A 133,257-nucleotide genomic window follows, 5' to 3' on the forward strand; every position below is an offset into this window, starting at 1 on the left:
CTGCAGGCCTTTAAACATTATAGCAGCGTCATGGGGGGGGGAACCCACAGGAAAAAAGGGCTCCCATTGTTGTTGTTCTTGCCATCCATCTGTCTCAGGAGACTGCGGACTGCTGTGTTTGCAGGACTGAATTGACCTCCCCTTGTGCTAATGCAACACTTACAGGGAATGCAGGATGTCACCACAAAGGACTGAGTGATTTTCCTGCATCTACTGAAGCAACAAGTGGCAGGCTATGCCTAAGCATCCCTTTCTGATCAACACAATCCCAACGAGCTCAAAAACTACAGAGACACTCCCAGGTTCATTCAAGTGCTTGAGGTATCCCTGCTAGAAAACAGTTGAGAATCCCAGTTCTGTTGTCTTTGGCAGAGCAACAGTTGCAGCAAACTCTCCTCAGGGAAACCTGGGGAGATATTGGATACCTTGCATTCTGCTGGTCATTTTCTATTACAGTTTCTGTCAAGTCCAGCAGAGCACGTGGACCGTCTTGAGGGAAATAAATCTATGGCACACTTGGAGGAACAAGTCCAACACTATATTACTGGCTGGGCTCCAAGCGCCTGCTTCACACTCGGTAACAGCTTGTGCACTTACTAATAACTGATCCTAGCAGCACTGCTGGGCTTCTCAGGTTACAGCCACGGACAGGTTTAAAGGGACAAAGCATAGCAGCCAGTTCTGCTCAAACTGGTGCCGAACCATCTGTCCTCAAAGTGTTCACAGGCTTTGAAAACACCTTTTTTGATGTGAAAGCACTGCAGTGCCTCAAATGGCAGCCCAAGAGCTTTAATGTATCTGGTAGTTATCTCATGGTTAATATTCTTGTGTGCACCCCAATCTCCAAGCAGCAAGAGACTCGGGGGGGTGCGCTCACCTAGTGCTCAGTATCTTTGGAGCAAATGTCCGTGGAGACTCTGGTGTCTTTGAGATATAGGGCTGAATTTACACATATTTGCCACCTGAGCATAGGATCAAGGGGCTCGCAGCATTAACACCCCAACAGAACTTGCTTCCCGCATTGTTTTCAGAGAAGCCACAGCTCTGGGTCCGCCACAAAGCAAGACAAGCCTCTGTGTCTCCCGCTTCCAACATCTAATTTTGCAAACTAAAATAGATTTTCAAGCTGACGTGCAAATGTGGAGAAGTGAACGTGAGACTGGAAAAATTTGAAAAGGAAAGAATCTGAAATGGATAGATTAGCCGTTCTTTTAAAACAGGTGTTATATACTCGCCAGTCTAGCTGCTGTGTTCCATAGAAGCTGCAGCTTCTGAACTGAATTCAAGGGCCACCCAAACAGAGCACGTTGCAGCAATCCAGCTGTGAAGTTACCAATGCATGGGCCATCATGCTTAAGTTGTCCTTGTCCAAGTAGTCCTTGCCTTCATCAACAGAGTTGTCAGGGACCGTGAGGAGCCCGAAAAATGGAGGGATGTGTGGGCAGAGGAGACAGGTAGGGAGAAGGATGATCCAGGAGAACGGGCCGGTGATTTGTGGGGTCCTGTGCCACTCATGAGGCAGCTGCTGGTGGTGAAGGAGGATGGCACTGGGCAACTGGAGACAGGGGAGGAGACAAGAGAAGAGCCTCAGATTGTGGAGAGACTGCAGCATGTACAGAGAGAGTCATTGCTTTGGAAACCCCTGAGTCCCCCGCACACTCCATTGTCTCCATACTGTAGGAGGGGCACCAGGATCAGCTCAAACTGCCATTGAAGAAGAGCAGATGGGTGCTTGAGCCAACCACATCTGACAAGGGAGTTTAAGAAGGGAGTGTTCTGTCCAAGATGGAACACGAGTCTGCAGTCTTAGGTGCCTAAACAGCTAGTTAGCAAGGACTGTTGATGTATTCACTTGCACATTAGGAGCTGATGTAACTGAGTGCTTTGCCAATAAAGAACTAAAAATCCAGTGGCTCATCCTCGTTGGTTGGGGTGTGTTTGAACAAAAGTACTCTCCTCTCCTCCTTACAGCGGTGTTTCTCAAACTTGAGTCTCCAGCTGTAGTTGGACTACAATCCCCATCATCCCTGATCACTGGTCCTGCTAGCTAGGAATGGTGAGAGTTATATGTACCACGTGGTCTGCCTAAAGTGTGGTGGAAAATGCTGACCTGTCACCAGTGTTGAAGTAATATTCAACTGCCAATCTGTGTGGGATATGACATCACAGAAAGCAGTCAAATACAACATTTCGTGTTTGCCCAGAGTGGACACGCAGGGGGATGTTACTCCAGCCTGGAGGACTTCCTGTCACACCTGTCTGGAGCATCCTCCCCCTGCATGTGACCAGGTAGATGGGCGTGGCCCTGGGAGACCCCATAAAAGGGCTGGTCACACAGCCATCTTCCCTTCTTCTTTGCTTTATTCCAGGCTTCCTCAAACTCGGCCCTCCCGATGATTTTGGCCTACAACTCCCATGATCCCTAGCTAGCAGGACCAGTGGTCAGGGATGGTGGGAATTGTAGTCTCAAAACATCTGGGGGGCTGAGTTTGAGGAAGCCTGCTTCATTCCATCTGGATGTCTTTTGCTGTCTGCTAGCTCTCAGCCAGCAGCACATGGGCTCAATCCCCATATGAGATGAACCCACACTCTCTTCTGTAACTACAAGCTAAAGCCTGCCTTCAGGATCATACTGTGAACTGAATGTAAGTAAACTTCTTATTACTTTGAATAGAAGACTGTTATGTCTTTATTCTTTTTAAGAGGGAACAAAGGGGGATTTACCAGGAACAAAACCATCTGGATGAGCCAGACCAGATTGCTTAATTTAAGAAATTCTAACGAATCTACCATCTAGCTTCCTGCAATATACAGGGGAATGTACTCCGCTACCAGCTCACTAGCGTGAGTGAGGAAGGATAATATTTAATAAATATATCCTCTCCTACTATCTACAACATTCCCACAATCTGGACATCTGGACATGGATTAGGAGGTGGTGCCATCATGTCCTTTTCATCAGGCAACAAAATCTCATCCATGTTTGTGTGCCTATAATAGTGTATTCTGAGCCTGGTTCTGAAACAAAATGGTCTCCTGAAGCTGCTTGCAAATGAAAATTCAATACAGAACATACAACAATGTGGACAAGTGCTGCAATATATATTTCTGCATTTGGCCTACATACCTGGCACTTAGGTCCATTTAATTGTTTATAACAATAGAAAGAGTGTACTAAACCACTGTATTGGCCAGAAAAATAGATACTTCCAAATGAGTATCCCAAGTCATATGAAACATTAGGTTGGGGGCGGGAAGGCTATTCTGTGCCATCCCTAAATGGCTTTCTAAAACATTACTTTGACAAGTGGGGGAAACTGCCCCATCATCTCCCACTGCCGCCTCAACTGGCAAAACTCATTACCTTCCTGGGTTATAGAATATCATGAAATATTACTGAAAAGTGAGTGTAACCAAATACACGACTGTGAGCTGGTGCCAGTTAATCCTGTATTAATATTTGTAAAAGCCGATCACCTGGGACCTAAATGTGTTCTATGAGCACCGGGAGGAAAGAAAGAGACAGTTAATGGGTTTTTCGCTGTGCTGCGCATATTGTTCCCATGTTGTTCAAGCTGAAAGTTGACTTGCTGCCAATACATATACAAGCAATAGTCAACAAGATTTACAGTTACTTTTGCACTAACACAGCAAGAGTGGAAAGGTTAAATGAATTATGTCATTTGAAGTTCAGCACTAACAACTGATAGGCCATAGACACATCCATCTGTGAGGTGCTATAATCTGTCACGGAGCAAAGGAAAAACCATAGAAGCCTTGAGGTGGAGGTGGAAGGTTTCTTCTAGGCCATCCAGTCCACCCCCACGGCTCAGTACAAAAAATCCAGAGCTCAAGCATCCTCAGCAACAAATGGCTGTGCAGCCCCTGCATCTTTCTTGAAGCTAAGAGCCATAGGGCTGCATATGTTCAAATGACATTTTCCCTGCAAAGAATCCTGGGAACTGTAGTTTGTTAAGAGTTCTGGGAATTGTTGATGACTGGCCATTACTACGTTTTGTGGTTGTGAATTTCAGAGATAAATTATGCGCTTTGTGAAGAAGTACTTTCTTTTTGTGTCTGTCCCGAATCTTCCAGCATTCAATGTTCAGATTCGAGTATCTTGATAGAGGGAGAAAAATATCTCTCCATTCATTTTCTTCAAATCAGGCAAAATGTTACACACCTCTATCATGTTCCCCTTCACTCACCTTTTCCCTAAACTAAATGGCCCAAATGTTGTAACCTTTTGTCACAGACGGGGCTTTTTTTCAGTCAGAACTCACCAGAACTCTCAGGTGGGCACCATTATGAGAGAACAAGGGAGGCATTTATGGTGAGTTCTGGCACCTCTTTTTGTAGAAAAATAGCACTGGTCATGGGGAAGGTGTATTCTAGACAGCGGTGTCATCTGAAGCTGTCACTGACCATAAGTGACATCACAGGCACTATCCAATACATGCCTGTGACTTTCATGTAATCAAATTCCAGGAAGCACTAAAAATCACAATGGCCCCATTAGCTGGGGAAAACATTTAACATTTCACTTCCCCAAGAGTATATTGTTGATAGAGTGCTGGGAAAATACAACGTCCCGAGGAAAGACGAGCTGCCTTAAAGGAAAAGGTGTGGTGGGATTCCACGTAACAAATGAGCAACAACTGCTTAATGAGGTGATAGGTATGGGTCAAGTTGATCTTTCTTCTAACCTACTCTGGCCAGATGGTGAGTTTACCAGCAATAATGACTTTTTGATCTTCCACAGATGGAAGCCTCTATGTATGAAAATGTAAAATGGATTACATTCAAATTTAGCAAACATTGTGTACTCTACAAGTCGCAGCAAGCTGCCTCAACAGTAAAGGATTGTTCCTTAGCAAATATATGGCATGAACGCACAGCAATGACTAAAATCGAGGAGCGGCCAATTCTGCCCCCACCTGGATCCAAGCTGCAAACTTAGAACGTATATGATCTAGTCAATCTCAAAACGCTATTTGTTACAAACAAATTATGCCAGACAGATCGAGCTTCCGTCTTTGATATGGCAATGTAATAACGACAGAGATTAGGGTACATGAAAAGTAGATACAATATTGACTCCAACACTTCCTCTTTTAACCAACTTCCATAGGTTGACTCAAGAGTCTTGAGAAATGAGACTTAAAAACAGTGGGGTTTTTCAAGATGACTTGTGGATTTGGGTGGGAAGTCAGGATCTACCAAAAAAAGGATTCTCAACTGTAAGGGCTTCACATGTCTTCCCAGCAGTGTTTAAGGCTATGGCAAACAACTTTGATGTAACTTTCATTTACCAGGAAATATCTGACGGTCACAACACCACCTTAATTCTAGTCCAGGATGAAGAGAGGGCATTCCTTCAGTGGGGCCTAAGACTGGAAGGGTTGACCAGCAGTGCTGGACAGTGATGATTTTAAAGAAAGAGGCCGATGTTTTTAACAGTGCTTTCATTCCTTTGCCCTAGGTATGAGGAAAGTATCCAGAGAGACAGTTTTATCCACATGGCATGATTATGTCATGCTGCTCCCATCATGCACTCAGAGCTCCTGATTTTCCTGGACCTGCCTTCTGTCGCCACCTCCTGTTCCTGCCTTAAGGCTGGCAATTCTACTCCCAGTTCAACCCAAGAGGTGGTGGCTGTGCTCACACTATACTGTCAAAGTTCATTCAAAGCACGTTCTTTTGCTCAAAGAACTCTGGGCACTGCAGTTTGTTAAGAGCTGCTGGGAATTGCAACTGTGAGCCTATATTTTGGCAGGCCCTGCCCTGTGGAACTCCCTACTGGTAGAAATTCTGCAGGAATGTCTTTGCCATCCCTTCTAAGACTTCTGAAAGCTGTACTGTTTAAACTGGCCTTTCGCAATATGTATTTCTCTATTTTTACCAACTTATAGTTCCTGTTGTTTTATTGATGTTTCTGATTATGATTTATGGATTGATTTTATTAAATTTTTAATGTTTGTAAGCCACCTTTATATACTGTATACCTGAAGGAGCGTCTCCACCCCAGTTGTTCTGCCCGTATGCTGAGGTCCAGCGCCGAGGGCCTTCTGGCGGTTCCCTCACTGCAAGAAGCAAAGTCACAGGGAACCAGGCAGAGGGCCTTCTCAGTAGTGGCGCCTGCCCTGTGGAACGCCCTCCCATCAGATGTCAAAGAGATAAACAACTACCTGACATTTAGAAGACATCAGAAGGCAGCCCTGTTTAGGGAAGTTTTTAATGTGTGACATTTTAATGTATTTTTAATCTTTGTTGGAAGCTGCCCAGAGTGGCTGGGGAAACCCAGCCAGATGGGCGGGGTACAAATAATAAATTATTATTATTACTACTATATGGAAGAGCAGTTTAGAAATACTTAAATAAATAAAACTATTGTTTAGTTCAGGGATGGGGAAACTGCGGTTCTTTAGCTGTTGGACTGCAGCACCCATTCATGACCATTAGCCATCCTGGCTGGAGTTGACCAGAGCTTGAGTTCAAAAACACCTGGAGGACGTCAGGTTCCCCATCCCTAGTTTAGCATTGCATCCAACTGGTTGATTAAGAGGATGAGTAACACTGAAAGAAAGAAAGAATATTCATCCAAGTAGCTATAAACCTTAACCCCTGGTTAATATGCCTCATGGAAAAAATGCCCGGACACTTCATTTAACTATTTATGTGTGAATATTGCCATATATTTGGTAAGTTGTCAAAGTATTATTTTCATTATTCCAATAAATACTATAAAAGTCAAAATAAAAATGCTACAAGTTCTGGAACATGTCCTATCTAAATCTATACGATCTGGAAATATTTGGCAAGGGAGTCCAGTAATACAAAACAGAAACAGAAAGGGTCCCGGGCTAAACTCGGGGGAAATGCCAAACTATTAATTACACATTAACTGAATGCTTTTTATTTTTCTGTTTAATAGCAACTACTCAGAGCCTGTGTTACAGTTTAACAGTACATTGATTTCCAATCTAAGTATGTAAGTTCAGGCCATCTTGGTCCCGAGAGTGAAAATGACGAAATAGAATTGAATTGGCCATTTTAGATACAAGTTAGGGAATAAGAGACACAAATTCTGGTCCATTTCCATTAGCACATTATTTGGCAAAAATTAATGATAAATCAAAGCTGAGGGCTGGCAAATATTCTCACAATTGGAAGATTGGCCACTTACTTGCAAATTTATTTTCTTCCCAAAATTATTTCACCCCCCTTGAGAAATAATTTGATAAATTACCTAAGCCGTAAAATATTTGCATCGAGCTATATAACTAGCCAAACATTCAAATCAAGTTGTTCACTTCAGCCAGTGCAAGCAGGACTCCAGCAAAAGGGTTAACCTAACTCAGAGATTGCAATGCCCTTTTTGAGCCTCATCAAGAAAGACTATCGTGTAAGGTAGCTCCATACTCATGGATTATGGGAAACGGCAGATCGGAGGAAGGCATCTAGCTCAGTGGTTGAGCATTCAAAAGGTTGCAGGTTCAGCTCCTAACAGCTCTCTTTAGGACCCCAGGTTTCAGCAAAACTGCCAGAAACTTCTGCCCGAGGCCATAAAAAGACATTGCATGTACTGTGTGAAAAGTCCTAATTGCTCTGTAGCTCAAAGAGAAATACCACTCAGTTGTTGAGAATGCAAAGCTAAATCTTCAGCATTATTAAAACTGTCAGGGGAATATAAACAAAACATAAGTGACATGAGTTTCTAAAGTTTTCTCGACTCCCGCTTATGGGTCCTTGATCCTAGAAATTTGGCCAGTCTTTCTCATTTCAGCCAAATTCTTTCTCATTCGGCAAAGCCTTGGAACCATTAAAAGCAGATTCCATGGGTATCCTGATTCTCTGCCTTCTTTTGGAGCTGAAGGCCAATAAGCACTTAAGTTGCAGAAACGTAGAAGGAAGATGAATGAAAGAACATGTGCCCAAAACTTCATTCACCCCCCAGGGGCCCCAATCTCATCCTGCACATCCACAGAAACTGAGAGACAAAAATATAATACTACCCTACCTTAGAAGGCTTTGTAAGGATTAGTGACATGATATACGCAAAGCGCTTTGAGCACTCAGGGGAAGAATGCTACATAAATTCTGATCTTTCCCCATTTGAAAGGACAGCATCCAGATTTTGAGGAATCTCTATAGGGCTTAATAGAGCATTATTGCTTCCCCCTTCACATTTGGGACATGTGCAGAGAGTTGCACACCCAAGCAGTGTATTGGGGCATTCCAGGGAACAGGAGATTAGTGCATGGCTTCCATATCACAAACCAGCCTTTTCTATTGCTCTGTGCTGCAAGTTACTCAACACCAAGAGTAATTCTTCAATATATTTTTTAAGAAATAAACACTGGCAGAAAATCAAAGAATGTACTGAAAGCCCATGAAAGGCGTTTTCAAACTAAACATGGAAAGAATGCAAGAGATAGAAGTGGTTCTGTGGTATCAGATGATGTCCAGCTTTCGTAAGAGTAACATTCTTCCTTCATTATATGCTCCCTATAGAAAATGGAAATCTCTACATTCCCATATGCTCTGTGCCTTTGGTGTTATTCCTTAAACTTCTCTTTAATTTTCATCTCTCTCTCTCTCTATGCACACATACTGTGCTGAAAAATGGACAGTGTGGCTGTAAATATTTTTCACTCTTTTAATAGGAAATCAGAATTCACATTTTTAACAGGTCTCTGCACACCAAACCAGTATACCTACCTCCTTCATAAGTATCTACAGGCACCACCACCCCAACTTACGCAGGGGTTACGTTCCGGGCCCCTGCATGCACAAGTGAAATTTGTTAAGTGGGGAGCACCCTCTAAACACCCTTTAAACATCCTCTCTGCCGCTCTTTCTTCAATCCATACCAAAAATACTGTATTCAAAAATATCCACAACTAGAATTGAAGATCTGGGGCCGGCAGGAGGCAGGAGGAAGCAAGGGAAAGAGGCTGCTGCTGCTACGCTACCCCACATGTCAGCTGTTAGATGGGGAGGCTGAGCAGCATAAACAAAGCCCCACTGCGCCTCTGGTCTCTTCAGGGCTTCATTCACCCTCACTGACATTCTCTTTGGGCTCTAGGGAGGGTCTCCTCACAAGCCATGTGGACTCTCCAGTTCTCTCCCGCCATTTCCGGGTTTGAATTGAATTATTTACATCCCACCAACGCAGGTATATGTGGTCACGTGCGAGTTGATTATACATAAGTAGGGGAATGCCTGTACTGTATTTTGGAGTGATCTCCAACCACTGCAAAATCTATAAAAAAAGAAAAGAAAAGAAACCCTGACATCATTCACCCGCAACCCAGCACCGGAGATCTGCAGTAGTTTTGCCAATGCTTATAGACACATTCCCCATCCCCATTTTGATGATCGTCCACACATTTGTTGAATCGTCCAAATATGTATTTTGGTGCAAATTGGAATGTACACCTGATGCAGGGCTATAAGTTGTAACACATGGCTAGCCCACAGTTACAGCTGCTTTGAGGTTTTTACTACAATCAAATGTACAAATTTTATTAAGTAAATAAATTTTAGGCACCAGCATTTTGTGTTATTTTCACGAATAAACACATTTATGTGCAGAATTTACTCCACCATATACATTTTTCTACACATTAGTCGAATGGACAACTGAATTGCAAAATTTAAGGAAGTGCAAACTTCAAAGGATGGCTGTGTCTTGATTCACATTTTGTTTTGGGAAGGGCAGATTAGATAGGTTCACCTGTAAATGCAACCCAAAACAAATTTCTCCCATCCCTAACTGCAGCTCACCTGAATGGTGCTTTTGTTTCCGCCATTAGTGGATGACCATTGTCAGATGCTGAAGGTGGTTGCTTGTGAGTAACCAGGCAGGACACTGACTTGTCTTTTACAGGTTTTATTGTGCAAACTATTTACAGTGCAGTTCTACAAAGTTCATGTCCGTCTTAGTCACTTGCAGAATCCGGGAGTGGCCCCTTCCGGCTTCTCCCCCAACATAAGAACTTCAGCACCCCAAGCCTCCTCCTCCCCTCCTTGCGTTTCACCCTTCTGCACAAGCTGGGCGATGGAAGTGGCATGCGTCCCTCCTGGCCAGCCTGGCAAGGTGAGGCGCTGGGGTTCTCAGCAGCATCCTCAAGCCCTTTCCTCGCTTGGCTGGCCCCATCCCTCTCTTCTCCACTGGAGGTGTGGCTTTTCCCACCGCTGGAAGAGGAACTGCTCCTCAGGAGTTTCGGAGGCTCTCTGTATCCCAACGGCCCCCCTGCCTCCTTCCCCTGTTCCGATGGCAGTCCCCTGACAACCATATATGCTGTAAGCTGCCCAGAGTGGCTGGGGAAACCCAGCCAGATTTGGGCAAGGGTCTATATAATAAAATTATTATTATTATTATTATTATTATTATTATTATTATTATTATTAAGCTAACACACACTTTATTGTCCTTTGTTCCATGCTTCTCAATGTACTTCTTCCTTGCTCTATTTATCCTGAAACTGGCTGTCTTCTGCTTTGACACTTGTTTTCTTTCTTACTGTAATTCGACACCTCTTCATATTCTGTCATTCTTAGGTGCCCATACTGACTGCAGTGTGAGTATGTCCTTTGCTCTGGAGCCCCTTAACAGTATTTGCCTGAGTCTCTGTGAGGGATGAAACTCTAGACGAGAGGTTTTCAACCTTTTTGGATCCACAGCTTGCTTGACCAACTACATTCTTTCTGCGGCTTCCCTTTGGGGCTCAAAAGCCCAGTTGCCTGCAAAGCTGGCAGCCCCTCACCCCTTTTCAAACCCTCCCTTGTGGAGTGTTCCTTCAGCCTCCTCTCTTCTCCCCTCTCCTCGGGAGTCCTCTGGGCAGCCGCAGCTGCCACCCCTGGTCTCTGAGCTGGCCCCCCTGCCCCCAAAGAGAGGTGCCTCCTCACACTGCCCTACAGGGGCCTGGGAAGCACCCACTGGCCATCCCCAGAGGCACCATTCGCCTGGGGAGCTTGTAGTTGGGACTGCTTCAGCTGTGCAAGCCTTTGGGAAACAGAGGTGTGAGAGAGCATTAGAGGAAGGGTGGAAGGAAAGAGGAACAGAGGCCAGTGTTACCCACGGCACCCCTGGTTATCATTCAAGGCACCCCAGGGTGCCACGGCACACTGGTTGAAAACCACTGCTCCAGGCTGCTTACCTGACTCCTGTGTCGGCTTTCTTTACAGTGCAGGTGAACTGAAGTCCTTCTGTTGCTACATCTGCCACTCCCTTACAGTTTGCAGGTTTGCGCAGGGCCTCACCTCAGTGGATCTAGTTGAGATATAAACAAATGGGAGTGGAGTTGGGCTTGATAATACGAAGGTCAAGATGTCAGCATTTCCCCTCCCTTTTGCTTTCAGTGGCTGCAGGCAGGGTTGAGTCATCTTGTATAATAAACTTCTTTTTTCAACTCATGTCCCAGAGCATGGCAACATACTTATTACTCAAGGCCAGGGTTGGTTCCTATAGGAATTGTGATAAATAAGAGGAAGCCCATGATGTACACAGGAAAAATCTGCAAGAATCCATGATTCATGTTTTCTGTCACAGCGATAAAGGAAACATAGCTCTACTGCAGGTGCAACTATGCTCCTTTCTCTGGAAAATAAGCACAGCTCATCAAGATTTTTATAACTGTGTAGGATATTAAAAAAATCATTTTGCCCTTTGTCACTCCCTGTTAACCACTAGTTTTCCTGCAGTATATTCAGTGCTTTTTTCTAAAAAATATGTTTAGGGGGACTCTCATTTTCCTACTCATATTGAAATATTGCACTTCAATGAGACCAAACTTAGATTCACAAAATGTTTAGGGGTATGCGAACCCCTGCGTCCCCCCCCCCAGAAAAAAGCACTGAGTAGATTTAACCAAAACATTTATAAAATGCTCAATATCGAAACTGGATCATATCAAGCATATTTAGACTAGAGACAAAGAGCTGATGAAGGTATGATAGAGACATGGTTGCAAATAAAATCAGATTTGTAATCTTAGAACTTGGAATCATACAAAGAAATGCACTTCCATGCAATGCAATTCAGGACTGCCAAAAGGACACACTCCTTAATGAATGGAATTAGCTATCATAACATGCAGGCTTAGATGACTTCTTTATTTTTTATTGAGCTTTTTCAAGTAAACAAAGATCGCATTTGCATAATAGCAAACAAGATGGTTAAGACATAATGATGAACTTAGACCTGATGCTACTTGTGGATGCACAGGAAAAAAGAAAACACACACACAATCATGAAAAAATATACAGGCTGCAATATGGAAAGCCAACGATGATAGTTTATAGATTTTAAGCTAAGGACCAAAATTGTTTAGGTTCATAATGGACAATATAGATCTGGGGGAAAGACTGCTCCCTGTTGTCTCAAAACAAATTCAGCAAACAGAGATTAAGGGCTTATTATCCAAATTTACCTTTCCTCCACTCTTTCCAAGTGTGGTCAGTGATTTAAAACAGCATGTTGGAGCACCTTTATTTTTTTTTTATTTTTTGCTCCAGAGCTTTCCTTGCAAAAGCCCACTCTTTAAAGCTCGATTGGAGCAAACGTCATTCTGTGGAAAACATGAATTGACGTTTGCTCTGATTAAGATTTAAAGAGTGGTTTTCACAGATAAAGCTCAGGACAGATTTTTTTAAAATCCATTTGGACACAGAACTTTAAAGTGCAGACCTCTGCCTGGCAAAAGAGGGGCAAAAAGTAAGTGTGGATATGACCCAAGTAACTGAGATTTTTTAGATTTAAACTCTCTAAATTGTCTGTTAAAAGTGCCCCTTTTTTGCAGCTGGCCTTCTGACATGTTAGTAGGGCTTCCTTGCAAGAACAAAAGTAATCCTGTATCTCTGCTGTTTCTGAAAGTTATCCTCTCACAATTTAGATGAGTATCCATTATTAATCTAAGATGAGCTATCTGTAGACTGGAACCTTTGAAATGTAATATCTAATAATGGATATTGGCACTGAATGCTGTTCTTTCCATGCTTATCATCTGGGGCCCAGGACCTGCACATCTCTGAGGGATTTCTGGAGGCCAGATAGGTTTTTTAATATAAAAAAGGTATACACATTTTTTTTAAGTTCCATTGTGTATTACACATTTATGCAAGGCTCTTTGGTAGGCTAAGAAAAAACCACACCAAGAACTCTGGCCAATATAAGTTTCAATAGTGGGAGTGGTCCCTACTTGCAAATCAATAGTCAATTGTAACAAAAACTAATCATTCAAAAGTATGTATTCTGACAAGGATTCCAAACTCAAACAGAAATTTCAAACTCAAACTCATAAGGATATGTATAACACAATTTGTTACAGTATTAGAGATAAGAGTTTATGAGTAGAGATAAGTTCATGTTAGTCCATAGTCAAATTTGACGTGAAGATCTTAGTTTCAATCATTGAGCAGAAGTCAGAAGTCAGTTATGGATCAGAGACCAGGACAGGGCCCTGTGTCTTCCTGAACACGCAAACACTCAGATGGTGGACAACTTTGACGGCTGTAAAAAGAGGATTGGACAAATTCAATGGTACTCTGAGCCATGTTGACTCTTGCCCTCCTTCCACGGTCACAGACAGTCATGTTTCTGAATGACAGTTGCTAGAGACCACAGGAGGGAGGAGTGCTCTTGCACTCGGGTCCTGTTGAGAGTTTCCCACAGGCATCTGGGTTGTCACTGTGAAAACAGGATGTTGGACTAGCATACTACGCAACTGTCCCATTTTAAGCATTACATCCTAGCTTCTGATCCCAATCCCGGGTGCCCTGTTTTGGCTGCCATACTCTGACCACGCCAGAAGACAGGACCAAAAGATGCAGATTTTTTTCATCCTGCGCTGTGGAACATGTCAGTTGGAAGTAAAACATACCTTGCCCCCTCCCCCACAAGCCCACGTCACCAATCTTCTTCCTCCTTCCACCATGGCTTTCCAGCCAATGTACTTCCGGAAGCCATTACCGCTGCGTTTCAAATCTTAGGAAAATAAACTTTATACTGTTTCGCTGGTTGCTCATGGAGCTAACCTAACATAAAATGTAACCAGCTCCCATAACCTTAATTTTATAGTAACAAACAATATTTCAAAGGACTTCTGCTTATCATGGGAATTCTGAGACTTCACTGCACGCTAGGTTTACAGATAAATGTGCCATGAAAATAAGAGACTTTTTGATTGCTTTGAGGTGTTGTTTTTTCTACAATCAAGCAGTGTATGAAATAAAATTAATTTATGGCATTTTAAAAAAAAAGAAATCACCCTGCAAAACAAAATGCCTGTTTGATTAAATTCAGAGCTTAATCAAATAAGCCCAATATTTCCTCTCTATCAACTTCAGGCCTCTTCTTGCGTTTTTAAAGGCAAGGTTCACGGCTGTCTTCTCTCACAGTTTTCTCTTGGAGGTAAATTCATTAATTATAGCTGCATGTATCTTCAAACACAGGTGTGGCTTGTGAAACTGTACCCATAAGTAAAGATTTATTTCCTCACATGTACATTCTATTTTCTTTTTTTCCCCCATGACTGTGCTTGCACTGGCATTCTGCATCAGTTTGGGATATATATATATATATATATATATATATATATATGCACACAATCAGCTCAATCCAATAATTCCTTGCAGGCACAGAACTTCCATCACTCATACAAATCTTCCACCCACAAGCGTTTTCCCATACGCTTTAGTGGAGGGGGGCAGTTCTGTGCACACATCCCTTTGCTTTCCCACTACATCTCATTAACCTACTTACAGACCTGTTTTGCACCATGACTTCTACTTCTACTTCTTCTTCTTCTCTCTCTCTCTCTCTCTCTCTCTCTCTCTCTCTCTCTCTCTCGTACTGCAAAACATACAACTGCAAAGAATAAAAATGTGGTCTACTATGAATGGTTTCACACAAACTATACCACTGGCGGGAAACCTGCAACCATCAAGATGCTGCTGGACCACAATTCCCGTAATCCCTGCCTACAAACAATGCTGGCTAGAGCTGATGGGAGAGTCAGGTGGCACCTGGAGAGTCGGGTGGCACCTGGAGAGTCGGGTGGCACCTGGAGAGCCACATTTCTAGAGTAAAGGGGAACTCCTGCATCTCGTGCAAGAAGGAAGTCGTGTGAAGATCTATGTATGCTCCCAGAGCAGAAGCCACTCATGTACCTCTCGGCAGGCAGAGCAGGCAAGTTGTCCCTTCGGCTGACATCACACTGGAAAGGGACAAGCTTTGCATGCAGATAAATGTTTGATCCCAGGCAATTCTTGTCAAAGGTGTCATGCCGAAGGTGGTGGCAAAGAACTCTGTCAAGCACCTGGAGAGCCACTTCCAGTGAGATTGGCAATGCTAGGCTAGAGACGGAGAAATAGTTTGATATGGTAGAATGAAGCTTCCTTTCGTAGAATCACAGAATTGTAGAGCTGGAAGGGACCACAAGGGTCATTTAGTTCAACCCCCTGCGATGCAGGAATCTCAGCTAAAGCATCCATGACGTCCAACCTCTGTAATCCTTTGTTTACAAAGAGAACTGTTCATAAACCATCATCATCCCATGTGATGCTATGCACCACGTTTAACTATTAAACTATCTCCTGTGTTAGATCTGTTTTCCATAGGAAACTGCCTATGTCAGGGCAGTCTATTTGTCCACCTCAATCAGAACTGTCTGCTCTGAATTTATTCTGTTCATATATGTGTGTGTGTGTGTGTGTGTGTGTGTTGTTTAGTTGTGTCCGACTTTTCGTGACCCCATGGACCAGAGCACACCAGGCACTCCTGTCTTCCACTGCTTCCCGCAGTTTGGTCAAACTCATGTTAGTAGCTTCGAGGACACTGTCCAACCATCTCATCCTCTGTCATCCCCTTCTCCTTATGCCCTCCATCTTTTCCAACATCAGGGTCTTTTCCAGGGAGTCTTCTCATGAGGTGGCCAAAGTATTGGAGCCTCAACTTCAGGATCTGTCCTCCCAGTGAGCACTCAGGACTGATTTCCTTTAGAATGGAGATAGATATATAGATATATATATATATATAGCACATTAAATATGGCCATGCTCAGATTCTGCTCAGTATCCTGCCAATGCACCAAAATCTGAGAAGTTTCACCCAGAAATAGAAGTTATTTCCACAAATAATTGGCCAATTTCAAAGCTGTTAGGAAGATTGTTACCTAGCACCACTGGTGTATCCCCATAGTGAAGGGTGCTGTAGACATTACTTTATGAGCGCACTCCCTAAGAGATCCTGGGCAAAGCCTCAAAGGATACCAATGATTCAGAATAATTTATGCATGTGTGCCATTAACCGCTAAATTTGTCAGTGCCTTGCACGCTATAATGACTTAGCGATCTTTGCATGTTTTCTAATTACTGGAGCCCCTTCTTGCTCTTAAAATTATGCCTTCATGTTCTATGTAATTACCCTAAAGGGGTGAGATCAGAAGTTGTGCGTCACCTGCAAGATTAAAAAACAAAAACATGGATTTTATTCTTTCTCCCTTTCATTCTCTACCTATATTGGCCAACTAATCATATCAATAAAAGTACGTCTTGCTTTTCAACTTGCAGGTGATAATTTGGGCATTTTCCAGAGACAGTTACTAAAGGTTGAACCTGTTTGTACTGAAATGATTGCTTCAAATGTAATTCCACTTGTGTTTTGCTCCTTAAATGTCACACTGCAGTGCCCCCTGCTGGTGGAGATATCCTAAAGTTTGAACAAAATCATTGGAGTTGCTTGTGCTTTTTAGCGACGCTCTTCTCACAGCAAGAAACCTAATATTTCGCAACAATCTTAATCTCATAGTTTTTCTTATCCCAGCACTTTGGGAAATCACACAATTTCTCTTCTTGAAAAAGACAAAATTGGTGCCTGTGCAGCAATGCTGTCTTGCCAGCCGTGAACTACATCCCAAATTGGAGCTCTGTTGCTTAAGCGTTTCATAGAATTGTAGAATTGCAGACTTGGATAGAGCCCTGAAGATCATCTATTCCAACCCCTAGCAATGCAGGGATCTCATCTAAATCATCCATAACAGATGGTCATCCAAGCTCTCCAAGAAGAGGCGTTTGGATTTGATATCCTGCTTGTCTCAAAGTGGCTAACATTCTCCTTTCCCTTCCTCCCCCACAACATGCTGTGAGGTGAGTGAGGCTGAAAGACTTCAAAGAAGTGTGACTAGCCCAAGGTCACCCAGCAGCTGCATGTGGAGGAGAGGAGACGCGAACCCAGTTCACCAGATTACGAGTCCACCACTCTTAACCACTACACCACACTGGCTCTCCAAGGAAGGAGATTCCAGGTCCTTTAATTGCAGGTGTCGAGGCCTGACCCTGGAATCATTTGTATGTGCTCTACTAGCAAACTGCAGTCTCTCCCCCCACCCCAAATGTTTGGAGGAGCCAGGTTCACCTCCCTCCCAGGAGTGGTAAAAGCAGCTTCAGACCTCATACTTGTGAGATCCTCAATATCCAAACACAACCAGTGGCAAGATTGCAATCCCCAGGCTACTTCTCTCACCTCTCACAGGACTTTTGGTTCACCACATGACCCAGAAAGGGACGCGGGTGGCGCTGTGGGTAAAAGTCTCAGCGCCTAGGGCCTGCCAATCAAAAGGTTGGTGGTTCGAATCCCCGCGGCGGGGTGCGCTCCCGTTGCTCGGTCCCAGCGCCTGCCAACCTAGCAGTTCGAAAGCACCTCCGGGTGCAAGTAGATAAATAGGGACCGCTTACTAGCGGGAAGGTAAACAGCGTTTCCGTGTGTGGCTCTGGCTTGCCAGAGCAGTGATGTCACGCTGGCCACATGACCCGGAAGTGTCTCCAGACAGCGCTGGCCCCCGGCCTCTTGAGTGAGATGGGGGCACAGCCCTAGAGTCTGTCAAGACTGGCCCGTATGGGCAGGGGTACCTTTACCTTTATGACCCAGAAAAACTGCCTGTGGACAAACGTCGGCTCCCTCGGCCTATAGAGCGAGGTGAGCGCGCAACCCCAGAGTCGTCCGCAACTGGACCTAACAGTCAGGGGTATCTTTACCTTTTTATGCCTTCTGGACTCCTAGGTCAGCAGGCTTGTGTTTCTTCAGGTTATCTACGATCCTGACACTTCTCTTTCTTTAGAAATGAAGTGCTGCTTGCTGAGCCTACAGGATCTGAAACAGCATGCCAGAGAAAGCAGGTGTGGCATATTTATTTTTATTTTTTGATGGTGCACTTAATTATTGCTGATTTGGAAGTGGGAACTTTTTGATACACACCAGCATAAGCCAATGGTGCTTTTTTTCTGCCAGAAACTCTTTTACAATTGTTTGCTATACCTCATAGAGATCAAACAGGCATGGTTATGAGTGGAAATTTTGAAACTGTGCCAGATTCATTAAAAAGGATACTGGCTCATGAGTAGGGGTTGATTTTGGGTTCAGAGGGTGTTTTCTCTCTCCCTCCCCCCCTTTTTTTTAATTTGCATTGCAACATTTATTTATTTAAAAACATTTTCCTGCTGTGTCTTGTACATGCAGAAACACCTGTGCTGTTACAGAGCTGACCTACTTATCCAAAAATAATTTTTCCTGTGTGGCTGTAACCACTTAAAAATATGTTATTCCTAGGCGAACTAAATTCATAGGGGAGATATTCCAGATCTTTTAATTTACAGGCATATTGGATGGCTGAAGAGACTGGCAACGGGTGGCAATATTTTTTAACCTTTTGTGTTGTCAGTTCAAATACAGTGCATTCAGCATACACTGTACAGATTTCCTCAGTCAAGCTGCGTATATGTTTGAAAGTGCTTAGCCAGTTTGGTCCATTGGAGAATGTATTAGATTTATGCCTAGGACAATGCTTGCCCCATTATGAACTCATTTGGTGTCTTTGGGTCAGTCAGCCTCAGCTATCCATCTGTAAAATTAAAGAATTATTTGCATGCTTCTTATCTACGCCGTGTAGGTATGGGAAATCAGGACACATCTGCTGACAATATACAAAAGGCACCAACTATCTGCACTTTCCAGAAACAAATTTAGTTCTGAAAGGCTTCCTCAGCTGGATAAATGGATCTTTGCCATGGATATCTTATTTTGTAGGGTTTTGGTTTTCTTTTAGATGTATATGCTGTTTTTGTGCTGTTTCTAAACTGTTTTTGCTGTGTTTATTGTACATCACCTTGAGACAATTGTATCAAAAATGAATAATATCATCATCAAATTTCTTATTGGACCCCACATAGAGCCTTAATAGCAAAAGGACTGACAGTTCAAACTAGGAGGGGGAGTCACTTGCCCAGGAACAAGGTCCACATTTAATCCAGATTCACATGGAGCAATTTTTTTAAAAAAGGCAGCCCCTTCTAGGATTCACATAGCCATTGTTCAAAGTTCCAGCAAGGCTGACAGTTGCTTGCCTTGGTGAAATGCCACTTACATATTCATTTAGATACCCAGGTGTTATGTACAACCCTAGCTTGCACCCACATTCCTTTGCCTGGATTATCTGTTTCCAGCATCTTGTCAAGTTATAGACTTAAATAACACACAGTTCTTTCCCACAACTATAAAGAATAATTTCACAGTCTCTTTTGCTGGCCTTGCCATTTATTCAGACATGCAAGTTCCCTTTCTGCTTCAGCACAGCAAGATTACTATCCATAATCTCTGATTCAAAAAATGCCTGCAGACTCTTGGAGGGATGGAACAATCACAGCCTCTGGAAAGAGGATCACTATGCATTTGGTGACTGAAACAAGATCATTCACATTGTTCCATTATTCCTCCAGCTAATGCATCTTTTCCTTTATTTCCCCTCCCCCCATGTATTGTTGCATCTCAACCAAATGGCCCTGTATTTCCTTATTAGCTTCACTTGCACCTTTCAGATATTTGCACAGTTCCTGTATACCTTGACATAATGCTTTGCATTTTGTCTCCCATTCATCAGCAAAACTCTTGTATGAATTAGACAACTCAATATGGGTGTTTTGTTCATTGTGGGGTCTCTCTTCCACGCTAGCTTGCTGCTGTATTTTTGCCTCCTTCACTTCTACTAAAAGATCTGCCACCTGTTTCCGTAGATTTTCATTTGATTTTTTCAGTTCACTGACTTCCTTTTCCATGCAGGACACTTCTTCTCTCTTGTTCTCCAGGTCATACTGAAGACCCACAATTTCACTTCTTTTTTCCCAAGCAAGAACCAGAAGTTCATCTGTTTTTGCCTTCAGTTCTGCAGCCAACTGAATGTTCTGATTATGCAAGAATTCTTTTTCATCCTCCCATTTTTTCTCAGAATACTTTATTGATGTCTGTAGCTCATCCAGCTTTAACTGTAGCTCTGCCTTTGCAGCATTGGCTACTGTGAGCTCTTCTTTCAGACGTCCTACATTTTCTTGAATGCGCTCCGACTCTTGAGCTGGCTTCCCCCCTATGGCTTTGGGCATCTTGGCCTTATCAGCCAATTCCAAGAAGACAGGCTCATCCCCTCCACCAGTGGGCAAAATGCAGGCCTCAATTGGCCTCTTTGGACTACTAGTGGCATCTCCCACTTCTGGCATAAATTGGCTCTCAGGCAATCTTCGTTTCTCCAAGATAAACTGCTCTACCTTTGGAACATTCAATGCAAGGCCTGCTTGGGACACACTCTGCACAGATCCTACCTCCTCATATTCTCTGGCAACCTGTTTCTCCTTTATTTCCCTTCTAAACATCGCTAATTCATACTTGTTCCTCTGCTCCCATTCTATCTGTTTCTGGTGCTCCATCTCTCTCTCGTTTCTTTTATTGTCCTTCATCATTAATTCCAATTCTTTCTGATTCTCTTTCGTTTTCTTCCTCTGTTCCGCTTCCAGACGTGTCATCTCCAGTACCTCCTTTATCCTCCAGTAGTCTATTGAGTCAAGATCCATAGCTGCATCCTTACAAGCCTCTTTTGACCTGGGTGCTTTGTTACAGGGCATTCTTTAATTTCTCTCCTCAGACCCAAACAAAGTTGTCACGCTTGTTCTGCAATCAAATTTTGAAGCATTTCAAGGTGACTCGCTGATTTTATTACACTGTTTCAAAAATCCCACTAACATGTATCTCACATATTCAAATCTTACAAATTCTCCTCTCAGATGCATCTCTTATATATTAATAACCCATAACTTCAAATCCCACACCGCTGAGGCCAAATTGTGAATCTGCTCTAGCAGATTTAGCTCCTATATATTAGGATCCTACTCTGCTACTAAATTTTGATCCCACTCTCACAGTTTTAACTCCTGTCTCACAGCTTTGGATACCACCAGGCTGCCAACAAATTGTGACATTTCCTGGGCAAATCTACAAGCTCCTGTCCCCAAGTTCTCACTAAAGTCAGTTCCTCAGCTACTCCTCTAAGTCCAGACTAAAAATACATGAAACTGCCTGTTCTACCTTTAAGAACAACTGTCCTAACTCTGTTACATATACTTCAATTATGCCTCTCATCTTGTTCCCCCTTTCCCTCAGACTCTCACAGCCAAATCTCTCTCCTTTCAACTGTCATTTTCCAACCGACTCTCTCTACCTGTCATTCAACTTTAACTCCGCCCACCATTCCATTCCACTTCTCTGCTGTCTGTCCTTATTGCACTCACTCTTCTGTCACAGTCAAGCGTGTGTGGGGCTCATGATGTGTAGCGAGGCCCTAACCAGGAAGGTGCTGCTATCCCGCCATAGAATCCCAACCAAAGTCTGAATCCCCACCTGAGTCATGCAGCAGTGCCTCCAGTGCTTTTTTTTCCTTAAAAAAATGTTTAGGGGTACTTTCATTTTGACTCAAGAAAATCACCATTTTATAGTTCAAATCAGGGGAAATAAATGCAGTAAATGGACAAAAGTACAGTCGTACCTCGGGTTAAGAACTTAATTCATTCTGGAGGTCCATTCTTAACCTGAAACTGTTCTTAACCTGAGGTACCCCTTTAGCTAATGGGGCCTCCCACTGCTGCCGCGCCACCACCGCACACTTTTTGTTCTCATCCTGAAGCAAAGTTCTTAACCTGAGGTACTATTTCTGGGTTAGCGGAGTCTGTAACCTGAAGCGTCTGTAACCTGAAGCGTCTGTAACCCGAGGTACCACTGTACAAAGAACAAGCTTCCATTTGAGATTCAGGAAACGTTGGGAAAGGAAATGAAGCTGCCATCGGAGGTGGTAACAATGAAACTGACCAATCATCATGCTAGATTCCGACTCCTACTTCACACATTAAACGCCCGCTTCTGTCTGAGACTCAGGAAACACTGTGACAGGAAATGAGGCCGCCATTGGGGGTAGCAACAGAACTGACAATTCACCACACTGTTCAACAGAACTAGCAATTCACCATGCTAAAGAAGAAACTAAAAAATTTAAAAGTTTTAGTTTCTTCTCCCGTTAGATTCACAAAATGTTTAGGGGTATGTGTCCCCCCAGGAAAAAAGCAGTGAGTGCCTGTAAAGCAGCAGCAGCGGGTTCCAATTAGATTTCACTGAAAGCCACCACTTCCCTACGAGCAAGGGAAGTTGCAAGGAAAGCAGGGAACCTGTGGGGGCACCACCTCTTGGGGTTCTGCTGCCTGAGGTGGCTGCCTCAGCCTGCCTCATGGCCAGGGAAGCGCTGGTCCTAACAAACAAAGGAATTGAGGAGGGGGTGAGATCCAAATGAGGTGGTTTGAGGTGGGAGAGGTGTTTTGGCAAGCAGGTGATGGTAGGCAGGGCTGGTGAGTGAAATGAGCAAGGACACAGCATAATAAATATATGTACACTTCCATTTCCAAGAGTGTGAAGGGAAGATGGGGCAGTGCTGCTTTGTCTTTGAAGCTCAGACATCAAGCAACTGAAAATTGGTCAAAATTGTGTGAGTGATCGGACTTCTGGGTTAGCGCCATCGGCAATGGCGGAGTTCCTCTGACCGAGAGGAACCTGCTCCGTGGAAATCGGGTCTTGCCGCCGCGGCAAAGGCCCTTTTTCTTGTGGACAATTGGACTCTAAACAAGTACTCGTGAGTAGAACGGAAAATTGGATTTTGAAATACTTGAAATTCTTTAATTTGGCACCAAAGCGGGAAGGTTCTAAACAGGAAGTCCGCCTTCCGCTTTTTGTAAATAGACTGAAGCAAAGACGCCATAAGCTAAAGTCGTTGAAAGCTTTTGACAAAGGATTAAATTTCCATCGGACAAAATCATATAACCCCCCTTGGAAGCAGGAGAAGAGGGGGGTAGTCTCGGATTTAGTGTGCCTGCAGGAGAGAGTCAAAATTAAATTGCCACTGCTCCGAGCCTGGAAAAGGTCTGCCAGTTGACGTTCGGGGAAAGTTTATTGACAGAACGGATTTGACAGTTAGCACAAGAAAGATACTGTTTCCATTTGCCCTCTTTTGCGTTCAAAAAAAAGGAGGAAAAAGTAACCGAAAATTGAAGCTATTGTTATTCGTTTGAGTCGTGTTCAAAAAAATTGTAACAAGTGAAACTGTTCCCCTCTAGAGGGAGCCTGTGAAACTGTTGCAGGAAAGTAACAAGGAGAACCCCAGCTGCAAGATAAAGACTCTGAGAACCAGAGACTGACCTTGGACTTTTTCAAAATGTTGATAGGAGAAGCTATTGTGACTGCTTTATATAAGATAAATTATACGCTGGAACAGCTCCACAAAAAGACAGAGGCCACGATATTTAAAATTGACAACTTGGAGCAGAAAGTGACTAACTTGAGCCAAAAAGTGAGTATCAATACAGAAACAATTCAGGAGTTGGCACAGGAACATATCTTGGCAGGACAAATGGTGGAGGAAAAGGAGAAAGGTGATGTTGTGGAACTTAAAGTTGTACAAGCAGGTCCCTTAACTTCTCAGAAGCAAGTTGTGGATTACAAATCGAGGTCATTCAAGATTGAACTTAGCAAAAGCCAATTTTGGAGGTTTGGATCCCGACTTGGATTGAAGAAGGAAAGTTGGAAAGATTCCTCTATCCAGGGATTGATTGACTTTTGGGACATGGGTTTGGGTTTGGAGGTGCCTGAAGTTTTGGGCACATCTAGAAGTGGAAGAAGTCTGAAATATGTCCAGAAATTCTTTATTGACTTTACTTTTAACTATGGAAATTTGGTTGAATTGTTCAGAAGGAATAAAAGCATTGCTAGGTTGGAGTTTTCTCAAGATTTGCTCCTGAGTATCAAAGAATATGAAGAAGATCTGCAGAAGGGTCTTGGAAAAGATTTAAGAGCCTCGGACATAAGATCTCCAGGTTGATGGACTATATGGAACTGACGGAAAGGACTGGCAGAATCCGAAGCCAGGGAGAGGAGATAGTGGAAGATTATTGGATAATTTAAAATGTTTATTTAGAAATATTGTTAAAGTAATGACTGTTAGAAAAATGATGGAATGACACTTTATGGGTTTAGCAGAAATGATATAAGGAGTTAAGTACATATAGGTAATTTACCCGTAATGGGAAATAAGGTTAAAGAATGTTATTGATAAGATGACAGAAAATAGAGAAAGAGGGAAAGGATTTGCTGAAACAAATATTAGAAGTGGGATACAAAAAGGGAGGTGTGAGGAAGTCGAGGAAACAAGGCCAATGAAAGATAAGTAATGGGAAGATTGATCTGTTTTTAATTGTTTTTATTTTTCTGTATTTTGTTTTTTTGTTTGTTTTTTGTTTTGTTTTTTCCTTATTTTTGTAACTTTTTGAAACTTTAATAAATATTACTTTTTAAAAAAATATTGTGTGAGTGATGTATTCATCACCAATATGGCTCATCCTCCGCCGCCCCCCCTTTCCCCATCACTTTGCTTACTGCAGAAAGTCTTATCTTATGGGGAAGAAACGGCTTTGTTGCGCAAGAGCTCCAAATCAGCTTGAGTTGTCTAAGCTGAATTTGCCGGCATGGGATTGAATTCCCCCGAAAACAGTCTGAGAGCATACTCCATCCCTATCCGTTCTGATATTGCTGTCCATGTACATGGGCACTTGCTAAAGCTGCTTGGGAACTGAGCCAAAAGGGAGAAGGTGCTATTTTGTATTGCAAATGTGTGCCGCTGCATTTCTGAGGGACACCTGAAAGGCTGCCAACAACTGTATTTGACTTGTACATTCCTTAAGCCCCTCACACTGAAGCAACAAGTGCTCCCTTTCCACATGTGATGTATTTTGAGACAAAAGGTTTCTTTAAGATGTCCCCCCCCCCCCGCAAGCCTTCAGGCTCCTCCTGATCCTTTTTCAAATTACAGAGATGATGGTATACCAGGGAGAATTGTGATTAGTCTAAACTCTCCACAGCTGCAAGGGATGGATGTAAAAATTCCACTTGAGGATCCACAACTTCTGGACTCAATTTACCTACATGACACCACGACCTAAACCAAGGGAGTGCTTGAAAAAGACTTGGAGAGGCATCAGGGCTATTCAGTTTCTTCCATAGCATCAGCCACTGAGGGGCTCACAACCGCCCTGCCCAACACGTCTGTCATTATAGGGCAGTGATATTATAGGAGCCTTGAGAGGTGGAGGAAGGGGAACTGAACAACAATATAAAAAGCTCCAAGTACAAGAGAATCTAAAGAGGGCTTGCAATTCATTACTTATGGTACCAAGAGGATTATAAAACACCTTGTAACTGAAAGGCTTCGCCTGTAGCTGTTAAGGACTGCAGGCTTTGCTTTTTCTTTTTAAAGAAAAAAAGGAGTCTGACGAATGTTGAGCGATCTTGGCAGGAGAAATCCAGCAATAGGTTTTCTGTCATTTTGCTTAGAAGAGACAATGATTCTTAGTTCAGAGGGGCTCTTCTGATTGTTTCCTTGGGTTACCAATCAAACACAACATAACAGAGCATTCCCTCTCTGTCACTTTTATGAATGAATAGAAAGAGACAATAGTGGCCACATGCCAAGGACTTTGAACACACGGCACACCAAACAGCATTTTATACCTATACACATTTGGAATATTTCATGGTACCTTTGCAGGTCCGAAGAATAATAGTTATTATAAGGCTGATAAAATTCAAGAGAGGAGAATTCACATGTTTCTTAATTACATTTCCTGCATAAAATGTGAAGCTGCACTGGTTTGCAAAGAGGATGGATAGACAGATAGATAGATATGTAATATATATAACGAAAAATGGTAAGAGTAACAAACATGGAGGTAGTTTGAGCTGATTTGTTCCTCATAAATTATATGCTCCATCATCATAGATAAATAAACAAATTAATTAAAGTGTAGAGAGAGAGAAATATGTGGCCTTACTATTCAATAGTTGACCACCTTTCTATAACTTTGTCATTCTTAGTGTTGTATATTTTTAGTCCTGAAATGGAATATAAATTTTACTCAACAGGGCAACTATATGTCATTTGCCCTGCTAGCAAGGTAGGTGGTGCTGTTGCTTGCCTTAGTATATTTCATAGAATCATAAAATCGTAGACTTGTAGAGCTGGAAGGGATCCTAAGGGTAATCTAGTTCAACCCCCTGCCGTGAGGAATGAGAAAGAGCAGAGGAGGCCACTTTGAACCCACAACCGCTCAGCCACATTGTTTTATTTTGTATCAAAAAAGGAGTGCTCTTATTTTAAAAGAAAACATCACAGAGTTGCAAATGCGTAGGGATTAAAAAGCTGTGGCCTTCCAGATGTTGTCAGACTCCAAGTCCCTAATACCACTTCAGTGGCATTTGCAAATAGTTGTACCCCAAAATTGATTGCTACAAATAAAGATGGATTCACATCAAACCTGGGTTTGAAAGGCATACATATTACAGCCATCTTAGTCCTATAGTAACTTCCATGAGAAAACTATATGCACCCTTGCACACCTGTCTACGAATGTCCCACGAGCATCAGTGGGGCTTAGTCCCAGGTAAGGTTGCATAGGGCTGCAGCCTTGGAAAGTAAGTTGAATACAATGAGGCTTACTTTCGAGTAAGCATTAGAAGATGCTCTGTTGTCCAAACAAGAGAAAGAAAACGTAGGAAGCTGTCATATGACAGCAGGGGAAACAACTGCGATTCGGTGCAGAATAAAAAAAATGGGTTTGCGCTTGTCGTAAAACAAAACACGTAAAATGCTTATTGTAAAGCTATTTTGGGAATAAATTTATAACTGCCCTTGTTGGAAAGCCACATCCCAGTGCTCTCTGTTGTACGGTGCATCCTTATAGATGTCTGCCAAAATGTTTATAATAATCTTTTAACCATAGCTGTCAACGTTTTCCCTTTTTTTTAAGGGAAATTCCCTTATTCCGAATAGAATTCCTCGCAAGAAAAGGGAAAAGCTGACAGCTATGACTTTAACTGTGCTTAATCTTGTTAAATCATTTTAGGCGGTTGTGGCGGCGAAGCAGCCTAACAGGAGACATTGCACAGGCAGACGCTGCATTCCAGAGTGAGCTCAGTTGTTGTGCAAGAGATAACACGTATGTTCTGTAGTCGTGGCCGAGTGGTTAAGGCGATGGACTAGAAATCCATTGGGGTCTCCCCGCGCAGGTTCGAATCCTGCCGACTACGTGCGAGACAAAAAAAATATTAATTTTGTCTACGTGCTTTGTGAATGTGACGTTCTGCTTTTAACTTTCAATCCCAGACTTTAAGGAATAGGTTTTGTTCATTTATTTAACCATTCTCCACGGCGGCTTAGACGTGGGGGCGGAGCGCGCCTGCCCTCGCCCTTCTCCCCCCCCCGCTGCTACCATGGCAACGAGGAGAAGGGGGGTGAGAGACGTGAGGAGAGGCTAAGATGGCGGACGACCTGGATGAGCTGCTGGACGAGGTAGAGAACAAGTTCTGCCGCCTCTCGAGGCGAGACTGTTCGGAGCGAGGCCGGCCGGGCCAGGGGCGGAAAAGGAACCGCTTCCGCGAGGAGGAAGAAGAGGCCGAGGCCGAGGCCGCCGCGGCGGGGGAGAGGGCCAGGTGAGCACTGCGCATGCTCGCGCCTTTCTTTCCCCCGCCCCTCCGAGATGCCCCTAAAGGGGAGCGCAGTTTCAAAGAGAAGTATTAACGGCACTTCCGGTTCCCAGTTAGCGTGTAGTGCAAACTTCAGAAAGCTCCGAAGCCCTTAAAAATAAAATCCCTCATTTTCTAAGCGTGTTTAGGTTGCAATCACCAAACCCTAAGCGAAGTTACTACGAAAGTAGCCCAATTGAATTAAGTGATACTTCCGAGCAAGCATGCAACCGTTTGCGCATCTCAGGCTTTTCCCCCCTTCCACCCGCCCAGCCTTTGGGCAACCCACGCAAAGAAAAAGAAGAAAATACAGCAAGGGCACCAAAGAAGTGCTTCGGCGGAACATGCCTTTCCCTTGCCTTCTTTCTTGTGCATGTTGATACTCCTGGCCCCGCAAAGGAGCGTGCTCGAGCGGAAACCTGAAATGAGGGTTGTGCGCGACTCTTCCGCGTGTTCTACCTCTGTGAGTGCCGCTTAGTCTCTCCTTTCTACTCCCTCCCTCGTTTCCAGGCGACGTGACGCGCGACCACCCAGCTGTTACTGCTGCCAGATTCTTAGCTTGCATGAACACACCAGCGTTTCCCAATTCCTTCAGACTATCCCCATCTCTGCATCTTTTTAACATTCTCCAACACCCCCTCTGGCTTATCTTCCAGACAGTTTACCCCTCTTCCCCTTCCACCAACTGCTCCACTGAATTAAGTCAATCCCAGGAAAGATGCATCTCAAGCCACAGTTGCAGGCCACAGTCTGTGCATTTATTTTATTTCATAAAACTTAGGCACTGCAAACAAACTAACTAACAATGCGGTTTACAGAAGATAAAACAGTAAAATAAAATGTAAAAAATCACAACCCCACTTTAAAACGTGCAAAAGTTAAAATACTAAAACAGCTTGAAATTACCTCAGCTTTCTAAGCATCTGGGCAGGCTTGCATAAGTAGCAAGTATCATAGATGAACAATCATTGCTTCCTCTCACCTTTGTGGGAAACTGTGTCAGGCCACTGTGCACACTTGGAGACAAAACATGTCATTTTCACATGTGACAATTGCCACTGGGGTTTTAAGTGTTTGAAGCGGCTATCCCCATACTTTGGCCAGCGTCTTCTAAACAAACTTACCAAAGGATGCTCCTCTTCCATTTCTTTCCAGATTTTCCAAAGTATTGACAAAAGGTGCTAGTGAAGAAGAAGACATAGATGACATAATTAAAGATATCATCGACGAAAACAGCTATGCCAAAAATCTTGTGGTAGGTCAAGACAAAGCAACCTCTGAGGAAAGGGAAAGTTGCGGGGGGGGGGGGGAGTGTCAGTCAGAACCTTTGAAGAAGAAAGCCAGATGAAAAAGGAAAGTGGTGAAAGTCTAGAGCAAAAAAGACAACCTTCCCCCACAGTCAAGGACGGGGTTCCCTCAGGAGTAATCCGTCAGGGCTGCATGGTGCTGGTGGGTAGAACCAAAGCCAAGGAAGCAGAGAAAAAGTGTTCTGGATTCCCTAATCTGGAATCAAGCTAACACTGCTTTAGTTTTCACATCAGATTAGAACTTCTAGTCCTATGCATCAGCCAGAGCTGTTTACTCCAGTCCAGAACCCAAAGTTCACATTAAGAGAATGGGTACATCCTTACTGGAGGAAGGAAGATGCTGCCTGACTGATGGAGCAGTGTGGTTCCCCATGTACCTTTGCTGCAGCTGACTGCGGAAATGGGAGCCATTTGTGAAGCCCTCGTGTTGCTTGCTGTTTTTCTACCCTCTGTCTTCCTCCTCTTCAAGTAGACTTCTGGTCGTTGTTATTTGGAAATAAAAGCAGGAAAACTTTACCGTGCTCCTGGTTTGTGTTAAGAGGTCCCCATCTCTCTCTCTCTTTATTAGAAACATAAATCTAAGTCACCTAGCTCTGCATCTGAAAATAGAACTACCTCCGTTCAAGCTCATGGTAAGAGGTAAGTAAAAATTACATGAGTGAGAAAATGCTTTGAACAGTAAACAGCTAATTTCAACATAGCTCCATTGACAAGTCAGTAAACAAAAGAATGCATGGGTTGGATCAAGTGACTTAGTTGCACTAAGACTGCAAGCCTGTACACACTTACCTGAGAGTAAGTCCTATTGAACTCAGTGGGATTTACTTTTTGCTGTTAGTTCTCATTGAAATCAATGGGACTTGAGTTATTTACATTGCACCATTGGGTAGGTCACTGCCCCGAAGAGCTTACAATCTAAAGTGCAGGATAAGCAAAACAACAGTGGAAGGGAAGGCAGAGGCAAATTGGAAGAATGGTATGGCCATTTCATTTATGTGTGCATAGGTTCAGGCTGCAATCTAATGCCAGGTTATCGGAGACTAAGCCCCATCGAACACGGTATTTCCATATAGCTATTTCTAGGATATCACTGTTCATCAGAAGCTAACTGTGTATGTTTTCTCAGAAGTAAATTTGTCTGTGTTCAACATGGAAACGAGAAAGTTCTGCCAAAAGATCCATATAGGGTATGTGTATTTTGAGGGTGGATTAGAGGGAAGAGTCTTATCCGGGACGCAGTTTCAAACTGCAGTGGTACCCTGGGTTACAGACGCTTCAGGTTACAGACACTTCAGGTTACAGACTCCACTAACCCAGAAATACTACCTCAGGTTAAGAACTTTGCTTCAGGATGAGAACAGAAATCTCATGGCAGCGGCAGCAGCGGGAGGCCCCGTTAGCTAAAGTGGTACCTCAGGTTAAGAACAGTTTCAGGTTAAGAACGGACTCCCAGAACGAATTAAGTTCTTAACCTGAGGTACCACTGTACAGGACAGCAAGGAAGAAAGGACAGATTCATTTGAATCATTGCTAACTTTTCACTTTGATTTCAATGGGACCTAAGTGCAACTAGCATAGCATGGATCAAACCCTATGTTTTCAGTGGACAGAATGTTATTGCTGTGTTGCATTATTGCTGGTTAGGGCAGCCAGATGCAAAAGAGAACAGGGCTCCTACATCTTTAATAGCTGTGTGGAAGATGGAATTTCAGCATGTGTGTTTGTCAAGCTATGCTCTACTCTTTAGCTTCTGGTCTCCCTAATGCTGACAGTTTTGTGAGTATGTGGGAGCACCAGTTGATGTTTATGAAGTAATGGTCACATCAGTTCTTCTTTTAACTATATAGAATATGCCATGAAATGAGGGCGGGGGAATTTTAATAGCTTTTCAGAACTTAAAGCTCCATGTTGATGATGATGTTTGCTTGATTTCTAGTCCCTGTTGTGTTTGGTAGAAATCCTACAGGATCTGGAGTATTTCCCTTCCAGTTGGGTTTTTTGCCCCCAAGATACATATATCATGCAGATAATAATATTACCATTTCTTCTGAATTGTCCTGCCTTATAGTTCTACAAACAAAAGGTTTGTTGAAAAGGTACACATGCTCACTAGCGTAATGACACCTGAGAAATCAAACGATGCAAACTTTGCAGGCAAATGGTTTAATGTGGGGTTTCTTCTTCTTCTTCTTCAAAACTATTTCAAGGCTTTCCAATTTAATTCTTGTAGATGTTGCCCTGTATATCTTGGTGGAAGCAGCGCACCGCATGGTATAGGAACAAATATTTCTCAGAGGTAGGCATTAAAAAAATTAAAAATACTGGCAATTGCATTATGAGACTTTCATGTTTCTCTTACTGCTATATTAGGAAGGAACATACTGTAAGCTGCTGCTTTATACTGAATCAGACTGTTGGTCTGGCATAGTATTGTCTACACGGACTGGCAGCAACCCTCTGGCATTTCAGACAGAGGCATTTCTCAGTCCTTCTTGGAGATGGCTGGGACTGAACCTGGGAGCTTTTGCACCATCTGTGACCCTCTCCACCCCCACCCAAGCTGCTGCACACAGTTATCTCAGCCTGTGGTCTGGTAGCCACAAGGAGTCAGTCTGAGTTCACTATTCAGCTGCATCAGCCAGTGGCAAGGCAGGTGAGAAAAGCCCTCAGCACATGCAGGATTCAGCCCATGTTTGTTTAGATTTCTGTATACCACTAGCATTCGTGTGTACAGATCACGCTTACCCATGTTAAAGAAGCATATGAATCAGAAACACAGAGGATCTTGGATATATGTTCACATAGTTTCACAGACATGATCCTCTTGCGAGGAGGGAAGTGGTGAGAGATCAGCTGTGATGTGCCATAAAGGTCAGTTCCCATAAGGATTTTTCCTAGGCTAAATTCTTCCTGTAAAATGGAGGCACCCAAGCTTTTACCCATACATAGAAAAAAGGGTGAAAATTGAATTAGTAAATACCAGAGTTGCAGCCTTTAATCAACTGAGGTTTTATTTTATTGAATGGTAAGAACCGATTTTATTTCGTGGAGGTTAATTTTAAACAGTGGCACTGAAAGCTTAGAGTGTAACCGTTCTGTTTAAAGGTTAGTCTAGTTCTGGTGAGTTAGGATAGGAAATGTGAAACAGAATATTCCTTTCCTTTTAACAGCTGTTTATTAAATTGTGAGTTTTTTCACACTTCTGTCAAGATTTAAGAAATGCACCTATTATGAGATTGGATAATATGAACAAGTTTAATAAGTTAAGAAATAAGTTGATTGAACTGTTCCATGTGTTTAATCTATAATGTTTGTAATCTTTTTTGGACAGAACCTGTGATCAGCTGCGGTGTACTGCATGTGACTTCCGCGTTTTGCAACACGATGACTTTCAGTGGGATCAGTCATGTGATTACCTCTTTTTCAGGTATGCTTTGCGGATAATATTGATAGGAATATTTGGTGTGATGTGACCTATATGGTATTGGGGTATCATATAAATGTTGTGGTCCGTAAATGTTCTGATATCACCTTTACAGAATTGCAGGTGTGGATATTTCAGTACATAGGTTGGGGGGAAAGCCTATAGCAGAAATACCCAAAGGCTTTCATTTCAGTGACAAGGGTAGAGTATCTTTGTCTTTGTTCCACTCTGTGGCTAATTGGGCAATGATTGGCTGTGTGGTTCTGAGGGAGTTGGTATTATTATTATTATTATTATTATTATTATTATTATTATTATCCCATCCATCTGACTGAGTTGCCCCAGCCAGTCCAACAAATGTAAAAGCATAATAAAACAAGAACGCTGTTGAAATAGAATATTTTTGATTGGTAGGAATAACATGCCTGAATTCCGCAAGTTGAGGACGAAGATGCTAACCAAGAAAGGATCGAGGGCCTATGCTTGTCAGTGCACTTGGAGATCAATAGATGAATTAACAGACCTCACTGTGGATCGACAGCTCCGCTGGGTTTGCAGCAAACACGTTGAATGAAGTTGTCTTTGTCATCCACATGCTCATTTCTGTATGAAGACCATCTGTTCACTGCTCGGCATCACGAGTGATGAATTGAGTGTGTTCCGTGTACACTTAGATCTTGATAATCCAAATACAAACCGTGGACTTTGCCTTGTCTGCAATTCCCTTGTGAACTAATGGAACTGGAGGGGGGGCACAGTAAGCTGGAGACCTTCCTCGGCCTAGAGGACCAGGCTGGCAGAACTGTTGAGTACTTCCAGTGTAGGAGGAAGTGAAGCTGAAAGGAAACAAGGCCCGGGTCCTAGAAGGCATCCCACAAATGTAGAAGCGAGAGATACACCTGAAAAGAGAGAGAAATCTGCCTAAGCTAATACTTGAGTTAAAACACTTTTTGAATATGCATGTGGGATATTTTGGCTTTGGCTTTTTACCTGCACATGTGTATGTAGTGAGCCAATCTTCAAATTAATATCATTTCGGAGTTGTTTTAGCAGGATGCTGAAGCTTGCTTTCAGAGCAAGAGCAGATAGCTTGGACAGTCCAGCAATGGGAAGGAAAATGACACGACAGCTCCAGCATTCTAATAAGCTCATTTCTAGTTGTGAGCCAAGTCCTTAGGCTGCTGTCTTCACGCACGTCATCCCAGGAATCAGCCCCACTGGACACAGTGGTACTTCTAAGTAAACATAACTAGAGTTGAGCTAGGGTGGATCTTTTTCCACTCCCTTAAGTCTGCAATCCTGTGCACACTCACTTGGAACAAAGTTCTACTGAATTCAGTAGGACTTACTTCTGAGTAGAATGCACTGGATTGAGCCACTCAAAGCTGTTCATGTAAATGATATTGCGACGGAGCCTAAACAATTTTTTTGCAATGATATTCAAAATCAAAGTATTTTTTTGTGGGGGACAAGGGTAAACGTCCTATTAGGTGTAGGATTTTTCCACCTTCACTGACACTCTGCAAGTTTTAAGTTAGCAGAAAACTGTTGTTAGATGTCTATTTCAGTTGTCTTTTGAGACTGTCAGTGCATCCACATTCTATGTTTTAATCTTTGTATCGGAATACCAAATATAATCAAAGCGGTTCAGAACTCTTGCATTCCCATTTCCATCTTAAAAAAAGAATTGAGCCAATGGATACCCAGTTTTAGTCAGACCCAGAGCGGACACATTGAAATGAACTGGACTCGCATAACTGAATTCCCTTGATTTCAGTGGGTCTGCTCAGAGGATGACTTAGCAGGGTTGTATGATTTTGAGTTGTATGATTTAGCTGATCCTGAATTATTTTCTCAACCAACACGTGTAGCACTATTCCAGGAGTTTTTTCTGTAGCACTGAAAGTTTAAAAGCGCATTGAAGCGTAAACAATTGTAGCAAGCAAGTAGTACTCAGAATGTGGGAAACAATAGCACATTTGGAAAAAAATTGTTGCTCATACGATCTCAAAACTCATCATCCTATGCAAGAAATTTCAGTTGCTTTTTAGACCATGTAATCTGTTTAGAATAAATAACTTGGATATACTTTCTTTTAAACCAAAATATGGAATCTAAAAGTCCACAAGGCAGAAATCGTTCCCTCTAATTTCTCTGTAATGCTAGAGTCATTAAAAGTTGTATTCTTGGCATATCTGAACAAGTTGGTTAAATTTCATATATTGATTGCCTGTTGTATTTGTTCTTTTTGGCCCCCATGGTGTCTTGATAGCTAACACATGCCTGAAATGTTAAATACATGCATAGTTTGGTATTTATGAAACAAAGAATGTGAAACCCACCGAATAATTAGTAAACAGCACTATATAAATACTGATTATTATTATTATTATTATTATTATTACCATTATTATTGAGAGATGGGGTTGGGAGTGACTATAAATATTGGTTACTGATGGGAGGCAGGGTTTGGTGTGACTGATCCTAGCCAGATATAGCTGGCTGGACCTAAAGTGTTTTTAGACCAGGAATGAGGAGTCCAAATGTTGGACTCCCAACTCCCATCAGCCTAGCCAACAGTCAGGAAAGTTGGGAGTTGTAGTCCAGCAACATCTAGAGGGCATCCCTGACTTAGACAGTGGTTGACACAGCAAACACCACTAGATTCTATCATCTTTAAGAGCTAGTTCTGTGCAGTGTAAGCCAGGAGGTTCTTGAGATACAAATTCACTAGGTGACCTTAGACAAAGCACTGGTCCTACACGCACACCATCTGCAATATATGGATAACAGCACAGGCCAGTCTTATCAGGTTACTGTTGGAATTACTGAACTATTGTGCTTGAAGAACTTCAAAAGCCTAAAAGGTGCTATATACACTGTTGACCTGTGCCTCAGTGTGTTACAAACAAGTACAGCAATTTGACTTCTTAAACAGGACTTCAACTCAGGGGCTCGGAGGGGGTTAAAGAAAAGGATCTGATCTGGACTTGGATTGTAGATGAAATAGAAACAGTAATTGGCAATTTAAAATATTTCAGACTATATCTGAAAGATTTTAAATATTACACATTTTACACAGCACAAGACATTAAGTATCATATGTTTAGGTGCCCATAAAGTGTTTGATCATCTTCATTGGTCCTTTTCATTTTGTGTCTTGGAAAGAATAAATTTTGGTAAATATTCTACACAGGTAATCAGAGTTCTGTATTGTCCAATAATGACAAGAGTCCACGTCAACTGATGTGATTGACGGAGTTTTAAAACTCATAGGGGAACTGAACAGGGGTGTCCCCTTTTCCCTTTGTTATTGGTTCCTTCATTAAAACCATTAGCTGAAACCCTTCGTAAGAATACAAAAATGTTGAGTGTCATAATAAATGAGCAAGAACATAAAAGAAAGCAAAGCTAATTCACTTTGATAACTGAATCTGGGAGGGGTGGTATTCAAAGTAGGATATTATTTGCTTTTCATTTGACTTACCTGGTTGATCTTCTGTTACACGCTTTGTGTGGGTCACTGACGTATTATTCTTTCCTACCTGTATTACTATCTGATAATGGAAGTTGTACTTGATGTTTTGTTTGTTTTTTTAAATTAAAACACACACTATAAATGCAAAGCACAGTATTATCCCCTGCAGTCCTGTAGTTTTCATTCTCTCAATAATGTTGGCAGCTCAGGTCTCTGAAACCTGCAGGATTTAGGGGCTAAGTGGGCATGGACAGAGTTGATTATTTGGTTCTGAGCCATCTGTTGGGAAAGCAGTTGACCTACATAGGCAGTCTGATGGGAGGGCTTCACAATGCCACGTTTGAAGCCAAATAGGATTCTTTCCCCCCTCAGAGTTGCTGAAAGGGGGGCTTATTTACATGAACCCTTTGCTCATGGCGAATGAGATACCTGAACTGTTTGCCATGAGAAAACTCCATGAATGGGATTGCAAAACCTTCCAGCGACTATTCAGGGATAAGAGCATCCAACTGCAAGCAGACCAAGTATATGAACTAGCCCCAGGATGATTCACAAAAATATCATCATCCTTTTCCATGTTTTTCCCAGCGCACACTAGCTTTTGGTCAACCCGGCTTTGACTTGTACAGGTTGGTTTGCTGGATGCTTCAAATCAAAATTCATACTGAGAGACCCTGATCACACTTAGAAATTGATGGAACACATTGTTAGCAACGTTGGTCTGTGTCCACTCCTGACTTTTATTTATTATTTTTATTTATTAAATTTCTATATCACCCTTCACCTGAGGATCACAGGGGAGTTTCCAGTATACGGAGAATGTATAAGGTAGTCCTATTCAAAATGGGAACCTTAGAGTGTTTTTATAATTTTAATGCCATCTGTGAGTCTGGTACTTTTACAGAGTACAAGAGGACTGGTGTTTGCTCTGAGGAGCTTATAAAGGTCACATCTACACCATACATTTAAAGCTCATTTATACCACTTCTACAGTTATTGCTCCTCACCACCATCCCCCCCCCAAAATCCTGGGAATTGTAGTTTGTCCCCACAGAGCTTCTGTTCCCAGCAGCCTTAGGAAACTACCATTCCCAGCCATCTGCTTTAAATGTAACGGGAAACAACAGAAGAAGGGAAAGCTAATTGGTTCTTCATAGTTGACTGAAAAATCAATACTGGTTGTGGGCAAAGAGAACAAAAGATATACACAGAGATTTATGGATAATTGACAGGTGAGTTATCACCACCAACCTGTCAAAGTGGGCCTGCTGGGGGAGGGGGAGATAAAAAGCTGTCTCAGAGGGCCAAAAAGGTTCTGCACCCCTCCTTTAGAAGTAAAAACACTGGATTTCCCCTGTTATGTCTACAGTGGTACCTCGGGTTACAAACGCTTCAGGTTACAGACGCTTCAGGTTACAGACTCCGCTAACCCAGAAATAGTATCTTGGGTTAAGAACTTTGCTTCAGGATGAAAACAGAAATCGCACAGCGGGAGGCCCCATTAGCTAAAGTGGCACCTCAGGTTAAGAACAGTTTCAGGTTAAGAACGGACCTCCAGAACGAATTAAGTTATTAACCTGAGGTACCACTGTTCTTTGGTTCTTCTAGTATGATGCTGCTCCTGCCCTGTGCTTTTAGCATTAGCCAGGCACCCAGAATTAAGCTGAACCAAATCAGCATTTTATTTCTATATGAGGAAAAGCCCTTTTAGCAGCTTATTTGGGAGCCTGTAACAGCCCGTTCTGCCTTCCATCTGGCTAAAAGCACACATGCTAGATTCTACATTCCAGTCCACTATTTTAACTTCTTAGAAGGTTTTTTTTTATGTTCTCAGATCACAAAAAGGAGGATTGATTGTCCATGTAGTTAAAGTAAACATAGTATTCCTATTCAAAACTGCAGAGGGCAGACTTACACCAAGGTAGGTCTCTTGCATTTGTGTTTATGTGCACAGGAAGCCTTAAGCACTTCTTAAAAGCTGACCCAGAGCTCCTTCAAACCACTCCTCTGGCTATAAACTGAGTAATATGAACCCACAATATCAAAACCTACTTTTCTGTATGTTGCATAATGTGTGATAAAAATATGTCAAACAATAGTTCTCCCCTCCCCCCTTCTCTTTTTGACCTCAGATAGGGGTTCCCACCACCTCCCCCATCTTTCCGTTGAGTAATTTATCAGTTACTGAAGCTGAATGTTGTCAGGAAAGACAAAAGAAAGTACATCTTCACACAGCACATGGTTTATCACTGGAACTCAGCACCACAAGATGTAATCAAACTGGATGACTTTAAAACAGCAGGGTAGGCATAAAGTAAAAAGAACATCAAGATTAAACACAAAAGGGCAATATGAAGTGTGGGGGGGGAATCACTATTCTTATTTTCCTATGCTAAACTATCCATTTCTTTTTTAAAAAAAACAGGTTGCTTTCATAAAATGAACTGGTGGCAGTTGTAATTAAGTGTTTGCAAGCGACAACCTCCAGGAAACTTACAGATTACAGTGTTTTCAATCTCATAACGGGGGGGGGGTGCGCGATCCTGTGGTAAAATCGACTGAGCTGAGCAGCTTAGGATACAGCAGATCTCTGTCTTGGTTGGCATTAAGTTCCCAACCCCAGCTTAGCCGAAGAGATGCCGGTGTAACTTGCACATCTTGGCTGAGCCAAAGCTGGCCAGTGTAAATTACCAAAAAAAGGGGTGTTCCAGGAGTGTGGTGAGGGCAGAACCAGAGAGAGAGAACTTAGCCTGGATCCTAAACCCAGCTCAGTCATGCAACCTGGCAAACCTGCATTAGAACATTATTTAAGGTTTGTTTTCCCTCTGTCAGGCTCAGGCAGAGCAGCAGCAGTAGCTCAGATGCAGAACGGAGTTTATGATCTGGTGTGGCTTTATGGTGGCTGAATTTAACACCAGCTTCTTGTGCATAGGATTGCTCCCCCACTTTTAAAAAAAAAAAAATGAGGGTGGATATAAATAAGGAGGCAAATTAAAAACGAAATTGCGTGTCACCAACACCTGCTAAATCAGATCTCAGTCAATTTTAGGGAAATTTGAAATTTCCTATGTAGAATCAAGCTGAGAACACATTGAATCATATGGGGGATTCATTTATATGGAGCCTTTGGACACAATCCAGCAGAGGCATACTGAAGACTGCAGTCCTAAACACACTTACTTGGAGTACACCCCATTGGATTAAATGGGACTTCTGAGAAGACGTGCATAGAATTGTACTGCAAGTGTAGAATAAGCACTGAAGCATTTCCTTGTGCCATTCTATTTCTCCTAAAAACATAGTTACAGGAGAAACCTGTAATGCAACTTTCTCTGGTGTCATGCTACAGAATTGTTTGGAATAAAGGGAATAAGGAAGCATCAGGCACATAACTGTAGGATTGTGGCATTTGTCTTGACTACTTGTGTTTCTTCTCTCTGGTTTCCTCCTGTTTATTTGGTTTGCTTGCAAAAAGCTTACATGGTGTTGTGTCCTGTCTTCAGTGATCATTAATTCTCATTTGCTCATGGGGTAGTTATATGACAATTAGCCTTCATCCTGATCTGCTTGGGAGCTGTTTACACAGCTTCCCATTTGTTCATCCTACACTTTTCAATGTATTTTTCCCTGTCACTTTCCAAACTGCAAAAGTCCCCTTTTTAAAAAGAAAAATAGTTTTGATGTGCCAGGACAACACTTAAATCCATTTCAACTGTGCAAGCCTAAATATCAGGCATGTGCTTGGGTCCCTCCTGCAAAATACTGTCATTCTGGAGGCCACACACACACTAACATGATCCTTTTCAGTACATGCAGGATTCCTCTTGCATCAAAGGAAACACTTGTTCATATTTGTTAGATCCTCTTCATCTTTGCTGCCTTCCCTAATTCTACACTATTTCTCTGTTTTAAGAGCACAGCACTTTTCAGGGACAGAAATTGTTGAAAGCATTGGTGTTTTTGCTGTAAGGGGTGGGTGCAGGGAGCAACTGTGAGGTCTGTCATAATCCAGATGTGCAGGAAGTTACATCCATAAATCTCTGTGCACAATGAGAGGAGAATACAGAATGGATTAGAGCGTGTTTTAAATAATCTCCGCAGCGAACTGTTCAAAAAATAGCATGGTGTGTAGACTATTGCTAGACCACCACTGGGGCAGAGAGTACGTTTGTTAAAGTATGCAAAGGACTGATGAAATCACTTGTATTCCACCAGAGCCATTTTGTGAAATTTGGGCATCAAGCCAGAGAGAAGCTACCACTTTATCAAAAACAAGGAGAGCTGCAGTGGTGCTAGTATGTGTGAGAGAGCTCAGGGCTGCACACTGAAATAAGCCCAATATAATCCCATGGAATTAGTTTTAGTTTACATGAGTGTAACTGAGCACAGAATTTCACTTAAAATCCCATGACAAATCCTATTAACTTCAACAAAAATCCCAGTTAGGCTATGATACCTGTTAGACTTGGGAAGTTTAACAAAGGAGATCTCGTTCTGCAGACTGCAGCTGCATGCTAAGTATTTAAAAGACTCAAGGCATAGTCCATGACACAACTTTGCATAAAATTTGCCTGTGCTTGTTTACAGATGCAAATATACAGCAACTTTCAGAGGAGCAAAACAACAGTTCTTGCTTTTGCTCTCGGGGTGCCAAACTTTTGGGGCCAGAGGCGCATTTGTGGACACAACACACATGCAGTCTCTCACACACCACAACCTATTGGCTACAGCAGAATGCTTCTTTCAAGTCTGATTTAACTAAAAGAGGCAAGGTGAGTGACAGTGAATGCCTCTGTAGGTCATGTCCACCCACAGGCACCATGTTGGCAACCCCTGCTCTGAGTTATGGGTTGCCAACAGGACTTTATGGTCCCAGGACACTGTAAACAAATTGAGGTGGTAGGTGGAGGTCTTACCTGCATGGTGCTTTGCACTTCTTACAATCACTGCGTCTGTGGTCTTCCGTTTCCTGCACTCTGCTTCCAGCCCATGAACAGTGCAGGATAGCATCTCCCAACTGAAGCCATAACGTGGCAAAGGATAAAGGGCACATTAATAGAACTTTGCAGTGCTGTGGCTGCATTGCTGACATTTGATCCTACAATCCTCACCTGCACTTAGCCAGAGAAAGAAAAGGACCATAAACAGGGTTAGGTATGTAAACTAAGCCTATGGATTCCCTCTTCATAGAGCTGCAGCACACATATAATTGCTCCTGTTGTTCTTCAGAGGGACAGAACAATATGGATAAAAACCCTTTGCTGTCGGCAAAATTATTCCCCTCCCTTCTGTTATGCTACTGACTTTGAATGGAGGCTTGTGGGGCCATAATACAGAGGTTGAAAATATGTATTCACTAATTGTCTAGAGACACCCTGTGTTCACATTTCATAGAATCAGAGAATTGTAGAGTTGGGAGGGAACCTGAGGATCATCTTCCTTAACCTCGGGCTCTCCAGATGTTTTTGGCCTACAACTCCCATGATCCCTTGCTAGCAGGACCAGTGGTCAGGGATGCTGGGAATTGTAGTCTAAAAAAATCTGGAGGGCCGAGGTTGAGGAAGCCTGATCTGGTCCAACCCCCTACAATGCACAAATATGCAGCTGTCCCTTATGGGGATCAAACCTGCAACCTTGGCGTTATCAGCACTACGCTCAAACCAACTGAGCCATTCAGATTTGTCTTCCCTCTGCAATTTAAATCACATTGCATCATACCGTAGCGTTGGTATTTATTCCCACTTCCCCAAATATGAGGTGTTTAGGAGCAGCATTGCAGGGTTTCTTTTCTCTTGGATGATAGAATGCGTTGGTAGCTTCCTAAATCGGTTGTTTACAAATAAATAAGCAGAGCCTATTGGGAGCAAGCAGACTCCTAAGGCAGCGCAATCACTAATCTTGCATGAGGGTCCCACAGAGCACCTGAACCTCAAAGATGCTTCAGCAGAACCAACTCCATCTAAAAAATGAATGTCTTGTCTCTTACCCCAACAATCACACAGCCAGCTCCCTCCATTTTTCTCTCTCTTTCACACAGGCACACAGGATCTCAGTCTCAGATCTCAGCCGCAAGTAGATTTCTCATTCATCTCCTTGCCACCATATCCTACTGAGGAAGCAATCAATTCCTCACCATCAGTAAGCACTTAGCTTAACAAAGGAAAACCATCCTCTTCCCATCTTGCAGCATGACCTTCCTTGCCCAGATATTCTCCTTTGCCATTATTCTCTGATTAAAGGGAATGGAATTTGGCCTCGGCCAATGCATGTAGGATCACGTTCTTGTGCCTTTGCTGTTTACACACAGAACACTTGACTCTGAACACACCCAAGCTAAGCTATGCAAAATGAGCTTACAAACACATGACCAAAGTTAAGTCAGTTCACTGATTTAGGCCAGCGTTTCCCAGCTGAGTGCTCTCCAGATGTTTTGGTCTACTGCTTGCAGCTTATGGAAGTTGTACTCCAAAACATCTGGAAGACATTCAGTTGGGGCAAGAAACAAACCCACATTGGATCTCCAGCACTGTGAAATGTTGACTTGGGGTGTTTCAATGAGGTTTTTCAGATCATCCTTCTAATTTTCCTTCTCCCCCCACCCCCCTCTGCCCTCTGTGTATACAAACTGCTGCTATTTTTTGTTTGTTTCTTTACTGGAGAAGAGAGGTGATTCTACTGCAGGAAGAGTTCAAAATTGCACCTTTCAATTGGAACTCTGCAACAGTCATAATTACACTCTGAAAGCACACTTAATGGCTAGGCTTTGGACTCTCTTAAAACCAGACTGATGTCTGCACATGTTGGAAATCTACATAGCAAAAAAAATGGGTGTGTTAGATCAAAAGAGCCCCTAGAGACAAGGGGCACAAACCAGCCCAATTTAGCAGTAACTATGTTCTGTGGAAATAGAATAAGGTTTGTTGATCTGCTGCTTTCAATGGGACTTTTGGTGGATTCGTACCAGCCTAGTGGTTGGGCCAAAAGTGGTTTGTTCTATGGTTTAATGGTGGAAAAATCCATGCAACATCATTCCAGCCTTTAAATAAAATACCGTATTTTTTGCTCTGTAAGACTCACTTTTTCCCTCCTAAAAAGTAAGGGGAAATGTGTGTGCGTCTTATGGAGCGAATGCAGGCTGCACAGCTATCCCAGAAGCCAGAACGGCAAGAGGGATTGCTGCTTTCACTGCTCAGCGAACCCTCTTGCTGTCCTGGCTTCTGAGATTCAGAATATTTTTTTTCTTGTTTTCCTCCTCCAAAAACTAGGTGTGTCTTGTGGTCTGGTGCGTCTTATAGAGCGAAAAATACGATACTTTAACCCACTACTATCTTTCTCCTTTGAGATTCTATCCCTCATGGATGTCAAAGATTAATTTCTGGCAGTCCCCAGCAAGCAAATGCCACCTCTCCCATAGCTGTCCTTTATACAGGAGATCCAGTGCTAACCTTTCATTACAAAATGTCAGCTGTTTTCCAGCCCTCCCCTGTAATTTTATGGTTGAAGAGATTAACAGAGAGATGCCTGGTTCCTATCTGGCCACAACAGTTCCATTAAACAAGCTGGTCTTGATCCAGTTGTACTTTGTGGTATATACGAACACCAACCCTGAGTTGAGGATGTTCTTTGCAGTCTGTTATCAAGATTATCATCCAACAGAAACTAAACCAACATAATGACATGCATCGGACCTGAATACATTCCCCTATATGTGCAGATATCCCTTGCTGGATCAAGAAAAGAATACTAACCAAATTAAGCGTGACAGGCAGCACAGAAATTTTGGTGGGTCTATTTTGTCTCCATAAATAGGAAACAATGACTTTTGGGGCCATGGTTAGAGATTCAGACTGAATGGTGTACAGCAGCCACAATATGATGACAGTACAGCAGAAAGTAATTTTTGCACACATTTAAAATTCAGCAACATTCTATAATTGAAAGCTCTCTTCTTGAATTTGCAAAGTTTGCTTTGGAAATCTGTTGTGTTGAATATATTAAGCTGCTTTAGGTGAATCTGAACCATTTGGTCCTACTCTGTCTACTCTGACTGGCAGAGGCTCAGCAGGTATTCCTCTTGTCCCTGATATCTTTTAACTGGAGATGCTGTCAATTAAATCTAATGCAACTGCATATATATATATACACACACACACACACACACACACACACACACACACACACCATATTTTTCACTCTATAGGGCGCACCGGACCATAGGGCGCACCTAGTTTTTTTTTTTTGGGGGGGGGAAATAAAGAAAAAAAATATATCCATCCCGCTGGCTGTCTTGGCTTCCTCTTCAGCCACGCACAACCTCTCCAGCCGGGAGAGGCTGCGTGCGGCTTTGGCAGAAGCCAAGACAGCTAGCAGAATGTATCCCGCTCGCTGTCTTGGCTTCCTTTTTAGCCGCGGGGCTGGAGCAGGGGAAACCCGAGCTTCCCCCGACCCCAGCCCCCAGAATGGGTCCAGGAGCGGGGGCGAGGTTGCACGCAACCTCGCCTTCGCTCCCAGAGCTTGCTGCTATAGCTGCCCAAAGCCCGGGGTGCGCAGAGCTGCGCTCCCCAGGCTTCGGGCTGCAAGCTGCTATCTGCAAGCCTTGGGAGCCCGGTGGGAACTCCTGCCGCGCTCTGAAGGCTTGTGGATAGCTTCCTGAAGCCTGGAGAGTGAGAGGAGTCGGTGCGCACCAACCCCTCTCGCTCTCCAGGCTTCAGCGAAAGCCTGCATTCGCTCCATAGGACGCACACACATTTCCCCTTCATTTTTGGAGGGCAAAAAGTGTGTCCTATAGAGCGAAAAATACGGTGTATATATATATATAATCAACACGGCAAAGAGCAGCACAAGAGCTAATTGGTAAGTGGGAAGAGCGCTGGAGAGATGAGGGAGACATCATATTTTTTTTAATTAAAAAAAAACTAAAGCAAAAAGGAACTGAGGGAATGATTACTACTGAAGTGTGACTAAAAATGTTTTAAGGTAAAAAATAAAATAAAATCGCCTGCACAGATTGTGCTGCATCATATTATAATATTGCAAAGGGTAACATTTGTACGCTTGTATCCTGAGCCTCTCAAGTCAAAGCCCATGTACAAAAGCTGCAGGAGGCAGAATTCCAGACTGGGAGAAACTCAAACAAGTTGGAAAGTGGCAGAGCATATTCAAGAAGCTCTAGGCTTGCTCCTGGCTTGAAATCCCAACCACATTTATTTTTTCCAGAAGGAGGCAGAAACTATATTGATTGCTGAGGAACTATACAAAGCAAGTAGCACACACTTCCTTTTTCATATTTGCTAACTGCAGGGAAATGAAACATATGTCAGCTTGTGCTAGTTTTTTTGCAGTCTGGGCTGTTTTGAGATTTTCCTCTTCAAGGAAAATCTGAAAATGAAACAGCTGAGAACAGGAGGATCCCCTTTCGTCCTGTGGCTGTAAGTCGTCCAGAAATCCTCCCAAGATACTTGAGGATGTTAAACCAAGAAAACAAACCCACCCACCCTCCTCTCATCATCTCATTTTTCGGCTAGGAAACAGTGGGACCCCAATTTGTCATTCTTACAGCAATGCAAAACAAAACAAAACAAAAACAAGCCCAGCTTGCAAATCGCATTAAACATTGACGCAGATAACTGAAAATTTATCGCTATGGTTCCGTGGCACTCAGGAATGTGGCTAATGTCTCAAAGTGCTTCAGACCCACAAAGAAAAACAACTTTGAATTCAATGGGCCAGAAAGAAGCAGCTTGTGACCACCCCCTGGATAGAATGGAACATTCCGACTTCCAATCTCCAAAATGTTTTGCTTCCTTTCTTCTGTCTCTTAGAAAAATTCTCTTTTATAGAAAATACAGGCCAGAGCTCCCTATCTATAGCCCTGAATTTATACACAGATGAACACAACCTTGTAGCATGGCATGATTTGCATATAATGCTAAACTATGGTTTATTAAAAAGAGCAATCAGTAAAATACTAATGCAAAAATAATGAGCGTCCAGTGGATGAGCTTAAATGGTAGCAAGTGTGTAACAGGCCAGCACTCATTTCTGCATTTTATGCTCGGGAAGGATTTTCATTTCAAAAGGATGTTTCCAGTAATTGAGGGTGTTTTTAAATAAATAAAAGCCACGAAACTTGAGACGCGTATTAAAAGCCACACGGGGAGAGCTGCCCTATCTTCGAAAGGCTATGATTCTCAGCACCAGTCCTGCCCCTGTTCTCATTTTCATCTTAGCAAAGTCTGATGCAAATTACTACTCTATTAACCACTTCACTTTCAGATGGAAACTTTGGAAAAACAAGAAGGCAAATGCTACACTGCAATTAACTGGAAATTACAGTCTGCAAGGAAGGGGAAGGGATCCTAATACTAGCCACTTAGCTGCACAGTGAAGAAAGAAGCATATGGCTTTAATAAGGAAAACCCTAACAGGATTTTCCATCAGTAGCTGGAGCCGTGCCTGGTACGCAGCACGAGACGTACGAACAGACCAGAAGACAGCACAGTCCTTCAACGGTGCTAGAAACCTCTCGGAACTACAGGAGCAGAAGACAGATATAGTTTGTGTGTGTGTTTGTAGCACGCTTAATAATAAAGAAGAAATAGAAGAAATCTCTGCTACTCTTACATTATTTTAGTCAGGTGCAAGACATCCCATTTTAACACAAGGTGGTGCTGGATGACTCAGGGTTTCTTATTCCATATAGGAAATGAGTGAGGTTTATTAGACTATCGCACCTACAATAACCAAAAACAAAGCTTTTCAGGACGCATTTGCCTTAATTGTTACAGAAGGCATTTAGCAGGCATAATTATAGATTGTTGTTGTTGTTAACTGGAGTTCTTAAACACAATTCACTATGAGCTGGCAGGTGGCCACAATACAAAAATGCAAGATTAAAAATAGTTAACAGTCAGAACAGGGCAGGCCCGAAAGATATACAGTCATACCTCATGTTACGTTTGCTTCTTGTTACGTTCTTTCAGGTTATGTCCCGCGGTGACCTGGAAGTACCGGAAAGGTTTCGCCACTCGTGCATGCGCACAAGCACCAAATCGCGCTGCACACCTGCGCAGATACAGTGCTTCAGGTTGCGCTCTTTTCATGTTGTGAATGAGCCTCCAGAACAGATCCCATTCGCAACCAGAGGTACCACTGTACACCTATCAGGTGTCTTTAGCACCTGATTAAAAAACTGTACAACGAAGGTGCCAGATGTATCTCTGTGGGTGACAGCTCTCCCATAATGCCAAGAGCAGTGGAACTTCCAAGGGCAGTGGAACTGCCAAGAGGGTTCCTTCTGTCTATGTGAGCACCTGAGAGGGTCTGTAGGGAAACAGTCTTTCAGATACTTGGCTTTCACCTTCCAAACATGGGAAGTGGGACCCGCCAAAATCCCCTCAGATAAGAGCAGGGGCAGAGAAAGGGGCGGGCAGTAGGGGCAGGCAGCCCCGGGTGTCACCACTGAGGGGGTGACAGAATGCCGGGCAGCACTCACTGTGGGGCTTGCAGCGTGCCCGAGCCACACGTCTCTCCTGGGAGTGACATGGTGGCTTGGGTGCCCGCAGGCTACGCTCTGCCCCAAATGGTCTGCCCGCCGTCTCCCCCTCAGCTGTAGGGCGGCTGAGTGGGAGGAGGCAGGCAGACTCCTCAGAGGTCCTGCGGAGCGCCCTGCCCCGGCTGGCCCTGCCCTGCCGGCAGCCACACACGCCGCCCGATCAGCTTGCTCCACCGCTGCATAGGAGTCCTGCTGAATCAGGCCACAGGCCCATCGAGTCTGACATGTTTTTCTCACGGTGGTATGATCCAACAGGGAAGCTCGCAAGCAGAATCCGAGTGCAATAGTCCTCCCTGCACTTACAATTCCCAACAACTAGCATTGCCTCTGAGAGTGGAGGCAGAAAAACAGCCGCGGAGGCTGTTAGCTATCGATAGCCTTACCCTCACCTGTCTGATGGTTACAGTTACTTCCTTGGTTCTTATCATCCTAACTGAAGCAATGGCAATGCTTTTCGCAAAGAGGCTCCAAATTCAAGCTGCACAAAAAGTCTGGAGTAAGAGGAGTATTTCAATAAACGAGTGCTTGCTTTCCTAGGAAGAAATGAAAACATTCATTCAGGCAAGAGGGAAGATTGCTGCATTTTAGATACAGAAAACACAAAATGGAAAGTATCGCTTTCTTTCCCAATAGGGGTTCTCCAGATATTTGCATCACTGTTTTAAAAACATAATTTTTTAGGGGGAAGGGTGTTGGGGGGGGAACTCCTTCATTGTTGAAGGATATTGTTTATCTTCTTTCCCTTATTTTGGTTTTAAACCAGAGTGAACACATTTGAGCATCCTCTATCATGCAGAAAGAGACAAGAGTCACGTCTGCTTGCCTACCATAATAAGTTGGCCATAGTGCATCTTGTGCATCGTCTGTGAGAATGCAAATCCAGACAAGTAACATAATTGTTTCAGATAGAGGACCGAATATGAAATAATCATTGCTAATCTGATAACTCTTTCCCTTCGGCTGAGTAGGGGTTATAGGAATGATTTCTCACATGGCAAAGGTATTTCCTCCCAACATGGTGATTAATACCTTTCCAGTAAAGCAGACTCAACTCCAGTTGCACAAGACAGGTGCCCTCTGTGCCCTCTGCCAAGAGTGGAAGTAGAGCACACCCAATCCTAATTCAACTGTCCTCTGCCCTCTTCTGCTTCTACAGAGTTAAGACACACCTGTGACTGAGTATGAACCCAAATCTCTTTCCTTTTTTTCAAAGCCTCTGTGGGGAAACTGGTTTTTTTCCTTTACAGTACCCAAGTTTACGTCTATCAGGTCTGAGCATGTCCTAGATGGCAAGGCTCATCTCTTTCATGTGCTCGGCTAGTTCTTACCCTAAGACAGGAAATTCAAAGACTCGTGGATTCCAAAGGGAAAGATTTAAACTTGTGCTTAAATCTGAAAGACTTAAAAAGTGCTAAATTTTGGCTGGATCACATTCCTGTATCAAAGAGTAGAGCAAATGAGACACAGGCCCCATCTGCCCTATACAGTGGTACCTCGGGTTAAGAACTTAATTTGTTCTGGAGGTCCGTTCTTAACCTGAAACTGTTCTTAACCTGAGGTACCACTTTAGCTAGTGGGGCCTCCTGCTGCCACCGCACCGCCGCCACACAATTTCTGTTCTCATTCTGAAGCAAAGTTCTTAACCCGAGGTACTATTTCAGTCTGTAACCTGAAGCATCTGTAACCTGAAGCGTCTGTAACCTGAGGTACCACTGTACATTTAAAGCAAATATCACACCACTTCTAACTGCTATGGCTTCCCTCAAAGAATCCTGGGAACTGTAGTTTGTAAAGGGTGTTGGGAGTTGTTGGGAGACCCCGATTTCTCTTACATAGCTACAAATCCCAGAGTTCCCTGGCAGATGAATTGTTCTTTGGTGATAACCATGACTATTTAAGCTGGTTTCATGCAGCTTAAAATGTGAAGTGCCGTTGGGGTTATAGCTAGAGCACTGGACTTAGCTGGGCAAAAATGGGGTTCAGACCTCTTCAGCCATTATACTTATGGGGTGGCCTCAACCAACCTACTCTCCACCAAATGTGGCCACCCCACATTACCAGCACATACACCCCACATACACAGGAACACAAGTCTTCCCAGAAAGTTCAACTGAAGGAATGGATAGCACCCCTCAAATGACTGATCTGATGTCCAGATCTTTTCAGCTATCACACAATTACCCAATGAGTGGTTTATTTGTAAATAGCTAAAAGATAACCCAAACGTTGTGGAAAGTACTACCTGTCAGCATCGCCCTTGAGCCAGTGCCACTAACTGGACTCATCCACTTCAGCCCCGACCGGGCTAGGCGAGCTGGGTAGCACTTCCAGAGACCACCTTCTGGACAGGAACGGGTCAAAGTGCTGTGGACTCACAGCTTAGAGTTGTGAGCACCGGATTCACTTTCACAAGAAGACAGTCGTCGCACAGCAGGGTACAGCAGAGTACAGCAGAGCATAAACGACTCGGAGAGCAGCTCTGTAGAATATCTTCTTTATTCTGTCTACAACTATAGTACAACTATATACAGAGCTAAATGAGTTCTGAGCATAAATGAATGCTAAACTGCACTGAGTGTCTGCAGCTGCTCTTAGCAGCAACCTTATCTGTACACACGATCTCTGATCTCTCTCTCTCCGACACACTGACTGACTGACTGATGTGGTGCTGGAGCTGAATAAGTAGAGAGCAGAACACGCCTCCTCCTCTCTGGAGAATCAGCAGACTCATCAGGAGATTCTTGGATATGGGAGGGGTGAAATCTCCTCACTACCAAGTTGCATTCCCCCTGTCTCTTGGAAAACACACATCAATTTCCAACTGAGCTTGCTCCTGGCTCCTGGTTTTTTATAAAATCAATGAAGTGAGCACATTACCCAATTTACTATGATGCACTGCTTTTTCCTCGGGGGATGCGGGATTTTGTGAATCTAAGTTTGGCCTCATTGAGGGGCAGTATTTCCATATGAGTAGCAAAATGAGAGTACCCCTAAACATTTTTTTAAAAGGAAAAAAAGCACTGCTGTGATGTAATGTACAACAAACCAATTTCACACCTCCTCAAGTTTTTCTTTCCATTTTGGTATTTCACAACAAAATGACAAGATGATTTACTGTTGCATGTAGTTTGCTTCTCGGAACCTGTTAGATATATATGGTGAGTTTCAGTTCTTTATGTTATTGCCAAACCAAACATTGAGCCATTTAAAGTTACTTTGGGGCATTTTTAAGTTGAGAGGCACAACACACAAGCTCTTTCTCTTCTCTGTGACAATAGCTCAAATTGAAGGGAATGCTTCCTGCCCTTTACTGCTGGTGAAAATTCAGTGCGTGATCACTTCGCAGTACACTACTGATATGAACAGCAGACTTTCGCACAGATCGTTAATACCTGAAGAACCATGCAGTATTAAAACACAATGCTGATCTTACTGAACGTAGCGGTAGAGGAAGCAAACATCTTTCCATTCATTTCTGCCAGTTCAGCCACTTGATACTCACAGACACTGTACGCTTCGTCCCTGACCTTTGTCATTTTGAATCCTAGTGCCAATATAACATTAAGGTCAGGACAGGTGCAGGCTTAGCAATAATGCTATTAACAAGACACTGGATGTCTCCAGCCCACCTTGTTTTAAATAGCAGCATTGATAAATAGGGACAGAAACCTCAACTAGACTACACAGTGCTCATATGACTATTTCCTAGGGATGATAAGTTTCCTTAGCAGTGCCACAGATTTTGGTGTACTGCACTCCTGCCATTCGGTCCCAGCTCCTGCCCACCTAGCAGTTCGAAAGCACCCCTAAGTGCAAGTAGATAAATAGGTACCGCTTTATAGCGGGAAGGTAAACGCCGTTTCCGTGTGCTGCGCTGGTGCTAGTTCGCCAGTTGCAGCTTCGTCACGCTGGCCACGTGACCCGGAAGTGTCTTCGGACGGCGCCGGCTCCCGGCCTCTTGAGTGAGATGAGCGCACAACCCTAGAGTCGGTCACGACTGGCCTGTACGGGCAGGGGTACCTTTACTTCTACCTTACATTAAACAAACCTTTAGGTCCATTCCATGGAGTGTGGTTTAAAAAACTGTCTTGCTGGCCTACACAAAAGAAAATGCCACCTTTGGCTTCCTTCCCTCCTCCCTTGTCATATACTAGCTCCCACCCATCTTTCCAGTGTTATGAGGTGTGCGGTATGCAAGTGAGAATTGCAGGCTTGCATTCAATCTGACACTCAATTATAGGGTTCAGTTGATGGCAAGTCCTGGGCACACACCAGCTTTTGGCACTCCAATAACCATTAACACAGACAAAAGAGATAAATCAGGAATAAATTCACTGTAACAAAAAGGGAATTAGCTTATTGTCTGAAAATGGAAATTAGCACATTTACTAAAAATAAATATAACCCTACAGTTCATTCTTATACTGTCTCAGAAATAAATCCTACTGTGTTCAGTGGGCTTTATTCCCAGGTTAAGTGCATACAGAGTTGCAGCTTAATTGTTGCTTATCTGACCACGCTCATCTTTTTGACACGACACTTTAAAACTCTTTCCTTTTTTAGATACCTTACAAGAAAAGTATAAAGACTTTCTTATTCAAAACTATTCACATATTTACAAAATGAAAGCAGCCCAGACTGACAAAGTTACAAAACCATTTATTAAGCCCTTTTAAAGTTCGACTAACACACAAGACAAAAGTTTATTTTACACAATAAACATCCTGAACGGAACCACAAAGTGGCAACCTATTTTCACACTCCTAGTCCTACAATTATTTTCTCCTACAATGTGAATTTGGTAACAGCTTCAGGGATCAATTGCAGCATAATGTGAATTTCATTCACAGATAATGATGGGGTTAAGGTAGGTAGGCAGAACACATTGCCAAATGGGAGGATAAATTTTCTTGTGGGTAGAAAGTGCTGAAGCGTTTGTGCAACATTCAAAAATAATTGGGTAAATACATGTATGACATTCAATATGGACTATGCAAAATCTTTTGCACAACGTAGGATAAGAATGAAGATGAACTATATCAAGATGTACCTTATAGTTCCTATCTGTGCCATGAAAAAGAAACAATCTTCAAATTATGCTTTCAGTGGAAAAAACAGACGAATTCCATTTACAGCAAGCTCCTACAGAGGTCTGCTTAGAAGAAAGTCTGATTTCAGTATGACTTTCTCTCAAGTAAATGCACATAGGATTCCTTCCTTGAGATCACGTCTCAGCGTTTCAGGGCCATCCATTTCCTGACATCAACTGCACGTTATTGCTCATCTGATTTTTAGTGTTTTAATGATCTATAGCTTTAACAGCAAGTCAAACGCCTCGTTTGGACACACTGCTAAACCATGTTTTAGCATTACAAGCATGAGCCTCAACAAACATGGGGCTTGTGTGCTCTCCCAGCCACCTTCCAGCACTGCTGAGAAGTTCAGAAACTGTCATTTCTATTTTAATAATATTTTGTTGTGTTGTCCCAACCCAGAACAACCATGGGTAATCATTATTATTATTATTATTATTTAAAAAACAAGCCATCTTCAGACCATAGTGATCATGGCTTGAAGCTGGGTTGCTCTAACACACCATCGTTAAGTTTAACCACATTTTGTGCTAAACTGTGGTTGGCCTGAAACTGGCAAAGCAGGAAAAGGGAGGAGGGAATGCAGAGGCCAATGCTCATTGAAACTTGTAACACTAAACTATGGTTTACAAAATGAAAACATTTTAACCTTCAAGTGCCTTCTTCCCAAATCCCCCGAACTGCTTTACAACTTGGGAATTCGAGGAGCAATTAGCTACGTTTGGGGAGCATTTCTTAAGAGAAGTTCTCAGTAATTATGTGCCTTATTCTGGGCTGCCACCTGAATTAACGCCATGGCTCCTTCCTTCCCTGTTAGCACTATTCAGTTATCTGTATATAAGATGGAAACCATAGCTTTAAATTGGCATAACCAACGAGGAAGGCACTGCTGCTGCACATTCTCCAACAAATTCCCCCATGCAACCCCCAAGTGAATGGTAGCTGCTCCACATCAGCTAATGCTGGGATGGGGAACCTACTGTACTTTCATCAACCCCTAACTGCAGGGCCAATAATCACAGATGGGAGCTGGAGTAGAACACTGGGTGGTCACAAGTTCACCATCCTGCCCTGATGGAGTGCACTCCCCATCTCATTTTTCCAACACTGACTTCTGTGCTACAGTGGCCAGATTACAGACTAGGAGACTAGAACAAGATGCAGAATTGATTGTTTATTCAATAAATATAGCCCAGTTAGTGCCAGATGAGGCAAACAGTGCAGAAACTGTCACTTAATAAATGAAATTCTAGATACTATAACTTTTTTTTTTTTTTGTACAAACAATATTCAACACTTTTTATAAACTCTCGGATGCTACTGAATTCCCAACACAATTCCATCAGGGGACTTTTACATAAACTGATTAAACACGCTACCGTTATATAAAAATAGAGATATGTATTGGGGTTTTACAAAACTTCACAGAGCTAAATCTGACACTTCTCTAAAAACAACACCATCATAGAAAATAGTATTGTTAAAGGTAAAAAGAAAATACTCTATTGGAAACACTTTTTGCCCTAATTGCCCTGCTTCCTGGATTTATATATTTAAAATGAAGTCATCTGCATTTCTTTTCTATCTCGAGGTCAGCTGTGTACAAAGGATGGATATTTTTTGCAAGTTCTCTTCGGGTGGCTGATTGGGATGTTTTCCCATGATGTTGTGCTTTTAAAAGACATTCTAATTATTTTTTAAAAAAACCCATTGCTAAAGTTTAAAATGGTTAGCGTAAGTTCTAAAGAATTAATTTTATAAATATCAAATCAATAACATTACAGCAAATATCATGATCTGAGACAAAATACAGTTCTCAATTATAAATACCTGATAGCTATAAACATTTAAAAATCTCACACAATTTTGAAAATAGCAAGATATTAAATCCATTTGAAGAATATCTAATTTATTAGCGGTCCCCAAGTTGAGTAGTTGTATACATGGTGTGGGAGCTCAAGCTGTATTCATCAGACTCCACAATAATGTTTAATCTACCCTCATGCATCCTGTTAGAAGTACTGGGGGCTGGGGCTGGGGGACAACTCAAATTGCCCTAACATACAGTCCTCACTACTCAGATCCAAGTTACACAACAGCAATTATTGTCAATAGCACCAACTATTTCTTAGTTTGTTGCACAACAGAGGATACATTGGATTAGTTTCTTCCTGCAACAGTGCAGTCATTAAAAGGCACTGCTTGGTATATGACTTCTTGCATAAAGTTTTAGAAGTTAATAATGTTACAGAATGCATCTATGTTAAAAGGGGTCATAGCACAGCATCAATTTCAAAGCCTGGTTAGATGTTCTATTCAATCCGCTAACCAAAAATACCAGTTTCATTATGCTGGTTTAATTGCCCCCTCCCCAATATTAAAAAGAAGTGGTAGGATATCACTGCCAAACACACTGTGGGATGCTTCTTGGTAGCAAAAGAAAAGAACAAAAACTGTTCATTCTCTATTCTTCCGCTGGGAAAGAAGGGGAAGGAAAGGATGATCATCAGCTCACCCCTAAATAGGAAATCAAGTATACAAAGCTGGAAAAAAGGATATATTTGCAACAGTCTATCCCTGCAGAAAAGAGAGCAATGATATATCTAAGAGATTCAGATACTGAGGCACAGTTGAGCTGAAGGTTTTTCAGGCAGATTTTATGGCTAGGTCAGGCCTCTCGGAAGAGTCTGCAACTAGAGGTTTCCTCATCCAGCAACTCAGGTTCAAATACCAATTGTAATATTAAGACATTCGCTTTCATTACTTAGTCACTGCTGTCATCGTCGTCGTCATCATCTGACATATCATTTAAAGGAAGCTTTGGTGGGTGACTGTAAGAGTCCGATCTCGTAGGCTGACATGTAGGCATCTCTCCTGTGGAAAGGAGGTCATAGCAGAAGTCGCAGATTCGCACAGGCTTGGAGGACTGACTGGGAATAAGAAACCTCTTTTCAGAGCAGGGCCCACATACAACAAATCCACATTTCCGGCAGTGGTGTCGACGATTGACGGGGGTGAATTTTGCTTTCTGGCAGCGCATGCATACAGTGGCTTCAGAATCAGGTACCCAAACAGCCGCGTGTTCATTACTGGGAGTCTTCCCGCTTTTGGAAAGCAAATCAGAAACACATTTATTTATGTGGTTCATCCATTCAGATTTCTCTGTGGCAGTAGCAGCATACACTGCAAAAGATTTAGTCGGGGTCTTGATAAGCCACCCATTCCGTAGATCCCCCTCATCCTGGATGGACTCAATAGTCACGTTTTCCAGTGGAATGATGTGCTGTTTGTTATATTTCTTCTTCTGGATGACAATGTTACCATACACAAGGATATCATTGAATAAGAAGAACTGCCTCGCTTTTGGTTTCTTCCGACACAGCTTCGTTAGTACTCCTTCACCAATCAGGACACGGCCTGGAATAGTCAGAGGCTGACCAGCGGCTCCAAAACAGTTTTCCACGATGCTTATTCGCCTAGTATTTGCTTCACTGTTTGCCAAGCGATCCACCATCTTTCACTAGTATCCTAAAACAAAAAGGAATAATGTTAGGTCGCTGCAGCTATTCAGCCAATTGCTGAAAATCAAGCAAGATGTTATCAGCATGCATTTTTCTGTCAGCTTCTCCTCTAGCAGCAAGTCCCACACCAAACCATTAAGCTGTTTCCCTAATCCCCCCCCCCAAGTGTAGAGAGTTATTTTAAATGACACGGGGAATTTGGTGAGCATCACTGGAAAACAGTGGGAAAACCCTTCCTTCCCAGTTTTTGCCACCCTCTTGCCTGTCATTAAAGGATTTCCATAGTGGCTGTTGCTATCTGACAGCCTTCACAGCTGTGGTTTGCATTTTTCAACTAATCAACAGCTTAAGCAAGAAGACTAAACACAAGAATGAGCCAGTACCTCCCCCCTCTTATTTTGCTTTCCTACCAAGGAATAACAAGACAGTAAAAAGGGGGGGCTATTAGGCTGCTTTATAAAACTTAACAGGATTTGAGCAACACAAGGCAACTTGACTGTCTTCAGATTTCTTCCAAGAAATACCATTTTAAAATTGTAGGTTCTCCATAATAACACTGCTTTATTCCATTGACCTGAGTGGTCTCTTGCTGCATGTCCTGCATATGTTCGTTTTAACTTTGTGGCCTTTCCACAACTATAAATTTTGATCTTTGTCATATCCAATTATTAGTTTTTCTAAGTCCCAGTTTAGAGATATGTGGTGAGATGACTTGAGGATGAAAGCTACTGTGTACAAAAACAGCAAAAAAACAAACCATGAGCCAATACTGCTCATTTTAGGGAAGTTAACTCATCAGCACTGCACACTGAGTGGAAAGTCTTTTAACCTTTTGTCATGATACCCTTTTCCTAGAAATGTACTAGAAAGGCAGAATGCCAAATGGAAACTATGAAAACCACCACATCGTTCCAAGTTTAAATTTCTAATATTGTTGTACTAATCTAGCCACCTTACAACTTTATGATATTTTCAGCAGTAGGCAGCACCAGCTTTCTGAAGCCCACTACTTTAAATTATGTTGTGCACACCCCAATCTCTGAGTGGCAAGGGACTCCAGGGGTTCCAGTGCTCACCCAGGGTTTGGCTTCCTTAGAATGAGGATCAATTGAGACTGTGGTGTTTTTAGGATGTGTATTATATATACATATATACAACCTGAGCACAAGGTTTGTTTTTCTTTCAAGGAGGCTCACAGCATTAACACTCCAACAGATCTTCCTTCCCCTTTAGGTTTCCAGTGAAGCCCCAAATCATAGCTTTGGGTTCAGCACAGAACAGAGCAAGGCTAGCCTGTGTTTATCCAGCTTCTGGTATCAGCCAAACTCTCTCTCTCTCTCTCTCTCTCTCTCTCTCTCTCTCTCTCTCTCTCACACACACACACACACACACACACAGCCACCTTGACATATCGTTCTGCATTCTATAATGACATGGCATTAGTTAAGATTCACAAATGAAGTAAATTCAGTTTAACCTAATGTCTGTTATTTAAAAAGCAAATGCAAACAAGTCCTCTTCACATGCGCAGAGCTAAGCTAATACCCCTAGGCAATAATAAACCAACTTGCATTTAAAAATTAAAAGCATGCACCCAAACTGACCTTTGCTCAAGGAAAAAAAGAAGCTACAGAAAATTCTCCTTCCAGAGCAGATATGTGAAGTCCCTTGTATACTTGGTCCTATTACATTTAAAATATACAGATGACAGCCCAGGGCCCTAGTTTCTAGCTTTCTAACTATGCACTTGCCAAAAATAGCTCCTAAGGTGTGGGTGAAATCTATTATCATGGCAAAACTCTCTGCTATACAGCTATATCTATACATTAAAAATAAGTACCTACATGAAAACAAGAGGCATGCCTAATCCATTCTTTAGCAGGTTAGTACCTAGTCCAGGATTCCTCAGACTTGGCCCTCCAGATGTTTTGAGACTACAATTCCCATCATCCCTGCCCACTGGTCCTGCTAGCTAGGGATCATGGGAGTTGTAGGCCAAAAACAGAGAGCCGAGTTTGAGGAAGCCTGACCTAGTCAATATGCAGGAGAAGTGGAGGAGAGTGCACAAGCACAGGGCTTGCTGCAGCATGTTCCCATTGCACTAAAATGACAGTTAGCACCATGGTAGGGAGCTGGAAGTGGCTGGAAGTCTGGATCCTGAGTTTCTCCACTCTCCATAGGTCAACTTTGACAGCAGGCAAGGCTGCCACCTGTCAATCACTTAACATCATAATTATGCCCACCTGTCAAAAAGAGTTGCTGTAACTGCCAATCAGCTGATTGGCAGTTACAATGAGCTCTTCTGAAGTCCATTTATATGTGTGTCTTGGATTCCAACCATTTCTTCAAATGGACTCCAAAGAAGTTTACAATGAATTCCTTGAAAGGTGCCTGGGCCTGTCAATGAAAGTACAATCAAGGTATCCAGTCGCATCCCTTCACTTTGCAATCATAATTCATGAACATTTACGGAGAGTCTGGAAATTTACCTTGTGTTCTTATATCAATGCTCAACTTATCATGCAAATCTTGTTCTAAGATACACCAGTGTTATAAAGAAGGCTTATTACAGCAAACAAATGTCACAAATTGGCTTTTAAAATGTTACTTGACAGTGCTGGATCAGATTCACTATCATTCACATTTAAAAGGACTTAGTTAATAGAGTCACTGAATTTAGCCATCAGGGCTACAGAATCAAACTTCATGTCAGAAATTAAAACTTTTACACTTACTTGTTGCGGGAATAAGAAATGGGAAAACAAAACAGGAACAGTGACCTGAATCCAAGTATCACTTCCTAAAGAAATATACATAGCCAAATAAGTGCATAAAATCAGCCCTTGAGGTGGACTTCCACTATCAGCTATGGCAGTCAAGTCTGCCTCTTTTAAATAATTAAAAACCACAATTTGTGCATGCATCTGTATATGGCTAGATTGCATGTTACTTTAATACTAAGTTATAATTATATTAATTCCATTTCCACAAAATGTGACTATGTAGTCCCATGAAGCTACAGGAATCAGTAAAAATGCTTGCTCAGCCATGAAGTTCAGCAAGTGACCTTGGTCCTCCCACTTCCTCTCAGCCTGCCAAGGTGATTGTGAGGGGGCAGGGGGGAGAGAAGGAGAATGAACTATACATACTGCCTTGAGGTCTTGGAAAGATGGAACAGTATAATAAATTAAATTAAAAGTAGATGTGAATCTGTCAGAAACTCTGTTAGACTAAATATCTCAAGCTGTGCCCTCTAACCTTATGGAATAAAGGTAAAGGGGCCCCTGACTGTTAGGTCCAGTCGCAGACGACTGGGGTGGCGGCGCTCATCTTGCTTTACTGGCCGACGGAGCCGGCGTACAGCTTCTGGCTAATGAGACCAGCATAACTAAGCCGCTTCTGGCGAACCAGAGCAGCACACGGAAACGCCATTTACCTTCCTGCCGGAGCAGTACCTATTTATCTACTTGCACTTCATGCTTTCGAACTGCTAGGTTGGCAGGAGCAGGGATCGAGCAACGGGAGCTCACCCCATCATGGGGATTCGAACTGCCGACCTTCTGATTGGCAAGCCCTAGGCTCTGTGGTTTAACCCACAGCGCCACCCGCGTCCCTTGTGGAATAATGGAATGGAATAATCTATGCTAAATTATAAATTTAGAATTCTTTCTGTGGGCTATTTTATTTCATAAAACATTTTATACTACCTTTCATCCTTAAAAAGAAAGGCAGTTTATAACAAAACATCAATGCAAATAAAAAGCACATTAAACTAGATAAATTAACACTTTTAAAAGCCTGGTGCAACAAAAATTTCTCAACCTCCCACCTAAAGGTTGGTAGAGGCAGGGCCAGTCTAGCCTTCTTTGGAAGAGAGTTCAACAATCATTGAGCTGCCCAGGAGAAGTCATCCCTGCTAAATGCACCTGACTTGGGGGTGGAAAGCAAAGCCTTTGGTCTGATCCAGCATGACTCTTATGTTTTTATGTTACATCAGTTAGGTCTTCGACAATAACCAGCTTTACATAATCTGCTATTGCTGTCGTAGGACCTGCGGGATTTCCTGGGAAGATTCCCTCAGCATTACCCACAAGAAGATTGCTATTCATTGAAGACTTTGCAACAGTACAAACACTATGCTATAACAAGCTCATGATTCTCAGCTGACTTAATCTTCCGTGCAAGAGACAGCCTTTTCTTAAATAATTTTACCCAATGATGATTTAAACATAAAATTATTCCGTATGCTGCAGAGCCGAGGCATGATGCTAACTAGATCGGCACATGAAGCAATTGTATTTTGCCCCCAGTTGCCATACCATGTTTTAAAAACAAAGTACAGCAAGACATTTTACTGTTTCACATGCAGAGCAATGAGACTACATGTGAATTTCATATCAATTTTACTGTACATTGTTTGCATTCTGGAATGGCAAGCCCATTACTAAACTTCTCCTTAAGAGGAACTTTCAGGAAAGCACATTCATCAGTTATGCACCCCATCCAATCAATGCCATCACAGCCCTTTTTCTGTACCTCTAACTCCTTTACTGCCAAATGACATACACTGCCAAATGACATACATACAGTCCAACAACTCACTAGGTCAACTGAAATGATCTAGTCCTCACCAGACTAGTGTCTGGAGAAAGAGGGTAGTCTTTGAAAACATAGAAGATGGTCATTCTAGTGTAAATTCTTATCCTACTGGACCAACCAATCCATCCATGACAGGATATATTGGTTACTCTCAATGCTGAGAGCCTGGATAGGCATCCCACGTATTTTCTCTGTCTCACCCAATAATTATACATCCCTCAGAATAAGGTTAGATCATACTTCCCATACAAATAAATTAATTGGTAAAGCATGCAGCAAGCTTAATGCACATATGAAAATAAATAGTGGCATCACCCAAACATTTGTTATTTGGATTTGAAAAAAAATCAAATTGACATGGCATCTAATGCTTTTGCTCCAATATATTTTGTTGTAATTTTCACTTTTTGTAAACTAAAACCGGAGGTTGGAATATAAACCACCCAAATAAATGAAAAAAAGAAAATGTAAATAACTAGTTAAAATGTTCTGGAAGTGAACTAACTGTACCGTGAAGAACAGAATTCAAGCTACAAATGCAGCACACTGAACAATTTAGATGATGTGGAGGAAGTCCACGTATCTAACCACAAGAACTCGAGTTAGATTCACTATACTGCTAAATTTATCCAACTGTTACACTATTCGCTTTTACTCAGTGATCCCACCGCATAGTAAAGCATTTACTGTAAAGTGTTTCAGTTCTGTCCCACAACCCTCACCCATTACTTCTCACAGTTGACATTGCATCTTTCACTGTGCTTCATGGAAAACTTTAGAGATGCAAGGTGAATCTAATAATCAGGAGCATGCATACTGCTTCCAAAGTCAGTATATCAGAAGAGTGTTGCCAAATCATCAGTCTGTATGCCCCAGATAACCCTGGTTTCCTTACATCTGAACCAGCACTAACCATACTTACACAAACCCTAGGATGTTTCAAACACTCTGTTTGCAAAGCTAGTTAAAACTGGTTGCACAATTTTCTTAAAGTTGTGCCCTGTGTGTGAAAGGTGTTGGACAGCTCACCAACACTTTAAAAAGATGGTGTTCTCTCTATGAATATAAAAACAATGAGCAACTGAAAATGCATAATACAGGCAGCATGAGTTATTGGACAGATGCAGAACACATAGACACACATCAAGGATTTAAGTGTCTTTTAAAATGACTATGTTATTAATTAAAGATCTGCTTGACATCGGACCAATAGAATTACACTGGTTTCTTGACTTTATATAAAACAAATCATGCTACTTCAAAACAATATCCATAACATAAAAGAGGGGAAGATTTTGAACTGGCATGGTGATCCTCTGAATCAAAAGAGTATCAGGAAAGTATAAAGCTGTTTACTGCATATTGTGTTTACCCTGATTACGAAACTAGTGTCTCCAAGTGTGGAATCAATCGTCCTGCCAAGGAGACATTTAGTACAAAAAGATCCTTAAGGAGATGAATCCTGCCTCAGTGCAGCTGAGGTTTGGCATTTTACAATCACTGCAGCCACTTCCAATGAAGAAACCTCCAGAGGACTCTTGGATAAAGATAAAGGTCCGGTTCTTTGCAAAAAGGAGTTGCTGCTTTATCCTAATGTTGGTTTATTGTTAGTTTTAGGAAGGCACCACTGTTTCTTGTGCTTTCTTTCAGAGGAATGCCCTAGCCCAGAGACCAGCAGCATACTATACACAAGCAACACAGATGGGTCTGGATTGGTGGAGTTGGGGGGCACAAAAGGTAGAACAAGCTAAACTGGGAGGAGGAGTTGAGATGTTTTTGTATAAATATCCACAGGATACCAAATAGTTTTCTCTAGATTATGCTATCCTTATTCCTAAAGAAAAGAAGAAAGACCAAACTTTTCTTGCTTTACGTTTAAATTAAGTCCAAACTTTCCCGCCAGACACAGCTGTAATTAATTAGCAAGGTTTCAACACACAATGTCCTCTGCCCAACAGGACCAAAGTAAACTAAACCTATCTAAATTATGCCGCATCTCACAACAGTTGCAGCCCACCAGGAATGCCAATGTCACTCTTCCTCCTTTGATAAGTAGATACTACAGCCTGACTCAGGGTGCTTTGTTATTGTTCAATGACCACTTCAAGAGCACACCTTGTTTGTATAAGAGACACAGCTAACTGAACTGGCCATGATCTAAACTTAAATTTGGATTACTAATCGTCACAAAAGTGCATGCATTCAGAAGATTAGCTAGCCAGCGACTGATTCATGAATCTCTAGGCAACTCAAAATAGATAAGAAGGTTAAGCCACTCTGTGTTACTCTGGAGCATTAAATCGGGAGTGTACTCATTAACAATTATCAGTCTGAGAGGTTATATGGAAAGGAGATGAAATCTGAAGCAGCCACTGTCAGCAAGGAAGTCCTAAGCTGCAAAAGACAAATGTGCAACAAAAGAAAGTGAAAGAAATAGGTAAAACTACATCAAAGAATTTAATCCTTTGGAAAATGATGCCAGTAGCAACTGAATATAGAGAAATGCTTATTAAAAATAGGTGCAGTATGGCCCCTATTTTCAGCCTTGTGGCCATAGGCAACAACAGATTGCATGTAAGTGAGTATTGAGTAAGCAGCCCAGGTGGATGGGGTACTTTGCTCCATCTCTGCACCCAGCAGAGAAAGCAAGCAGGCTGTTACAGGAGAGAAGCCCCCCAGCTGCACCCAGCACAGAGTTCTTGCCCTCTCCTTGCCAGTGCCCTATGGGCTAAAAAATTTTTGCAGCATACTTCTGCACACGGTCGATAACTCAAATTGCAAGTCAGCATTCTCCATTTTAAATACCTGTGTCTCCAACACCAAGTGCGAATTTCTCTATCCAACCAGGAATCGCTTCAGAAAATGTGGTTCACTCTTAATTGCATAGGCAAGAGAGACAGAAAAAGGTGACTCGTAGTCCTCTACAGCAAACTGACAAGCAAAAAGTTTTTGTTGTATTTTTACTAATAAGTAATTTATTGCCTTCTTTCTATCCAAATATGAGCCCTATCCATGGAGGTGTCCATTAATTAAATGGCAGAGAATAGGAGGTTCCCTTACTGGAGGTAAATATAAACTAAGAACACCATATTTTAAAAATAAAAATGTGCCACTGGAAATACCTTAACAAGCTGCCACTTGAATAACTAATATAACAGAAATTGTTGCATGATCTAACAGCTTTCGTTCCTCTTTGAAGTATATTACTAACTAACTCAGGAAAGGAGGTATCTAGTTATAAAGAAAGTGGCAGCATGCTCTCAAAAGCCTTGATAATTTTGTAAGTTTTAGCTTTTAGTCTCCATTTTCCCCTAGTGCTAAATCAGGTGCAGAAAAAGCACACACAAATGTGACAAGCATACTTTAATCCTCACAGCAACTAAATAAACTTAATGGAATGAGTCTACTGAAAGCTTCTGGAATGTAGTCAATGAATACTGATGAAATTCTTAATCTGAGGTTCGAGGCAAGAACACAGAAGCTTATCTTGCCAAACATATTTAGAAAGTCAGGATTTTAGTCAGTATTTGGAATGTAGCCATATTTCTTAATAATATTTACTTTACATAGTAGCCAAAGGGAACCGAAAGGCAAGCCGTATCACTTTAGAAATTATCAACATTAAAACAACTTACACAGTTGGCAAAATGCAATGCTGTGTGAGCGACTGCCACTCGTGTAATGAAACTTCCCCTTCCTCTTCTCCCTTTGCAGTTCATCCCTCCCCTCTGGCAGGGTCCACCAACCCTCTGGTGAAGTTTTGGGGGCGCATGTGGGAGTTGCAGGAGGGTGGCAAGGAAGATTGTCTGTTCAGCTCACAGACAAGACACAAGTGGATGCCAGAGTGGAGGCTGGTATATCAGGGCAAATGGGGCTCTGGCCCACTAACCTCAGCCTGCCCTCGCCCTGTCTGCGCTTTGCTACTTACAACCAGCACAGGGGACGGCACTGCCTTTCAGCTTCCTTGCCTTTAGCTGATGCCTTTGTAGAACTCAACAGGGAAGAGGTCGGGGACAAAACTCGAACAGCTGGCTCTGCCTGTCATTGACTCCAGCCCCAGCTCCTGTCTGGGCTCTCTGCCTTCCACCCTACCGGACATAAGAGGCATCAGCCGTTAATGGATGTCACCTAGTATTGGGAAGAGATGTGTTTTCTTTTTGCTGCCTTAAAGGCTTAACCAACCCCTCTGAGCCTTTGGGTCACTGTCTAAAATGAAAATGTACCATATTTTTCCGTGTATAACACGCTCCCGTGTATAAGACGCACCCTATTTTGGGAAACTCAAAATTAAGAAAATGGGGGGAGATTGCCCCTGTGTATAAGACTACCCCCCTTCTTTAACATTATTTTTTAGTTTAAAAAACCCTAGTCTTATACACAGAAAAGTACGGTATGTATTTATATTAGAAACGCAAGAGGATCTGTTTTATTAATAGACAAATTCATGGAGGAAAGAGCTATCAATGGTTATTTAGCGGTGATGGCTACGCAATACCTCCACAGTTGGAGGTAGTAATGCTTCTGAATACCAGTTGCTGGAAACTGCAGGAGGGAAGGGGAAGCTGCTCTTGTGCTCATGTTCTGCTTGCTGGTTTTCCCCAGGCATCTGGTCGCTCACTGTGAGAACACGATGCTGGTCTAGAACAGGATGGGCCAGTGGTCTGATTCAGCAGACTCTTTATGTCTTTAAAAGGGCAAGTCTTTGCTCACCAATGAAACTAAATTTGGTGCTCTTAGGGCTGGGGCCCCTAAATCTTTGATGCGGCGGCGGCAACAAATTTTGTTTTTTCAGCTCTGATGTTAACGGCCCTAACTAAGCTCTTTCACTTCTCAACAAGTTCATTACTTATAAAAATGTATTTGTGGAATCTTACAGTAGCACAGGACTCATTTTAACAACACAGGTTTGTTTCAGATAAATCAGAGTGATGTTGGCTCTGTTTTGTCTTTTAAAAACTTCTCCTGACAATTGGTCATATTCAGATTATTATATCTCTGCTTAATTAACAAATATGTTCAAGCCTTTTACCTTCACACGCAGCCCCTTCTCTCCTCATAGAAATTAAGTCTCAAATTAATCATTAACTGGGAAAGTATGCCCACCACGTTCAGAACAAGTCAATAGCTCACATATAAGTTAGATATTTATTTGAGATCCCAACTTGTTCTGAACCAGGTAACCACAATTTTCCATTTCGGATTATGTGGTAAACTACAGATAACAGTAGACTTCCAGGTTTGATTGCTGCACTCAGAGAAGGAAGAATGGAAGGGGTTGTATGCTTTGGCAAAATGTTTGCAGCTTATTAAGCCAATATATGATAGTCCCAAATAGGTTTGTAAACGTGTGCAGTTATTTCTGCAGTCATCGTATAATTTTAAAAATCACATAATAGGAGGAAGCACATAATTTTTTTATCTCTAGGAACAGGATTTTCAGTTGCCAGAACAAACAAATCATAAGTGTACAAACATGTTCAAGTAAACAGCTAACACAAAAGTCCAAATGCAAGTATAAGAAATGAAGCCTGCACTTAGATCTGTATTCCTCCAGGAAGATTAACCAACTAATGCATGCTCTCATGGAATTCAAGACATCATTTCAGGTTTGTGACAATTCAAGAACAAATCTTTAGTTCTATTGTTAACATATGCCCAACTGGAATGCATGAGCCTTAAAATCATCCACTCCCTCTACGCTTCCTGTGTGGCTGTGTAAAGACTGCAACCATTGGCTTATTTGTCACTAGATCTGGCAAGACAACATTTATAGGACATGCTTTTACTATTTCATGCCTCCTTTCTCTAATTTTCTTGCTTTTTGTATATTGTATGAACATGTGAACACTCTTAGTTGTGGCTTTTCATCTTTTACGTAAGACTTTCCCCTTTTTTGTTTTATAAGGGGAAAACTTATAAGGGGGGGGGGCTTACGTAAAAGAGTTCAAAAACTTCATCTGAACCAAGACTTCTACATGTAGTCACAGCAGCCTTGCCGGCCTGGTGCCCTCCAAATGCTTTGGACTACAACTTCCATCAGGTCCAGCTGCCACAGTTGTGTTGGCTGAGGCTAATGGTGGTTACAGTCCAAAACGACTGGAGTGCACTAGGTTAGGAAATGCTGGCCTACATCCTTCCAAGATTTTGTGGGCTAACAAGCAAAGAAACGTTTGTGGGCGGAAGATGAAGTACTTCACATACTGATTTTGCACTTAAGTCTTTTTTAGAATTAAGGAAAACATAAATGTGACAGGAGCTCCTATCAAAACACAAAAAATGAAGAATCTTACACTACAGGTTCAAGGCCACCTACATGAACAAGATCAAAACTCATGATTGTGAATGCTGGGATGAAAAATTAATAACCAGGACTGACCCAAGATCTCAGCTGGTGAGAAAGCCAGTTACACCTCTGTACATGCCAGCATTCATTTCCTGAAAAGGAAATGTCAAATGTATTATGTTCAAGATACATAGGTAGTAGAGAAAACACATCCATTGTTAAACAGGGATCGAAAAAGCCGCTTTGGGCAACAGCCTACCAATATATGTGTAGGTTATGAAGTGAACTGGATATATTTCCTTCCACAGATGAATTGGCAAGCATTCGGCATTTCACTGCTGAACTATGAACAGAAGTATTTACTGTATTAAATTTATATCCTGCCTGTCCTACCAAAGGAGCTGAGAGCAGCAAGTACACCAGCAATAAAAACATCTAAGAACAATTCCAATACAGATGCAGACTGGGGAAAAGTCCTGCTTAAAAGGCTTGTTGGAAGAGGAAGGAATTCTGGAGGTGCCAAAAAGACAACCAAAGCGGCACCTAATATTTAATGGGAGGAAATTCCAAGGGGCAGGTGCCGTAGTTCTAGAGACCCTATTCCTATACACTGTGGAATGGACTTCCTGATAACATGGTATTTGCAGGAGGCCCTCAACTAAAGAGCACAGTGACTATATAAGGAGTGAGACAATCCTGGTCCCAAGCTGTACCATATTGGCCCGAATATAAGCCGCACCTTTAAAACTGGAGGGTGGAAAGAAAAAAGAAAAAATACCCAAATATAAATTGCTCCATTCCTCGCTGCTCCTGGCTACATACTGGGGGGGACTGCACTGTGTTGCCGGCGGCCTTTCCCCTTCCTTGCTCTCTCCCTTCCCGGCCTTGGAGGAGAGGCCGCACTCCTGGCGCTGTTTGCCCCGTGCTCCTGGCTGCAATACCATAAGGTTGGAAATATAAGCCGCACTTTAACTTTTCACGGTCGGAATTTGGGGGGAAAGTGAGGCTTATATTCAGGCCAATATGGTATATAGCTTTATACACCAAAATCGACACTTTGAAAGTAGTCCAGTAGCTAAGTGGCAGTCATTGCAATTACTTCAGCAGTGGTCTAGCATGGTGGAGATACCCTGTAGCTGTCCTATTTTGCATTAGTTGAAGCTTTCAGACCAACCTCAAGGGCAGTTCCACCTGCAGTACTTTGCAGTAATCCAATCTGGAGGTTACAAGTGCATGGATGACAGTGCTCAGACTATCCTGATTCAGGAATGGCTGAAGCTGGTGAAAGGAACTCCTAGCCACCTAGGTCACCTGGGCCTCTTGCAGCAAAGATGCATCCAGTAATACTGGATATAATATAAAACTACTCTTTCAGGGGGAATACGACTCCATTTAGGGAAGACAAATTATCTGGATTCAGGAATCACCCATCCACAGCACTTCTGTCTTGCCAGGATTCAGTCAGTTTGTTGGCCTTCATCCAGCTCACCACCAAGTCCAGGCACCACTCCCGGGCTTACATGGCCTCTCCTGGTTCAGATGTTAGAGAGCTGGGGATCATTAGCATACTGATGACAGCTCACCCCAAATCTCCTAATAACCATACCCATGACTTCATATATATGTTACACGACACTAGGGACAATATGATACCCTGCGGCACCCAAACTGCACAACTGCTAGGGGGCCAAAAGACAATCACCCAATGCTATATGAAACCAACCCTGGAGAAATATAAGTCACAGCTAACTAATGCATAGAACCATAGAATTGTAGAGCTGGAAGGGACACTGACAGTCATTGCTACTGAAGAATGGATGAAACAGTTTTCTGCAGAAAAATAAAACACATCACTGCCCCCACATCACTGAGTGGTACACCTACTATCACTTCTGAAGCCCTGCCAGCTTGTGCTGGCCAGTCCAGAAGGTGAAGGGAACTTGCTGTTGCTTCTTTTCCTTCACACAGCTTTTCTCTTTAAATTCCCCCTTCTATATTCATACACGGAAGGAATTAGTTAAGCCAGTTTCAGGGAGGAGGGACCTTGAATCTATCAGATCCAGGGCTGCCCCTGTCCCACCCCTGCCCCGGGTCATCCCACTTTAGGGCCCAATGCCAGCTACTGTTGGCAAAAGAACCACCACTGGCAAAAAAAGAGAAAAGAACCACCAACTGAAGTTCTATGCACATGGAGCCATCTGCATGCATGGGAGGGATCTCAACAGTCCTCTATCAGCCAAGTTCTTCTCCACCAGTGGAGGTGCCTCCCCTCCTTCCTAACCCTCTCTAATCAGCTGATCTGGGAAGAGGTGTAAGACTGCACTGCAAAATATTTACGCAAATGAAAAAACAAGGTCATCTGAACGTAAATATGGAAAAAGAAAATGTACTGGCTAGTTTGAAACTGTTAGGTCTCATGGCCATCAATATAAGAAACAGTAGCTGACTGGACCAATATATTCCAATGTAAGTTACAACAGCGGGGGGGGGGGGAAATATTTTCAGGTAACATATTTATCTTACCTGATAACAGAAAGCAAATTTTTATAAAATCTGAATAATATGGGGGGAAGGCTTTAATCACTTCAATTGACCTACCACTTCAATAGACTTATCACAATCATTATTGTTTAAAAGCCATGTTTAGCACTGTGTGACTTTACACCTATAAAACTGTTTGCCTCATTTTTAAGTGTTAGACTTGTCTGTGTCGTCGATAGCAATTTTCACAAGCTGCACTGAGTGCTCTTTTAAGGGAAAAGCAGGTATGGGTTCTCTAAATAAATAAAGGCAAATGAAATCCCAAATGCAGACAGGTAACACAAGAAAAGAACCAGCCCTTCTTATTTCTGCAGCAGCTAACAGAAAGTTGGCACCCTCTCCAGGATGCCATGGCATTAGAAACTTAAAACAAAAAAGCACTGGCATGAACAACATCTCAGCCAGGCCCAGCCTATCAGAAGAAAACTTAGGAGAGCTAACTTCCTTCCAACCGGAATCCACTTGCTTTGCTAACCCTTGTTGACAGTCACAGGAAGTTCCCTGCCTTCTGATGCAAAACAATCACGCACCATCACGAAACTCGCCCGGGAAAGAGGGGAAACGCAACACACGCAACTTTTGACAGGCAGCCTTTAAAAGCAGAAAGACCCCCCGCAACCCAATAAAAAATAAATCTCATAAATAGGGTATTTTAAAAAACAAAACAAAACACTATTATTCCAGTGCGAGAATAAAAGAGAAGAACTGAGCGGGAAGCCTATTTTCTCTGGAGAAGTGGGAAATGATTTCCGTTTTGTTTACTGAGCGGGGGGCGACAACATACGCCTCATTTTACCCAAAATCAAAGGCACGCTGAGGAGTGGGAGGTGCGCACACTCCCCCCTGCACACACAGGCATCCACGGGGTGCCAATTAGGCTGCAGCCGCTTGATCTCAGCCCCACACTGAACGCAGAAGGGGGGCGGCCGCTTCTCACTTTTGCCAGAGTTTGAGGGGGAAAGGAGCTTCGGCTACCACTACTTTCGGAAAGTGTCACTTAAAAGGGGAACCGGTTTAAATTTTAAGACTCTGGGAGGCCGCCACGTCCCCTCCTCTCTCCTTTCACGCAGCCGCCCTTTGCTGCTGCCAGGCAGGGGTCCCCCATCGGTGCCAAGTCGTGTGCCGCCGCCTGTGCGCGACGGAGTCAGGGCGCGCCCGAAACCCACCGCAAGCACAAACACACGGCCCCGACGGCGCCTGGGACGCCGGCTCCCAATGGGCAAAGCGGGAGCCGCCTTTCCTCCGGAGGGAGGTTCCGCAGGGCCGCCCCTAAGTCAAGGGACGCCGTCCTGGTCTTTGTGGGGCGCCTCCTTCTTCCCCCTTCCCCGCACCGCCGCCGTCCTCGCTCCCCAGAACAGACGGGATCCCAACATGGCCGCGGATCCGCCAGGGACCGGGAGGAGAAAGTTTCCTCCGCACCACCTCCGCCGGCTCTCGGCTTCGCCCCGAAGGGGGACGGCGGACTGCTCTCTCCCCGCGCCCCCCTGACCCGAGCGCGCCGCTTACTGAGAAACCGAAGCGCGCCCTCCCTTCGCTCCGCTTCCCAGGTCCGCAGCTTGTTGCTTCTCGCTCTCCCTCCGTTTCCTTCAGCCGCCGTTGCTAGTCGGGCTACTGCCGCTGCCCCGCCCGCCGCTCGTGCGCGTTCACACACACACACACGCTCTCTCACACACAACACCCTGGGCCGGCCTCCAAGCGGCGAGGAGGACGAGCCTCGGCGGCATCCCGCCCCAGCTCGATTTCCCAAGAGAGAGCCGAGAGGAGGGGCCGGCGCCATCTTGGGAGAGGCGCCCGTCGAAGCCGGGGGGCGGTGCGCTGCTGAAGGGGGAGTAAGGGTCGAAGCCCTCCCTGCTGGAGAAGGGGCGCACGGGAATGTGCCGGGGTTCACACGGGGCGCCCTTTCAGCAAAGCCTTGGGTCATTCTCCCCTGAAACTCTCTGGCCTCCCCCCCCCGCACTACGAGCCGTTCAAAACCTTTCTGCTGCCTGAGGTGAAGGGCAATGTGGATGCTGCACACATCGCATTTCCGTGCACTGACACGGAGTGGGCTTCGCTTCAAGCCTGGAAAAGGGATTTTCTCCCACTACACCTGAGGCAGCAGCAGGATTATCTTTGGTTACCTGGCATACGTAGGCAGCAAGGTCCTGCATCACCTGTCTGCTGCTCCCCAGCACATGCCACTTCACTTTGCCCCAGAGTAGTATAAGGGGAATAATTTGGATATATTATCCGTTCATTGTAAAAGAAATTCGGAGGATATAACACGCACAAACCATATGTGACTCCCCTCTATTTTAACTCGCCTTGTGTAACAAAAACGTTTTCAACAGATTGGGTTGTGATTGCTGTGTCCGTTGATGTTATGAATGTTGTTATGGCCTTTGATGAGTGCAATCAACATTTTGATGAGGAAGAAGATATAATAAGGCTGTTTCTGTGCTTGTTGGAGCCGCTTGTGCCCACACATCTATTATTAGCACTGAGGATGGGGATGAACATGAAACACCTTGCCTATTAAGTCTTCAGTGCAATACTTTCCTGATGGGAATTCGCCTCCACAAAGGCTTGACTGCTGTAGCACCTGGATGTCTTTGGGTAGGTCTCGCCTAGAATGTGTTTGGAAGTGTTTTTTAGCACTTGGGTTTTAGGCAGCAAGTAGAGTTTCCTTTGCACCAGCATTACTGCACTAGTCATGGGCATAGCCAGGATTTTTGGTTTTTTGGGGGACAAAACCTCAGTTATTTTTATTAATGGGGGGCAGCTGCCCCTCCCTGCCCCCCTCTTGGCTAAGCCCCTGGCACTAGTACTGCAAAATATTTTGCTCCATCCGCCTGGAAGGGCAGCCGGAAAAATCCGCACTGGTAGGTAGGCCACAGAAAGCCCCGAAACACTGAGGGGTTGAGCTAGCCACAGTCCACTGAATCCCCAACATTGGGTCCATTGCTACACTAACTCCAAGTTGGCAAAACAATTTGCCTGTCCTCTTGCCCTGAATGGTGTAAGACGCAGGGCTGCAGATGCGGCAGTGACCCACTCATCCACTCCATTAAGCCTGGCCAGGGTTTGAATTGCCGTCCCAGTTTGTAGCATTTATTTGTTTGTTTTCTGCAGGCTCAACTGGTGGACCTGAGTAATAACAGACTGCTGGACACTAAGGGCTTCCACTCTTCATCTTAAAAGTAAAGATAACAATAGCTTACCAGGTAAAGTAGGAGAGGTTGAATGTACAGAGAACTTACTCTCTACTTTCACCGTGTGTGTGTGTGTGTGTGTGTGTGTGTGTGTGTGTGAAATCTTCTCTAAGACCTGTGCAGAATTTGATGTAAGACCTCATTCTGTCTCTCCCTTTGCAACCAAGACAAGCATCTATTTCACATACAGTGGTACCTCAGGTTACATACGCTTCAGGTTACATACGCTTCAGGTTACAGACTCCGCTAACCCAGAAATAGTGCTTCAGGTTAAGAACTTTGCTTCAGGATGAGAACAGAAATCGTGTTCCAGCAGCACAGCGGCAGCAAGAGGCCCTATTAGCTAAAGTGGTGCTTCAGGTTAAGAACAGTTTCAGGTTAAGAACAGACCTCCGGAACGAATTATGTACTTAACCCGAGGTACCACTGTACATATATCCACATACTGTTATTTCTGTAGTGGATTCCATTCAAAATGACTGCTGTTCCACACTTATTTGCTGGTTTACTTACTGTATCTGAATTAAAGCCTTCTCATGAAGGGATAGATTGTGCTGTATCCTATAATACTACTCTTCCAAAAGTAGCAATACTGGGATTGTTAATAGTTGGGATATATCTGGATTCAGACCTAATTCAGACCTTTCTGAAATTAAGAAGTCTAATAAATTTTAATATATGGATCTTAATATTTAGAGCGTTATATCGTGGAATTGGTACAATGATAGTCCCTTTCCCTCAAAAAAAGTCTGAGTTCAACCTGATTCAGGGTATATGACAATAATTTGATTACCAAGTCAGTTGTCTTGGTGGTCCTCTTGCATTTGACATAAAGGAGGAGCCACTGTCACATCTATATGTACAAAATAAGGCTTTACATAAATACAAAAAATCTTTAGGGGGCAAAACCCTACAGGGACCCTCCCCGCCCCCAAAAGGCACCCCAGTCCAATAAGAATTGAAAATGCTCAATGGCCACAAAATGTTGAATAACTGGGGAAGGAATGGAAAATGGAGCGATAATGGAGTAGAGTATCGTGGAGGACAGCATGGCTTACTGGAATACTGAACAGGAACCCTTCCTACTTTAATATTTTGTTGCAGGTCCCACTTATAAACATTTAATATTGAAATTATTCAGTTCAGTGCATGTTGTTGCAACCGCAGACACATGACACTGTGGTCTACAACCACAGTGACAAGCCACACACACACTGTGCCTCCAGTCTCAAACCACAGGCAACCCTCACACCACCAGATCCACAACACACACACCCGTTATTCACCACTCACAAAGCAAAATTCTTAACAGAATAATGATAGTAATAATTTTAATAAATAGAACATCTTTTTGATGATTGTGATCAATACTTGATTCTGACACTCTAGGAAAATGCAACCTTTCTTTCTCTACTAGCTCATCTACCTATCCTCAATATTATTGAGCCTAAGCAGGGCTTCTTGTATTCCCTTGTTCCCACTAACTGATTTTGTCCTGGCCTTTCAGTGCCTTTATGTTGCTCTGTTGAGTTTTCATGCCTCCACCCCCCAAAAAAATCTGCCTTTCAACCTTTTCCCTAAAATGAGACATCAAAGTTTGCTTTATAATATATCCCCTTGTGCTCGTTGTGACTCTGGTAATTTCATTTTCATTTTCCCTGTTCATTTTCTTTTCATTTTCATTTCCTCAAGCAGGATCTAAAGGAATGAGTTAAACGTTCTTTTTTCTGGGGGGGTGGGGGGATATGCATCTTGATGTTGGTGGTTCAAGTTTACCTTGTTTTTATGATTGTAATATATTCTTGTTATGGAATTTAACACTGCTGTTTGCACTGGGTTGTTTCACTGCTCATACAGCTACACTTTTTATTTCTGGGAAACTAAGTGCTTGAACTTCAAATCCAAACTGCATATCAAATGCAAGACAAATCTAATGAGCGATCAATTTTTGTTCTGCTTAATCCTCCAGCAGAAAGTGGTGGCTGGGCTACCTAAACCAGATGTTCTCATAGTTACTTCTATTTTCAAGCTTCAGGCTGTGAGTATCACTCTTATGTAGCCAAAATGACACCACCTACATACAAGAAGTGGGGTATCAGCAGGCTCAGAGGAACCCAGAGTACAGTTCAATGAGAAAGAACTATGTATGCTCAGTTGTTATGGAATGCTCACTGTACATTGGGGAGAAATATGGAAACCTGTTTGGGGAAAATGGAATGGAGTGGAGAGTCCTGAACAGAAGCAGTCCATGTAGCAACACTAATTATTATTAATAATTGTTAACATTATTAAAAAGCATTAAAAGCAAGAGTAGAACTACAATATATCATATAAAAATAATCAACATTACATTGTACAAATGATGTCACTTATATTATGTTCTAGTGGCCTGCTGCAACAGCTAAGTCTTACTGAACATACGGTAGTGTGGAAGACAATTTGATCTCTTCAGGGAGGGAGTTCCATGGCCTTGCAATGTCCCCCTGAGCCATATTGCCTGAGGACAACACAAGCGAAGCATCCCCTGCAGATCACAAAACTCAGGCTGGCTAGTTCTAGGCTGGCTTCTCCTTGAGTCCTAAGTCATGTATGACTTTGCAAGCTGTTTGCAGTTCCCACTTGTAACAGTTTACAGTTAATTACATATTCACATAACTTCAGTTTGTATAAGAACTTCTTTCTCATAAAGCCCAGAAATTCAAAAACCTTATATTAGATGCCTCACAGTTTTGCTTTTTTCTGATCTTATGCTCTCTTCCGTTTCACTTCTCTTCCAACTTCCTTTGATGGTTTCCTTTTGAAAGCTCTCAACCGGCAAGATAAAACGCTCTTTCAACCTTATATAAACACTTCCACCAGCACACCACTTAGTTGACTGTGCCTTAAATTTTACAAAGCTCATAAGAGCATGGTGCCATGAATATGGTTATTTTTATGTCGGTGATTTAGAGATCAGCCTTCTTGAGACTGGGATGTGGTTGTTTCATGCACTTCATCTCCTATTATGGTTCCTTCCACCACCACCACCACCACCACCACACCTTTTTAACTATGTTTATCAAAGTAGTTTATTGGATACAACAGAAGATATGCATAACATAAATTCAGCTTTAAAAGTCAAGCCAAAAAAATTACATCATAGCATATCAATTACACAGCTTTTGGCAACAGCATACTCTTTACCATGCTTTTTAACATCTATATAAAGCCGCTGGGAGAGATCATAAGGGGGTTTGGGCTGGGTGTTCATTAGTATGCAGATGATACCCAGCTCTACCTCTCTTTCAAATCAGAACCAGTGAAGGCAGTGAAGGTCCTGTGTGAGTGCCTGGAGGTGGTTGGAGGATGGATGGCGGCTAACGGATTGAGGTTGAATCCTGACAAGACAGAAGTACTGTTTTGGGGGGACAGAGGGCGGGTGGGTTTGGGGGACTCCTTGGCCCTGAATGGGGCAACTGTTCCCCTGAAGGAGCAGGTGTACAGCCTGGGAGTCAATTTGGACTCACAGCTGTCCATTGAGGCGCAGGTCAATTTTGTGTCCAGGGCAGCTGTCTACCAGCTCCATCTGGTACACAGACTGAGACCCTACCTGCCCGCGGACTGTCTCGCCAGAGTGGTGCATGTTCTAGTTATCTCCAGCTTGGACTACTGCAACGCGCTCTATGTGGGGCTACCTTTGAAGGTGACCCGGAAACTACAACTAATTCAGATTGCGGCAGCTAGACTGGTGACTGGGAGTGGCCGCCAAGACCACATAACACCTGTCTTGAAAGACCTACATTGGCTCCCAGTATGTTTCTGAGCACAATTCAAAGTGTTGGTGCTGACCTTTAAAGCCCTAAAAGGACTCAGCCCAGTATACCTGAAGGAGCGTCTCCACCCCCATCGTTCAACCCGGACACTGAGGTGCAGCGTTAAGGGCCTTCTGGCGGTTCCCTCACTGGGAGAAGCGAAGTCACAGGGCCTTCACGGTAGTGGCGCCCGCCCTGTGGAACGCCCTCCCATCAGATGTCAAAGAAATAAACAACAATCTGATGTTTAGAAGACATCCAAAGGCAGTTATTTGTTTTATGATTTAAACTTTGTGTTTGTGTGCACCCCCACAAAAAAATGTATTTTTCAAACTTCAGCCTGGATATTTATCACGGGATGAAATATCTGCAGAAACTCCAATTTCATTGTTTTATGTGTCACTACCCACATTGATGTGGTGGTGGTTGCATTTTGCTTAATCAGTGGCTGCATTCATTTAAAAGCAATTGTTTCATTGTAATTTTATAGAAGTTTCCCCATCAATACTGATGTACTATATTACAATACTAATTTAGTGGCAACATTGTGCACTTCTAACCAATATTGCAGAAGAGTCCAGTGAACAATAAACTTCTGTAGAAATGAACAAAATGTGCCTCAATTCAAGATACTGATAAAGAGGAAGATTCACTATTTGAGACAAGTGTTTGAACTTATCAAACTCCATGCCACTGAAAGCAGAAAGATGATGTAACATTTTGCGTAATTTTGCTGAAAATCCTTGAATCATTTCTTCATAATACATTTCAGAAAATAATACTATTGTTATAAATAGCCATGCATTTCTCCCATTTAAACCACGTAAGTAAAGTAAAGTATCCCTAACACTCCAGTTTCATTAAGCTTTCTTAGGTACAACAAATTCTAAAGTGCTTAATAGTGTATTACTATCTTGCAGCCAAAGTTTTGTGGCACTTTGGAGACTTAACAATTTGTACAAGCAAATAAAGACTAATGAGGTTATTTACAGTCAAGCGGTATATAATTTTTATGAAATAAAGAAAAACAATAAAGCAAATTACTTATGCTTTCAGGGACAAACCCACTTTGCCAGGTGAGTGAAGTGAAATCTAAGTTGGCAAGTGCATAAAGGAGAAAATTGTACTGTGGGAGCTGAATGGCAGTGAGATGCAAATGTCATTAGTAAACTGGCATAAAGCCATACAGTAAAAGGTGGTTGAATCCCAAATTTCATCTCCATCCTTTCTGTTACTTTATAGAATATGATCTGATCTGGCCCAATATATTTTGTCGTGTGGAGCAAAGGTGTTCCACCTCCCGTCTGCCATCGTGGCAATTTGGTCTTATTTCAGCACTGCTAACAGGAGAGAGTCCTCCACAGCATTTGAGAGTAGCAGGCTAGCTTAAGAGGGTGCAGGGCAGGCCACGTGGTATATGTAGATCTCCCTTCTAACTTTACTCACTGGCTTCTTTGCTTCCTGCTATCGGCTCACTGCCTGCTCCAATGCTGCAATGCAGCACCATTGTGCAACACATGAATGGAGGAGCACATGACCTGGGCTGGTTGCCTCTGCCTGCCTGACTGCTTGCTTGCATAGGCAACTTTCCTAACAGTGTGAGGTTAGAGCATGTCATTTTAGGGGGTGGATCTTAATTTTTGCAAATTTCTTCAGTGAGAGGTATTAAAAATATGTTTGGGGGGGGTAAGGAATTCAAAACTGCTTTTGTTTTTTGTGAATGGACAACATTTAGGTTGGTAAGTCAACATTTGATGAAGAAGCACATAAACTATTCTTGGAGAAACAAAGAATTTTAATTTTACCTTTTGAAAGTGTCAGGCAATATAAAATATGTATAATATATAAATGAAAAAATAATATTAATATATAATACAACTGCAAGTACAGTGGTACTTCAGGTTAAAAACTCAATTCGTTCTGGAGGTCCGTTCTTAACCTGAAACTGTTCTTAATCTGAGGTACCACTTTAGCTAATGGGGCCTCCTGCTGCTGCCGCGCCGCCACCGCCGTGCGATTTCTGTTCTTAACCCAAGCGTCTGTAACCTGAAGCGTCTGTAACCCGAGGTACCACTGTACTTGGCAATCATTTTTAATTATTTCAATGCAATTTTACATACATATTATTTACCAAGCAAAACTACCATTATATTAATGTAACCAAAATATCTTTTGAACGCCCAAGTCATGTTGCAAACTTTTTAGCACCCCTCGTTTTTTTGCAATTTGAAAGTTGAAAAATTCAACACACCTTACTGTGAGGTGGTGGGGAAATGTGACCAGGCAAAACAGAAAGCCCAGCCTGTAACTGGAAAGCATCACTGCCACTAAGATACCAGTTCAGGAAAATGGCAATACCTGTAAGGAGGAACCCATAGAGAAATGACCATGGACAACCACCATGTCCTTCAGCATCCACCACATAAGGAAGCCTTCTCAATATGCCTCCAAGAGTGCAGCAAGACCCAGGTATGAGAACTCTTGTTCTAGATAACATGAAGTATTTTGGTTTTGTAGCTTTCATCAATGGAGGCCACCACAAACTAAGAACATGACAGGTAAGTAGTTTATCTTCTGATATATCTGTGAGTTGTTCAACCAAGCATCCTTGCAAAATGGTGCTGGTTCAGCACCTGATCATAGTCTAACATCCTGTATGATCTTAGATTATTCCCTCAGGCGCAGTTCTTCAAGTTATTAATGTTATTCTTAAGAACACACTCACTTTTTTTAAAAAAAATCCACTTTCCTGTACCACTACCCCTGCCCACATTTTCTCAGTGAGCACAGTCATTGTTTTTTTCCAGAGAAATTAACTACATCACCATTTCAGCCATCACACTCTCATTGATTGCCTTAGAATCTAGCTTGGAATTTCTGCCATATTATCAAGTTCCTTTTCGCCTCCTGTATTTGGGGCAGCCTTTTTACGTTCAATGCCTACATCAGAAACTGAAGCTATGTCTGATGAATTAAGGGAGTCCTAAAAGTTTTGACTTACTGGCAGCAAGATCTTTGGTCAGATCTCAGCGGGGCTCTTCTAAAGTTAATCATTTGCATCCTGTAACAAATAACCAAGGTGGTTGTATATGTGTGGTGAACTATAAATCATAGGTCAGAGTGTGACCAGTACTGGCTTAACTCAGATTGTGTTGGATTTGAAAAGGTAAGGCTGTGATCAATCATCCAGCAGGTCTTATCAGCATATATACAGCTACATTGAGACTTCCTTACTCATTTCTGTTCATAGAGAACTGCTGCTGCATTTCATACAGACTGCTTCCCTTCAAGGGAGAGAACAGCGAGCCCTTGTGTATGCAAGGGACTTGGGACTGTGGCCAAGGTCCAATGTACTTACTACTACTATTTGTGCCAGAAATTGTGTTTGCAAGCACAACTGACTTGCTCATTTGCTGGAACAAGGAACTATCTCAGAAATGAGCTCAAGAAGTCACACGAATTATCCCAATCAACAATTTATGTCACATTTCCAAACTCAGCCTATATCAATAACATTGTCAGTAGAACTTCCTCGCCCATACATGTTACTGCTCCTAATGTATTTCAATGCTCTAAAACTGTGAGAAGACTTCAGCTAATGTATCTCCTGCCCTGGTCCTCAACCCTGACCAATGGCCATGCTGGTTGAGGCTGATAGGACTTGGATTCCAACCACATCTGCAAAGCCACAGGTCGCCCATCACTGATAACGATATAAAGGGCCTTTGGATAGAAGGGGAAATTATTGGCGAAAAGAGTGTGGTGGGTTACTGATTCTGTATGCCTTCTGTTTCCTTAGAAATATTTTCATAACATCCTAGAAAAATGAGCATAGTCTCTCAGGAAGAATATGTTCAGCAGGCACACATATGGTGTTTGGTTAGAAGAAGAAAAGAATTTAGAACAATCCAATTAGTATAAGCTTCTCAAACGTCCACACTTACAACTGCTGGCATTTGTCTAAAGGTGCACCAAAAAACCAAAAAAAAATTCTTACAGGGAAAGTACTTTGATATGAATAAGATGCAAACCACATGTGAGTGTAAATCTAAAAACAAATGTATGTAAACATATGTGTGTAGTATGACACTGTACACAGGATGCACTCTTGTTTCCTATGCAATTGGTTTTTCCAATTGCAGTGTAGCTAAAATTCTCTTTATGGTAGGTTATACATTCTATGCACACTGCTTCGTTGCTTGTATGATTTCCCCCCTTCATGAAAAACAGACAGACTGGGAAAATCCTGTTTCCTTGGTTCATACAGCTCACCAGATAGCCTTGTGCCAATCCCAATCTTTTAGCCTAATTTATGTCTCAGGTGAACTATGCCGAGCAGGGCACCCAAGATGAACAGGTCATAGTGGAGAGTTTTGACCAAACGTGATCCACCTGGAGGAGGAACCGGCAAGCCACTCCAGTATCCCTGCCAAGAAAACTCCATGGACAAAGACAACAGGCATATAAAAGTTATGACGCTGGAAGATGAGCCCCTCAGGTCAGAAGGCATCCAACATGCTACTGGGGAAGAGCGGAGGGCAAGTACAAGTAGATCCAGAGCTGATGAAGCGGCTGGGCCAAAGCCGAAAGGACGCTCAGTTGCGGATATGCCTGGAAGTGAAAGGAAAGTCCAATGCTGTAAAGAAAAATATTGCATAGGAACCTGGAATGTAAGAACCATGAACCTGGGTAAGTTGGAGGTGGTCAAAAATGAGATGGCAAGAATAAATATTGTCATCCTGGGCATCAGTGAACTAAAATGGACGGGAATGGGTGAATTCAGTTCGGATGACCATCATATCTACTACTGTGGGCAAGAAACCCGTAAAAGAAATGGAGTGGCCCTCATAGTTAACAAAAGAGTGGCGAAAGCTGTACTGGGATGCAATCTCAAAAATGATAGAATGATCTCGATACGAATCCAAGGCAGACCTTTTAACATCACAGTAATCCAAGTTTATGCACCAACTACTGGTGCTGAAGAAACTGAAATAGACCAATTCTATGAAGACTTACAACACCTTATAGAAGTGACACCAAAGAAGGATGTTCTTCTCATTATAGGGGATTGGAATGCTAAAGTAGGGAGTCAAGAGATAAAAGGAACAACTGGCAAGTTTAGCCTTGGAGATCAAAACGAAACAGGGCAAAGGCTAATAGAGTTCTGTCAAGAGAACAAGCTGGTCATCACAAACACGCTTTTCCAACAACACAAGAGACGACTCTACACATGGACATCACCAGATGGGCAGCATCGAAATCAGATTGATTATATTCTCTGCAGCCAAAGATGGAGAAGCTCTATACAGTTAGCAAAAACAAGACCTGGAGCTGACTGTGGCTCAGATCATCAGCTTCTTATAGCAAAATTCAAGCTTAAACTGAAGAAAGTAGGAAAAACCACTGGGCCGGTAAGATACAATCTAAGTCAAATCCCTTATGAATACACAGTGGAAGTGAGGAACAGGTTTAAGGATTTAGATTTGGTGGACAGAGTGCCTGAAGAACTATGGATGGAGGCTCGTAACATTATACAGGAGGCAGCAACGAAAACCATCCCAATGAAAAGGAAATGCAAGAAAGCAAAGTGGCTGTCCAATGAGGCCTTACAAATAGCAGGGGAGAGAAGGCAAGTGGCTGTCCAATGAGGCCTTACAAATAGCAGGGGAGAGAAGGCAAGCAAAATGCGAGGGAGATAGTGATAGATACAGGAAATTGAATGCAGATTTCCAAAGAATAGCAAGGAGAGACAAGAAGACCTTCTTAAACGAGCAATGCAAAGAAATAGAGGAAAGCAATAGAATGGGAAGAACCAGAGATCTGTTCAAGAAAATTGGAGATATGAAAGGAACATTTCGTACAAAGATTTCCATAATAAAGGACAAAAGTGGAAAGGACCTAACAGAAGCAGAAGACATCAAGAAGAGGTGGCAAGAATACACAGAGGAATTATACCAGAAAGAAATGGATGTCTCGTATACCCCAGGTAGTGTAGTTGCTGACCTTGAGCCAGACATCCTGGAGAGTGAAGTCAAATGGGCCTTAGAAAGCACTGCAAATAACAAGGCCAGTGGAAGTGATGGTATTCCAGCTGAACTATTTAAAATTTTAAAAGATGATGCTGTTAAGGTGCTACACTCAATATGCCAGCAAGTTTGGAAAACTCAGCAGTGGCCAGAAGATTGGAGAAGTCTACATCCCAGTCCCAAAGAAGGGCAGTGCCAAAGAGTGCTCCAACTACCGCACAATTGCACTCATTTCACATGCTAGCAAGGTTATGCTTAAAATTCTACAAGGAAGGCTCAAGCAGTATGTGGACCGAGAACTCCCAGAAGTGCAAGCTGGATTTAGAAGAGGCAGAGGAACCAGAGACCAAATTGCAAACATGCGCTGGATTATGGAGAAAGCTAGAGAGTTCCAGAAAGACATCTACTTCTGCTTCATTGACTATGCAAAAGCCTTTGACTGTGTCGACCACGGCAAACTATGGTAAGTTCTTAAAGAAATGGGAGTGCCTGATCACCTCATCTGTCTCCTGAGAAATCTCTATGTGGGACAAAAAGCTACAGTTAGAACTGGATATGGAATAACTGATTGGTTCAAAATTGGAAAAGGAGTACAACAAGGCTGTATTTTGTCTCCCTGCTTATTTAACTTATATGCAGAATTCATCATGCGAAAGGCTGGGCTGGATGAATCCCTAGCCGGAATTAAGATTGCTGGAAGAAATATCAACAACCTCAGATATGCAGATGACACAACCTTGATGGCAGAAAGTGAGGAGGAATTAAAGAATGAGGGTGAAAGAGGAGAGCGCAAAATATGGTCTGAAGCTCAACATCAAAAAAACGAAGATCATGGCCACTGGTCCCATCACCTCCTGGCAAATAGAAGGGGAAGAAATGGAGGCAGTGAGAGATTTTACTTTCTTGGGCTCATGATCACTGCAGATGGTGACAGCAGTCACGAAATTAAAAGACGCCTGCTTCTTGGGAGAAGGGCAATGACAGGCCTAGACAGCATCTTGAGAAGTAGAGACATCACCTTGCCAACAAAGGTTCGTATAGTTAAAGCTATGGTTTTCCCAGTAGTGATGTATGGAAGTGAGAGCTGGACCATAAAGAAGGCTGATCGCCGAAGAATTGATGCTTTTGAATTATGGTGCTGGAGGAGACTCTTGAGAGTCCCATGGACTGCAAGAAGATCAAACCTCTCCATTCTGAAGGAAATCAGCCCTGAGTGCTCACTGGAAGGACAGATTGTGAAGCTGAGGCTCCAGTACTTTGGCCACCTCATGAGAAGAGAAGACTCCCTGGAGAAGACCCTGATGTTGGGAAAGATGGAGGGCACAAGGAGAAGGGGGCGACAGAGGACGAGATGGTTGGATAGTGTTTTCGAGGTTACCAGCATGAGTTTGACCAAACTGCGGGAGGCAGAGGAGGACAGAGGTGCCTGGCGTTCTCTGGTCCATGGGGTCACAAAGAATCGGACACAACTAAACGACTAAACAACAACAAATGTCTCAGGGTTGGCATAGCGATAACTCCCATACACCTCCCTCAGATCTGGATCCAAACAGGATAGACTAAGATTAAAAGGGAAACTGTGCCCTGTCAGATGTTATGGACTCCAGCTACCATGAACCTCAGCCTGTATGGTCAGTAATCAGGGGCAATGGGATTTGGGAGTTTGAATGTGAGGTTCATAATTTGTCCCAGTAAACAAGGGAGTTATGTACAGAGGTAAACTGTCTAAATGGATTTCAGTTAGGAATAGAAGACCAGTGAATGAAATTTAGTATGTAAAAGATGTAAGCATAGTCCACAAATAACGTCAAAGGAAAATCAAAATAACATTTTACATGAATTAATTTTGGGATAAGAGAAAATATAAGAAGCTGTGTATACAAGAGGCAAAAATTGGAACACAGTGATTGCGGGAGAAAATGTGAAGCAATCAGGTAAAGTAGATTTTATGTAAGATTGCAGCATGCATGATTAAAATTAAATGCACCCCAGCCACCAACCCACCTAAACTCCAACAACCTTCTAGTTAAGGTTTATACACTGCACGCTGCATAGCAGATAGAAATAAAGGTTAAGGAAGACAGGTTGATCCCCATGTGAAATTTTGTATAAATCAGCCCAATATAAGACCCAAGAAAAAATAATTCAGTGGAAAATGAGAATATTTAAAAATAGAGGGGTGAAATCTTTACAGGGAATAAATTAAATAAGGAGAAGGGGAAAGCAACATAAAAATTAAACTTATTCAAAACTGCCTGTAGGCCAAAGCCCAGGAAAAAAAATCACAAGCAGTTCAGAGAAGTTAAAAGGAAAACCTCCCAAGCATTAAAAAACTTAATCCGACCTGTACAAAGGACTATGGAAAGCTCAGCATAGATGCACCTAATCCAATGGAAAACAACTACAAACGGCAAGAATGAGATATACTGTAAAAGCAAAGCTTTCTTTGAAACATGCATTTGAAAAATAAACTTCACTTTGTGTTGCTGCAGCTGATGAGCTCCAAAGAACTTACCACTGTATGTATCTAACTTTGTATATTATTCACACTATAGGCCATTCTAGCATAGTTTGAATAGTAGCCATTTATCCATCCTTCCCTCTCATTTCAAAATCCAGAGGCCCAGTCTGAGAAAAATACCTGTCCTATCTCCTGCAACAGGCAACAAGACAAGTTTGTGAGCTACTGTACTGTACTGAACCAAAGATCTTCCATGCCATTGATGGCATGGACTCCCCCAATATAAGAGCAGACCTGCAACATCTGGAGGACCACATGTTCTCCATCCCTAGTCTAAGGCACACAACACTGAGCAATTTAGCTGGTTCAGAAACATATCTGTCTTTTTCTTCAGATGCATGCAGTCCAAATTGTGCTTTTGTTAAATTGTGCAGTGGGACATAAGATATACGAAAGCATATTTACCTAAGTTTTAGCACAGAGAACATCTGTTGAGGAAACGTCTTGAATTATGTTTCCAGGGAAGCAGCCAGACATTTAAATCTGAGAATGGAGCCCTTTTAACAGTATGAATTGTCTTGACTGGTTCTGTAAACAAATATGCCAAGTAGCATTGGCATCTTTTAGTCACTAGAAAATGAGCAATTATGTCTTAATTACACCCCTACCCCTGTATTCTTGCATTCCTCGCATGCTTGTTGAAGGGTGACAGTCTCAGCTGAGTGAAGATGGATGGTTGAGCATATTATTATACTATGATGACATGTGCTAAGAATACACTGTTCAGGTGCACCTTTCTGCAACACAGAACAGCAGCTCCTCAAATGAATACACATACAGACACTTCCATCCTTCTTCTATAAAATTAATGTCACGCATTCATGGTATAGCCAGCACACTCAATTCCAAAAGCTGTACCACAAACAGAAGTGATGTCCAAACATTTTGCTAGCATGTCACCCCTGAACAAATTCATAGCTAAGTGTACAGATACAATTGTCCATTTTGGCCTACCTTGCACACTCCAGTGCCTCATGTCCTCATCAATTGTAAGGTGATGGTCCTCACATTTCGTACAAGTGGTTGTGGGTTCAAATGCTACATGCCCTGCCCTGTCCCTATGTCAGAGCTGCCCGAGGTCCCAGCTCACAAAGGACCAACGCCGGTTCGTTGTTATGTACGAAAGTCTTTATTGAAGTTCAGTTTCGCTTTCACAGCCGCAGTGTGCAGCTCTACATCTCAAACTCTAGACCGCTGAAGCTCCGTCTGAATCTCCTCCCCCCAGACACCAGTTTAAGAGTCTAGCCTTGCTCCACCTCTTCCTTTGCTCTTTCCTCCTCTGGTTCCGCCTGTCCGTCGGGGTCTCGCCCTTCCTAGACTCTTCTGACGCTGAGTCCCCTGAGTCTTCCCCCTGCCTCCGGCGGGCTTTAGGACCTGGTTCCCAATCTGGGTTTTCTGCTGTCCCGCGCGCCTGTACATTCGAACTTGGCGCGCGCGCCCAGCCGGCAACCTTCCTCACTGCTTCCCCCTTCGGGGAGGCTAGCTGGAACTGACCTCCCCTCCGTTCCCCCACTCTCCGATAGAGGCGTGGTCAGCCCTGACTCATCTTCTCTCCCCGCTGGAGGAGACGCTGGTCCTGACACATGGGACTCTTCCCCCCCACTACGCTCTGGTGGGGAAGCTGGTCCTGATCTCCCGCTGCTGCTTTGGGAGTCCCCGCTGGCCCCTTGTTTCTGGTGCATCCCCCCTGGGACCCCCCCTTGCCCTGACCATCGGCGCCCCCTTCTGGGAATCTTCTGATTCGCTGGAGAAGCTCATGGAATCTCTCGGGTCACTGTCATACTCCCCTACGCTGCCCTCAGATTCTTCCCCTTCGCTCTCCATTTCCTCTCTCCCCTGTGCTTCTGCTCCTGAGCCCCTGACACCCTACATCAAAAAATAAATAAATAAATCCATCCAAACCACCTTAAGGGATTTCGTGGAAGGTACTTGACTGGGAGAAGACAAAATTGTGTCCCATTGTGAACATACAAAATCTTTTGAATATACATGGGTTTTCCCAAAAGGCCTGTAATTTATACTTCACCTTCCTTAATATAGTAGCCAGCCCCAACCCTATCTGTTGTCTATGCTCTAGTAACCTCTAGGTTAGATTACTGCAATGCATCATACGTGGGGCTGCCTCTGAAGACGGTTCAGAAACTTCAGGTGTTGTAAATTCATCAGGCAGGTTTCTCATTGAGGCAAGACACTTTGAGCATATAACGCCAATCGTCGCCCAACTGCACTGGCTGCCAATTAGATTCCAGACCCAGTTCAAAGTGCTGATTTTGACCTATAAAGCCTCAAATGGCTCAGGACCACAATACCTAAGGCATTGCCTTTCCCCATATGAACTGACCCAGGCTCTGCAATCATAATCTGAGCCCTTTTTTGTGTTCCTCCTCCATGAGAGGTCCAGAGGGTGGCAACACAAGAACGGGCCTTTTCTGCAGTAGTTCTGCTCTCCCCAGGGAAGTTCACCTGCAGCCTCTGTTACACATCTTTAGGTGTCAGGCAAAAACATTCCTCTTCTCTCAGGCCTCTGGCTAATTAAACTATGGCCTTTTAACTTGGGGGGGGTCTGTTTTTGTTTGCTGCTACGTTGTGTATTTTTGTGCTTTTATGTTGTAAACCACCCTGTGATCCTCAGGTGAAGGGCAGTATAGAAATTTAATAAATATACAAAATAAATAAAGGTTGGATTCATATTTGGCCGCTCTAGTTTCAGTGGTGGCCGGAGGGGCTGGGAGAACCAAAAATTTAAAAGACATACAGTGGTACCTTAGTTTTCAAACGGTTTGGCTCCCGAACAAATCGGCTCCCGAACGCCGCAAACCCAGAAGTAAACGTTTCGGTTTGCGAACGTGTTTCAGAAGCCAAATGTCCAACGCGGCTTCTGTTTGAGTGCAGGAAGCTCCTGCAGCCAATTGGAAGCTGTGCCTTGGTTTTCAAACTGTTTTGGGAGTTGAACGGACTGCCAGAACGCATTAAGTTTGACAGCCAAGGTACCACTGTACTTCTTTTCCTCCTTGCAGGGCTTGGTGGAGGTGCCCCATTCCTGGTGTAATGTAAACCTTGAGTTCACTTAAAGTGGGTCTCCTGGTTACCAACATCAGTATGACTGTGCTGTAACGAAGATCAAAACCATCATATACCGTATTTTTCGCTCTATAAGACACACTTTTTCCCCTCCAAAAATTAAGGGGAAATGTGTGTGCGTCTTATGGAGCGAATACAGGCTCCATGGCTTCAGCAAAAGCAACACGAAGCCTCTGAAGCGCAGTGGGAGCGCTCCCGCCGTGCTCAGGAGGCTTCAGGCGGCTATCCCTGAAGCCTGGAGAGTGAGAGGGGTTGGAGTGCACCAACCTTTCACTGAAGCCAGGAGAGCGAGAGGGGTAGGTGCACACCCATCCCTCTTGCTCTCCAGGCTTTGCTTCGCTGGAGAGGCGCTGCACAGTTTTCCCTCTCTGCGCAGCGCCCCTTCAGCGAAGCGGGAGGAGAAATGGCAGGGGCTCAGTTTCTTCTGCCGCTTCCCTGAAGGGGCGCTGCGCAGAGAGGGATAGTTTTTTTTTTCTTGTTCTCCCCCTCTAAAACTAGGTGCGTCTTATGCTCGGGTGCATCCTATAGAGCGAAAAATACGGTATATATATTTTTAGAAAAGGATAGTATCGTGCTGAAGATAATCAAATGTTTTTACTTTCCAAATGCATGTTTTAATTAAATACTGCTAACAGAGAAAGCACAGAGGCTTTTGCATATGTGGCTCCAGGGGGGAAAAGAGATGGACGATGACAGCGTTGCCAGAGGAAGTGGAGTGGGCAGGCTGGCTCACTTGAACAGAAGGGGCTGATGAGTTAATGAATGAACTAAGGAGGTACATCCTCACCTGTCACATGCTGCCTACAATGCAATCTAATCTAATGGGAGTTCTATACATCACTCTCAGAAAAGAAGCAGAATGTTTTATTTGCGGGTAGAGCAGCACACCTTCCAATCTCACAGCTCTGTTGTTGAATATGATAAGATTGTCATGGCATTTCCTCCCCCCCCCCCCAAGCATACGGTATGCAAAATGAGAGGCAATGCCTGAGTATACTATCGGGTTTTAGCATATTACCATATGACCTCTATGACCATATAATTGCACATGGTGACTGCAAGCTGTTGTAACTGCTTACATCCTGTTTACTTATTTCTCAGCATTCTCTCCCTCTCCTCTGCTTACCACACCACATTTGCTTCCTGACATCACAACAGAGACGCTCCTTTTGTCTTTTGCAGCTACATATCTTCCTATAGCTGGATTTTACGCACCTGCTAAATGTTCTCCATTAGCACTAGAGTGTTTTGTCTGCTTTTCCTTAGTATTATATAGGAGCCACACACCTTCCACCATTTATTTCTCAAGCCAAGCTAGTCTTATGGAGGGTAGGAGCACACAGAAAGCTGCAATTCTACAGAGTCACACTGTTTGTGCTTGCAGCGCAGTATTGGCTAAACCAGCAGCATCTAGCCTCTGGCCCTCCAGATACAGTGGCACCTTGGGTTACATACGCTTCAGGTTACAAACTCCACTAACCCAGAAATAGTACCTCGGGTTAAGAACTTTGCTTCAGGATGAGAACAGAAATCGTGCTCCGGCGGCGCGGCAGCAGCGGGAGGCCCCATTAGCTAAAGCTTCAGGTTAAGAACAGTTTCAGGTTAAGAACAGACTTCCGGAAGGAATTAAGTACTTAACCTGAGGTACCACTGTATTGTTGGTTTGCAGCTCACATTGTTCCCGAGTGAGGTAGACGGTGTGTTGTAGTTTCACAGAACAAGTGATATGATTATTCTCTTGCATCAGCTAGTGTTTTCACAATGTTGGAAGTGGGCTTTTGAGTTATACAAAATTAGCTGTCAGGCATCAGCTGTCAAAGCAACATATTTGATTTTACATGCACAGCCCAATGCTAACCCAGTAAGGCTGAGCCTTTTCTAAAAGTAAGTACATACTTCCTGGCTTAATTTTCTCACCACCTTGCCCTGTTGCAATTTGTTATGCTTCATTTATGAGCGATCATGTAACTGGAAGGACAGCATCCACTTATCATTGCCCCTGGTTAAATTTCCTACCCCCCCCCCCCATGATTTTAAAAAGCAGGCTGGCCATATCATACTCTTTATTTTTGCTTGGAGCACAAATGGAAGAGGAAGAGGCCTGTATCACTGAAAAACTTGCACCCGGCATCTTGGACATTTGCCTTTCCAATAAAATAACTTTTTATTGCTTTATCAAAGACAGTCAAAGCTGCCTCCCTGATGACCAGCACAGCATGCTAGTAATTCATCAGACTTATCTCCCCCAGCATTCGTCACTGGTGGGTTTTGAACAGCCACTGGGTCTCACCTTGATCTCAGCTGTGTTACACCAGTAGCACCACCACACCCATCACATCATTTCCTTGTTAAAAGTTGTTAAAGTTTAACAGAAGGACAAGCAAAAATCTAAAAGCAACCTTACACATCTCAGACACTTTGCTATCTCTAATATGTACTTAGTGTCTGACTTAGTCTGTGGTACAGGTCTTTCAGATTTTTCTGTTAACTAGAGATGCCAGTGAACAAACTTTTCCTGCATGCATACAACATGCTTTACTACTGCTACTGTGTTTTGGCCTCTACCATGAAAACAGTGGTAGCGAACCACAAGGAAGGGTGAGCATATATTGGGGGGAGGGGAATAAGATGGAGCCCATGTTTCACTTCTGGGTTGAAAGCTAGATCTCCACATTGTAAGAGAAAGGTTGAATGTTATTGCTACACTGAGTAGGAGTGTAATCTAAATGCTTAATTTGCTGTTCTGTAAAATTCTCACTCTACACCAATAAAATGCATGCCAGCTTGCGTTTTGCAAGCTGTGTACACATTACAAGTTTAGAATGCAGGTAGGTCATTCCTTTTCTCAATTTGGAACAATGTTGGTTTTGAGGGAAAGAGTATTTCATAAGAAACAAGATAGGCGTGGATTGTGGCTAACAGTCATGTGTACACTGCTTCCCAAGCCAGCAGGAGGAGTATACTGAAAGCAAAGTGAAGGGGCCTAAATCATACCTGGTGCAGTCAAAGCATAGGGACACCTGTAGTTTCATGTTTGGAGTATTTTTTACAAACCTCTATGGAACACCTTTCCAGATTTAGCTACCACTAGACCTGTAACATGCACTGATGTAATCTATTAAATAAATTTTAATATTTACACTACAAACCCAACCAATCTAAGGGACACAGGTGGCGCTGTGGTCTAAACCACTGAGCCTAGGACTTGCCAATTGGAAGGTTGGTGGTTCGAATCCCCGCGATGGGGTGAGCTCCCATTGCTCGGTCCCTGCTCCTGCCAACCTAGCAGTTTGAAAGCACGTCAAAGTGCAAGTAGATAAATAGGTACCACTCAGGCGGGAAGGTAAAGGGTGTTTCCGTGCGCAGCTCTGGTTTCGCCAGAAGCGGCTTAGTCATGCTGGGCACATGACCCGGAAGCTGTACGCCGGCTCCCTCGGCCAGTAAAGCAAGATGAGCGCCGCAACCCCAGAGTCGTTCGCAACTGGACTTAACTGTCAGGGGTCCTTTACCTTTACCCAACCAATCTGCAAGGATTATAATATGACCCACCTATTTGTGAGCCTGCATTGGGGGGAAAGAAAATGATACAGGGTTAATTTCTAGCCCAATGCGTTTTCTCATCTAAAATCATTTTGAAAGTGATTTTGGACAAAAACAACAACTATACTTAAATAATAATAAAAAGTTCAACAACGTGGACCAGCCAAAAAAAGTTTTAAACTGTTCTGAAGTTAAAATAACAGCTAAGGAAGTACTTGCTTCTGCTGGCAATATTGTTAATGATATTGAAGAGATCAACAACATTAAAAAACAGTCCTTCAGAGAGACCAAATGCACACGTGGCTTGATGGCAGGGTGCCAATGTCATCCTTCAGAATACATCCTCTTTCAAACTAGCGGTGTGCCACATAAATGAAGCACATTCCTATGCACCTATGAGCCCCAGTGAGACTTGCCTAGTGGATGCACAGGGGATACTGCTATACATCCCACTGAGTTCAAAGAAAGTTGCTCCCAAATAAATGAGTATAGTGAATATGCATAGGATCGCACTGCAAATTTACATTTTTTTCTTTTCACTATAGACACTTGAAGAGTGGGAAACCAATCCAGCTGGGGCCCTCGCCATTCCAGAATGTCAGGAAAGCTCTTCCTCACAAATCGACCAGGATTAGCACATTCCAAACAACGTAGAATAAGCAGTCAAATATCTCCTGCAATTAGCCATTTCAATGAGATACAAATCATTATGCAACAATGCATTAAAGCACTGGTCCCCAAAGCGCAGCTTGTAATAGCCTTCACATTAAGTTGTTATTTTGGGATTTTCCAAGTTTCCTTCGGTGCAATAGGCCCTCTGATTGAAACTGCAGTAGGATCTTCCGGTTAGACAAATTCATTATGTGGCACGTTGTTCACTAAAAGCACTGGATGCTGTTACACAACAAAGCAGCTGTGGGGATTAATCCTGATTAAAGTGGGGGGGGGGAGGCGAGAGGGGGATTACACGCAGAATTTCATTCAACAACTCAACGATAGCTACAAAGAAGTAACGTGGAGAAACAGATAGATGACTGGGTGAATTGTGTTATACAGAATTGAGATATTTTGTGCATCTGGGGCTTTGCTACAAACTGTGTACTACTGCTCATTTGCAAGATGCAAGGGCACCAATTCTTCCCTCCACCCCTCCTATTGTGACACTACCTTCAAATCACTATGGGTAGCTTACATATTAAGAAGGGGCAGCCTTGCTGCAGGAGCAAGTGCGCTTGGTCCCAGGAAGGTTCCAGCCCATTTAGGAGAAAGAAAGAAATTACTTTCCATATATATTTTTGTAAATAACATATGGACCATGGCCAGGTTATGGTGTAGTCAAGTGCTGGCGAGCCTGTGGTGTGCCAGAAGTTGTTGAACTACAATTCCCAATACCTTGCTTGAACCATTTGCTATTCTGGCCAGAGCTGGTGGGACTTGGAATCCCATAACTTCTGAAGAAGTTTGGCCTAAACACATATGATGGAACAGGTGGCAAAGCTCTGCAGGCCTGGCTCTGGTGAATGCCTGGATTGGAGATGGATGTGCTTCATTGGCAGAACACATGCTTGGCATGCAAAAGGTCCCTGGGCATCTCCAGGTAGACTCAGGAGAGACTCCTGCCTCAAGCTCTTAACGTAGGAAGGTGGCAGACGAAGGTGATCGAGTATATGGGACTAGCAGAGATGACGAGCAGAATCCGTGACCAAGGGAAAGAGACGGCGGAAGAAGATTGGAAGAAATTTAAACTTTATCTTAAAAATTCTTGTAAAATTATTGAGTGTTAAAATGCCATGGGTAAAGCATAACAGATCTGCAGCGACAAATGATTGGATAAGAGGAAAGAAAGGGGTTAAAGAAAGGAATTAATAAGTAATTTAGACCAGGGGTTGCTGAAAAAAAGTTTAAAACAGGGATGCAGAAAAGGGAGGCATGGGGAAGTCGCTGAAATTGGGTACATGAAAAAATTTATGAAATTATACATGTTTATATGTTTGTTTGTTAGTGTTTGTTGTTTGTATTATATTATATGTTGAAAAACCAATAAAAATTTTATTAAAAAAAAAAAAGCTCTTAACGTAGGAAGCTGCCTGATACTGAATCAAACCATTGGTCCTTCTAGGAAATGTTCAAGCTGATGCACAAGGCAGTGGAGATTCCCAAACACTGCAATACAGGTTAGAGGCATATTGGACTGGTTCGCTCAATATAGTAGGCCACATGCAAGCTGCTGGAGAGGCGCTCACAGCTGCTTTGCTTCTTTTCCCAGTCTTTTTTTGCTCCTGAACCAGGAGAGCAAGTTTTCCCCCTCCCCTTGGCTTCAGCTCATGGTTAGCGAGGACAGAGCTTAAGCACAAGCCTGGGTTTGGACAGCATGCTAAGTCAAACCCTGACTTAGCTCAGCATGGCATTAGAATAAAAGAGACATGCATCTGTGAGCCTCTCTCCAGGAACCCACACATTCATGCAGTCCCAATAAGCCAGAGTGCTTCCAAAAAATTTAATGTTTCTTTTCATTTGTTTGGCTTACTTTGTCAAGCAAACCAGGTTACTATGACACAGTTATCCTGACCAGTGGCTGCCAATGGTGTTTTATCGAGATTATTTTGGTTTCTAAAAAATATCACCCCAACTTCTAATTAAGACTAGTGAATCAAATTGCAGGACTGGAACCTCAGCATTGTGACTCACACTGCCTATGCAAAGGACAACACAGTTAGAAAATGCGATGTTGCAGTGCTTCATTCTTCCATCCTTACGCCAACAAATACCTAGGCATTTACATCCAAAAGTACTTTCCTTACTTCTGTACTGTTACATTGTAAAGAATGATGCAAAACATTGTTTCACCATTAGGAGGATTGTATTAGGTTAGTCATATATGAATATCCAAGCACTCATTTAGCTCTGGTTTCTACATACATGTAAGCCATACCCAGCAGACACACCCTGGGAAGAGAAAAATAAGAGATTATATATTTACAAACCCCATAGGTGTCAAGAGTAACGTCTTTAAAGAGGAGTCATATGACTGTCAGTGCTCATGAACTGTCAGTGCTCATTGTTTGCACTGAGGAAAACAGTTAAAAGGCATAATGTGGCTGTTAAGAGTCGATTGAAGAATGTGACCGACATATCGTTCAAGTTAAATGTCTGAGAAGGCTCCCCTCTTGTCCTCCTTTTTAACAACCTTCTGACAGATGGTTGCACAGCCATCAGCAACTGCTCAATTAAGGGTTTACTTTTAAGATATTTGTTTTCACTGTTAAATGAATTTAGCAATCCCATTTGGGGGACTTTTATCCACTGTCTGATTGGAACGTTTTGCATTACTTCCAAATGCCCTGTTTGTGAAAGAAGCTACCTCAGAAGAGGTCCAATGCACATAAGTGGTACATCCCAACATTTTGGCAGCTTCTCCAGAAGTTGTCTCTTTTTTTCAAATCTTGGTTTTAGTCATTTTTGGGATTTTGTTTTTATCTGTTGCTAGCCACAAAAGGAAAGGCAAGACACGGTTTAAATAAACAAATAGCTAGCCAGGGTGTTCAACATAAGCAGCACATATGCCAGGGAAAAGAGCCCTAGGAATTGGCTCCCCTGCCAGCGATCAGTCTAACCTAGAAGCCCAGCCAGTGTGGTGTAGTGGTGGACATCAGTGGGGAGACCTGGGTTCAAATCCTGGTTTAGCCAATAAGTTTACTCTGTGATACTAGATCAGTCTAACTCTCCTAACATGGTTGTTGTGAGCGTTAACAGTGGGCAGGGAAGGAGAAGAGGGTGAAAAACCATTATGTATGTCACTTAGAGCAACCTGCAAGGTGAGTGAGGCTAAAACTCAGCCAACAATAACCAGAAAGACTCGGATCTCATGGTGAATACACTTTAATATGTTTTTTTCCAGGATCTAATATACAAATGCAAAGGTAGTAAAGTGCTCTTCCTGTGCAAACTTGGATGAAATATATCAAAGTCAACTTTCTGTATTTTATTCAAATAATCCTCAAGAGCAGCCTGGAAAAGAAAGGGATATTATTATTATTATTATTATTATTACTAAAGTGAAAGGACAAGAGATTACAGCAGCAACGGATGAAACATCCATTTATAGTGATCAGTACCAAATAAAAATACCACACTGATGAAAGTTAAGATGTCAAAAGTCAAGCCTGCAACAAAATTTTGGCAATGTAGTGTGTGCCTGATCAAGATATTCAATACTTTTCTTCCACCCCACCCCCCTCCTGGTTTTCTGTCCTCCCCCCCCCCATGTTGTGCTGGGAATCCACTGAGTATGCTCAGTCTTCATGGGGATTTTTTTGTCTCCCTTCCACCCTCTTTAGCTTCCTCACACCCCCAAGAGATTTTGTACTTTTGCAAACCCTGGGATACTCAAAGCCTGTGGTTTCCTCCCTCTTGTGCAAAAGTGGTGCCATTCTTGTTACAAAACCAACAGCACCCACAGCCCGAACATTGGCTATGGAGAGAATGACGCTATCAGAAGCAGCACTGCAGAACACATCAAACTCCTATATGTGCATCTAAGAAACAGGAGCTCTAAATTTCAAAGAAGGCCTTTGGCACACTTGGGAGGGAACAGAGCCACCCAGATTACAAGCAGCACCCCAACCTTTCTTGAAGTATTCAGGGAGAGATCCATATTGCCCATTGCTGATCCAAGCTATTTTCAAGGGGGTAAAAATGCAGTAGCCCCACTTACGGTATAGAGAAAGGCAGGAAATGCTTTAACAGGAACTTTCTTCCTGAAGGACCTAGCCTGCAGAGAGACAGAAAAAGCACGTTAGATTTTAAGAGGCAATTTAAAATACTGAGCATACCGCAATATTTTTCATGAACTGGGCACTGTCATGCCATGCACAATCAGGTTTATCATGTACATCAAAATGTAACAGCAGACCTGGGAAAACACGCCACAGTCCCTGCAAAATCTAACTGTGCTTCTTTACACTCTCTGTAACCTTTTGACTGCCAGAAACATGATCCTGTAGATTTTCCCTCTTCTCTGGACTATGCCATCACTATAGAAACACAGGAAGTCGTCGCACACCATTAGAACATTGAGCTCAGTATTGTTTACACTGACTGACAGCAGTTCTCCAGGCTTTCAGCCCAGACACTGAGGTCCAGCTCTGAGGGCCTTCTGATGGCTCCCTCACTGCGAGAGGTGAGGTTACAGGGAACCAAGCAGAGGGCCTTCTTGGTAGTGGCGCCTGCCCTGTGGAACACACTCCCATCAGATGTCAGATAAACAACAATATGACTTTTAGAAGACATCAGAAGGCAGCCCTGTAAAGGGAAGTTTTTAATGTATTTTTAATTTTTGTGGAAAGCTGCCCAGAATGGCTAAGGCAACCCAGTCAGATGGGCAGCATATAAATAATTTTTTTTTTTTATTTCAGGCAGGAGTCCTTCACAGCAGTAGCTGACAATACCAGGAACTGAACCTGGGACCTCCTGTATGCAAAGCAGATGCTCTGAGCTACATCCCGCTCATCTAACAACAACAACATCAACAACAGTTTATTTCTATTAGTGCTGTGGTGACAATCCAAGCTTTGAACAATGAAATAGACCAATGTCTGATCCATGCATGATCAAAGTTGTTGACTCACACTCTTAACTGTGTTGCTGGATGTAAAAGGAAGTTTTATTCTGTATTAATGCATTGGTCATCACAAAAAACATGACCAAGAATTGCACTACTCTCAAGCTCTAACTGAGGACCAACCACCAAACACTTTTGCTTGATTTGGAGTTGCCTTGAAGGTTTACAACCAAAACAAGAATATGTTCCACACATCAGCTGCAACCCAGGTGTAAGACAAGCACATTAAGTAACACAATAAGACAGAGGTGCCATTTGCGCCCGACTCAGTGGCAGTGAATTATGGTGCTGAAGGAGACTCTTGAGAGTCCCATGGACTGCAAGAAGATCAAACCTATCCATTCTTAAGGAAATCAGCCCTGAGTCCTCACTGGAAGGACAGATCCTGAAGCTGATGCTCTAATACTTTGGCCACCTCATGAGAAGAGAAGACTCCCTGAAAAAGACCCTGATGTTGGGAAAGATGGAGGGCACAAGGAGAAGGGGACGACAGAGGATGAGATGGTTGGACAGTGTTCTCGAAGCTACAAACATGAGTCTGACCAAACTGCGGGAGGCAGTGGAAGACAGGAGTGCCTGGCATGCTCTGGTCCATGGGGTCACGAAGAGTCGGACACGACTAAACGACTAAACAACAACAACAGTGGCTCAGGTAAGTAACCAAACTCCAACACACCCACTAGGCCAAGCTGAAAAGAGCACTGTATTTTCTCCTTAAGTGCCCATCTTGCAAGACTGACAGAAGCAGCCAAATGTCAGGGCAAAAGAGCATAGCCATAATACTGCATGCTCTCTCCCATGCGCCAATGGATGCTGGACGGGAGAGCATACAGAGGCTTCACAGCACTGCATTGCTATTTCTGTGCTGGAACACAGAAGAAGACTATTTCAGCTGTCCAGGCAGCTGAAGAAGCATTAATGACTAGGTTGTGGTGTGTGGGCAGGAAGGATATGCAACAGGCAACAAGATATGCAACAAACAACAAGAAAGAGTGGGAAACAACTGGCAGAGCAATGGACTCCACAGATTATTTGCATGGCTGAAGTAAATATTTCAGCGTCATTTGGATTGCAAATGCAGTTAAATATACCGTATTTTTTGCTCTATAAGACTCACTTTTTCCCTCCTAAAAAGTAAGGGGAAATGTGTGTGCATCTTATAGAGCGAATGCAGGCTGCGTAGCTATCCCAGAAGCCAGAACAGCAAGAGGGATTGCTGCTTTCACTGCACAGCAACCCCTCTTGCTGTTCTGGCTTCTGGGATTCAGAATATTTTCCCCCCCTTGTTTTCCTCCTCCAAAAACTAGGTGCGTCTTGTGGTCTGGTGCGTCTTATAGAGCAAAAAAATACGGTATATGTGTTTCCACCAATAACTTAAACAAAATCTTGGTATCAAATAAGAATGACTTGCTTGGTTTCTAAGAATCCCTTTGTAGGCCAAGTTCTCCAACAACAGAAATATTTAGCACGTCAAAGCTAAAAGATGGCCAGTCATTACTGTCACTGATAAAGCACCATCAAAAAGACTACGTCCGAGCTCCAAGGAATTCACAGAAACCAAACTGCTCAAGCATCCCTAGTCAATTTGCCATTTCCAATATTGTTATATTTGTTTGGGGTAAAATATTGTTAACTGCTTTGGCCTCTCCCCCCCCTTCTTTTTTTTTTTTTTTTTTTTTTTTGGAGCAAAAACCAGTGTAAAGAGATCAAATGAAATTAATACCATACTTTTCCGTGTATAAGACTATGTTTTTTTAATCAAAAAACATGTTCAAAATTAGGGGTTGTCTTATACATGGGTAGTGCATTGTGGGGCCGTGTGATTGGCTGCTGCTGCGAGTTGGAGATTGTTATTGGTGGCTGCTGCAAGGGTGGTTGTTGATTGGCTGTTGCTGTGTCAAATGAGTGAGCCTTTTGCTGCTTTTTTCCGCGTTGGGACAGAGGATAGGTTGCTTTGTTGATGTGTGCGAGTGGGCAATCCTCCCCAAAAAAGCTCAACAATGATTTTCTTAATTTTGAGTCCCCAGAAATAGGGGGTGTTTTATACATGGGGGCATGTTATACACAGAAAAGTATGGTAGTTAATTGAAGGTCTGGCAGAGAGCACATTATTTCACTTTGCAAACATAGATGGATGTTAATCAAGAGACACACAGAACTAAATCAGGATGCTAGCAGGAGTTACAACATTTCCCAGGGTTAAGTCTGCAATTCTGAGGACATCAAACTGAAAGAAAATCCGAATCATCTTAGACAGAAGGTTCATTTTGCCCTCTGCTGGCCATAAATGAAGATTCACTAGAAAAGCAACTTTCATCAAGCTTTGCAGGCACTCATCAATTTAGTTTAATTTGCATTTACAACAGTCAATAATTTCAATCCGGTTACAGCTCAGTATATTGACTGAAAATACAGTCCAATCTTGCCTGTATTACCAAAAACATGAACTGACCCTTCAAAGCGCACTCACTGTAAATCATTTTTTTCATCCATTCTAAACAGAATTAATACATATCCTTTATGTATTATGGATTATACCTAGCTATTGCCTTTGTCTGTGTTGGTGGGTGGGGAACAGGGCTGGGACAAGAGAGGATGCCAATTTATTTAATGGTTTGCTGAGAAAGGAGCCTTCGTCCAACTGCGGAATCGGCAGCAGAGCAGCTTGCAAGTGGAGACGGGGGCATCCAACAAAAGTGCCAGCTGATTCTTCAACAAAAGGCCCTGTCCACAGCGCATCGCATTACTGTCAAACAGGACAAGCAGAGACTGCAGAACAAAAAGAAATGGGCCTTGTGGTTTGGGCTATGCTGCCCGCGCCAGTTACAGCTCCTTCCCTTTTGCTGTGTTTTGTCTCGCTCAGTTTGCCACTCGTTATATCGGGTGTGAATGACAGCGCAGGCACCAAGAGGGGCATGAGAAAGCCCATGCCTCTTTCCATTGGCTTTGCAAAACCTGAAAGTGACAGCACTAATCAGGGATACCACCTGGGCTGAACTGCAAGACAGCACCAGCTGCTAGCAGAAGCAGGTTTTCGGAGGCATCCCCGGGAAAAGTATCTGAGCAGATGTCACTTTTGCAGGGGCCAAGTTACAGGCCGTGTTGCTCATGCTTTTAAAAACATGTAATTATACTGGGCATTTATAATTTTGAAGGGAAAGCATCCATGGGGGCCCTGATCTGGAACAAAGCCATGCATCAAAAATTTATTGACCCCCCCCCAACCCAACTGCTATTTGCCCCTAAAGGGGTTGTTTCCAGCAAAACAGCACCTCTGGGAACAAATAGCAGTCAGAGAGGGGACTATTTCCCCCAGGTTACTTGAATACTCTGAATTGGGGCTCGAAGGCTGATTTTTCTTCAAATGGAAGCGGCTCACTTAAACACTGGGACTCTGCTATATGGCTGCAAATAAAACGCTTTAAATGCGCCGTAAAGTGCTATATACAAATGTGACCCTAGATGGCGACAGTGAGCTACGCCAAATTCAATGAAAAAAGCAGTTTTCCACAGCGTTTTTATATGTGTGTGGATTCCACCGGACTTTTTTAAAAGCATGAACATTTATTTATGAAAATATTTCCATGGCACCCTATCATAAAATATAGAATATCATAAAATATTCATATAAGACTTCTGATCACATTCAAAGCTCATTTTTCAGCCTCATCCTAGGCAAACAGGGTGGGATCCATCGGCTCAAAGCCACCAACAACCAAAGGCTATACAGTCTACCATCAAAATGCTGGATGCTACGAAAGTCTAAAGGGAGGAATTGTTTCGCACAGTCATTATTTACAATAATATTCTTACAGAGATATCAGGGAAAAGGGCAGAAACTCACGTGCTCCAGATGTACATGTGCCTGACTGGCAATGTCATATATTACATCCCTCATTTTCTTCTCCTGATTACGTCTGATGAAATCCTCTTGCGAAACACCATGCTAATACACCAGGAAGGGGGTGAGGAGAAGAAAACATGACAAGTTGAAAACATTTCTGGTAAATAAATTAGGAATGGCCTGCCTACACAATTGCAGCACAATTATCATTTTTAATTTGGCACTTTAAATCGCATCATGTCAGCACATGTTCCCATACTCTTCCTCCCTCATGAAACATCCTCAGGCTTTACATACCCTGTACAGAAATATCATTCTACCTGCTTCTGGTCAGGCAAAAACAGTTGACCTTTTTTAGAAGGGCAGGTCTAAAATGTTGAGCTTTCTTTAGGGGGAAAAGGGAAAAGTCGCTCACCAAAATATCGATCAGGAAACAAACAGCCTCCCAGCAAAAACTCTGTCTTCCGTTCTAGGGATCATGTGTGAATCGAGGACAGGGTGAGAGGGCAGGGCCGGATCCTCTTTTTCCCCCGCAAAGGAAAAAGAGCCCGCGATCGACCACGATCAATTCAAACCTCCTGGGGATTGACCAGTTGATCGCGGTTGACCGGTTGGACACCCCTGGCCTAGTGGGCCCAATTCAAAGCATTAGTGCTAACATATAACGCCCTAAACAGCTTGGGAACAGAGTATCTAACAGAGTGCCTTCCCCAGTATTAGCCATCTTGGATCAACAGGTGAGGCCTTCTGGGGTTGCCTTGCTGGTGCTGTCCCATGACAGGAATTTCTCAGTACAGTGGTACCTCGGGTTAAGAACTTAATTCGTTCTGGAGGTCCGTTCTTAATCTGAAACTGTTCTTAACCTGAGGTACCACTTTAGCTAATGGGGCCTCCTGCTGCCACCACACCACTGCTGCGCGATTTCTGTTCTCATCCTGAAGCAAAGTTCTTAATCCGAGGTACTATTTCTGGGTTAGCGGAGTCTGTAACCTGAAGAATCTGTAACCTGAAGCATCTGTAACCCAAGGTACCACTGTAGTGGTTCCTCACTTGCGGCATTGCCCTACCCTGGTGAGGCCCATCTGTCTTACCCGTTATTGACTTTCAGGGGGAATTTAAAAACATATTCATTTACTCAGGTATCTGATGGCTGAAAGGCATGGTTCCAGACAGCCACTGGCTGAGAGAATGTGATTGTTTTAAAACTGTTCTTGGAACGTTTTTAATGGTACTGTTTCAGTGGTGTGTTTGGGCAGAAGGGTGGGATATAAATTGAATTATTAATAATAATAAACGTGTGCCAGTCACTCCAAGAAACAAGCCAAACTTCCCCACCCTCGAGTGTAAGTTACAACAGAGGCTTCCTGTTACCCAAGGTCACACTGTGACGGAGGCCAGTTGTGTATTTAACAAAGCGCACCTGGCTGCTGCAGGAAACTAAGGAATTCCATTCAGGCAAGTGAGTGGGTTGACAGAGAAGGGACAGACCATTCTATCCCTCCTGCACAGCCAGCATGGAAACTGGCAGGGTAGGGTGCGTGATCCATCTCTCTTCCACCAGCCCTTTGGGTACAAGTGGCTTTGAAAACTGGCCTACTAAGAGGCTACCAGCCCACATTCCTGGCTGGACTGCAGAGACAGCAGCTCCCCTTCCTCCATGGCCTTAAAGCAAACTAGGGGGTGGGAACTGGAGGCAACTGTGGGCTCTTTATTGTACTAGGCCAGTGGTTCCCCATTGCTGTGGACTCCCTCTGTTTTTCAAAGGCCAAGCCACAGACCCTCACTTTTGAAAATGTCAATATCTCCAAGATAGTTTTTTGTTATGTGAATGGTGCTACAGTACACATCATTTTACTAGGCTGTGACAAAGCCAAACCACATGTTTAACTGAAACTGTCACATCTTGCCACCCTGTTTCCCCCTGCTTTCCCTTCCTCTGTAGTTTTCCTGTGTCAAATTTTAGGTTGTAAGCTCCTCAAGAGTAGGTACGTAGGTAAAGGTAAAGGGACCCCTGACCATTAGGTCCAGTCGTGACCGACTCTGGGGTTGTGGCGCTCATCTCGCTTTATTGGCTGAGGGAGCTGGCATACAGCTTCTGGGTCATGTGGCCAGCATGACTACGCTGCTTCTGGCAAACCAGAGAGGCATACGGAAACGCCGTTTACCTTCCCGCCGGAGCGGTACCTATTTATCTACTTGCACTTTGACGTGCTTTCAAACTGCTAGGTGGACAGGAGCAGGGACTGAGCAACAGGAGCTCACCCCATCCCTCTCAACAGGTAACATTGCACTCCACAGGAATCAGCAATGTATCATCAAGAAGCACTTTGTTCCAAAGATTAGGTAAAAAGCCTTTCAGTTATTTCCTGCTCATTATCAGAACAGAGTCGAGCCACGTGACTGAGAGAAGCCCTTTCAAGAAAGGAACGATACTGGAATGTATGATAATGGAAATGCATGCTAATAAGCCATCAAATTTTGCATCAATGCCCTGATCAAATACAGATGCTGTTACAGTAGCACATGTCATCTTAAGGGTGAAACTTAATTTTTGCAAATTTCTTCAGTGAGGGGTCTTAAAAATATGCTTTTGGGTGTGGGGAATTCAAATCTTCTATTATCTTTGTGACTGGACAACTTTTAGTGTGCTAAGTCTATGTTTGATTAAGAAGCAAATAAACTGCTCTCGGAAAGCCAAAGAATTTTAATTTTATCTTCTGAAAGTGTCAGGTAATATAAAATATGTATAATATAGAAATAAAAAATAATATTAATCTATACTTCCACTGAAATGAGGCTGCATTTTAAGTTGTATTTAATCCTGTTTTTAAGTTGTATTTTAATCAATTGTTTTTATACCTGATGTTAGCCACCCTGAGCCTGGTCTTGGCCGGGGAGGGCGGGGTATAAATAAAATTTCTTATTATTATTATTACTACTACTACTACTACTACTATAACTGCAAGTACTTGGCAATCATTTTTAATGATTTTTTATGCAATTTTATGTGCATTTTATTTACCAAGCAAAACTAAATTATATTAATGTAACCAAAAGTGCAAGTAGATAAATAGGTACCACTCTGGCGGGAAGGTAAACGGCATTTCCATGCACTGCTCTGGTTCGCCAGAAGCGGCTTAGTCATGCTGGCCACATGACCTGTAAGCTGTCTGTGGACAAACGCTGGCTCCCTTGGCCTATAGAGCGAGATGAGCACCGCAACCCCAGAGTCGTCCGCAACTGGACCTAACAGTCAGGGGTCCCTTTACCTTTAACCAAAATATATTTTGGATTCCCAAGTGATGTTACAAACTTTTTAGCACCTCTCATTGTTGGAATGTGAAAGTTGAAAAATTCAACAAGCCCTGCTGTTAAGGAGTCTGGAGGAAAAAATGCATTTGTGATTACTGCTATGAGTTTGGATCCCAGCTGTATCGCCTTACCAGCATACATATGTCCATGGGCAGAAACACCTTCCCTCTGCTAGCATGGAAGGGAGTGGCTCTTAAGCAGGTTACAATGCCTTGCGCTTTCCCGATGTGACTGGCAGCGTGGTCGGCATGGAGGTCCTTCACACCTGTCCTTGCAGAAACAGAAGATCAAAACCACCCTGTGAATGAAATCCTGAGCAGAGTTACTGGAAGGCATGCACGTTCAGCCCATTTGCAAAGCTAAGCAGGGTCCAATATGGTTTCAACCAGGATGGGAGACCACAGGTTGAGATTCCTGCATTGCAGGCGGTTGGACCAGATGACCCAGGATCCCTTAAAACTCTACCATTCTGTGATTCTATGTTCCACTGCACCCAGTGAGGACTTACTTCCAAGTACACATGATTAGCTGCATAGCACAACTCAAGCCACAAGCAACGTTAAAACAGTAGCTGTCCGAGGACAGAACTGCACGTTATAGGGCAAACACAAGGTTTCCCACTCTACGTTTGTTTAGTGGGAGCTGGGGATCATTTGTTAGGAAGTTCAGTGGGGAGCCATCTTCAGCTGTTGCCTCACCCAGCAATTCTGCCATACAAAGGATGCACCCTGTCCCGTGTTTGCAAGATCTAAGCAAATGCAGGTTTGGAAAATTGTGTTTACCAAGGTTGCATGCGATCCCACTACTGGCAAAGTAGCACGGCTTGGGGACAGATCACATGCTTTGTATGCAGGAGGTCCCAGGATTAATATCTGGTAGCTCAGACTAAAAAGATCAAGTGGCAGATGATGGGAGATGCCTTTCCCTAAAGCCCTGGAGAGCTGCTGCCCATCAGAACAGAAACTTGGGTCTCCAGCTGTTGTTGGGGCACCTCCCATCATCCTTGACCACTGGTCCAGCTAGCCAGGGATGACGGGAGTTGTAGTTCAACAACAGAGACTCAAATTTGGGAAACCCTGGAATAGACAATACTGAGCCAGATGGGCAAATCTCATTTCAGCATTAATATTAGAATATTTTCAACACAAAGAAAGAATCTCATTTTGTATTGATAGTAAATACTAGAGCTAGTCTCCAAAGACTGCCCTTAAGACCTGACAGTAAAGACGAAACGTTTTATCCCAATGCTTGATTTACCACTGTACTGGGCAATGCCTAGGGCGATGGTAGGCTCATAAACCAAGAGCTCAACCCCTCCCTTTGCTACATTTCTTCTATGCAAAACAGCAGGAATTAGGCTCTCTGTGTAAGCAATGAGAAATATGAGTGCCTACGAGACAACTGAAAAATTATGAGCGAGGTGGCTCCAAAAGCGGAGGCTGAATTTGCTGTACCATATTTCTCTCATGCTAACTGCAACTGTTGTGATTATAGTGCTGTGTGAAATTACAAGTGTCAACACCAAGTCTATATATAAGCCAATTTTTAAAACAATGCTGAAATGCCTCACAAGCCTTATACCCACACCATATATCTAAAGCACATGGCTTGCCCCAGAGAATGCTGGGAACTGTAGTTTGTTAGAGTGCTGGGACTTGTAAGCTACAGTCCCCAGGATTCTGCACCCATTGATAAAAGGCAGACAGACATGATAACTAAAGAGGCGCTTACCAAGCATTTCCAACGTCAGATAAAGGATAGCGCTTTGGGTGTTCTCAGCATATGCTTCAAGCTCACCGATATCCCGATAGGCTCTATCATCCATATTCTTTTCCTAGGAGTTTGAACACAGAAAGCAAAACCTGTTTCGTAAGACAGGGCTAAATTGACTGAATGAATTGCTGGTATCAAAGCAAACTCTCATCACGGAAAAATAGTGAATAGAGAGCAATAAACCACAATCCCTGCTTCAGACGAAATGGGAAGTCAAGGCTTCCTGGTTCGTTTTATCCTGTTCGTTACAGAAGAGAAGCAGAACAGGAGCAAACAGGCAGTGTGCACCAGCATGCTGCTCATTCCCAATAAACATCACAATACGCCAAGAAGTTTGGCTTGTTGTTATGTATGAACACAGCCATGGTTTGAGGCTGGCTTAATTTGAAACTAATCATAGCTCTCACTGCAGTTTAGGGCTTCTGGAGGAGGGGGGAATAATGGGTTGTATCCAATGTTGCCTAAGAGAGTTCCAATTGCACAACAGGACTTCTCCTTCCTGTCCCAATGCACCACCAAAACCTGCTCCAGTGGGTCTCCCAACCCTCTAGAGCAGTGGTTCCCAACCTTTTTTTGGCCACCTAAGCATCTCTAAAATCCTGGTGTCCCCTGTCCCCCTGTGACATATAATTCTTATAATTCAAAAAGTGAATTCCTATTCACGTGGAAGAAGCCTAAAAGGCCATTAACTTGATCTAAACAAGCTTTGAAATTGCCCCCCTTAAAAATCAAATTGCCCCCCTGTAGGGCGTGTGCCTCACATTGGGAACCACGGCTCCAGAGCAAATTTGGAGGGTGTGAGGTGTGGGAAAGGGATGTTCCATTGCACGTGGAAAAGCAGCGCTGGATACAACACAATGACTGTAACTCAAGTATAAATGTGCTCATAGTATAATGAAAAATCCTGTATGAAAACTTTATTCCTATATGGAGGTGGGTATTTTGTTTCCCACAGGCTTTCTGGGCAGAGAATCAAATAGAAGAAAAGCTCACATGGATGAATATTTTAAACGGGGACAAACCTTACCCTTTCATCAATAATCTTCATAAGCCACCTTTTGGTTAACTTTTGCCTCTTGATTGCCTGGAAATGATGGAACACAATGTAATCATTTGAGAACAAGGAAAAGCCAAACCAGAATATAGTTAGGTCAAAACAGAGAGCACATGGGGGAAGAGCAATATTGACAATACCAGCTTTTATTAGAAGGTCATATTTTATTTGCATGTTGTTTTGTTCTCATGTGTCTTAAAGCTACTATTGATTTATATAAAGTTCCCTTTCCATCATCATATCATATAAATCAGCCACTAAATAAAAGACTGTTTCTTTAAAAAAAGAGGGAAAAGCCAAACCTTCCCCCATAATCCTATTTACTCCAGAGGGACATCTTGAACTCATCAGGTTTTCTGCCAGATCCGTAGTTTAAGTTGGGATTTTAACATTAACATCCAAGCTAATTTAGAGAAAGAATGGAGAGTGGAAGCATGGGCTGAGACAACTCTCTTGCTCATCAGTGATAGCAGCTGAGTCAACTATCAATTATGGCAATAAGAGATAAATATCAGAAGTATTGATTATTGCACCACAAACTGCTGGTGAATGCCAACCAAGACATTAAAAAGACACATGCTATGGGCATCCATGTTCACCTCTGTGAAGGAAGATAGACTCTAACATGATACTGCTGTCATGTTATGTTGTTTCTATTTGTTTTAACTGGCTTATATTTTAAGATATTTTAAAATCATTGTTTACACTGCAGCCATTGGAGCTTAATTTTATGGGGTAAAAGGTAAAGGTAAAGGATCCCTGACAGTTAAGTCCAGTTGCGAACGACTGTGGGGTTGTGGCGCTCATCTCGCTTTACTGGCCGAGGGAGCAGACATTTGTCCGCAGACAGTTTTTCCGGGTCATGTGGCCAGCATGACTAAGCCGCTTCTGGCAAAACCAGAGCAGCACACGGAAACGCTGTTTACCTTCCTGCTGGAGCGGTACCTATTAACCTACTTGCACTTTGACGTGCTTTTGAACTGCTAGGTAGGCAGGAGCTGGGACCGAGCAACAGGAGCTCACCCCGTTGCAGGGATTTGAACCGCCGACCTTCTGATCGGCAAGCCCTAGGCTCAGTGGTTTAGACCACAGCGCCACCCGCGTCCCGTGTAGTTTTTTGGGGTGGCATCCCCTAAATCTGCTCTGGAGGGTTGGATGAACCCCCAAAACATATTCAGTGGGTGTGCTGGGAGATGAAGCTCTGCTGCGTAGAGAAAACTGCTTGCACTAGCAGAACTGCTTAGCTGGGTTATCACCCACGGATGTTATTTTATTCTGTAGTTAATATTGTAAGCCACCTTGGATGAGCGATGCCCACCAAAGGAGGGATGTAGATACTTTTATAAATAAAAAACAGACTTGGGGGTAGGGAGAGAAACCATTTATCTTGGGCTCACTGCAAGTTGCATATGAAAATCAGGAACCCCAGGGAGTTGCAGAAAGGGTATCCTGTCCCCTCCACTTTTCTCTTTACAACCCCATCACCAGAAGGCAAGTTAATTTGCTGTGTGCTGTATTATTATAATCTGCTTTAAGATGCCTTGGAGATGATTTGATCAAAAGGCTAAGTATAAATCTTGAAAATAAATGCTGGGAATGACACAATAAAGACTGGCAAGCAGATAGATTATTTTTATTTTTAAAAAATCATGTATGTGCCAGAAAAACGCGAATTACACCCAATTTAGAAGTGTATGAAGTCTGGTACGCCAACCAGCTTGGAGGAAGAATTGGCCCCACTGCACAGTAAATACTTTGACTAAACAATAAAATTCTTATCAATAACACGTGCCGAGTAGCAAAAATATGGTGCGCAATCTGTGCAGCAGAAGAAATGTTAATTGCTTGAATAACACCACTCTTCTGAGAGACTCTCTGACTCACAAAAGAATAAAGTTATGACTCATCTATAAGGGGCACTCAGAAAAACAAGTCTGGACAAGTCCATGGCAAAAAAAAAAAAAAAGTATAGTAAACAAGCTGTACTGGACTTGGAAAGGGAATCAGGGAACAAGAGCCAAGCTCACGAGGAAGCCATTGAAAAGGAACTTGGCAAAATTATTCACGTCCCTTCCTGGAGGGAGACACCAAGGACTGGAGAGAACAATAAGCATTCTGCCATCTGCTGAAACGTGTACACTGCATGGCACATGCAGCAGACAGGTATAGCGGTTAGAGTGTTGGATTAGAACAAGAAAGATCCAGGTTTGCGTCCCTACTCAGCCATGACCCTGAGCCACTCACCGTCTCTCAGCCTAATCTATTTTTTCAAAAAAACCCAAAACATTATTTATATTTTTCAGAGATATACATTTCACTGATTTTACAATCATTTTGACATTTTAAAACTTGCCTTCCTTCCCCCTATTTCTGCAGTTCCTTAAATTTATTTAATATCTTCTGCCTATCCAAATTAACTTTTCTTCCTCATTTATTTATCTTCTTTAAATATATACGCTTATGTAACTGCCGGCTATAACAGTAATCCTGCCAGTGTTTTTATCTGTTGGAAAAATTATCTGTAAATATTCAATAAACCATTTCCAGTCTTTTATAAAAAGTTTGTTTTCTTGATTTCTTAATTCTTCCAATAAGTTTTGCCATTTCTGCATATTCCATAAGTTTCTGTATCTCAGCCCCATCTACTACCTCATATGGTTCTTGTGTGCATAAAAGGGAAGGGATACTTATGTACCTGAGATCTTTGGAGAAAGGGAAGGGGTTTAATTGGGGAGGGGGTGTCCCTCTTCAACCAGGCCTTTGGGGTTACTGTTCTGTTGCTTCTGTTTTGACTATTTATTTGTGCTTTTACCTTGTTTTTATCTTGCAAACCGCCCTGAGATCTTTTGATGACAGACAATATATAAATTTAATAAATAGATAAATAAGAGGTGGGGGGGGAGTGGTTGCTCTGGAAATGCCTTCTCTGAAAATTAATTCACATTCCTCTCCAGGGTCAACCTTTGCTGAGAAGCAGGGAAGAAACCCTTTTATACTTTTCAAGAGTACTCTGCTGATTGGCCAAACCCTCCTCATATGAACAACTGACCCTTTGCACCCCTTTACGCCTTTAAACAAAAGGGTGTACTTAAAAATAAAATCAAGATTAATGGACAGACAGGCAAGCATTCACACTAAAAGACAGGAAGTCTGCCAGAAGCCTAGTGGGGAGAGCATTGTGGGAAACCCAAGACTAATGCCTGATTTGCTGAGATATATATATGCCATTCCAGTTGTGGAGCCAAGCTCACCTTGTAGTTGAGGGACACAATACAACATCTTTTTTCACACCACATCTGCCTTTACCCGCAAAATAGTATGGAAACTTGAATATCGAGCCAATAAAAGCATTCTGCACTGAAGATTTGATCACTCTTACAGTTTTGATTATTCTTCTATTATTCTTGACTTTAATACCATTACATACATTTAAAAAGCAATATGGCCAGCTTTTATAGTAATTGCTTTCTAGCACAACATTGGATTTAAAACACTGTATATTGACATCTGAAATAATTTACTAGGAGGCAAGTTTCATCTTTTTTAAAAACAACAACAACTGGGTGACTGTCAATAAAGAATGCTTAGAAATACAGCCTTAAGCTACTCCTGAAATGCACCAGGTGGAGGTCACATTGATTTCAATGGAATGCATTCACATCTGTGTTTTGTAATTTGGTTGCAAAAGCCATAGCTCTATGGCAAACCACAGGCATCAGGGCCCAAGTTCAATTCCTGGCATCCCCAGGTGGGACTGGGAAAGATTTCTGTTTGAAGACCCTCATGAATTGCTGCCACTATGGTGTTACATATGGTTACAATGGTCTGGCTTGGCAGAAGGCAGTTTTTTTACTGTTCCTCTGAAATTTCTGGGAATCACGTTGAGGGGAAAACTAAGCCAGCCTTTGGGAAGGGCATTCTGCTCACCAGTGACAGTCACCACTGATGAGTGGATTTGCGAGCACCTAGAGATCAGCAGAGGAGGGACGCGGGTGGCGCTGTGGGTAAAACCTCAGACTTGCCGATCGCATGGTCGGCGGTTCGAATCCCCGCGGCGGGGTGAGCTCCCGTCGTTTGGTCCCAGCTCCTGCCCACCTAGCAGTTCGAAAGCACCCCCAAGTGCAAGTAGATAAATAGGTACCGCTTTATAGCGGGAAGGTAAACGGCGTTTCCGTGTGCTGCGCTGGTGCTGGCTCGCCAGAGCAGCTTCGTCACGCTGGCCACGTGACCCGGAAGTGTCTTCGGACAGCGCTGGCTCCCGGCCTCTTAAGCGAGATGAGCACACAACCCCAGAGTCGGACACAACTGGCCCATACGGGCAGGGGTACCTTTACCTTACCTAGAGATCAGCAGAAGTGTGCCTACCTGAGTTGATTCATAACAGAATGGAGCACAGCAATGCATTCCCATTGTCTCCTTGGCTATTTCCCCTCAAGATCAGCAGGTGATTTTGTAGAGAGGTGCTTAACTTTTAATCTACTTTGCTTAAACCGGATGAAGCACTCTGCAGATTTCCTAATTTGGGGTATCTAACTTTTTTTGGCCTGGTAACATCACTGTCCCATTGCAACCCCTCTGGAGCAGATGCTAGCTGCAGGTGTGGCCACACCACACTCTCACACATGCAAACACACATCAAAGCAGACACACACCAAACAAAGAATTCATTGATCAGCAGATGAATGGGTAGGGTGATGGTGGTAGTAGCATTTTACTCCACATCACAGCCCTGGGCTGGGTGGAAAGGTTTTAAACCATTCTGCTAAGCCCCATGGAATTACCCACCAGCCCCTGACCCAATTTGCCATTCTGGCCCTGAACAAAGCACCTCTCCTCTACCTGCTGCCATCGAGAGCAGATTGAAGGGCTCCAGAAAGAAGAAATTGCACCCCAACCTGCAGCAAATGATTCCTTGCTGTTTCTCAGGGCTCTCAATGACGGAAGGTTGGGGTGAGGTGGGGGACTTCATTCAGCGCTGCCAATGCCACCATTAGCTTGGTGGGCCTGGATATGGCTTGTGGGCCAGTGGTTCACTGCCCTTGATTTAGATGCTTGAAATAAAGCAGGCCCAGGGTATCTGATTGAAGAATACTGAAATTAACAGGTCAGTTATAATGCCTGGCCTAATCTTCCCATGACTTTCCAATGCAAGGAAATACCAAAATTCCCATTCAGAGGCAAACCGCAGCTGTGCTTGTATTTCCTCTTTAAAACATCTGCATCACCTTGAATTCAAACTGCTTAGACCAAGTGCATCAAAAATGGCTGGTTTGCCAACAGCATGTCCCGAGAAATGAAAAGAATGGCGAACACACATGAATTGTAGTACAAATATATACTTCTTACCTTCCACAGCTCTACAGCAACTGGTTGTTGTGGTGGGTTGTCATGATACATGTCTTCCACAGCCTGCCTCCAAAACTGTATTCTCATCAAACCGATTGTCTTCTGAGTTACGGATTCTTTAATCTGGAACAGCAGCAACGTTATGTTGGTAGTGAATAATGCTGCAATTTATTGATCTTAAAATAATCAAGCCAACATTTCTTTCTTTGCATATACCCAATTCCTTGAGTGCCACCTGCTACATTTATTCACCGCACAATCAAGCTGGCTATCAGCACTGCACAAAACAAAGATTTTAGACATTACAAAGGGACAGTCAACATGGTGCCGTCCAGATGTTGTGAACTCCGACTCGCAGCCAGAATGGCCAATGGGAATTGTGGTCCACAACATCTGGGTGACATCATGTAGGCTACTCTTGCTGCAGCCACTCAAAGAGATGTGGGGTACATTATGGAAAGTTCACTGAACAGATCATTGTAACATGGAACTGGAAAAAAGGCAAATTTAAATGTCACTTTTTTAAAAAAGGATTCAACATTTTACTAATGTATCATTTAATACCTGCCTGGGCTAGTTCTACATTGAAGGCCCTCAGAGCAAAAGCAGAGCGACGGCACTCTGCAGGCAACAGTAACGAACAGAGGAACCCTTCATAGTCACGTTTCCTAGAGAGGAAAACAAAAATAGATACAAGCGTTATGTTCTGTCACAAGCTCATTTAAACAAAAGTGAAGTAAATACAAACCGTCCCCAGTTCAGGGAATGCATGATGCAATTTCAAGCACTCTTCCTGTCAAGACCACCCACACATACGTACATTAGCAAACAAACCCCACGTGGGAGAAATTGTGGTTTAAACTTAGAACCCATGGAGATGTTTGCAGTTATATTCCCCATCCGACCGCTCCTGCCTAGAACACTACCATTCAGTCAACCCTTGGGAATACAGGAAGTGGTCTTATACCAAAGGAGACTATTGGTCCATTTAACTTATTATTGTCTACACTGACCGGCAGTGGCATCCCACAGTTTCAATGAGTCTCTTTCAAGCCTACCTGGAGATGCTGGGAATTGGACCTGGGAGCTTCTGCCCAAAAAGCATATGCTCCTCTTTCAATCCCTAGACTGGCTTCCTGTTCAGTCCAGGGGCCAGCAGAAATTCTTTGTTCTTACGGTATCTCTATGCTGTCCTATTCCAATATAATGCTGCCGAAAACCTCCATAATTTTTTCCATCATGGTTTGGGGAATCACTTGAAAGCGTATCATGCACCACTGAACTAGCAATACTGGTTTTCTAGTTATAGAGCATCACTAAAAAGCAGCAGCAGCGATCATATACCAGGAATGTCCAACCAGCAGATTGTGATCTACCGGTAGATCACAGCATCCTTATCATGCACAAAAAGTTATGGGGGGGGGAGCTAAAAAAAACTCTGTGCAATCCTCCCCCCCCCCAAAAAAAGCTCAATAACTCTGGGCACTTCCCTCCTTAAAAAAGCAATTCTGGGCAATCCACCCACCCACCCCACGCACACTCCTCCTCCCTCCAATGCCAATGGGTAGATCACTGCCAGTTTTTTTATACTGGGAGTAGATCACAGTCTCTTGGGAGTTGGACATGCCTGTCATATACAATTCCTCTACCAGCAGTATGGAGTGATGGCAGTTCATTCTACCACTTCAGCACTGAAGCCACCTGCCTTTCGCAACATGAGACAAAACAGCAAAATGGCTCACGGCCACTAGACCCCAAAGTCAAGGTGAATAATCCAAGGCTGCCCAAGTAATTTTGGCAGCCAAGCTGGAAAATTCCACAAACACCTCCCCCAGGGAGTAAAACTACTATAACAATCAATTACGTAAGTAGCAACTTGCTTCACCCTAAATCAGCCAGCCTCAAGCCAGCCTTTTGCAATCTCATTCTGCTGTACGTGTTTTGAAAACTTTGATTCTAGAGAAAAGCTGTGCCTGCCTTTGTTCATAAGAACATAGGAAGCTGTTTCTTTCTGAGTCAGGATTTTGTTCCAGGGTCTTGCAGCCCTACCTGAAGACGCTGTGGATTGAATTCGGGACCTTCTGCATGCAAGGCAGATGGCTCTATCACTGAGATGCTCCCCTTCTCTATCAATCTCACTGTCTGGTAGGTTAGTTCAGATGCAGGATCCACCAGAGAGAAAAGAACTTCTGACAAGGCTCTTCACAGAGCAACAAACTTTATTAAATGACTTCTGGAGTAAGGATTATGGTGTCATACAAGTACAGGGGAAACCCAGCTTCAGGTCTCCACTTAGCCATGGAGCTCAGTAAGTGAGCTTGGGCCAGTCAGCAGCAGCTGCCAGGCTAACCCAACTCACTAAGTTGTTCCAAGGCAGCCATCACCAACCTGGTGCCCTCCAGATGTTGACCCTGAACTGGGCCCAGCAGCTCACTAAGAGCCAGCACATTGCTTTTGAAGGTGAGCATAACATGATTCCCCATCTTGCTGTCCAACACATTGCATGGGCAGAGACAGCATTTTGTACCAGCTACAGTTTCTCGACTGCTTCTAAAAAGGCCTGCATAAAGTGCATTCATTGCAGTAATCCAACTGGAAGGTTAACACAGCTTGGACGGGCAGCCAGTGTGGCCTAATGCTTAGAGTGTCAAACACAAGGCCCGCGGGCCGAATCCGGCCCGCCAGACCTCGTCATGTGGCCCGTGTACATTTGAATATCTACTTATATTCTAGTTCCAGGCAAGCGGCTTCTCTGAAAGACAGGAACCGGCCGCAGCCCCGGGTTTTTATTCCCCTCCCTTTTGCTGCGGAGAGGAAGCGAGAACCCTGGAGCTGGGAAGAGGGCGCGTGGGTAGCTGAGTTGGAGGGTGAAGATTTGGGTTGGGCAAGAAGGAACAAGGGTCAGGAGCGAAAGCGCAAGTCAGGGCTCCCTCGCTACCTCCCTCTTAGGACATCCGAGCAGACCCCGCAGCGCAGGCAGCCGTGAATGGGGTGGGGGAAGGCAGGCGAGAGAGACCACCGATCCGGGCCAGCTGTGCCCAAAGAGGGTCGGCGATCCAGCTGCGCCGCAGCCCGCCCGCCCCCCTCCAACGCGAAGATCAGCCACACAAGCTCGCCAGCCAAGCTCCGGGACGCGGGCCTGACCGAGTCCCCGGCGCAGCCGCTGAAGCTAGCAAATGCACGGGAGCGGCAGGGTGAGAAGAAGCCGGGCTCCGGTTAGGCTTCGCCAAAAATGCTGTGGGTGTGAGGCTGCGCAGCGCGCTTTTTATATGGCACGCTGTATCCCTCCGCCGGAGCAGCACCTTCTTTTTCCCTCTCCCTCCCGGGACTGGGGGATGTGGCAGCAGAGTGACTGCAGCAGGCAGCCCTGCCCCCTCCCCACACCCGCCCTGGCCCCTCCCCCGCTCCCTCCCAGCCGCCAGCCCAGCTAGCAGACGGCAAGGAGGAGGAGGAGGAGAGGGGTCGCTGGGCGCGCACTCCATCTCCCTCCAAGGAAATGGCGGGCAGCAGCAGCCGGCGCATTGGCTTCGGAGCGCCTGCCAGGGGTTGCAGCAGATGCTGCTCGTGGCTTAGGCGGCTTCCGTGTTCCTGCTTTGGTCCGAGAGGCCGAGCTGTTCCGCAGCAGGCATGGAGAAGGGCAGGCTGTGTGTCTGCTGCTTCCCTCGGAAGCCCCGAGGTGCAGAAGCCTGGCAATAAAAACAAGAGCGAAAAGGGGCCTGGCGAGGATGCGTTTGGGGCCGAACCTACTGTTAGGCAGAGTGAGGAGGAGAGATCTTGAGGCGACTGGTTTGGGGGTGGGGGGAGGGCAAGAAGAGGAAGCAAATTCTTGCCTAGTTCACTTATTGTTTCTGGAGTTTTGCTCCCAGGGAGAAGGAGAGGAACCTGTGGGAATTTGCAATATCCGCAATAGCCAGCCGTGTACATTTGAATATCTACTTGCCATTATTCTGACTATGTTTCTGCTTTCAGAGCTAGTTATTACTTACATTATTACAAAAAACAGTAATAATTGAATGCAGTGACAATAATTTATGATAATAAAGAGTGGACACATAGTCCTACAGATACAACCGGCCCTTTGAGGGTGACCAAACTGCTGACGCGGCCCCCGATGAATTTGAGTTTGACACCCCTGAACTATAACAATCAATTACGTAAGTAGCAACTTGCTTCACCCTAAATCAGCCAGCCTCAAGCCAGCCTTTTGCAATCTCATTCTGCTGTACGTGTTTTGAAAACTTTGATTCTAGAGAAAAGCTGTGCCTGCCTTTGTTCATAAGAACATAGGAAGCTGTTTCTTTCTGAGTCAGGATTTTGTTCCAGGGTCTTGCAGCCCTACCTGAAGACGCTGTGGATTGAATTCGGGACCTTCTGCATGCAAGGCAGATGGCTCTATCACTGAGATGCTCCCCTTCTCTATCAATCTCACTGTCTGGTAGGTTAGTTCAGATGCAGGATCCACCAGAGAGAAAAGAACTTCTGACAAGGCTCTTCACAGAGCAACAAACTTTATTAAATGACTTCTGGAGTAAGGATTATGGTGTCATACAAGTACAGGGGAAACCCAGCTTCAGGTCTCCACTTAGCCATGGAGCTCAGTAAGTGAGCTTGGGCCAGTCAGCAGCAGCTGCCAGGCTAACCCAACTCACTAAGTTGTTCCAAGGCAGCCATCACCAACCTGGTGCCCTCCAGATGTTGACCCTGAACTGGGCCCAGCAGCTCACTAAGAGCCAGCACATTGCTTTTGAAGGTGAGCATAACATGATTCCCCATCTTGCTGTCCAACACATTGCATGGGCAGAGACAGCATTTTGTACCAGCTACAGTTTCTCGACTGCTTCTAAAAAGGCCTGCATAAAGTGCATTCATTGCAGTAATCCAACTGGAAGGTTAACACAGCTTGGACGGGCAGCCAGTGTGGCCTAATGCTTAGAGTGTCAGACTACGACCAGGGAAAGCCCAGGGTTCAAATCCCCCCTCTGCCATGAAGCTGGCTGGGTGACCTTGAGCCTGTCACTGGCTCTCAGAATCGTTGTGAAGCTTAAAGGAGAAGCGGACAGAACCATGTTCCCCCACCTTTCGCTCCTGGGAGAGAAAAAAATGGAATATAAACATTAACTCCCATCAGGCCCAGCCAGCACATCTGGAAGGCACCAGGCTGGATAAAATTGGGGTGGGTTGGAGGGGGAGACACCATGTGCTCCACTAGAGGTGACCCCCAAGGAGGGAATCTACACGGGTCTCCCTCTTTTCACACGATCGCAGCCCAAGGTCGAAAACCTTTCGGGGGCCACTGAACAGCGCCGAATGCGCTGCACATATCATATGCACCAACAGCATACATGCACCAACATATCATCGCAGCGTTTCAAAAATAAACCGAAACGAAAAATCCGAGCCGCGAACAGGAGGAATCTGGGCGGGGGAAAGCTCTTTGCAGCGACTCACCGCAGCAGCTCCATGCAGTAGCGCTCGCCTTCCCCTGCCCCCGACTGGTGAGAGGCAGCGGCCGCAGCCGGCGCGCCCCCTCCGCAGGCGGCGGGGCAGAGCAGCCGGCTGCGCCCTGCGAGCGGACCTCGGAGCTGCCAGGCGGAGGGAGACGGGCGCAGCCCTCGGCCCAGAGCCGCCGCCGCGACTGCAGCCACGGCCGCCGCCATTCTGCTCAGGCCCCGCCCCGCCTGTCAATCAGAGAGGGATTGTCCCGGGCCTACTCCTCGCGCCGACCAATCGGACGCTCCGCTGGGCAGTTCCGCCCCTCCTCCTGTTAGCGCCAGACTAAGTCCCGCCCTTCGCTGCTTTACGTACTTAAAGGGCCAGAGTCCTACCGCCGCGTCCACCTCGTGAAAAGCTGCAGTGCGTTCTTGTGCATGAGTCCGCAAAGGTTAATTCCTGTCGTGCTGCGGCCCACGGGGCTTATTCCAGGTAAATGCATCTAGAGTGGCGGCCGTAGGCTACCCACCTGTGAGCGCTGAACTCAGTGGGCTTACCTCTGAGTAGACATGCAAAACATAGGATTGCGCTGCTAAAGGATTGGCGTCACATTTCTGTTGATTTCATAAAATTTATGCGCCGTTTGACTGTTAAAAAAAGAAACCAGCCTCAAAGTGGTTTACAAAAAGATAAAACAATACCATAGAGATAAACTTAGTTATACTTAAAATATGCAGAAGTTAAAATGCAAAAGCAGGTTAAAATCACCTCAACTTTCTAAGGGTCTGGGTAGGCTTGTCTACACAGGAATGTTTTAGCAGGTGCCTAAAAGAGTACAATGAAGAGACTCCTGTTTGATCTCAATAGGCAGGGAGTTCCAAAGTGTAGGCACAGCTGCATTAGGGTAAAGGTAAAGGACCCCTGGATAGTTAAGTCCAGTCAAAGGCGACTATGGGGTGTGGCACTCATCTTGCTTTCAGGCCGAGGGAGCCGGTGTTTGTCCACAGACAGCTTTCCGGGTCGTGGCCAGCATGACTAAACCACTTCTGGTGCGGTGGGACACCATGACGGAAGCCTGAGCTCATGGAAACGCCATTTACCTTCCCACCGGAGTGGTACCTATTTATCTACTTGCACTGGCATGCTTTCGAACTGCTATGTTGGCAGGAGCTGGGGCAGAGCAACAGGAGCTCACCCCGTCACAGGGATTCGAACCGCTGACCTTCTGATCGGCAAGACCAAGAGGCTCAGTGGTTTAGGCCACAGTGCCACCTGCTTCCCACCGGGTGTCCCGCATCCCGCGTCACAGCTGCATTAAACGATCAAGTTCTTACAAATGCGGAACGGGTATTATGTGGCAGCTGTAGGAGTGCCGGTTCTGCCAATCGCTGCATATAGGATTGTTATCGCATGGGTAAACTGGCCCCAAGTTGTTAAGAGCTTTATATACTAATAGTTACACCTTGAACCTGGCCCAGTAGCAAACTGGCAAACAGAGCAGATCTCTGAGCATGGGTGTTAATACGCTGACAAGGCCTCATTCCTGTCAGCGGTTGTCCTGTGGCAGTCAGTACCAATTGCAGCTTCCGGATCAAGTACAAGGGAAGCCCCACATAGAGCTCATTGCAGTAATCCAGTAACCAACGCATGAACTAGTGTGGCAAGGTTTTCCTGGTCCAGGAATGGCTGTAAGCTGTCGAACCAGCCACAGTTGGTCAAAGGCATTATTTGAGCCTCCAGTGACAGAGCTGGATTCAGAAGCACCCCTAGATTGCACACCTGCCCCTTCCAGGGTTGGCAGCTGACCAGTTTCTCAGACACAGGAGCTACTCATCCGCAGTGGAATCAGATGTTAGCATTCTCCCAACTCCCTACTGAATTTAGCTAATCTCCGAATGTATCCAGTTGCCAATGTGCTTGCTAAGAACTCCTGATCTTATTTTCCATGTTCCATACTAAATTTTCCACGTTACATTTAACATGCACACATCAGACATTGCAATACTTTGCATGTCTTTTGGAGGTTAGCTCCACTGAATTCAATGGGACATACTCCACTCCTGTGTAGACATGCATAGGGGCTGCACTATTAAACAAAGGATGGACACTGAATTGTTTTTCCTTATATTAAAGTAAAACTATTCCTAAATTCACCTTATTTCAATAAATTGAGAAGGGCTGTAAAATGATGATAGTGGCATAACATTCCTCTTGTCATCAGTTGCTGCTTCCTGCATGTCACAGAATGTTCCTGTCAGTTTATTCTAAGCATATTAACTGCCCACACACATCACAGGGGGTGATATAAGACTTCCCAGCAGTGCTCCAGAAAACAATTATTCCAATGGATGGCATGTGTGCTGTACTGCATGTTTTGCCAAGGCAAAGGTGTATGAGCAGCATGGATAAGGGAATGACATTTACGTACTACTGCCCAAAGTAAATTTTGGACCAAACCCAACCAAATCGTTCATTCCTGCCATCAGAACACAGTCGAAAGATTCATGTTAGATTTAATGTATGTTGGCCCCAAGCTAATGCATAAAAATAAAGTGCACCTCAGTTTAAGCCTTGAGACACCTCAAATCAAACATCCCCTTTCAGATATCTTAGCACAGCCTTCTCCAACTTGGTGCCCTCCAGATGTTTTGAGCATGCTGGCTGGGCCTCGTGGAGCTGTAGTCCAAACCATCTGAAGGGTCCCAGGTTTGAGAAGACTGCGCTAGCACTTCTTCCAGCCTAAAGCTTCATCATTTTATTTTATGTATTCAACTTATAAGTTGCCTCATGGAAAATATTCTACACAGTAAAACAGACAAAATTAAAACAAACCATGCAACATCTCCATAAAACCATAAATCAATGAAAGCTAACCTGGCAATAATATAACAATAAAATCCGGCCATAAAATCCCACGTAGCCAGACACAAATGAAAACCTTAGCAACCAGTCCTGAAAAACTCAGTCCAGCTGCAAAAGCTAAGAAACGCCCAAATTGCCTTTCTTCTGCAGAGACTAGAATAAAATGAAGTATTCTGCCTAGTGCCTCAGGTGACATGGATGACATATTTAAAAGATATTAATGCCTGGGATAACAATAAATACATATTTTCCTGGCGCCTAAAATGAACTCCGTACCACCTGAGATTGTGTGTGGGCTTGTCCACATTAAAGCATTGTTGAGCTGTTAATTCATTTACCCTTCACAGAATTAGACCAGATTAGTCCTCACCTGCACCTATTTGAACCCATATATGAGGAGCAACTCATACTTCTCTTTTGTGTTTGTCTCTGCCTTCTAATTTGTTGATTTTGTTATGTTGTATGACTACTGGCAGGGTATGTGTGTGGATAGCTGCTTGCATACTTCGAGTTTTTTGTTTTTTAAACCCACCCAGGAAGTGTGCAAAAGCACATAGTCAGGCAACTGTAAAATAAATTGTGCATTTTTCTGGTTTTGTGAAAATTTAAGGGATCAAAAGAATATAAAACTATGTTCCTAGCAATTGTAAATTTTTAGCACACATGATTTTTTTTAATTGCTGCAATAACTGGTGCAGAAATTTTTCATGCACTTTGATGGTACAGTTTTCTGGTTTTGTGCAAATCTGAGGAATATAAAATAAGACTCCATTCAGGACCGTGCTGGAAATATGAACAATGCTGGAAAATAATTACAGTGGTACCTCGGGTTAAGTACTTAATTCGTTCTGGAGGTCCGTTCTTAACCTGAAACTGTTCTTAACCTGAAGCACCACTTTAGCTAATGGGGCTTCCTGCTGCTGCCGCTGCACGATTTCTGTTCTCATCCTGAAGCAAAGTTCTTAACCCGATGTAATATTTCTGGGTTAGCAGAGCCTGTAACCTGAAGTGTATGTAACCTGAAGCGTATGTAACCCAAGGTACCACTGTATAAGCATAGAGGAAGTAGGGGCCATGGGAAGAGGAGTAAACCGGAATTTACAGGAGGGAAACATTGAGACAGGTCTTCTTTGAGGGAAACATCATGTGGATGACACAACCCTGCAGGAGGGCAGGGCAGAGATGTTTTACTGCCATATTGTGATGTGAGAAGTTCTTTTATCCCACACTGTTTCCCAAATTATGCTCCCACAGAACACTGAGGTGTTTCACCAGTAAAATCAGGCAGAGGTTGGCTTTTCCCAATCAGCAGAAAAAATAGCTAATGGCTAGATTTATTTTTTCCCCAAATCTCATTTTTTTCCATACAATATCTTAATATATAATAATATGACCATAATATAATATGACATCATATTATCTACTATTAACATTGTTCCTAGTATGAAAGATGGCATTAAAGAATATTTTTGGTGTTTTGCAGAGAGCACTATGCTATCCAGGTGCTCTGCAAACTGAGAAAGTTAGGGAATCATTGCTATAATGTTAATTGTTGTGACAGCCTCAACTAATGGGAATCACATGAAAACATTTTGGGGGAGGTTTTTTTTAAAAAATAAATGAATAAATCTGACTTCTAACATTATTTTTCTTCCTGTCACTCTCCACAGGAGTGCAGCAAGTGAAGGATATGCTGTTTTGTTCCCTCTTGTTGCCTGGGGTGACATGGCATAAACAGCAGATGGAATTAAAGAGAGCACATGAGTGGCATTTACACAGGTTCTAATGAGATAAGAGTCATTCTGCCTGTGTTTGATGCAAATGTATTCATTGTTAATACTGTTAATGCTCGCTTATCTTGCACCTGGTATCATGTATTATAAAAGTTTTGCATAAATATTTGCAGGTGATCTAGCCAAACAACACAAACTCTTCCAACAGGGAAAAGTAAGCAAGGCTATGTGCTTCTACAGGAAGGACTGTGTATACCAAAACAGAACAATCCTTTGCATGTCTGTTGAGAAGTCGGGCATTGTTCGGTTCAGTGGAACTTTCCCCCTAGGTGTCTGTAGGATTCCAGCTTAAAAGTCCTGTTTAGACAAAGATATATCAGTGCTGTTTTGCAAAGTGCAGCGAAACAGTGTACTGTATTGTGTTATTTCAGAAAAAGTGTCCGTTGTTAGCTGAATGCTGTGGTTCTTGCACAAGAGAGTCAAATTTACCTGAACTGCACAGTGTAAATTTGCTGGTAAATGATTGAACCCCACCTACAAAATAGTGACAGTCTGGAAGCAACAGAGGTTTTTAACTAGTTCATGAATGACTGAGGCTTAGGGTTGAGCAGTGAGGCCAGGTTTGCTGGTGACACCAAACAATTTGGTAAAAAAATTGGGATTGTAAAGAACTTCAAAGGATTTATGCAGGTGTAAAGTGATGGAGAGTGGAGCAGAAATCCATAAATACACATAATCACTGGTGGAGTGTGTCAGAAGTGACTGACCAGGAAAGTGATCTTGGGGTAATGGTGGCTAGCTTGAAAAAAGTTATGCCAGGTGTTGTAAACAAAATCTGCCCTTTTTTCCTTATGGGGTATCCAAGGGCCCATATAGAGTCCTTACATACCCTATTGGTAGGAGAAAATAACAGCCAGAGAATATTGAGAAGGAAAGCAGCTAGTAAGCCTGATCTTTATTGATCTGTTGCAACAGGGTGCTCCCCTCACACACAGGAAAGGAGGAGGAACCCAGAACAATGGCGCGCAAGGCCTTATATAGACATTTTAAATTCCCTGCCCTGGAGCTCAAGACCACCCCTCCATTTTGTTGTTTAGTCGTTTAGTCGTGTCCGACTCTTCGTGACCCCATGGACCAGAGCACGCCAGGCACCTCTGTCCTCCACTACCTCCCGCAGTTTGGTCAAAGCCCCTCCATACATCATACCTACATCACAGAAAGGGATCTGAGTGCTTTGTTTACCTCCTTCTGCCAGGTTACCTGTTTAATGGTCACTTGATTGGATTATCTGGGGAGCCTGGCCAGTCTTTTGTAATGATAAATACTTAGTTCCTGGGCCAGGTCACAGGCTCACACCCTATTCATATCTTAAATGTGCCCTTAAGACAGGATTTGTGAGGAAAAAGACAATTGGGAGGTTTCCCACTTTGAACTTGCAGAGAAAACATTTGCTCAGTTTGGGAATCAAAATGGTTTCAGGTTGGTCTTCCTGTGCTGATCTATGTACGTGCTTGGTTGGTACACTTATGAACATTCAACATATATCTAAGACCTCAAAATTCCTATCAACAGGCAATGTGAAAAAGGGAAATGCCATGTCAGGAATCATTAGTAAGGAGATCAAAATATAAAACTTAGAATCATAGAATCATAGAGTTGGAATAGACCACAAGGGCCATCGAGTCCAACCCCCTGCCAAGCAGGAAACACCATCAGAGCACTCCTGACATATGGTTGTCAAGCCTCTGCTTAAAGACCTCCAAAGAAGGAGACTCCACCACACTCCTTGGCAGCAAATTCCACTGTCAAACAGCTCTTACTGTCAGGAAGTTCTTCCTAATGTTTAGGTGGAATCTTCTTTCTTGTAGTTTGGATCCATTGCTCCGTGTCCGCTTCTCTGGAGCAGCAGAAAACAACCTTTCTCCCTCCTCTATATGACATCCTTTTATATATTTGAACATGGCTATCATATCACCCCTTAACCTCCTCTTCTCCAGGCTAAACATGCCCAGCTCCCTTAGCCGTTCCTCATAAGGCATCGTTTCCAGGCCTTTGACCATTTTGGTTGCCCTCCTCTGGACACGTTCCAGTTTGTCAGTGTCCTTCTTGAACTGTGGTGCCCAGAACTGGACACAGTACTCCAGGTGAGGTCTGACCAGAGCAGAATACAGGGGCACTATTACTTCCCTTGATCCAGATGCTATATTCCTATTGATGCAGCCCAGAATTGCATTGGCTTTTTTAGCTGCCGCATCACACTCTTGGCTCATGTCAAGTTTGTGGTCAACCAAGACTCCTAGATCCTTTTCACATGTAGTGCTCTCAAGCCAGGTGTCACCCATCTTGTATTTGTGCCTGTCATTTTTTTTGCCCAAGTGCAATACTTTACATTTCTCCCTGTTAAAGTTCATCTTGTTTGTTTTGGCCCAGTTCTCTAATCTGTCAAGGACGTTTTGAAGTGTGATCCTGTCCTCTGGGGTGTTAGCCACCCCTCCCAGTTTGGTGTCTTCTGCAAATTTGATCAGGATGCCCTTGAGTCCATCATCCAAGTCGTTGTTAAAGATGTTGAATAAGACCGGGCCCAAGACAGAACCCTGTGGCACCCCACTAGTCACTCTTCTACAGGATGAAGAGGAACCATTGATGAGCACCCTTTGGGTTCGGTCAGTCAGCCAGTTACAAATCCACTGAGTGGTAGCATAGTCAAGACCGCATTTTACCAGCTTCTTTACAAGAATATCATGGGGCACCTTGTCGAATGCCTTGTTGAAATCAAGGTATGCTACATCCACTGCGTTCCCTTCATCTACCAGGCTTGTAATTCTGTCAAAAAACGAGATCAGGTTAGTCTGACATGACTTATTTTTCAGAAATCCATGCTGACTATTGGTGATCACAGCATTCCTTTCTAGGTGCTCACAGACTGTTTGCTTAATGATCTGCTCCAGAATCTTCCCTGGTATTGATGTCAGACTGACTGGGCGATAATTATTTGGGTCCTCTCTTTTCCCCTTTTTGAAAATAGGGACAACATTTGCCCTCCTCCAGTCTGCCGGGACTTCGCCTGTTCTCCAGGAATTCTCAAAGATGACTGCCAGTGGTTCTGAGATCATCTTACCACAATCTTAATAACTATATAAATTTATGGCATGATCACACTTGGAATACTGTGTATAGTTCTGGTTGTTGCATCTCAGAAGCAATTTTGTTAGGTACCTCCTAATCTCGAAGCTGAGGCTCCAATACTTTGGCCACCTCATGAGAAGAGAAGACTCCCTGGAAAAGACCCTGATGCTGGGAAAGATGGAGGGCACAAGGAGAAGGGGACAACAGAGGACGAGATGGTTGGACAGTGTTCTCGAAGCTACAAACATGAGTCTGACCAAACTGCAGGAGGCAGTGGAAAACAGGAGTGCCTGGCATACTCTGGTCCATGGGGTCACGAAGAGTCGGACACGACTAAACGACTAAACAACAACAACAATCTCGAAGCAGTGAGAGATTTCAAGGACGCCGGCTCATATTAGAGGTTCAGCTTCCTTAGAATGAAGGTCACTGGAGAGGGTGGTGTCTTTGTGATACTAGTTTTACTTAGACACATATTCAGACTGAGCATAAGAAGCAATGGTCCCCAGCATTAGCACAGACCTTGCTCTCCTATTAGGTTTCCAAGCGGGTCCCAAAGTCATATCTTTTGATGAAGCATGGAGAGAAAGTCCAGGCAGGGACTCTTCCCAGGGCAGTCCAAGACAGGACTGACCCCAGATGTCCTCTTTCACTTGCCAGTGACTTGACTTCCAGCCAAGGGAGGGCTGAAATCCTGCCCCATTTAGTCCTGAACTGTTTAGTCTTGTAAAGAGATGCTTAACAATCTTGGCTAGAGCCAGGGAGACTGGATTTACCAGTGTAGTACTGTAGTCTGTTTCTGCAGAAACCCATCTTATAAATATAAAACCACTATATATGCAACCCCAAGCTAACCACCCCAGGCTAGCCACCCAGCCTATAGCAATATTTTGGAGATGGAGATGGAGATGGAGCAGGAACTATGGCCTTTCCCCAAAATTAGTAGAGAGGTGTCTTTCTCCCAGATGATGTCATCTGATGAAGCTGAATTGTGTGAGATTCAGGATTGACCAAAGGAAAAGCATCTTCACACACTATATGGTTGAACTATGGAATTTGCTACCAATTTAGATGGCTTTAAAAGGGAATTGGACAATATTCAGGGCAGATCAGACTATCAAAGGCTACTTCCTGTCCATGGTGACTATATGGTGATCGCTCAGTCGGTAGAGCATGAGACTCTTAAACTCCAGAGTCGTGGGTTTGAGTCCCCTGTTGGGCAAAAGATTGCAGGGGGTTGGATTAGCTTGACCCTCTTGGTCCCTTTCAAGTCTACAGTCCTGTGATTCTGTCTTTGCATAGCAGTTGCTGGAGAGCAACAGCGGATGAGAGCTATTGGTCTCAGGCCCTGCTTGTGGGCTTTCCAGAACCATCTGGCTGCTCACTGTAAGAAGCAGCTGGATGAAACAGGTCTTTCATCTGATCATGCAGGACTTTACTTATGTTTATAAGTTCATAAGTATCCTTTCAAAAGATAGATGAGGGAGTTCGCTGCAAGCTGGGATGAGGGGGCTCAATCACAATTTCCAAAGCCTTGTGCACCACTCACTGAAAGAGATTAATTAAGCACATACATGAATATTTGTTTAATTCAGATAAATGATACAGGCTACATATTTTAGCTTTTATTAATGTGATTCCTTAAGGGCACTTTTTAAGTCAACTAAGGCTAAGTGCGCATTAGCTGATTAAAATGTAGCAAGGGTGTTTCGCCCACGTTGCCTTTGAAGTCACACAGGAGAGGGGGCAGGGATGTCTTCACCCAATGCACATTATGTCATTTGATTCCCCATGCAAGCACCCAAAACTATTCAGTGAAGCAGTCGTCTGTGCATATTGTTGTCATCTGCACACACGCTACAGGTGTCTCAAATGTACACACCTCAGCTTAACCACAGCTTATGTTTTTAAATCAGATGGAAGCTGGTTTAAAGGAAAATGCACCGAATAGCGGTGTTTTTCAAGAAACTACAGGATACATATGGATTGTGGCTAATGTCACGTGAACACCAGTAGTAAGAGTACACTAGAACTGGAATAAATTGTGATATATGCACAGCCTAGCACTGCAATCCTAAAGCCAATTACTGGGAACTCAATGGAATTTACTTTCGAGTAGACGGGTGTGTGAAAATGTTGTAGCAGGAAATGTACAGAGCTATTGAGAATATTCTAGCAGATTCTTTATTCAGCACTGCAGTCCTGGTACTTACTGAACCTTCTTTTTCATATCCAAAACTTAATCCACCCACCCACTCTCCCCCCTCCCTTCTCCACCTAACATAGATTTCTACTAACTGGTGTTTTTAAAGCCTTTCTCAGCATTGTTAAAAAAATACTAGTATGAGATCCCAAGCATTATGCTCTGCTGAGTGCGCATTGTGAATGGCCCTCCAAACTGTGCGCAAGGGTGGGGAGGGGAGGCTCGATAACCTAAATGCACTGATGACAAAACACCCTTAGACATCCCAGTGGGGGGAAGAAAGCATTTAAGTAAACAGTGATTTATGGCGACTCTGTGGGTGCTGCTGAAACAGACAAATTATTGAACGCCTTAAAGGAAAAAACAGAGGTCTGCTGGGAGATTGACGATTAAAAGCCACAGGGAAGTAAATCTTTTTTCACCAGAATGGGAAAGTGTGCTTTTAGGCCCAGGAAGCAGGTCAATACAGGTCAATGCTTGAATTGGAAACATTAAGCCAAGCAACTCCTCTGCCCCTTTTGTTTCGTCGTCCCCCCACCCCCTCGCTTGATCCTCCACCATTGGCAACCAACTGAAACCGGTTTGATATTATTTTGGTATTGCAGAGCCCCCAACAGAGGTTATTAAGTTTGGATAGTTACACAGTAAGACTCCACAAAAGCTTGTGCCACAATTTTATTTACTTATTTATAGTTTGCACTTCCATCGTGAGGCCCCAAGCGGGTTACATACAGCTCAGTACAATTAAACCATGTAATTTTGTTGACACCCAAAATCCTGTGTGGAAAGGTGCATCTTGACCTGGATACCTCAGTCAGTAGAGCACTCTTAATCTCAGGGTCATGGGTTCAAACTCCACACTGGCCAAAGGATGCCAACATTTCAGGGAGTTGGACTAGATGAGCCTTGTGTTCCCTTCCAATTCTACAGTTCTATGACCTGACACTGATTATATACAGTGATGAAGCCAAATATGCCTCAGATGGGAGGGCATTCCGCAATTTGGGGGCCACCACAGAAAAGACCCTCTCACAAAACTTCGCATAGCGTCAGAACTGCTAGCAGGGTCATCCTTGCAGGTCTATATTGGAATAGCTTCCAAAACAACTACTCTATTCCCAACTCAGGAGTGGAAAGCGAAATACCAGTGGACAACAAAAGAGGTTTAAAAATACTCTCAAAGCAAATCTTTAAAAATGTAACATAAGCACTGATAACTGGGAAACACTGGCCTGTGAGCGTTCCAGTCGGAGAACAGCCTTTACCAAAGGTGTCATGGACTTGGAAAAAGCATAAACTCAGGGCGAAAAAGGAGAAAAGAGCTAAGAGAAAGTCATGTTTGACAAACCCTCACCGTGATCAACTCTTGCCTGGAAACCTATGTCCCCACTGTGGAAGGACATGTGGATCCAGAATTGGCCCCCTACAGTCACTTACGGACTCACTGTTAAGACCACGTTCATGGAAGACAATCTTACTTTGCTATGATTGGTCGCCATAGAAGAAGATTGGAAGAGGCACTCCTTCAGCTATTTGAGACCCAAGTTGTTTAGGATTTTGCCTCTCAACACAATCACCTTGAATTGGTATTATCTAATAAACACATTCTTTTTTAAGGTGCTACCAGACACTTCATTTTTAACAGGATGATTTCTGAGCCAAACACAAACGTATAGACAGAGGTAAAGATAAAACCATTAATCCTTACTGAGTGAAACCTAGCTTTTAATTTCTATGGCATTGTTTTTCAGATTGTTTATCCTAGGAACGATGGGGTTCTTCAGATGCTTTTCAGGGTACCTTGCTGAGAAGGCCAGAAAACTGGACTAGCTGTCTTGACACTGCTCTCCTGCGCATGTCTACACAGAAGTAAGTCCCATTTGAGCCTGGGGAGATGTAGCCTCTGGAAATGTGTATAGGATTTGCAGCCTTGAATTAAAAAAACTTGCCTGGTAACCATGGGCCAAGTATACAGTCCAGTGGAGCATGGATCTCTTCATCCTTCCTCTCTGCTACTTGGAAGAAGGCCACATTTGGCTATTTGTGTTTCCATCCTGGTTGCAGAGGAGCATTAAAATGCTGGCTACTAGCTACTCAGCAGGCTAGTAAGAAAATATGTCAGACTAATGAGAACATGGGAATTGGATCCATGCATTAACTACTGAAAGTGTGATTAGTCTGCTCCAACAGAGGAGGTGCTATAAGGCATCTTGCCAGTTGTTTAAAGCTTGCTTGTTTCTCTGTCCAAGCTAAGCAACTTCTTCTCAGTCTTCCCATTTCTTTCTTCCTCTTCGCTAAAGTCAGGCTGTATAATGTTGCTTGCAGTGTGCTGTTGCAGTAACCTAAGCAGTAGTTGCACTGTGTATGAGGCTGACTCCTCTGTCAGTAATACTAGCATTCTGCTAAGAAGTTCATTAATTTACGGGGATTTGGTGTGAGCTGTGAGGAAGCCAACTCTGCTTATGATACCAGATTGTTTAGGGCGGCTAAAACAGAAAGGGATTGCTGATAACCCCAAAAGGATCTTCCCAGACTGTGTAAGAAAGTGCAAACTGATGCATATTGGGACAAAAAAAAAAATCTGATAACTTGACATACACACTAATAGGGCCTGGAACAAGAGCTTGGGGTTGTAGTTGGCAGCTGTGAAAGAGACAGATTGGCATGCTAGGGATCATTAGGAAAAATATTGAAAACAAAACAGTCAAAATCATAATGCCAGCATAAAAATCCATGGTGCAACTGCACTTGGAATACTGTGTACCGTCTCTCTTGGTGATATCTCATGGCTCAGGAGCACTGCTTGTAACTACTAGAACATCCTCCCAGTTGAGATTTGACAGACACCCTCCTTGCTAAACTTTGGGTGTGTGACCAATATTTTCTTATTTCAGCAGGCATTTTAAGGTAGCTTCCGGCTTTATGATGCATTTTTACTGGCCTTTATTGTTTGAATTGTTGGAATTTTTTTGTAATTTTATGTACACTGCTTAGTATTGTTAATAGGTAAAGGTAAGGGGACCCCTGACAATGAAGTCCAGTCGTGTACGACTCTGCAATTGTGGCGTTCATCTCGCTTTAAAGGCCAAGGGAGCCGGCGTTTGTCCGCTTCTGCAGACAGTTTTTCCGGGTCATGTGGCCAGCATGACTAAGCCGCTTTTGGCAAAACCAGAGCAGCACACGGAAACTCCATTTACCTTCCCGCCGGAGTGGTACCTATTTATCTACTTGCCCTGTGCGCTTTCAAACTGCTAGGTTGGCAGGAGCAGGGACCAAACAACAGGAGCTCACCCCATCACAGGGATTCGAACCGCGACCTTTCAAGTGGCAAGCCCAAACGGCACAGTGGTTTAACCTACAGCGCCACCCGCGTCCCTAGTATTGTTAATAACTGATACGTAAATACTTCAAATAAATAAAGTTCTGCCTCACCTCTAAAAGGATATTGTAGAGCTGGAAAAGGTTCAAAAAAGATGTTGTTATATTATAAATGTTGTTATAATAATAATATTGTTCTGAAGACATCTCAGTGAATCTGAATGCAAAACAAACTTGCACCCGGAAGTTATATTTTACCTCAGCTACATTCCTCTTTCTGGTTTAAATTGTCTTCAGCTCCCTAATAAAGCTATTAGTTTTGTTAAAACAAGATGAGACAGTAGCATTCCAGTTAAATATCACTTCTCATATTAATATGTTAGTCTATGATGTACTTTAATTTCCTCAGGGACAAAGAGTGTTGTTACAAAGCATTGTGGTTATATAGCTGTTATGTACTGTAAAAGTATGAGTCAGTAGTCCTTTAAAAGGTTAACAGACCTTTTTGTTCCAGGGTGTTCTATCTAGGAAAAAAAAAGTACTGTAAACCAAACAACTGAAACAACTAAAACTAAATCCTTTGGTATTCAAGCACGATATAATATATCAATCAAAAAACAATAATTTGATGTCTGACATTCTTCAAAGGTAAATTATATTTTGGTAAAAACAATGCAGCGTCTCACACAAGATATGCGTGGTTGAAGCTTGTATTGTTTTGGAGGCCTGTCTGTTTATGAGAAGCTTGTAAATGAAGACTAGTTTCAACCATGCAAGCAGAGCTGTAAAATGATCATGGCTGCGGGCTGCTTACACAACTGTACATTTGAAGCACATTTCCTTCCTCTCAAAGGATCCTGGGAACTTTAGTTAAAGGTGCTAGGAATTGTAGCTCTGTGAGGGGTAAACTACAGTCCCCAGGAATTTGGGGGGTGGGTGGGTATGTCCTTTAAATATATGTTATGCAGTGCTTTATTTCTAAAAAAAAATGTTTAGGGGTACTCTCATTTTCCTACTCATATTGAAATACTGCCCCGCAATGAGGCCAAACTTAGATTCACAAAATGTTTAGGGGGTATGCCTACCCCCAGAAAAAAGCACCAATGTTATGTATGCAGCCATGATCATACATGGACATAGCATGAGCAAGGGAGAAGCACACACAAAGTGTGTGAAAGGCTTTACTGTCCACTGATGATAAACAGGCAGAATGAGCAAGCCTGATTTTCATTTCAAACCAGCTTTCCTGTTCAGTTCTGGGTAATTGGCAGCAGTAAAATCCCAGGCATTCTCCCGTCATGTTAAGTAAACGTGTGGCATGTGTATGCAGGGATGAACATGTCATCACCACACCAGTTGACATTTTCCACAGTTGAGCAATACATTTATTATGACCAATTGAAATGCCATGAAGTAATGAGCAAGCACTCATTGTCTTCTTTCTTTCTTTCTTTCTTTCTTTCTTTCTTTCGGACCAGTTTTGCTTTCTTATAGGCCTTTGTTTTGTTTTTTTACATGTCCTGGAAAATCAAGATGCTGAAACACGTGGGGAGTCTCCACTGATACAGGGGCAGCTGACCATTTCAGATAGGTGCCCTCCAACTTATGGAATGTATAGTTAAACTGTGGAACTCATTCCCACAGGAGGCAATGATGGCCACCTACTTGGATGGCTTCATTTATAAAATTTATAAAATGAAAAATGTGCTGTGGGAGGGGGCGGGGTTATTGGGCTTTGTTGTTGTTCTATGT

The 133,257-nt window shown here is 43.4% G+C and overlaps 4 protein-coding genes, 1 long non-coding RNA gene and 1 other non-coding gene across 14 annotated transcripts; 3 read left to right on the forward strand and 3 right to left on the reverse strand.

Moving 5' to 3' along the window:
* Positions 1–8,645: 8,645 nt before the first annotated feature.
* Positions 8,646–21,700, reverse strand: LOC128417228 (nucleoprotein TPR-like). Of its 6 annotated transcripts, none has more exons than XR_008331413.1 (4): positions 21,410–21,674; positions 18,040–18,154; positions 11,166–11,278; positions 8,646–9,265 (listed from the first exon to the last, which is right to left on the reverse strand). XR_008331413.1 is itself a non-coding variant. In XM_053395614.1 (2 exons), the coding sequence occupies exon 2, from the start codon at positions 20,947–20,949 to the stop codon at positions 19,777–19,779; it is 1,173 nt and encodes a 390-aa protein (XP_053251589.1). In that variant the 5' UTR covers positions 20,950–20,995; positions 21,410–21,675; the 3' UTR covers positions 19,102–19,776. The 6 variants fall into 6 exon arrangements, 1 of the variants encoding a protein (XP_053251589.1); XR_008331416.1 differs by lacking the exons at positions 8,646–9,265; positions 11,166–11,278 and adding exons at positions 14,831–14,857; positions 16,555–16,714 and having other exon boundaries at positions 21,410–21,700; XR_008331417.1 differs by lacking the exons at positions 8,646–9,265; positions 11,166–11,278 and adding exons at positions 14,831–14,872; positions 16,555–16,714 and having other exon boundaries at positions 21,410–21,700.
* A 5,717-nt stretch (positions 21,701–27,417) lies between these two features.
* Positions 27,418–27,499, forward strand: TRNAS-AGA (transfer RNA serine (anticodon AGA)). The gene has a single exon. It is a non-coding gene; the product is annotated as a tRNA-Ser (tRNA).
* A 186-nt stretch (positions 27,500–27,685) lies between these two features.
* CFAP418 (cilia and flagella associated protein 418) lies at positions 27,686–36,302 on the forward strand. Of its 2 annotated transcripts, XM_053395627.1 has the most exons (6): positions 27,686–27,901; positions 29,090–29,189; positions 29,810–29,880; positions 31,472–31,537; positions 32,573–32,668; positions 33,080–36,302. In XM_053395627.1, exons 1-6 carry the CDS (start codon positions 27,729–27,731, stop codon positions 33,237–33,239), a joined length of 666 nt encoding a protein of 221 aa, XP_053251602.1. In that variant the 5' UTR covers positions 27,686–27,728; the 3' UTR covers positions 33,240–36,302. The 2 variants fall into 2 exon arrangements, with proteins under 2 accessions (XP_053251602.1, XP_053251603.1); XM_053395628.1 differs by lacking the exon at positions 31,472–31,537.
* Positions 36,303–52,340: 16,038 nt separating this feature from the next.
* Positions 52,341–71,341, reverse strand: PLEKHF2 (pleckstrin homology and FYVE domain containing 2). 2 transcript variants are annotated; one of them, XM_053395624.1, is made up of 2 exons: positions 71,241–71,341; positions 52,341–56,318 (listed from the first exon to the last, which is right to left on the reverse strand). In XM_053395624.1, the coding sequence occupies exon 2, from the start codon at positions 56,302–56,304 to the stop codon at positions 55,555–55,557; it is 750 nt and encodes a 249-aa protein (XP_053251599.1). In that variant the 5' UTR covers positions 56,305–56,318; positions 71,241–71,341; the 3' UTR covers positions 52,341–55,554. The 2 variants fall into 2 exon arrangements, with proteins under 2 accessions (XP_053251599.1, XP_053251600.1); XM_053395625.1 differs by lacking the exon at positions 71,241–71,341 and adding an exon at positions 70,901–70,986.
* Positions 71,342–88,650: 17,309 nt separating this feature from the next.
* LOC128417234 (uncharacterized) lies at positions 88,651–92,626 on the forward strand. The gene is made up of 2 exons (XR_008331418.1): positions 88,651–89,119; positions 92,430–92,626. It is a non-coding gene; the product is annotated as an uncharacterized LOC128417234 (long non-coding RNA).
* A 3,121-nt stretch (positions 92,627–95,747) lies between these two features.
* On the reverse strand, positions 95,748–118,466 carry NDUFAF6 (NADH:ubiquinone oxidoreductase complex assembly factor 6). Of its 2 annotated transcripts, XM_053395615.1 has the most exons (9): positions 118,282–118,466; positions 113,402–113,501; positions 112,834–112,956; positions 107,461–107,517; positions 106,392–106,494; positions 104,792–104,925; positions 101,349–101,450; positions 96,599–96,655; positions 95,748–95,892 (listed from the first exon to the last, which is right to left on the reverse strand). In XM_053395615.1, exons 1-9 carry the CDS (start codon positions 118,293–118,295, stop codon positions 95,764–95,766), a joined length of 819 nt encoding a protein of 272 aa, XP_053251590.1. In that variant the 5' UTR covers positions 118,296–118,466; the 3' UTR covers positions 95,748–95,763. The 2 variants fall into 2 exon arrangements, with proteins under 2 accessions (XP_053251590.1, XP_053251591.1); XM_053395616.1 differs by lacking the exon at positions 118,282–118,466 and having other exon boundaries at positions 113,398–113,501.
* Positions 118,467–133,257: the final 14,791 nt, after the last annotated feature.

This window comes from Podarcis raffonei, chromosome 7 (assembly GCF_027172205.1).
Source record: "Podarcis raffonei isolate rPodRaf1 chromosome 7, rPodRaf1.pri, whole genome shotgun sequence".
NCBI classification, from domain to species: Eukaryota; Metazoa; Chordata; class Lepidosauria; order Squamata; family Lacertidae; genus Podarcis; species Podarcis raffonei.

Coding starts and splice junctions, on each gene's coding strand:
- LOC128417228 (XM_053395614.1), bottom strand. CDS start 20,949: ATGCCCTGTAACAAAGCACCCAGGTCAAAAGAGGCTTGTAAGGATGCA.
- CFAP418 (XM_053395627.1), top strand. CDS start 27,729: ATGGCGGACGACCTGGATGAGCTGCTGGACGAGGTAGAGAACAAGTTC. Junction 29,881..31,471: donor GTTCAAGCTCATGGTAAGAG/GTAAGTAAAAAT, acceptor TAATTCTTGTAG/ATGTTGCCCTGTATATCTTG. Junction 31,538..32,572: donor GGAACAAATATTTCTCAGAG/GTAGGCATTAAA, acceptor TTTTTTGGACAG/AACCTGTGATCAGCTGCGGT.
- PLEKHF2 (XM_053395624.1), bottom strand. CDS start 56,304: ATGGTGGATCGCTTGGCAAACAGTGAAGCAAATACTAGGCGAATAAGC.
- NDUFAF6 (XM_053395615.1), bottom strand. Junction 107,518..112,833: donor TTGCTGTAGAGCTGTGGAAG/GTAAGAAGTATA, acceptor CATCATTTCCAG/GCAATCAAGAGGCAAAAGTT. Junction 101,451..104,791: donor CCATGGACATATGTATGCTG/GTAAGGCGATAC, acceptor CTGGTGTATTAG/CATGGTGTTTCGCAAGAGGA.